At 39.6% G+C, this 105,114-nt stretch overlaps 1 protein-coding gene across 4 annotated transcripts; it reads right to left on the bottom strand.

Annotated features, from left to right (window-relative positions):
- Positions 1-2,079: 2,079 nt before the first annotated feature.
- On the bottom strand, positions 2,080-89,952 carry TMEM45A (transmembrane protein 45A). Of its 4 annotated transcripts, none has more exons than XM_057697306.1 (6): positions 89,646-89,952; positions 35,936-36,127; positions 34,057-34,269; positions 32,555-32,739; positions 22,181-22,326; positions 2,080-2,501 (listed from the first exon to the last, which is right to left on the bottom strand). In XM_057697306.1, exons 2-6 carry the CDS (start codon positions 36,123-36,125, stop codon positions 2,408-2,410), a joined length of 828 nt encoding a protein of 275 aa, XP_057553289.1. In that variant the 5' UTR covers positions 36,126-36,127; positions 89,646-89,952; the 3' UTR covers positions 2,080-2,407. The 4 variants fall into 4 exon arrangements, with proteins under 4 accessions (XP_057553289.1, XP_057553285.1, XP_057553286.1 ...); XM_057697302.1 differs by having other exon boundaries at positions 89,635-89,944; XM_057697303.1 differs by lacking the exon at positions 89,646-89,952 and adding an exon at positions 41,216-41,289.
- Positions 89,953-105,114: the final 15,162 nt, after the last annotated feature.

A 105,114-nucleotide genomic window follows, 5' to 3' on the forward strand; every position in this document is an offset into this window, starting at 1 on the left:
ACGAATTTTTCTTTCATGTTTTTTAATCTATTGACTCCTTGTATTTGGGAGAACTTGTCACTTCTCAATTTTTATGTTCACTGTTGCTGTAGCCCCAAGTGACTCCTGCGCCACCATGTTAATCCACAGCCAAGAAACAATCAGTGAGGCCTTGATTAATGAGGCCTGTAGTGACAAGATGATGACGAGGAAGGCAAGATGGCCATAACCTGATCTCCCACTTCAACAATGAGCTGCAAGTTAGTATCAGCAGAGGCTGCAGTTTCTCAAGCAAAGGCGGTTAGAGATCACAGGAATTGCTGAGAAGGTATTATCACATCAGCAGTCATGTTGATATTGCACTGAGTTATTTAAAGATTCTCTTTTCCTTGGTTATGGCAAATCAAGCATGGGATGCCCATGAAGGGGTTTGGCAGGAGCTCAGGAATTGAGACCCCAGGTTTTTGGAAGAGCTGAGATAAAATACAAACAAAAGTAAGGGAGGGCACCCTTCCTCTACCCCTTCCTTGGTGAAGGCTTCCATAAAATTGTGTTCAATTTATTGCTCACTGCAGAGACTAGAGGCAGATAGCCCCAAACTATGGGCTTAGACCTGAACCAGAAGCTCCCCCTCTGAGAACTCACTGGGTTGCATCTCACTTGTGTTCTCTCTGCACAGAGGTTGCAGGAATGGACATTTCTGCTCTCTCATAAAGACTGCTAGTATATTTACACTTACAGTTTTCAAAATGCCAGCATTAATCTGGTTCATGCTAATTATTCCTAGAGTTCCTGCTCAGGCCTAGATACCAGCAATGCCATTTTCACGTACCTGCGGTTGACAACTCACTCTTCTGAAATACAAACTTGCCAAAATCATAGAAACTTGCTGTCCTGGGGGAAAAAAAACCCTAAGATATAGGACACATATGGGGCAGAGTGCCATGATCACTTGGAGACCATGGCATGTGGGCATCTCATATGCCAGAAATGTACTAAGGTCTATTGCATTGTTCAAGATAAAGCTTTAGGCACCCACATCAGCTGTTTTCAACCCTTACATAAAGAGAAAGGAAGAAAGAAAGAGAAAGGAAGAAAGGAAGAAAGAAAGAAAGGAAGAAAGAGAGAGAGAGAGAGAGAAAGAAAGAAAGAAAGAAAGAAAGAAAGAAAGAAAGAAAGAAAGAAAGAAAGAAAGAAAGAGAAAGAAAGAGAAAGGAAGGAAGGAAGGAAGAAGGAAGGAGGGAAGGAAGGAAGGAAGTCCAGTTCTTTAACCTAAAGAATCCACTCACCTCCCACTTCAGTGTCATGTGATAAGAGCAGACTGGGGCCAGTTTCTGGGTTTGTCAGTGCTTCTGGAAAGCCGGGGAGCTTTGGCTTTTAATTGCCCACATGTCACCTCCAGCTACCCACTACACTGCCTCTTTTTCTTCATATTCAAGTCAACCATCATGGACTCCTGCAGAACTCCTTTTCTTTTCTGTCACAGCAGAGACTGGCCTTTCTCACTAACACTGTACTAAATTAGCTTCAATTTTGTCTCAGAGGCTCCAGATTCATAAAATGTGACAGCCTGAAATTGATTCATCCAATTCAATTCCCCAACTTGAGAGAGAAGGACATAGTAAATGTTAAAACCCTAGAGGCTGGTGAATGGTAAAACCAGAATGAGAAAAGATTTCCTGACTCTCCATTGGGGGCTACTTAGTCCACCAACGAGAGAAGGGCTCTGACTTTTTACCCAGGTGTTCCATAAAAGGCTTTTCCTTGTTTCAACCCTTCAATTATTTCAGCAGAGAGGACAGTATGGTAGCCATACCATGCTGTGTGATGATTTTTTACTCTATGGATAACATCATAACTCTCCTTTCCCAAACTTTCAGGGCTTTGCCACCATGTGCCCTTCTGTAGCCAAGGATCAGCCCTTCTATCTTCTCTGAGAGAGTGCACCATAGGATGACTTCCAGCTTGCTTTTCCCAGGGGAGAACACAGGTGCTGCAGAAAGAGATGTCTCACAAAAAGGAATTTCAGTGTCACACAGCTGCTGCTTCATGACATACAGGTGGGGTGCAGTTGAATAAGAAAAGCAAAGATCTGAGTTGTTTGAACCAAGGTCCATGCATTCATTTATTTCTCATTGCAGCAACAAGATAAACAAGTGAAAATCCATCTGTAATGAGTTACAAATGGTAGTAAGCTCAGGAACCTTAAGCATATACATCTATAAGGCAAATAAAACAATATGTTTCAGTGTGGACCTCACACTTCAGATGACTAGAGAGAGCCGCTCCAAGTCCCAAATACTCTGACACCAAGAATCATCCTCAGCCAGTTGTTCTCCAAACAAAAAGTGAAAAGGCAAAACTGTGATTAAAAATAATAGCAGAAAAGAGAAAAATTTCATCTAGAAAGACTGGACGCCCATCAACGTCACATCTCTTCTTCCGATTCTTGTTCTCGTTCAGCAGTTTTCAGGAGGCCAAGTTCTGAAGGGCAGAATTTCTTAAATCGAGATTTAACCAACCTGAGGAGAATGAAAGTCACCTTGTATTATGCTGTTTAAAACTAAAACCCCAAACTATATGTATCTATAATACAACAAACTCCAAATTATTTATGCAGATGGAAGAAGCACCCTCAAAAAGAAAATCACTTTTATTTGGCAAATATTTTGTGGATTAAAGCAGCATATAAGCCAACAGATACAATAAAGCTCTTAAATGTGTAACATGATTGTCTGTATCATATTCAAAATTTATAACTTTAATCATTTCTAAAACAAACAAGAGAATCTCTGGGCTATAGTAAGCCCAGACGAAACCGAGCTCAGCTGTGTGTTACAAGAAGGAGCCCTCTCCTATGAAAGAAGTGGAGGAAGGCATCTCCTGCCCCATGTCAAGCCCCACGTCAAGTCTGGGCAATACTGCAGCTCCTACTCATGTCTTCAGAGGGGTGCTTTTGTGCTGGCCAGAGGCTGCTCAACTGCATGTGATGATTCATGATGAACTAAGAAGTTGAAAGAAGTGACCTCCATTCTTACAACTGTTTTCATAGATTAAGAGAATCTGTAGGTCGGGAGGAATTACAATTTTTGACATTGGAAGATGTGAAGCTTCTTAGTGGCAGGGACTCAGCAGGCTCTCTGCTTCTCTGATGTAATAAGAACCAGGCAAAGCTTTCCTGTGCATGATTATTTGTGAAGACATTGTGCTGTGACCATGTCAATAAACCATAGTTAACGTCCAGAAATACACAAGGATATGCAAACAAACTTATAAGCCACATCATCAAAATCATTCTCATTTTATGAAAAATGTCACCAGCCTATCTGTATCCTTATACTTGCTTTCTGCCTTTCTTCTTCCAGTGGAGGTCTGGCCCACCCCTCTCAATATACAATGCTTTTCCTTGTGCTCTGAATTCCACTAGAGTATGAGTTTTCTAAGAGCAGAGACCTCACCTTATTTACTGCCCTAACTCTACCCAGAGCCTAGAACAATGTCTGGTACACAATAGTGGCTCACCACACATTTGCTGATTCAGTGAGCTGTGGAGCAATCTGCCAGGAGTTCATATCACTCACCTACCCAGAGGCAATTCTTTAGTCACTTCCAATTCAGCATTAATTCCTCCAACACACAACTGAGCCCTAACAGTACCATCTGTTGACTCATCAAGAGTCAAGAAAAACTACTCAAAATCATTTCCCTTGATAATTAGTTGATGATGGACATTGCTCCCAGTGTCCTCAACTCTTCAAGGCACTGTTCTCATGAAAGGCTAATAGTTTCAAATAAGTTGCAGACTGGGACAGTGCGTTATTTTTTAAACCCACACAGTTATCTCCACATTGCACAAAGCTAAATATGTGCTAAATGAAAAGGATTAATTAGTCAATTCATTAATTCATTAATTCATTAGATTCATTCCTGATGATGCTTGTGGAAAGTAAAGCAAAGACCTGGCTACTTATTACAAATTAATTGTTAACACAGACCCTAGTGACTCCTCCTGTTTCCCACTCCTCCTCTCTGGGTTGTATCTGCTGTTGTTACAAGCCACCAAGCTGAGGCCTGTTCAGGCTCTATCTGTACCCAGAAGCCCTCGGTATTGGCACATGCAGAAATGACTGCTGGGGACAGATTGAGGCATAGAGTAATAAGGAGGAAGTGCAAATCATTGCTAGTTCCTGGAATGATGCAAGCCCAGGAAACTAAGGTCAGGGTGTGTCTGGGCCTTTGTTCCCATATGTTCTCTTCAATTAATACAAGAACAGAGCTGAGACTCTGGGTATACTTCCAGAGTTGATCTGGAAATTGAACATTCCAGAAAGCAAATTACCATATGCCTGGAATTTAGTCATTTCTATCTTGTTCTTCAAAACGGCTCACAAGAATCATTTGCTTGGAAAACCAACCTGAAAATAGGTAACATTTCTCTGTCCATTCAGAAAGGCAACCATTTTGAAATAGTTCTATACCACAGTGGTATTTAAATATGAAATACCGTAAAACACACAGTAAGATTTCCAAACAGGTCTCTCCCATGAGCTGTCATGATGAGAACTGCAGGTGTGGGACTAGATAAAGCAACCTTTAAACCATTATTCTGGAAAGCTGGGAAGTACAGCTCCATGTTTCAGAGATTTTGGGGGCAGTAGTTCCATAATCCAGTTTTGATTCCATGCTGATCTTTGTGCTCTGTTAAATAAATTCTGATAGAATGTCCTCAAAACCCATCACCTGTGACTGAGTTATTGGGTTGGTCAAAAAGTGCTTTCGATTTTTAAGTAAAAATAAAAGACACATTTTTAATTTTCACCAAGAACTTTATTGAACAACGTATTCACCTTTTGTTCCACTACCTTCTGCCATTTTTCAGGCAACTTCATAATTTCATCTTCTCAAAACTTTTCATCTTTTTGAGCAAAGAACTGTTCCAGGTGCCTTTTACAGTTTTCCAGGGAATTGAAATTTTTTCCATTAAGAGAATGTTGTAAAGACCTAAATAAATGGAAATTCGAAGGTGCAATGTCTGGTGATTATCGCGGATGAATCAGAACTTCGCATTCAAGCTATAGTAGTTTTTGCCTTGTCATCAAAGAAACACATGGTCTTGCATTATTCTGCTGGAAGATTATGCATTTTCTGTTGACTAATTTCAGACACTTTTTGTCGAGTGCTGCTTTCAGTTGGTCGAATTGGGAGCAGTACTTGTTGGAATTAATTATTTGGTTTTCCAGTAGGAGCTCATGATAGAGGACTCCCTTCCAATCCCACCATATACACAACATCACCTTATTTGGATGAAGACCCGCCTTTGGTGTGGTCGGTGGTGGTTCATTTCACTTGCCCCATAATCTCTTCTGTTCCACATTATTGTATGGTATCTACTTTTCATTGCCCATCACAATTTGTTTTAAAAATGGAATGTTTCCATTATGTTTAAGTAAAGAATCGCATGCGGAAATACAGTCAAGAAGGTTTTTTTTGCTTAACTTACGTGGAACCCAAACATCAAAGTGATTCACATAACCAGGCTGGTGCAAATGATTTTCAACACCAGATTTGGATATTTTGAGTATGTCAGCTATGTCCCGTGTGGTATAATGTTGGCTATTTTCAATTACTGTCTCGATTTGATCGCTATCAACTTCAACTGGTCTACCCAACTGTGGAGCATTGTCCAGCAAGAAATCTCCAGCACAAAACTTCACAAACCCCTTCTGACATGTTTCATCAGTCACAGCACCTTCTCCATATACTCCACAAGCCTTTTTTTGTGTTTCAGTTGCGTTTTTATCTTTCTTGAAATAATAAAGCATAATATGACGAAAATGTTGCTTTTTTCTTTCATCTTCAACATTAAAATGGCTACACAAAAATTCACCAATTTTGATGTCTTTTTTTAAATGCACGCTGATATGACAGCTGTCACATACAATCTAACAAAATTGTTTTGAATGAAGTTAAAGACAACTAAATGCTACTAGAGCCATCTTACAGAAAACAAACAAACCTTTTAGCCCACCCAATACAATTCACTTCATAGCCAAACCCTGACAAATAGATTTTCAAAGCTCTTCATGACTACGTGATTGAATTAGCCTGCACATGACCTCACTGAAAGTCCATATTCAATTTTTATGATATTCTTTAAGTTACTGCTTAAGTTTATATCAAAATATATCAGAACACGAGGCCTTGGTCTTATATTTCTTTTTTTTAATTAATTAATTTTTTAATTTATTGGCTGTGTTGGGTCTTTGTTGCTGCACACAGGCTTTATCTAGTTGTGGCGAGCAGGGGTTACTCTTCATTGTAGTGCACAGGCTCCTCACTGTGGTGGCTTCTCTTGTTATGGAGCATGGTCTCTAGGCACATGGGCTTCAGGAGTTGTGGCACATGGGCTCAACAGCTGTGGCTCACAGGCTCTAGAGCGCAGGCTCAATAGTTGTGGTGCACAGGCTTACTTGCTCCATGGCATGTGATATCTTCCTGGGGCAGGGATCAAACCCATGTCCCCTGCATTGGCAGGAGGAGTCTTTTTTTTTTTTTTTTTTTTGTATTTAAAATGTTAGTGGGTTTTTTTTTTTAAGTTCTTTATTGGAATATAATTGCTTTACACTATTGTGCCAGTTTTTGCTGTACACAAAGTGAATCAGCAGTATTTATACGTATATCCCCTCCCTCCAGCAAATCCCTCCCAACCTCCCAATCCCAGCCCTCTAAGTCATCACCCATCACTGAGTTGACCTCCCAATGTTATGCAGCAACTTCCCAAGCTATCTGTTTTACAGTTGGTAGTGTATTTATGTCAATGTTACTCTCTCACTTCGTCCCAGCTTCCCCTTCGCTCCTGCCCCCAACCGCGTGTCCTCCAGTCCATTCTCTACATCTGCATCTTTATTCTTGCCCTGTCACTGGGTTCATCAGTACCATTTTTTTAGATTCCATATATATGAATTAGCATATGGTATTTGTTTCTCTCTTTCTGGCTTACTTCACTCTGTATGACAGACTCTGTCTAGGTCCATCCACCTCACTACAAATAACTCAATTTCGTTCCTTTTTATGGCTGAATAATGTTCCACTGTACGTATGTGCCACATCTTCTTTATCCATTCATCTGTTGATGGGCATTTAGATTGCTTCCACGTCCTGGCTATTGTAAACAGTGCTGCAATAAACATTATGGTACATGTTTCTTTATGGATTATGGTTTTCTCTGGGTATATGCCCAGTAGTGGGATTACTGGGTCATATGCTAGTTCTATTTTTAGTTTTTTAAGGAACCTCCAAACTGTTTTCCATAGTGGCTGTACCAATTTACATTCCCACCAACAGTGCAGGAGAGTTCCCTTTTCTCCACACCCTCTCCAACATTTGTTCTTTCCAGATTTTGTGATGATGGCCATTCTGACCGGTGTGAGGTGACATCTCATTGTGGCTTTGACTTGCATTTCTCTGATGATTAGTGATGTTGAGCATCTCTTCATGTGTTTGTTGGCCATCTGCATGTCTTCTTTGGGGAAATGTCTATTTAGGTCTTCCACCCATTTGTGGATTGGGTTATTTGCTTCTTTGGTATTAAGCTGCATGAGCTGCTTATATATTTTGGAGATTAATCCTTTCTCAGTTGCTTCCTTGGCAAATATTTTCTCCCATTCTGAGGGTTGTCTTCTTGTCTTGTTTATGGTTTCTTTTGCTGTGCAAAACCTTTTAAGTTTCATTAGGTTCCATTTGTTTATTTTTTATTTTATTTCCATGATTCTAGGAGGTGGGTCAAAAAGGATCTTGCTTTGATGTATATCATTGAGTGTTCTGCCTATGTTTTCCTCGAAGAGTTTTATAGTGTCTGGCCTTATATTTAGGTCTTTAATCCATTTTGAGTTTTTTTTTTTTTTTTGTATGGTGTTAGGACGCATTCTAATTTCATTCTTTGACATGCAGCTGTCCAATTTTCCCAGCACCACTTATTGAAGAGACTGTCTTTTTTCCATTGTATATTCTTGACTCTTTTGTCAAAGATAAGGTGTCCATATATGTGTGTGGGTTTATCTCTGGGCTCTCTATTCTGTTCCATTGATATATATTTCTGTTTTTGTGCCAGTACCATACTGTCTTGATCACTGCAGCCTTGTAGTATAGTTTGAAGTCAGGAAGCCTGATTCCACCAACTCTGTCTTTCCTTCTCAAGATTGCTTTGGCTATTCGGGGTCTTTTGTTTCCATATAAATTGTCAAGTTTCTTGTTCTACTTCTGTGAAAAATGCCGTTGGTAATTTGATAGGGATTGCAGCAAATTTGTAAATTGTTTGGACAGTATAGTCATTTTCACAATGTTGATTCTTCCAATCCAAGAACATTTTATGTCCCTCCATCTGTTTGTATCATCTTTGATTTCTTTTATCAGTGTCTTATAGTTTTCTGCATACAGGTCTTTTGTCTCCTTAGGCAGGTTTATTCCTAGGTATTTTATTCTTTTTGTTGCAGTGGTAAATGAGAGTGTTTCCTTAATTTCTCTTTCTGCTCTTTCGTTGTTAGTGTATAGGAATGCAAGAGATTCCTATGCATTAATTTTGTATTGGCAGGTGGATTCTTAACCACTGCACCCCCTAGGAAGTCCCCTTGGTCTTATATTTTAAAAGCAATATGAAAACAAAACTTAAAAGCATATAAATCATGATTTCCAAACAATTGAACCCTATTTTCGAGTAGTTCTAAAACAAATTATTAAAACAGCAAATAAGCATCTATTGAGTACCTAATATATGTTTGACAGTATAAGAGCTGTGAGACATATGAAAAAGGTCTTTTCCTCCAAGTGACACAATCAAGTTAGCAAATAAGACTAACATGAGCTAATAGTAAATATCACAAGATAGATCACAATTGTTAAAGTGTGTGGTAGAGACTAATGTACCATAAAAACTCAAAAAGGGGAGATGAGCAAAGGCTAGAACAATCACAGAAGTTTTCACAGAAATTTTCACAGAAGGCATGAGTGTTTAATTTGGATATGCCAAGTAGAGGCAACTACATGGTCAAAAGTTAAAGGTTCTGGGGAAGGAGAGGCAGTTGAAAAAGTAAACATGGAGTTTCTAGTGTCTAGAAAACTATAGGTGGATAACAGATTCATTAGGGGTCTGAAGGTTTTTGAAACAGGAAGAGACAATAGTCTTCTTTTGGCTCTGGAAGGGAGCTGACATGGGGTAGAGAGCCTCCTTGAATGCCGGCATTATTCTTGGAGGCTGCCCAGCCCCTAAGGAGATGAGGCCCAGGAGTCAGCCTAAAACAACAGAGGGAGAAGCCAAGTTTCATTCGATGGCAGAGCTAACCTTAACCACCAGCCCATGCACATGCTTGGAGGGAACTGAGGACTAGAAAGCTAGTTTGGGCAGAGACTGAGACCCCACTGGGCCTAGAATCAGCTACTGTAATTTAGGGATCTAGAGAACATGCTAGATGTGTGCTATCCAAAATGGTAGTCACTATGCATACATGGATATTTAAATTAATTAAAATTAATGTGGCATTAGGCACATGTCAAGTGCTCAATAACCACACAGCTCATGGCTGCGTAATGAAGACTGCAGATATAGAACATTCCAATCAGTGCTAAAGTCTGAAGGATTGGAGCCTGCAAGATTAGTAGCTGGAATTAGCCAGGCCAACTGTGGTTTGGCATTAGCTACTATGCTAATGGAAATAATAAGGAACCATGCTCACTCTTTTCTATTTCCACTCATCCTTCAAGCTGCAGCTTAATTCTCAATTGTGAGGATGCCTCCTCTGGGCTCTGATAGTGCTTTGTTACTATACTATTTCCATTTATTATACTGTATTCAAATTATCTCTCTCTCCCCATAGGGTCTATACCTTATACATTTTTTGATACAGAAGGAGAATGAAAACAAGAAGAATAATAAAAAGAACAAGGGTGAGTGGGAGAGATGGTTCAAGAAAGCAGCCTAGGAAGATCCTGAATTTACCTCTTTCCATGGACACAGCAAATCTACAGCTACATAAAGAACAATTCCCTATTAAAAAAAAAAAAAAAAAAAAAAAAAGACCTGAAAACTAGCTGAACAGCTTCTCCACAACAAAGGACAAAAGGTCCACATTGAGATGGGTAAAAGAGACACAGTCTCACCAAAAACCCCACCCCCAGTGTGGAGACTCACAACTGGAAGGAATCTCACAGATACAGAGTTTCTCCCTGAGGATTAAGAATTTATGCCCTACATCAGGCACCCAACCCTTGGGACTTGCATTGCTGAGATGAGTCCCCAAAACATCTGGCTTTGAAAACCAACAGGGCTGACATCCAGAAGAACCAAAGGGCTGTAGGAATGAAGATTCCACTCTTAAAGGACTTGTATGCAGACTCACCCACCCAGTGATCCAGCACAAAAGCCACAATATGAAAAGTGTCTAGACCATATGTGAATGGGATTCATTTGCTAATCTTAAAGCATCTGTCATCAAGAAATCTGTTAGGTCTGTCTCTGGGAATGGAAGAAGTGGCAGGTACCATTTTTGCTTTCTCCCCTGTCTATTTTGCTAGCACCAGCACTAGCAGCCATCATTTTTGTACTTTCTTTCTAACCTGCTAGCACCAGTATTAGAAATCAAAGGAGAAATTAAAAAATATCTGAAGACAAGTGAAAATGGAAATAAAACACACCAAAATCTATGCAACGCAGCAAAAGCAGTTCCAAGATGGAAGTTTAGAGCAATACAGGTCTACCTTAAGAAATAAGAAAAATCTCAAATAACAACATAACTTTTACACCTAAGGGAATCAGAAAAAGAAGTACAAACAAAGCACAAAGTTACTATAAGGAAGGAAATAATAAAGATCAGAGCAGAAATAAATGAAATAGAGACTAAAAGACAATAGAGAAGATCGATGAAACAAAGAGTTGGTTCTTTAAAAAGATAAACAAAATTGACAAACCTTTAGCTAGACTCACTAAGAAAAAAAGAGAGAAGGCTTAAAGAAATAAATCAGAAATAAAAGAGGAGAAATTAAAAGTGATACTAAAAAATACAAAGGCTCAAAAAAGACTACTATGAACTATTATACACCAACAGATTGAATAACCTGGAAGTAATGGACAAATTCCTAGAAACATACAATCTTCTAAGACTGAATCATCAAGAAATGGAAAATCTGAATAGACCAATTACTAGTGAGGAGATTAAAACAGTAATCAAAAAACTCCCAACAAAGAAAAGTCCAGGACCAGAGGGATTCACTGGTAAATTGTACCAAATATTCAAAGAAGATTTAATACCTATCCATCTCAAACTCTTCCAAAAAAAAAAAATTAAAGAAGGGTGAATGCTCCCAAACTTACTTCACAAGGCCAACATTACCCTGATACCAAAATCAGATGAAGACATCACATACAAAAAGAAAATTACATGCCAATATCATTGATGAACATAGGTGCAAATATCTTCAACAAAATACTAGCAAAATGAATTTAAAAATACATTAAAAGGACCACACACCCTGATCAAGTGGAATTTATTATAGGGATGCAAGGATGGTTCAACACCCACAAATCAATCAATGTGATATGTCACATTAACAAAAAGGATTAAAATCATATGCTTATCTTAATAGATGCATAAAAGCATTTGACAAAATTCAATATCATTTATGATAAAAATGCTCAACAAGTGGGTATAAAGAGAATGTACATTAACATAAAAAGTCATGTATTACATGCTCACAAGTAACATAACAGTGATAAAATCATGAAAATTTTTTCCTTAAAATCAGGACCAAGACAATGATGCTCATTCTCACCACTTTTAGTCAAAATTGTATTATAAGTCCTAGCCAGAACATTTAGGCAAGCAAAAAAAAGCATTCAAATTGAAAAGGAAGAAGTAAAACTGTCACTATTTTCAGATGACATGATAGTATGTATAGAAAACCCTAAAGATTCCACCAAAAAACTATTAGAACTAATAAATAAATTTAGTAAAGTTGCAAGGTACAAAATCAATATGCAATCATGTTGCATTTTTATACACTAACAATGAACTATCAGAAAGAGAAATTAAGAAAAAAATTCCATTTACAGTTGCATCAAAAGAATAAAATATCTATGAGCAAATTTAACCAAGGAGATGAAAGACCTATACACTGAAAACTATAAGACACTGATGAAAGTAACTGAAGAAGATAAAAGTAAATGGAAAGATATTCCATGCTTGTGAATTCAAAGAATTAATACTGTTAAAATGTCCATATTACTCAAAACAATCTACAGATTTAATGCAATCCCTACCACATTCCAAAGGCATTTTTCACATAAATAGAACAATGCTAGAATTTGTATGGAATCACAAGAAATCCTGAATAGCCAAAGCACTCTTGAAAAAGAAAAACAAAACAAAGCTGGAGGCATCATATGCTCTGATTTCAGACTATACTACAAAGCTATAAAATCAAAACAGTATGATATTGGCATAAACACAGACCCATAGATCAATGGCAGAGAATAAAGAGCCTAAAAAAAATGCAAACATATATGGTCAATTAATCTACAATAAAGAAGGCAAGAATATAAAATGGGGAAAGGCCAGTCTCCTCAAAAATAGTGCTGGCAAAACTGGATAGTCACATGCAAAAGAATGAAAGTGGACCATTATCTTAAACCATACACAAAAATTAACTCAAAATCGATTAAAGTCTTGAATGTAAGACTAAAACCATAAAAATCCTAGAAGAAAACATAGGTGGTAATCTCCTTGACATGGCTCTTGGTGATATTCTTTGTATCTGACTCCAAAGGCAACAGCAACAAAAGCAAAACTAAACAAGTGTGACTACATCAAACTAGAAAGCTTCTGCATGAAGGAAACCATTAAAAAAATAAAAAGGAAACTTCCTGAATGGGAGAAGATATTCCTAAATCATATCTGATAAAAGGTTAATATCCAAAATATATAAAGAAATAATAAAAGAACAATCAAGATGGTGGAGTAGGAGGACTTGCGCTCACTCCCTCTTGCAAGAGCACTGGAATTACAACTAAATGCTGAACAATCATCAACAGAAAGACACTGGAACTCACCAAAAAAAAACACCCCATATCCAGAGACAAAGGAAAAGCTGCAAGAAGATGGTAGGAGGGGTGCAATCGCATTAAAATCAAATCCCATAAATGCTGGGTGGGTGACTCACAAGCTGGAGAATAGTTATACCACAGAAGCCAACCCACTAAAGTGAGGGTTCTGAGCCCCACGTCAGGCTTCGCAACCTGGGGTTGTAGCAAAGGGAGGAGGAATCCCTAGAGAATCAGACTGAAAGCCAGCGGGATTTGATTGCAGGACCTCCAAAGGATTGGGGGAAACAGAGACTCCAATTTTGGACGGCACACAAAAAAGTTTGCTCGCCAGGACCCCGGCGGAAGGAGCAGTGACCCCATAGGAGACTGAACCAGACCTATCTGCTGGTGTTGGAGGGTTGCCTGTGGAGGTGGCAGGCAGTTGTGGCTCACCGAGGAGACAGGGGTTCTGGCGGCAGGGGTTCTGGGAAGTGCTCATTGGCATGAGTCCTCCCAGAGTCCACCATTAGCCACACCAAAGAGCCTGTAAGCTCCAGTGCTGGGTTGCCTCAGGCCAAACATCCAATAAGGTGTGAACACAGCCTCACCCATTGGCAGACAAGCAAATTAAAATTTCACTGAGCTTCGCCCACCAAATTGGATCAAAGTTTTACTGAGCTCTACCCACCCAGCCCTACCCACCATCAGTCCCTCCCATCAGGAAGCACCCATGAGCCTCCTAGATAGCTTCCTCCACAAGAGGGCAGACAGCAGCATCAAGCAGTATCAGCAGTATTTCATCTTGTGGAACTGAAAACCACAACTACAGAAAGACAGAGAAAATGAAAAGGCAAAAGACTTTGTACCAGATGAAGGGACAAGATAAAATACCAGATAAACAACTAAATGAAGAGGAGATAGGCACCCTTCCAGAAAAAGAATTCAGAATAATGATGGTGAAGATGATCCAGGACTTTGAAAAAAGACTGGATGCAAAGATTGAAAAGTTGCAAGAAAAGTTTACCAAAGACCTAGAAGAATTAAAGAACAAACAAACAGAGATATGCAACACAATAACTGAAATGAAAAATACATTAGAAGGAACAAATAGCAGACTAACTGAGGCAGAAGGGTGAATAAGCGAACTGGAAGACAAAGTGGTGATAATCACTGATGTGGAAAAGAATAAGGAAAAAAGAATGAAAAGAACTGAAGACAGCCTAAGAGACCTCTGGGACAATGTTAAACGCACCAACATTCACATTATAGGGGCCCCAGAAGGAGAAGAGAGAGAGAAAGGACATGAGAAAATATTGGAAGAGATTCTAGTTGAAAGCTTCCCTAATATGGGAAAGGAAGTAGCTACCCATGTCCAGGAAGCACAGAGAGTCTCAGGCAGGATACACCCAAGGAGAAACACGCCAAGACATACAGTAGTCAAACTGACAAAAATTAAAGACAGAGAAAAGTTAACAAGGCAACAAGGGAAAAATGACAAATAACATACAAGAGAACTCCCATAAGTTTAACAGCTGATTTCTCAGCAGAAACTCTGCAAGCCAGAAGGGAGTGGCACGACATATTTAAAGTGATGAAAGGGAAGAACCTACAACCAAGAATACTCTAGCCAGCAAGGATCTCATTCAGATTCAATGGAGAAATCAAAAGCTTTACAGACAAGCAACAGCTAAGAGAATTCAGCACCACCAAATCAGCCCTACAACAAATGCTAAAGGAACTTCTCTAAGCAGGAAACATAAGAGAAGAAAAGGACCTACAGAAACAAAAACAAAACAATTAAGAGAATGGTAATAGGAACATACATATCGATAATTACCTTGAATGTAAATGGACTAAATGCACCAACCAAAAGACATAGACTGGCTGAGTGGATAAAAAAACAAGACCCATATATACACTGTCTACAAGAGATTCACTTCAGACCTAGGGACACATACAGATTGAAAGTGAGGGGATGGAAAAAGATATTCCTTGCAAATGGAAATCAAAAGAAAGCTGGAGTAGCAATACTCATATCAGATAAAACAGACTTTAAAATAAAAAATGTTACAAGAGACAAGAAAGGACACTACACAAAGAATGAGGGATCAATCCAAGAAGAAGAGATAACAGTAATAAATATATATGCACCCAATATAGGAGCCCCTCAATACATAAGGCATATGCTAACAACTATGAAAGAGGAAATTGACAGTAACACAATCATAGTGGGGGACTTTAACACCCCACTTACACCAATGGACAGATCATCCACACAGAAAATTAATAAGGAAACACAACCTTTAAATGACACAGTAAATCAGCTGGATTTAATAGATATCTATAGGACATTACATCCAAAAACAGCAGGTTACATGTTCTTCTCAATTGCATATAGAACATTCTTTAGGATAGATCCCAAATAAAGAAAAATCCCAAATAAACAATCTAACCTTACACCTAAAGAAACTAGAGAAAGAAGAGCAAACAAAATCCAAAGTTAGTAGACACAGAGAAATCATAAAGATCAGAGAAGAAAGAAATGAAATAGAAACAAAGAAAACAATAGCAAAAATCAATAAAACTAAAAGCTGGTTCTTTGAGAAGATAAATAAAATGCATAAACCTCTAGTAAGACTCATCAAGAAAAAGAGGGAGAGGACTCAAAACAATAAAATTAGAAATGAAACAGAAGAAGTTACAACGGACACCACAGAAATAAAAAGCACTATAAGAGACTACTACAAGCAACTATATGCCAATAAAATGGACAACCTGGAGGAAATGGACAGATTCTTAGAAAGGTATAAACTTCCAAGACTAAATCAGGAAAAAATAGAAACTATGAACACACCAATCACAAGTAATGAAATTGAAACTGTGAAAAAAAATCTCCCAACAAATAAAAGTCCAGGACCACATGGATTCACAGGTGAATTTTATCAAACATTTAGAGAAGCGCTAACACACCTGTCCTCTCAAGCTCTTCCAAAAAATTGCAGAGGAAGGAACACTCCCAAACTCATTTTATGAGGCCACCATCACCCTGATACCAAAACCAGACAAAGATACTACAAAAAAAGAAAATTACAGACCAATATCACTGATGAATTTAGATGCAAATATCCTCAACAAAATACTAGCTAACAGAATCCAACAACACATTAAAAGGATCATACACCATGATCAAGTGGGGTTTATCCCTGGAATGCAAGGATTCTTCAATATATGCAAATCAATCAATGTGATACACCACATTAACAAATTGAAGGATAAAAAACACATGATCATCTCAACAGATGCAGAAGAAGCTTTTGACAAAACTCAACACCCATTTATGATAAAAACTCTCCAGAAGGTGGGCATAGAGGGAACCTACTTCAACATCATAAAGGCCATATATGACAAACCCACAGCAAACAGCATTCTCAATGGTGAAAAAAGGAAAGCATTCTCTCTAAGATCAGGAACAAGACAAGGATGTCCACTCTTGCCACTACTATTCAACATAGTTTTGGAAGTCCTGGCCACAGTAATCAGAGAAGAAAATGAAATAAAAGGAATCCAAATTGGAAAAGAAGAAGTAAAACTGTCACTGTTAACAGATGACATGATACTATACATAGAAAATCCTAAAGATACCACCAGAAAACTACTGGAGCTAATCAATGAAATTGGTAAAGTTGCAGGATACAAAATTAACACACAGAAATCTCTTGCATTTCTATGCACTAACAACAAAATAGCAGAAAGAGAAATTAAGCAAACAATCCCATTCACCATTGCAACAAAGAGAATAAAATACCTAGGAATAAACCTAACCAAGGAAGTAAAAGACCTGTACTCAGAAAACTATAAGACACTAATGAAAGAAATCAAAGATGACACAAACAGATGGAGGGACATACCATGTTCTTGGATTGGAAGTATCAACATTGTGAAAATGACTACACTACCGAAAGCAATTTACAGATTCAATGCAATCCCTATCAAATTATCAATGGCATTTTTCACAGAACTACAACAAGAAATTTTACGATTTGTATAGAAACGCAAAAGACCCCAAATAGCCATAGCAATCTTGAGAAGGAAAGACAGAGTTGGTGGAATCAGGCTTCCTGACTTCAGGCTATACTACGAGGCTACAGTGATGAAGACAGTATGGTACTGGCACAAAAAAAGAAATATAGATCAATGGAACAGGATAGAAAGCACAGAGATAAACTATGGCCAACTAATCTATGACAAAGGAGGCAAGGATATACAATGGAGAAAAGACAGCCTCTTCAATAGTGGTGCTGGGAAAATTGGTCAGCTACATGTAAAAGAATGAAATTAGAACACTCTTTAACACCATACACAAAAATAAACTCAAAATGGATTAAAGACCTGAACGTAAGGCCAGACACTATAAAACTCCTAGAGGAAAACATAGGAAGAACACTCTTTGACAGAAATGACAGCAAGATCTTTATTGATCCACCCCCTAGAGTAATGTAAATAAAAACAAAAATAAATAAGTGGGACCTAATGAAACTTCAAAGCTTCTGCACAGCAAAGGAAACTATAAGCAAGATGAAAAGACAACCCTCAGAATGGGAGAAAATATTTGCAAATGAATCAACAGACAAAGGATTAATCTCCAAAATATATAAACAGTTCATCCAGCTCCATATCAAAAACACAAAGAACCCAATCATAAAAAGGGAAGAAGACCTAAACAGGCATTTCTCCAAAGAAGGCATACGGATGGCCAAGAGGCACGTGAAAAGCTGCTCAACATCACTAATTATTAGAGAAATGCAAATCAAAACTACAACGAGGTATCACCTCACACTGGTGAGAATGGGCATCATCAGAAAATCTGCAAACAGTAAATGCTGGAGAGGGTGTGGAGAAAAGGGAACACTCTTGCACTGTTGGTGGGAATGTAAATTGATACAGCCACTATGGAGAACAGTATGGAGGTTCCTTGCAAAACTAAAAATAGAACTACCATATGACCCAGCAATCCCACTGCTGGGCATATACCCAGAAAACACCATCATTCAAAAAGACACATACACTCCAATGTTCATTGCAGCACTATTTACAATAGCCAGCACATGGAAGCAACCTAAATGTCCATCAACAGATGAATAGATAAAAAAGATGTGGTACATATATACAATGGAATATTACCCAGCTGTAAAAAGCAATGAAACTGGGATATTTGTAGGGACATGGATGGACCTAGAGACTGTCATACAGAGTGAAGTGAGTCAGAAAGAGAAAAACAAATATTGTGTATTAACACATATGTGGAATATAGAAAAATGGTACAAATCAACTGGTTTGCAAGGCAGAAATAGAGACATAGATGTAGAGAGCAAACATATGGACACCAAGTGGGGAAAACAGGGAGGGTTGGGGGGGAATGAATTGGGAGACTGGGATACCAAATTGTACACTCTAAATATATGCAGTTTATTGTCTGTTAACTGTATCTCAGTAAAAGTTCTTAAAAAAAAATTCATGGCAAAAAAAAAAAAAAAAAGAACTCATACAACCCAGTAACAACAACAACAACAAAATTCCAATTTAAAAACAGGCAGAGAGGACTTCCCTGGTGACGCAGTGGTTAAGAATCTGCCTGCCAGTGCAGGAGACATGGGTTCAATCCCTGGGCTGGGAAGATCCTACATGCCATGGAGCAACTAAGCCCATGCACCACAACTACTGAGCCTGTGCTCTAGAGCCCTTGAGCCACAACTATTGAGCCCACATGCCACAACTACTGAAGCCCACATGCCTAGAGCCTGTGCTCCGCAACAAGAGAAGCCACCACAATGAGAAGCCCACACACCACAACGAAGAGTAGCCCCTGCTCACCGCAACTACAGAAAGCCAGCATGCAGAAACAAAAACCCAAAGCAGCCCATAAATAAACAAATAAATTTATTTTTAAAAAATAAAAACTAAAAATAGGCAGATAATTTGAATAGACATTTTTCCAAAGAAGACATACAGATAACTAAAAGGCACATGAAAAGATGTTCAATGTCACTAATCATTAGGGAAATGCAAATCAAAACTCCAATGAGATACCACATCACACCTGCAGAATGGCTATTATCAAAAGGACAAGAAATAACAAGTGTTGGCCAAGATATGGAGGAAAAGAGAACCCTCATGCACTGTTGGTGGAAATGTAAATTAGTACAGCCACTGTGGAAAACAGCATGGAGCTTCCTCAAAAAATTAAAGATAGAACTACCATACAACCCAGCAATTCCACTTCTGGGTATTTATCTGAAGAAAATGAAAATACTAATTCAAAAAGATAAAGTTACTCCTAGGTTCACTGCAGCATATTTATAATAACCAGCATATGGAAACAACTTAAGGGTCTATCAATGGATGAATGGATAAAGGAGATGTTATATATATACGTGTGTATATACATATATAAAATATAAATATTTTATATTTATATGCATGTAATGTAATGCTACTAAGCCATAAAAAAGAATGAAATGGACATCGAGGGTGTTATGCTAAGTGAAATAAGCCAAATAGAGAAAGACAAATACCATATGATTTCACTTATCTGTGAGATCTAAAAAACAAATGAACAAATGAAACAAAACACATAGATACAGGGAACAGTTTGGTGGTTGCCAGAGTTGGGGGAGGTGGGCAAAAATGGATGAAGGGGATCAACAGGCACAAACTTCCAGTTATAAAATAAATAAGTCTTATAATTTTCAGAATACAGGTCTTTTGTCTCCTTAGGTAGGTTTATTGCTAGGTATTTTATTATTTTTGATGCAATGGTAAATGGGGTTGTTTCTTGAATTTCTCTTTCTGATCTTTCATTGTTAGTGTATAGAAATGCAACAGATTTCTGCGTATTAATTTTGTAACCTACAACTTTACCAAATTCACTGATGAGCAATGAATAGTAGTTTTCTGGTAGTGTCTTTAGGATTTTCTATGTATAGTATCATGTCATCTGCAAACGGTGACAGTTTAACCTTTCCCATTTGAATTCCTTTTATTTCTTTTTCTTCTCTGATTGCTGTAGCTAGGACTTCCAAAACTATGTTGAATAAAAGTGGCAAGAATGGACATCCTTGTCTTGTTCCTGATCTTAGAGGAAATGCTTTTAGATTTTCACTGTTGAGTATGATGTTAGCTGTAAGTTTGTCATATATGGATTTTATTATGCTGAGGTATGCTCCCTCTATGCCCACTTCCTGGAGTTTTTATCATAGATGTTGAATTTTGTCAAAAGCTTTTCCTGCAAATATTGAGACGATCATATCACTTCACACCAGTCAGAATGGCTATCATCAAGAAATCCACAAATAATAAATGCTGGAGAGGGTGTGGAGAGAAGGGAACTCTCCTACACCATCGGTGGAAATGTAAATTGGTGCAACCACTATGGAGAACAGTATGGAGGTTCCTTAAGAAGCTAAAAATAGAGCTACCATATGATCTTGTAAACCCACTCCTGGGTACATACCCAGAGAAAAACATGGTCCGAAAGGATACATGCACTCCACTGTTCATCGTAGTACTGTTTACAATAGCCAAAATGTGGAATCAACCTAAATGTCCATTGACAGAAGAATGGATAAAGAAGATGTGGTACATCTTCTTTACAACAGAATATTACTCGGCCATAAAAAAGAATGAAGTAATGCCATATGCAGCAACATGGATGGACCTAGAGACTGTCATACTGAGTGAAGTTAAGTCAGACAGAGAAACAGAAATATCGTATGATATCGCTTACATGCGGAATCTAAAAAATGATACAAATGAACCTATTTACAAAACAGAAACAGACTCACAGATGAACTTATGGTTACCAGGGGGGAAGGGTGGGAGGAGAGGGACATTTAGGGAGTTTGGGATTGATATGTAAACACTGCTATAAATAACCAACAAGGACCGACTGTATAGCACAGCAAGCTCTGCTCAATATTCTGTAACAACCTAATTGGGAAAAGAATTTGAAAAAGAATAGATTCATGTATATGTAAAACTGAATCATTTTGTTCTACACCTGAAATTAACACAACATTGTTAATCAATTGTACTCCAATATAAAATAAAAAGTTTTTTTTTAAAAAAATGAAAAATAAAATAAATGTCATGGGGATGCTACATATAGCATGATGACTATAATCAATAATATTGTTTTGTAGATTGGAAAGTTGCTAAGAAAGTAAATCTTGAAAGTTCTCATCACAAGAAAAAATTTTTGTAACTTTGTATGGTGACAGACTTATTGTGGTGATCATTTTGCAATGTATACAGAAGTCGAACCATTATGTTGTATACCTGAAACAAGCATAATGTTGTATGTCAACTGTACTTTAATTTAAAAAGAAATCTATCACAGGAACCAAAAAAAAAAAAAGAGCAAACACAAGAAGAAAAATCTTCTTTGAGCTCTTATTATGTTGTAGGCAGTTTAAATATATGATCTCTTTTAGGTAATATTATTATCTCCATTTTGCAAACAACAAAACTGATATTTAATGTGGTTAAATAATTTACCCAAAGTCATATAGCTGACAAGCAGCAGAACTAGAAACATGGGTTCTTAGCAATCTGTTATATCACGCACCCATTATGAAACATTGCATCAAAGTCCTTGTAAAAACATGTATCATTCAACTGAATCTTACTGTTAGAAATATTAAAGTAAATGTCAAATTAGTCAGGTACTCAAATTTAATGGGAGACATACATGTTGGTCAAAAATGACACCAAGCTTGGGAAGCGCTGTAACAGGTACACATGGGCAAATGGAGGGCTCACTGCAGGTGTGGGGAGGACCATTTGGAAAAGAAAACAGCATATGCAAAGACATGGAGGCACAGAAGAGTGTGCTGAAGGGTGATGCATAGGTTAGGAGCATAGCAGAGACACTCTTTAGCTATTCCAACTTTAAACCTACATTTATCCTTTTTATTGGAAATGTTTGTGTTTGCAGATAATTTTCTGCTAGATTACCCTGTTTTGCGGAATGCTAAGGAATGAAATACCTCTTTGAACTTAAAGTTCAGTGCTATCGAGTCTTGATGATCATATACCAAAAAACAGAACTTCCATGAGCAAAAATCACTAACTTACCATGTGACAAAGGCATGAATTGCTCCAATGATGATAATGGCTATTGCATAATGCCAACAAAAGCAGATGGTGAGAAACATAATGTTGTCATGATCCTCTAAATCCCATGCAGGACCTCCACCAGGGGGATAAAGGACAAACCCAATCTGTAATTTAAAACAAAGAGCACACATTAAAAAATACTGGCCACATTCCTGAAGGTGGTACATTTCAAAATGTTTCATGTCAAGATTACTGGTAACGGATAACTCCCACTTCTTGAGATGCTATAGATAAGACATCTGCTGCCTGTTTTAGTAATATAGGCAGTATCTACTAGACCATATTTTTGGAAAAAATGTTAAGGATATTTACAGACCAATTTTCAAAATATGAATAGTAATCATCTCTGGGGATTGGTAGACTTTCAGAGAATGTGTTAGGTTTCTAAGCTGTGCAGTTTCACATAGTTATTCCAAGATCAGAGTTTTAAAAAATGATTTTAAAATAAACAAAGCCCACAGGTAACATTATATTCAGTGATAAAGACTGAAAGCTTATCTCCTAGGATCAGGAACAAGACAAGTGTGTCTTATTTTACCAATTCTATTCAACATTGTACCAGAAATTCTAGCCAGAGTTATTAGTCAAGAAAAATAGATAAAAGACATCCAGATTGTAAAGGAAGAAGCAAAACTATCTATATTCACAAATGACATGATCTTATATACAGAAAATTCTAAAGAATCCACGAAAAAACTATTAGAGCTAACAAATTAATTTAGCACAATTGCAGGATACAAAACCAACACACAAAACTTGCAATGAACAATCCAAAAAAAATTAAGTTACGATAATAATTCCACTTATGATAGCATTTCAAAGAATAAAATACCTAGGAATAAATTTAATCGAGGATGTTCAAGACTTGTACTTTGAGAACTACAAAATATTGTTGAAAGAGATCAAAGAAGATCTAAATAAATGGAAATATATCTCATGTTCATGAACTGAAGCATTTAATATTTTTAAGATGGCAATAACACAAAAAGCAATCTACAGATTCATTACGATCCCTATCAAAATCCCAATGGCCTTTTTTGCAGAAATGGAAAGCTGATCCTAAAATTTATACAGAATTGCAAGGGACCTAGAATAGCCAAAACAACCTTGAAAAAAAAAGCAAAGTCATAAGACTTAACACTTATTGATTTCAAAACTTACTAGAAAAACTACAGTAATCAAACCGTTGTGGTACTAACATAATGGTAGACATACAGATCAGTGAAATAGAACTGAGAGTCCAGAAATAAGCCCATACACCTGTAGTAGATGGTTTTTGACAAGAGTACCAAGGCCATTCAATGGGGAAATTAAAGTCTCTTCAACAAATGGTGCTGGGACACCTGGAGAACCACATGCCAAAAAAATTTTAACCTTCACATTGTACCACATACAAAAATTAACTCAAAATGGATCAAAAACCTAAATATGAGAATCAAAATCATGACTCTTAGAAGAAAATATAAGGAAAAAGCTTCACGACCTGGGATTTAGTGATTTCTCATACATGACACCAAAAACATATCAAAAGTTAAAATTTTTGTGCATCAAAGGACATCGTAAAGAGTATGGAAAGACAACCCATGGCATAGGAGAAAATCCTTGCAAATCATGTATCTGTTAAGGAATTGATATCTAGAATATAGAAAGAACTCCTAAATCTCAACAAAAAGCCAAAAAAAATTTAATGGGCAAAGGAATAGAAGACTCATTTCCCAAAAGAAGGTGTACAAATGGTCGATAAGCTCAAAAAAAAATTATGAATGTCATTAGTTATCAGAGAAATGCAAATCAAAACCACTATGAGACACCAGGTCACAACTCCTAGGATGGTAATAATAACAACAATATGTAACAAGTGTTGGTAAGGATGTGGAGAAACTGGAATCCTTGTATATTGCTGGTGAGAATGTAAAATGGTACAGCCATGTGGAAAACAACATAACAGCTTCTCAAAAACTTACCTGTAGAATTATCACATGACCTGTCAATTTCATTCTAGGTACTACACATACCCCAAATAACTGAAAACAGGTATTCAAAACAAAAGCTTTTATACAAATGTTCATAGCAGCATTATTCACAAGACCTAAAAGTTGAAAACAATCCAATTGTCTATCAACTGATGATGAATAAGCAAAATGTGGTATTTCCCTACAGTGGAACGTTATTCAGCCATCAGAAATAATGACATAGGGGCTTCCCTGGTGGTGCAGTGGATGGGACTTCACGCTCCAAATGCAGGAGCCCCGGGTTCGGTCCCTGGTCGGGGAACTAGATCCCACATGCATGCCACGACTAAGAGTTCACCTGCTGCAACTGAGAGTTCACTTGTCACCGCTAAGGAGGCTGTGAGCCACAACTAAGACCTGGTACAACCAAATAAATAAATAAATTTTATAAAAAAATAATGACATTAATATACAATACAACATGGATGAACCTTGAAGAGGTTATGTTAGAGAAACTAGACACAAAAGGTAACGTACTGTTTGATTCTGTTTCCATGAAATATCCGGAATAGGTAAAATCATAGCGACAGAAAGCAGGTTAGTGGTAACCAGGGACTGGGAGGACAGGAAAAGGGAGTGACTGGTTAATGGGCCCAGGGGTTCCTTTTGGGGTGATGAAAATGTTTTAGAACTAAAAGGGGTGATAGTTGCACAACACTGAATATACTAAACACTGCTGAATGATACACTTTAAAATGTATAAAATGTTGCCAAAGGGGAAAGGGGTTGAGGGGATGAGAGAAATTGGTGAGGGAGGTTAAGCACAAACTTCCCCTCACAAAATAAATGAGTCACGGGTATGAGGTGTGCAGTGTTGGGAATACAGTCAATAATTATGTAATATCTTTGAACGGTGATGGATGGTAACTAAGTACCGTGGTGATCATTTTGAAATGTATAGAAATACCAAATCACTATGTTGTACACCAGGAACACAGTGTTGTCGGTCAATTATACTTCAAAAACAAACAAACTCATAGAAAAAGAGATCAGATTTGTGGTTACCAGAGATGAGGGGAAGGGCAATTGGATGAAGGCAGTCAAAAGGTACAAACTTCCAGTGATAAGATACATAAGTAATATAATGTACAATATGATCAATATAATTAACACTGCTGTATGTTATATATGAAAGTTAAGAGAGTAAAAAGATTTCTTATCACAGGAAAAAAAATTTTTTTCTATGTCTTTAATTTTGTTTCTACACAAGATGATGGATGTTCACTAAACTTATTTCGGTAATCATTTCATTATGTAAGTGAAATCATTACGCTGTACACTGCAAATTTATACAGTGCTGTATGTCAATTATTCCTTAATAAAACTGGATAAGAAAGGAAGGAAGGAAGAAGGGATGGAGGGAGGGAGGGTGGGAGGAAGGAAATTAATTCTGTTATATAAATTTTACTCCAATAAAAAATAAGATAAATAGATGATGGGTAGATAGAGGAACCGGTGTCAGGTTTGGAGATCTAAATGAAATACGAAACCAAGATAACTACATGGATAATCATACAAATGTCTATCACATATTAGCTAACTATGTGTCAGTTACAGTGCTTAGGAGGTTTCCTTACTATGGCCTTTCAATAATATTATCCCAAGTTAATGTATTGTTATCTTCATTAACCAGATGAGAAAATTGGGTGGTTTAGTGATTTGCTTCTGATAATACATCTAATAAATGAAACCTTGGAGGGGAAAAAAAAAGCATTTAGTTTATAGTATTGAGTGAAACCATTCCTGTTTGAAATTTCAAGTAATGTGACTAAATCAGGGAAAGCTGAGATTTATTCCTTAATCACTTGTTCCTGTTTCCCATTTTAAAGGATTCCCTTTGGTTAGAAGGAGAATTGCCATTTATTTGTACCACCTGGTAGATGTACCGCCAAGTGGCAGGCACTTTAACCTCACTCATGCATATAAACTTCACAGTAATTCTCATTCTCACAACAACCCCAAGAAGAAGGGATCATTATCCCCATATTACAGAGGGTGAAACTGGAACTCAGGGACTTCAGTAACTTCCCCAACATTGCCAAACAGCTGAATGACTAACACAGGGTTCTAAACCAGGAGTGTCTGGCTCCAAAACTCTGTGCTCCTTCTTCTACCCCACACTCTCTTTCAGCACTTAGCCTTTCTCCATCGGGCAGTATGAAGGAAGTGGCCTGGACAGCAGGGTCCATGTGAGTCATCTCAGCAGGTCCGATACGGTTTGAACAATCAGTACTGAGATGGTAGTTGGTCCCATGAAGACATGGTATTGTTTTACCCTTAAAACACAGGTTATAGACTGGCAGACCCTGGGCCACATCTACATCATAGGCATGCTTTGCCTGACCTGTACACTTTTTAAAACTAATTTGAATTAGTTTCCAACATTTAAAAATTAGGGAACTTCATGCAAAAGTCTGCAGTCTCAACTTATTTCTAAAAATGGAAATATCTGGCAACACCAGACCTGTGTTCCAAAGCATGAGCAGCAACATGCGCTCTCCATCGATTCGTCATTCAGGCTGGCAGCTGCGTGACCAAGTGGAGCAATCCAGAGGTCTCTATTTTTACGCTGGTGCTATGCATTTTATTTATTAACCAACGTCACATTCATAACTTTTTCCAAAGTATCACGTGAGTTGAAATTAGCAAGATACTCTATACTAACTCCTTTCTGCCCTTCTCTACATCTCAGGAAACAGAATCCCTTTGTCTCTATTTTAGAGATAAGAAAACTAAGTAACGCACGAGCCTGTCCCTCCATCTCCAGTTACAAAGCTGTTTGCGTCATTGCTGCTGTGCCTCACCCACCAAGGGCTGGGGACTCTGCATTAGGACACAGCTACATTCTAAAGGGATGAGACGTTAACACCACTGGCAAAAGATAGAATTTTTTATCAAATTAGAGATCTGAGCCTACAGTATGCAGAAACTCCAGCAGGAGAATGCCACCCAGCTGGTTTGCCTGCTCTTTGGACATATCCATGTTTTGCCATACCCCTTTATATACTGCTAAGAAAGCTCACTGTGGAGACCAAAGTGACCAGAGCCCAGGTCCCTGAAGGTCCTGGAAGAAAGTGAGACTTTCTAGCTCCTCTGTGCTCACTATTTGGAAATGATGAGAAGGAAACAAGTCATGTAGTCAATTCTCAGTTCAAGGGGCCCAGGCATTTTAGCTAGGGTGTCAGGACCATGAGAAGCCACTTCTCATGTCCTCCTCTCACATCAATTCATGGAGGTTGACAGAGAAATTCTGTGTCAAAAAAGGGCCTTTTAGGGAGGTTGAGTTTAATGAACAATGGACTGGCTCTCCAGTTCCCACCTATCAGTGTCACCTATATTCCTTTAAAGCCATCCGCACCACCCATCTACCCCTGCTTGGGGAGTGATTTGCCCCAGCTGCCAGAGAGAAGAGTTAGCAGCTGTTGCGGGTTAAATTGTGCCCTCTAAAAAGGGCATGTTGAAATCCTAACCCCTGATACCTGTGAATGTGACCTCATTTGGAAATAAGGTCTTTGTAGATGTCATCCAGATAAGATGAGGTCATATTGGATCAGAATTGGCCCTAAATCCAATGTGGGTGTCCTTAAAAGAAGTCCATATGGAGACAGGTACACAGAAACTCACAGATGTGACCACGGAGGCAGAGGTTGGAGCTATGCTGCCAACAAGCCAAGGAAAGTCAAGGATTGCTGGCAACTGACTAGGAGGGCAGCATGGGACAAATTCTCCCTTTGAGCCCCCAAGAAAGAACCAACCTGCTGACACCTTGAGTTTTAGTTCTATCTCCCAGAACAGTGAAGCATACATTCCACTGTTTTAAGTATTCCTGCTTGTGGGAATTTGTTATTTCAGCTCTAGGACACTAATACAGGAGTAAGGCTGAATTAAGCAGAAGAGCATCACCTGTCCCAAAGCTCAAGCAACACACTGGTGACTCACCCATCTTTCAAACCCCAACTCAAGTTCACCTTCTCCTGAAAGCTTTCTCAATCCTCTTCCTATGGAATTCACAGTATCTCCTCAAGGCATAAGGTATTTTCAGGTTGGAAAATTTCATTCAACCAACAATCTCATGAGACATCATTTCTATTTTTTAGTTGAGGAATCTTAAGCACAAAGAACAGCTAGTCTACGGTCATGTGGTTAATATGGTAGATCCAGAATTCAGATCCAGAATTCAGATCCAGGTCTGCCTGACCTGGAGGTTCACAGACTTCTCCTTCCATGCCATAGTCACAACAGTTTTTTGGAGCTTCCAAAATAAAGTCTCTCCCAAGTCACCTCCATCAGTCATCATCAATTTTACCAAAGTATTTACTGCTTTACACCAGGAAAAGAGAAACTTTGATCACCCTCTACTGCTAGTCTCACTGGGATCCTCAGAACCTTATATATTGAAAGCTAAATATTTGACTGAAGGCTACTGTGAAGACTGTGAACAGAGTTAACTGATGTGATTATACTGAAAGTCACAGAAACGTTTGGAAAGTCATTTCAGGCTAAACCCAAGTAAATTACGAAAGCTGAAAATTCAGGCCAGATAATGCCATAACCCATTAAGTCCTCCTTTAAATATAAAAGTCAGTCACTACAACTCTTTCATCTGCTGTTCTAATTTGCTTCTTAATGTAAAATTCCAAGAAAAAGAGGTCTGAAAAAGAATTTTTTTCTTGCTATATCTTGTATGCCACTCCTGAACATCTCTTTTTGACTAGTTTAAGCTTCATTAGTATCACATTTAAAATGTATATAATTATCTTCTCTAATAGGCATCCAGCCAGGGCCCATTACCTATAGGTTAGTTTGAATTTCCTAGTGTTTCATTTCTTATTTTCCAATCAATCTTTTTTTTTTTTCAATCAATCTTATCTCAGCACTACAAGCCTAAGCAAGTGTTTGATCTACCATATCAGACCTCAGACCACTGCTGCTTAGTTGGGTCTTTTTGTCATTTTCAAATGAACTCTTATCTTTCTTAAAGGTAAGACCAGGCTGGGTTTTACTTTGGGCTTAGAGACCTGGGGGTCATGGGAGTTGTGGGGGCAATTACTGGAGCTGGGAGGTACAGCTGAGGCAACTGTCCGGTCTTGAGAAGCACAGGCAGCAGGTGTGTCTTCCTCATTCCCTGATTCTCTCTGCACCGTGGCTCTGACAATGAAGGGTGGGAACTTGGGAGTGACAAAGTGCAAAAGTGAGCGTTAAAATACTCTCCCCCACACACATTTAGAAAACTTGATTCATGGGAAAAATGGGCCCGAGGGATTTTTTTTTTCTTTTTTAAATTGCATTGTGTGGCTAGGTTTTTGAGCAAATATATTTTGCTGCAATGTGATTCAGGCAAGAAATCATTTTTATAAGTTGGGAAGGGAGTTTCCCCCAAGTTTGTCTATTACCTAATCATTTATATATGAGTTATTTAAAAAATGGCCATTGTGAGCATTTGCCTCATTCAGCTCACCTCTCCATACTTACAGTTTCAAGAATCTAGGTGTACATTCTCTCTAATCTGTCTCTATATTGCTTAAGCACTAGCATTATGCTTAATATTAACCATGTATGGAGAAGTAGCGAGAGAAAGAATATGGTGAAAAGCAAATCACAATGTCATAGTATTAGCTTGAGGCAGAGTTTTGGGTATAAACATTCATAGCAATGAAACATGGGAGCATAATAAATTCACTTAAGTCCCTGGAACATTTTTGTTTCGGAGGAATCTAACAGGGAGGGAGCGGGGCAGAAGATGTACTGTAGCTAAGCCTTCATTTCCTGCCAGTGTGTGTGTTTGCATTGGTATGAAATGTTCATTTTCCTTTAAGTCCCCAACGTTATTTAGTCTGACCACCAGGTAAAGAAAGATACTAGTCTAGACATAATGATGGATGGAAAAATTTTTAAATAATCTCAGATTTATGCCCAAAGACTTTAACCTCATCTCTTTTCCCTAGAAAAGCTCTTGGGGAAATATGAAAGCATTATTTCTCTGCCAAAAAGGACAAAATTAAGCCACCCTGTTCTCAGTTGTGACAGCCCACAGCTTCCTCCTTCAGATATTTAATTAATCATTAATTGTTAATGAAACACTAGTTTAATTAATTCTGCTCTTATCTTTATTATTCCTTTCTTCAACTCTTGGTTTTCCCTTTTTTTTTCTTACTTTCTAAGTTCTTTATCTGAATATTCAGCTATTTAAGAAACTTGATTTCATAAATATACATAGAATCTTCAACCCAGCAAAGACAGAATATACTTTCTTTTCAAATACATGGAACATTTACTACCACTGACATTGGGCTACATCCCAAAGGAAGTCTCAACACATTTCAAAGAGAACATATACAAAGCAATTGAATGGAAAATAATAAAATGAAAAAGAACATTTTTGGAAACTGAAAAGTGCTCTCCTAAATAACTCATAAATTAAAGAGGAAAGCACATAGAAAAGGCAACATTCAAAATTGCCCAAGAGTGAAAACTACCACACACCAACTCTCCCAGAAGGTAGCAATAGTAGTGTATAGAAGGAATTCTATAGACTTAGGTGTATTTATTTAAAAACAAGAAAAATTGAAAATAAGTGAACATTCAACCCAAAAAACTAGAAAGAAGCAGAATACAGCCTCATGACATTAAAGCAAAAGACGAAAATAAGGAGAAATTGACAAATCCATAACTATAGTATAAAATTTTAACATACCTCTATGAGAAAGTAAAATTCATGGAAAGCAATTCAAAATTGAGAATATATAAACATATAATTAAAAAGAGTTCCAAGAGCCTGGCTTTACCCCCACATCAAGAGGAACCCTTTAATTTTCTTTTAGCTCCCCTGGAGCCAAAGAGCCAACCGTCATATCTACTGTAGACCTGGATTCTGCAGGCCCACAGCCCTGCTCTACTCCAGCTATGCATTTCAATTCTGTGTCTGGCCCACAGGTAGCTTGCCCTATTTTTGTTTGTGTTGTTTAACCACAGCTACATATTTTTTACTCTCTTACTTTCATTTACTTTTCTTTTAATGTCTTTTTTATTGTATAGGTATTTTTGATAGTGTGTGTGTCATTGTTATATGTTTGAAACAGAGGAGATACAATGAAGCATAAACGGTGTCACTTTTAAATCTTTTAAAATTTGTTTTTAGTTCTGAATTGGCAATACATGCACATAGTATAGCATTCTAATCAAGAGATATAGATAGCATAATCATGTTTGTATGTCATTCCATTTAGCTTCCCAGCAGATGATAATCTCACAAAACAACTTCTGTATACTAGCTGGTTAAACTCACCAATTATCAATTTTATCACATAATAAGGTATTTGTTATTTTTTCTATGTCATTTTTCCTTCAAAATAACCCCTGAATCTAGCCCCCTCTTTACTAGCCTCTGCTCCAACAGCCTTTCTACTCCCCCACAAGCTTAAATATCACATCTTTCCTATCCCCTGTTTTAACCATGATGTTTCTCTACCCCTTGCCTACCAGTGCTTTCTTATCACTCCTCACTGAAATGCAAATCCCTTGAATAACTGCATCATCCCAAATACCTGTGCTTTAGTGACTAAAAATCTCCTGTAAGAAATCTTCCCTGATTAAACCACATTCACCTTTCATCCCAGACTTTCTTTACATCTATATATGTATGCTGGATTATGATTTATCAGCCTCTATAAAGTATATGTTCACTGATTAGAATACATGTTTTCAACAACACTCCAAGGTTAGGGAGTCAACAGTAAAGTGGAAAGTGCCTGGGGTTTGGAGTCAGACAGACACACGTTTAGGTCCTAGCTCCATTACTGTGTGATCCCGGGAAAGTAACTTGGTCTCTCTGAGTCTTCTTTATCAGTAAATTGGGGATGATAATACTTAACTTCTAAATCATCACAAGGACAAAGTGAAACATTGTGTAACTAAAAGTCCTGTATAGTGGCCAGCACATAGTTGTTTCTCAGTACATAATAATTTCCTGCCTTTCATGCCTTCCATGTGTTTATTGAGCTTATTACCCATTAGGCTTTAAGCTGCTTTAACATCAGGAACTGCTTCCAGCTAAAAGCACCAGCCCAGAGTTCCTACAAAATGGATATTCAGATACATGATGAAGATGTACACACACCACCTCCTTCCCTGCTGATCTGTCACCGCTCCCACCAGGGCCACCGGGCCACTCAGAGAAACATCACTTCTCAAAGGCCCACATCCTCACTATGAGCAGCACATCAGAAGGAAGCCTCTGGGTTCTAGAGCAAAACACCCCCAACCAAAGAGAGAAGATTATCGGTGGAGACACCAGGTACATTAATTGGAGGCCCCAACTCACCTGCCACAACCAGCTTCCCTGAAGCAGGAAAAAGCTTGTCCGCAGAAGCTCCACAGTTATATTGGTCTGCATGAAGAGCTCCAATAAGGCGATCAGGCCTGTCAAAAAGCTGACAAAGACCAGAAGCTTGTGCACAAAGATGTCCAGCATTTCTCGGCCATGAGTATGATTATAGAAGATAAAACCTGATAGAGGGAGAAAAAATAGTTTGTCTTTTTCAATGAAACTACCTACTGTTTCTCTCCCACACCACACAATTTTACAAACATACATATCTTTGTCCAAAGTGTCAGGTGCCCACTGTTTCCCACAATGATGGAAACCTCTAGCATTTTTGGAGTCATCACTACCTCTTTAGGATGGAATCTTTGAAATCTCCTTTTCCCTCCCCCAACCTTTATTGTCTCCTCCAATACATCATGACATTTTCAACTAACTATATTTCAAAGCATTTTTTGTGCAAAAGGATGAATAATAAGCATGACGGGGGCAGTGGAGCAGGAGTTAAGGTGAATAGACAGATGAATGAGACAACGTGTCGCCTTAAGGAATTCAGTCCACTGGAGGCAGCAAATAAACACACAGTCATAAAAGTGGACTTTGATGGGTATGACAAGATTCTCTGGAAGCCCCCAAGAAGTAGTAACTAACTACCTTTTTTAATCCCACGAACAGATTCTGGCTTCCACTTCATCCTTTTCATTTGGATGAGGAGGAAAAGATGTTCATTCAAAATATGGTAACATTCTGAGATAATGAGAATCGTTCTGTCGGTTGGTGGTGCTCAACTTTTACCTAGCTCTTGTTCTCAAAGAGCATTTGGCAAAATCTTATCTTAAGATGTGGGAGGCAAAGTGGACATTAGGAAATGACTGCCTCCTGATAATTGGGGGCTTTTCTTCAGTTCCATGATGTATCTATCCCTTGCATATGAAATAAATGAAAACAAATTATTCAATACTTTTTTTCAGTGTTTCCTTAATACAATAACAGGGAGGCTAACTGAACAAAAAATGTTAGGACCTCGTTTTTATGTGACTGAGTTTTTTGGACCTGCTTGTCATGTAATGGTGGAATTTTACTCTATCAATATTAAAAAGGCTAGTTTGTAGGTATGGAAGCTACTCTGCTGTGAGTGGTCTCCTCGTTTGAGGATATTTATGCTTCACTGCTCTGAGCTCAGTTTCACGTGATGAAAATGGAAATAATGATAATCTCCAGGATAAACCAGAGATAAATAACCATGGTAGGTGGTTCTTTAAGACAGATGTTAAATATGAATAAAACACATTGAATGACTGTGCTTGTCCAGTTGTACTAAACGAGTCAGTAGAGAAGGAAAACCTTGGGCATCCTGTCTAGGACATCTCAATAACTCACCATGGCCCAAACAGATGGCCCTATGGATCAAGGCTGCACCAGGACACTAACAGAATATTATTGTAAAGCGTCAGACAAATGTTCAATAATAGTGGAAGGTATATGAAAATACTCATACTTACCCTCCACAAATAAGGCATTTGCTAACATTAACTTGGTAAAGGAGGCAGGAAGCGACCTGACGGTGGAACATAAGATGTTTGTCACCCCCAGCAGCCCAAAGAAGAAGTACATGGTAAAATGATGCCAGCTCAGGAGTTGGACCCACTGGCCCTCTTTGTAGTCATATAAGGCCAGGTGCGGTCCTCCAGGAATAAACTGTTCTCCAAACATGCCTGCAGAGGGACATATCACACTTTAAGCAATCTTTCCATAACTTTGCTGAGAAAGCAGGAAGACGCAGAAGGATCAGCATACTGCTTAGTCCAATACAGTGTCCTTTTATGACATTGATTCTTCTTTCTGGGCTGTTGCCTAACAGCTGAGCACTGCTTCTTTAGGCTGGTTTTAGTGCTTCAAATACGGGTTTGGATAATCACTTTTAGTCAAAGAGAGCCAATTCAGTCAAACAGCTATTTCAGATCTTCAAAGCTAATGATCTTAGTTCCACTGAGTTCCCTGATCAGTTCCACGGATGGTCTTAGTTTCTATTTTAATCTAATGACTAGGTAAATCCTAGACAAATCCTAGAGTAATTTTAGATTTAGATTTGTGAGATTAGTCCTATAGCATCTGATTACTTCCTTCTTACACACTATGTCTTTGGGTAGGGAGTTGTGCTTGGTTCAGGGTTAAAATGCTAGAGTTCAGCTTCTCCCCAGTTAAGGATAACTGAGAAAGCACAGACAGATATAGCATATAATCTAGTCAGTTATATAAACAGTTAAACTTCCTTGAAGATGCTGCTTTATTTATTAATCCATAGAATTTGGCAAGAAAATTCTTCTCTTTGGAAATTGCTCTGTAATTGGATGGCCATGGCAAAGACCTATCACCATGAACAAAGCATGAAGAAAGCCAAAGGAAAATTAGCAAGTTTTCCCTTTTGTAAAGGAAAGGCTGGGGCTTCCTAGGTGGTGCAGTGGTCAAGAATCCGCCTGCCAATCCGCAGGGGACAGGGGTTCGATCCCTGCTCTAGGAAGATCCCCCATGCTGCGGAGCAACTAAGCCCGTGTGCCACAACTATTGAGCCTGCGCTTTAGAGCCCGTGAGCCACAACTATTGAGCCCATGTGCTGCAACTACTGAAGCCCACGCGCCTGGAGCCTGTGCTCTGCAACAAGAGAAGCCACGGCAATGAGGAGCCCGTGTACCACAAAGAAGAGTAGCCCCCACTCACCACAGCTAAAGAAAGCCCGCACACAGCAAAAAAGACCCAACACAGCTGCTAAAATAAATAAGTAAATAAATAAATAAATTTTAAAAAAAAAAAGGAAAGGCTGAAGCGGAACTCTAAAAACACAGAACATTTTTACAAAATCATAGAGCCAATGGAAAGGCCTTATAATCATCTGGCCCAAACTCCCTCTCTAACTTAGTAACCACACAAAAAGAATTAGCACAGGAGATAAGGTTTTCTTCAGCCTGAACTCTCTGGACAACCTATCAGCAATGATTTATTATTGAAGCCTTCCCATAATCACTTGATTATTGTGGTGTCATTTCAAAAAATGGTTTCCAATAGAGTTTACTCTTTCAGGAATCAGAATAATTGATATAACATTATTTTAAAGGCTCCAACTAATTCTATAAAGGAAATTCACCTTGAGAGGGCAGGCAAGTTAATTGCCATGACTAACTTACTAAGGAATAGCTCTTTGTATACACATGAAATATCACCTTCTAATAAATTATATCACATAGAAATTACAATTATAATATGTATTCAGATACTTTTGAATAAAAAATTTATTTTAGCAATTTCTTGCTTTGATATTGAATCTTCTCTTTGCATGTGAAAATACCCCAAAAAGCAAAAAGAACACAGAAAAGGGTCACTCACCAGTTAAAGCCATTCCAACTAATATGATTCCCTCCAAAATTTCTATTCGATGGAATAATACTTTGGAATCAAGGTAGGAAGTTCGCTTGTGCTTTTTGAAGGCATATTTCAGAATGCATTTTATAGTCCACCAAATCCCCAAGATAAAGAAGAAGGTTCCAGGGAGAGCGTGGCCTCTGAAACTCCCCATGACTACCAAAATAAGAACATATAGAAGAAGACATTTATTCCCAGAACTTGGCCAAAACATCACTTATTCCTATAAAGTACACTATCTTCTGATGATGATAGATACACCGTTGAGTCAGAGAATCCAGTATTACTGTCAACAGTGGTAGATCCATTATAATATCAACAATACCAACAAGAGGAAAAATCCACATCCGTTGAATACTTACCTTGTTCTACGCACTGTGTCAAGTGTTTTACAGGTGATCTCTAGTCTAATTTTCACAACATACCCATGAACAAGGGGTTAAATCACATTTTCAACTGGGATACAGGTTTGGAGAAGTGAAATGACTTACCTAAATCTCACAACAATTTTTTAAAAGTTTCATTGTTTTTAACAGGGAGCTCAAAAATTCTCTTAACAATGATAATGTGTACTCAACCAACACTTACACTTTAAGCATATTTGAAAGAAATAGGAAAGTTTTACCTTTATGTTTAAAACTTGAAATGATATGAAATTGCCTACAGAAATTTTTAAGTAGGTAATTTCAAAGTATCAAGCATCAGGTGTGTGGAAGAGACCATTAGTGTTCATCAAATATCTGTGTACTCTTCCACATGCTTTTCCCAGCCTCTTCTCCACTGGAATCAAAACCACATTTCTAGTTCTGGCCAATGGACTGTGGAATTGTCACTTCCAGGCTGAGTCAGTTAAGAGCCTACATGACTCCTTTAACTCTCTTTTCCCTTGCCTTGGCAAACCTGGCATGGTATATCTGCAACATAGAAGACAGTCAACCAGCCTGCATCAGATTTTTGCAAGAAGCAACCCATGATTGTGTCATTAAAATGTTCATGTTTAACAGCTTAAACCAGCCTATCCAGAGGGATACCAAGCCAACTCAAATTGTAAATTCTGTTTACACAATTGCTACATGATCGAGCAATAAAAACAAAAATATCCTCCTTATTTTGGTCAGTGCTATAGAAAACCAGTCTTGAATTATATGAGTTTTGAATTATGTGAGCAGCCTTTTCTTCAAACTTATTGTACCATCTATAGAATAACGAAGAAAGAGTTCCGAATCATCCATGTGGAATGAAATCGAGTTGTTTGTAGTGAGGTGGATGGACCTAGAGTCTGTCATACAGAGCAAAGTAAGCCAGAAAGAGAAAAACAAATACCGTATGCTAACTCATACACATGGAATCTAAAAAAAATGGTACTGATGAACCCAATGACAGGGCAAGAATAAAGATGCAGATGTAGAGAACTGACTTGAGGACATGGGGTGGGGGATGAAGGGGAAGCTGGGAGCAAGTGAGAGAGTAGCACTGACATGTATACACTACCAAATGTAAAATAGATAGCTAGTGGGAAGCTGCTGCGTAACACAGGGAGATCAACTCAAGGATGGGTGATGACTTAGAGGGGTGGGATAGGAAGGGTGGGAAAGAGTTGCAGGAGGGAGGGGATATGGGGCTATATGTATATATATAGCTAATTCACTTCGTTGTACAGCGAAAACTGGCACAACAGTATAAAGCAATTACATTCCAATAAAAAGCTTAAAAAAAAATAAGAATCATCCCTGTAGATCTGAGAGTAGGCCAGATGCAGGAGAATTCATGAAAGGGGATTTCAGGATTCCCCCTGGCTCCAAAGAGTTCTTTATCTCCTTGGGTGGGTACTGGACCTCCCACTTCAGGGCAGATCCCTTTAAGTCACTTCCACATCCCTCTGACACAACTACAAAGTTTCAAGGAGGAACTACAAAGTTGACTCAAACACTAAAAGTCTCTTAAATCTCCACTTGAGACCCCAACTGGACATTTCACATGCCCCTGAATCATCCATACCACCCAAGAGACTCTGACTCAATGTATCACCCAGCACTAAGCGCAGCTTCTCATCCTAACTCTGACTTTAATTAGTGGGATGGTCTGGACTATGTCCCTTACTCTCTCTGAGCCTTGGTTCTTCATTAAAAAAGAAGGAGGTGGCCTGGAGAGCACCTGGAGTTCTTCCTGCTCTAACAGACTCTGCGATTCATTATCCTAACCTCCATCACGATCACAGCGTTACCATGTCCTCTTATCTGTCTGGGCTTAGGCAACCACAAGAGATTGAAAAATAGAATACTTCTACACAGGATTGAAAAGTACTCCTAGACTGTAAGTTTTCTGAACTTTTCTGGAAAAGAATTTGATATGTTCTAAGGAATTTTAAAGATTTTACATTCTTTGGTACAGGAAATTCACTTCCAGGATCTTTATCCTAAAGATCTAATCAGAAATACAGGCACCAAATTAGAAGCAATATATGTCTAAAATTAGGAGATAGGGGATATATTTAGTAAAAAAGAATAGGATTTTTTTAAAAAACTGAGGAGAGGGGACTTTGGATTCAGATTGACTAGATCTAAATCCCAAATTTACCTATGACCAGCTACATGACTTTGGGAAAGTTAGTTTACCTCTCAATGACTTAGTTTCCTCTTCTGTAAAATGAGACAAACTTTCTACCTCATAAAGTTAAAATGAGTTATTTCAAAGCAAATAACCCACAGTATTATTAAACAAGCTCATGCTATCCTCAACCCATCTCAAACTATGACAGTAAAACAAAAGTAAAACCAGATGAGCAATTCTACTTGGATACCAATTGCAGAAAAGCAAGAAGCACCTATACAATTCACTTAGCAATCATTCATGTACTGCCTATTACATTTCTCCTGCTGTTGTCTTAGAGGGTTACTAGATCTTCTGCGGTTATTTAACTCCTTGACTGCAGTTAGAGAATAAGCTCCCTGAAAGCACAGACCATAAATCTATGCTTCTGTTCCCAACTGGACCTGTATAGTGCCTTATATACTGTGAAGTTCTGTTGACAAGAGCACCTAAGTCTTTCTTATAATACAAGATTACATATTTATACAACACCTCCATTGACCTAATCATCTTATCTACTCCCACTAGCAGAAAATAATTTTTCGTCCAGTTACCACCATTCACCCACTTGCCCAAACGCAAACTATGCAAGTCATCCTAGAGTCCACCTATGACCCTGAAAACTAATTGGACTTACTGCCTCTGCTTCCTTATGTCAACCCATTCCTGCCCCAAATTTGGCTGACTTCCCCTTGCCTCTTCAAATTTATCTGCTAGGGGAAATCCTCCCTGATGGCCCAGACAGAAAAGGACTCCTCTTATACCTTCTCAAAGTACTCACCTCTTACTTTAATGAAATCTTTATGTGATTAGTTACTGGAAGTCTGCCTCCTCCATTAGCCTCTGTGTTCGTTACTATATTGCCAGAGCCTGTGAAGCAGGCAATTGAGGCCTCTCAGAGGTTAGGAGCCTGGGTCATCCTTTTTTTTTTTTTTTTTTTTTATCTCTTAGTATGTGAAAAAAAGAAAGAAAATTCCAAAACAGAGTTACCAAAACTCTTTTAACATTGCTTTTTAATGTTTAGGTTTACCTAATAAGTACTCTGAACACACATGTAAAACATATTGTCTATCTTAGAGAGATAACATGAAAATTTCTGAACTGTGCAGCTCTAGGCCAAATTCAGTTCCATGACCAGCTAACAGGTTCCTGCTGCCCCAAGGACTGAATGGACCAATATATCTCAGCACAGCCATTGGGATGTGATAGAGAGGCAATGGGGAATAGTCGAAAGATTCTGAGTGGGGTGAGAAATGACTCCTTGTTCCTGTGTCAGTTATAGAACTTCTGATCTTAAGCCTTTTAATCTGAAACACTCCAACGCTTACAATCTTTTTGTTTAAAGAAAGCTGATTTCCTTTGCTGTACAGCAGAAACTGGCACAACAGTGTAAAACTGTTATACTCCAATAAAGACTGAAAATAAATAAATAAGTAAATAAATAAAAAATAACCCAAACAAATGAAGTCAAAGCAGCTTGCTACATTCACCTGGCTAAGGGACCCAGCAGACCCAGCTGCTCCCAGCAACAAAAATGGCACTCACTTGATTTCACTTCCATTGTGGAGAGAAAAAAATCACTCACATCCTCAAACATCACTTCACTCAACTTCTACAACACCACTATCTGTATATCTGTCTTTAATTCCTTGTTTTTCTATTTCCTGCAGGTACAACTTACTGCTTGTAAAAACCTAGTAGTCCGGAGTTTAATTAGAGCTCAATCCAAAAAGCAGACACATTGCCCTTGGAAGGAGAACACAGGGCTTTCCTCTTCCACAAAGCAGAAGGTACCTGCCAGACAGCTAGCAGAAACCCCGGGGAAAATCACCAGGATAGCAAACCGCAAGGTCCTTCCTCAACATCCTCCCTGCTTGATCGCCCCACTTGTAATCTCGTGGGGAAAGAGGTACAGGCAGGCCTAAAATGGTGGGCTTCAAGATTCAGTCACTGTCTTCCAGCTGCCATTCATCCTAAAAATGTAAACTCCTCCCCATTAAAAAAACCCTCTGCTCCTAATGACACCAAACATCACCCCCTGGGCTAAGACAAGAAACTCCTGAAACCCTCATTGGCTCTTTTTTTTTCGGACTACCCCGACATACACACATACTCACTCACCATCCTAAAGGGAAATATTTTTAAACTCTCACACTTGGGGATAATATTGGGCAAATCTCACGATCTAAATCAGGTGTTAGGTGTTAGTTCCCATCAACCAAAGCCACTTAAACCAAAACCAGGCCCATATACACAAAGAGGAGAGAACTCAAAATAGCCCAGAGAAAGAGATCCTACAACTTACTTGTTGGAATCTCAACAAAATACCCAACTTCAATATAAAATGAACACCATGGAGAAAAACTTAAACTAAAAACTCATCTAGAGCCACCACCAAAATAAAGTATTCCTAAATCTTAATTAGTGACATATTTCAACACATTTATATATTCCAATACATTAAACCAATTTGAACTCTTTCTTAAGCTCACTTTACCATTTGCCTTAATTCTCAAAGCAAAGTGTATACAAGCAAATATAGCTTTAAATTTTTTTTTTATTTTGGGAGTTCTTTCTCTCCCTAATTTCAGTGTTATGTCTTTCTCTTTTTCCTTTTTCAACTGTTTTGAAAGACTTTTCTTAAATTATCCTTACCTTCACACTTTCCTCAATGTCAATTCCAATGCCGTTCTCTTCTCTCAGAAGACAATTTTCAATGGGTCTAGCCTCAAGCAGGAAAAGCAGATACTGACTGGTCTAAATCTAAAACCGCCCACTCTTCCTCCTTGGAGACTAAACCTACGTGCTCATATCTTTTCCGCTTGACCTGGAGCAAATAAGCCTACAGAATACGGCACAGTGCCGGTATAAACATGAATTTCAGGACGACACCCCTTTGAACATCCTACCTTCCAGTCCAAACATTGTGCCCTAGAGTATTTCCCAACGAGACTCAACTTGACACCCCACCCACATGACCACAGTCCTGTCCCACCTGCTGTGAAAACCAAAGCCAATGGAGCATGTCTGATCTTTGCTCTCTCTCTTCCAGGCCATCAAGATGGATAGACGACAAAGGGAATGGTTACAGCAGCAGTAACATAATAAAGCATGACCCATAAAGACAAACCATCTTCTAACATACAGTGTCTTAAGCAAGAGACCAGCACAAGCGCTAAGGTTGGAGTCATTGCCAAAATCAAAGTTATAGGAATAAAAAAAGATGATGGAGGGACTTCCCTGGTGGAGTAGTGGTTAAGAATCCACCTGCCATTGCAGGGGACATGGGTTCGACCCCTGGTCTGGGAAGATTCCACATGCCAGGGAGCAACTAAGCCTGTGCTCTAAAACCTGTGAGCCACAACTATTGAGCACACGTGCCACAACTACTGAAGCCCATGCACTCTAGGGCCTGCATGCCACAACTACTGAGCCCACATGCAGCAACTATTGAAGCCTGCACACCTAGAGCCCATGCTCTACAACAAGAGAAGCCACCACAATGAGAAGCCCTCACACCACAATGAAGAGTAGCCCCAACTCGCCACAACTAGAGAAAGCCCACGCGCAGCAATGAAGACCCAATGCAGCCAAAAAAAAAAAAAAAGAAAGAAAAGAAAAAAGAAAAGATGATAGAAAAAAATTGCTTTAGGTCAACAGTGAAGCTCACTTGCCCTTGCCCTTGCCCTCAAGGAATATACAATCTGATAGAGATAAGTGAATAAATAAGTTAGAATAAAGTATTCTAAACCAATGTGAGGCTTGCACAAAGTGAAACATGAACAAGAAAGAAGCAACAGTCTGACTCTAACCTGAAGAACCAGCAGCGGTTACCTTGTCTGCATTTAAGTCTTATCTCCCCCCCTCAGTGTAAACTCTTAGTGAGCAAGGGCCATATCCCCTATAATACTTCACACCTAGTTAGCACGCAATAAATAGCCAATGAATGATGAGCTCCTGCCTGGGACTCCACCTCCCTAAAACACTGGCCTGGGTGGCAACCAGGATCAGAAATAGCTGGAGTGGCTAATTAAATGCAGATTCCTGGGCTCACTTCAGATCTACTGAATCAATCAGCAGGGGGAGACCCTTAATTCTGCTTTTTTAACAAGCACTCACCAGTTGATTTTTATGTATTCTTGAGTTTTGAGAACCAAAGCCTTAGAGGATGTGGAGACAAGCAAAGGGGCACTAAGACACTCAGATTTCAATTGGCCTCCCCATCACCATACCCGAGAGGCATTTGTTTCCCATTCAGTGTCATAAGCCCTGATGTGTTTGCTCATATCAGGCTTCATATAGGCAAAGGTGGGTGGCTCAACAGCTGCTCCCGAGGCCAGAATGATAATCTGGCTCTGTCAGAAGACAATTACCATTCTCGAGTGCTGCCATTCTATTTATTTCACTGTTTTATCATGTATCCCTAAGATATTTTATTTTACTTTGATCTCTTTTATACCCCCAGTTATTATTCCCATACCCCTCTCAATTTTTAAATAACTAAAGCCATCCATGTCACATGGGCTATTCTTTTTTTTTCCAGCTCTTTATTGGAATATAATTGCTTTACACTCTTGTAACAGTTTTGAGGTACACCAAAGTAAATCAGCTGTATTTATACATATATCCCCATATCCCCTCCCTCCTGAGACTCCCTCCTGCTCTCCCTGTCCTAGCCCTCTAAGGCATCACCCACCATCGAGTTGATCTCCCTTTGTTTTACAGCAACTTCCCACTAGCTATCTATTTTAGAGTTGGTAGTGTATATATGTCTATGCTACTCTCTCACTTCATCCCAGCTTCCCCTTCGCTCCCTGTCCCCCAACCCCTTGTCCTCCAGTCCATTTTCCGTATCTGCATCTTTATTCTTAATGTGGCTATTTTTTTTAACCCCGTGTCCTCAAGTCCATTCTCTACTTCTGTATCTTCACTCGTGCCTGTCACTGGGTTCATCAGTACCATTTCTTCAGATTCTATATATATGTGTTAGCATACAGTAATTGTTTTTCTCTTTCTGGCTTACTTCACTCTGTATGACAGACTCTAGGTCTATCCACCTCATGACATATAGTTCAGTTTCATTCCTTTTTATGGCTGAGTAACATCCAGAATAACAAACAGAACATTAAACCTGAAAATACGATACAGGATAAGGCAATCCAAAGACTTACTTCTTGAGGGACTTCCCTGGTGGCACAGTGGTTGAGTCCACCTGCCAATGATGGGGACACAGGTTGGATCCCTGGTCAGGGAAGATCCCACATGGTGGGAAGCAATAAGCCCGCATGCCACAGCTACTGAGCCTGAGCTCTAGAGCTTGTGAGCCACAACTACTGAAGCCTGTGCACCTACAGCCCGTGCTCTGCAACGAGAATCCCATGCACCACAACAAAAAGTAGCCCCTTTGTTGCAGTGTGCAGGCTCCTCATTGTGATGGCTTCTCTTGTTGCGGAGCACAGGCTCTAGGTGCACGGGCTTCAGTAGTCGTGGCTCACGGCATGTGGGGTCTTCCTGGACTAGGGATCGAATCCATGTCCCCTGTGTTGGCAGGCAGATTCTTAACCACTGTACCACCAGAGAAGTCCCTAAAGTTCTTAAAAAAAAGAAAAAGACATGTCTTGAAAAATAAAACCAACGAACAGAAAGTAAGAACAAGTGTCATGTCGCATTACCTGTCTGTAGCCAACTCTTCAAAATATAGAAGCCTAGATTGTTTCTGTTAGTAGTGTTGCACCTGAGATGGGTGGGAAGCTAGCATCTGCTATGTGTTAATAACTTTTCACATACAGTATCTGCTTATTCTATCATTGAGACAACACAAGGAAGTATTATTTCCACCACAGGTATGAGGAAACTGAGACTCCAAGAGATTTACTAACCTACTCTAAGGCACAGAGTTAGTAAAGAACAGAGCCAGGATTCCAAGTCTGATTCCAAATCCCATACTGTTTCCCCATACTTCATTTGACAAAGGTCTAGATGCTAGAGATGAGTATCAGTGATGTGGTAAAAACTAAGGAAGTCATTCTATAGTTCCAGGCTTCATGCTGCTTCGCAATGCAAGTCAATGAATAATGACTGAGTACTTTATATACATCTAAGGATCTGCTTCAAGTTATAGAGGACTCCATAGTGAGCAAGTATACCCATTTTCTATTGCTGCTGTAACCCAGCTGGTAAATGTCCAATTTTAAGGACCCACATGATTAGATTGGGCCTGCCAGGATAATCTCCCCATTGCAAGGTCATTAATTTAATCACCTCTGCAAAATCCCTTTTACCATGTAAGGTAATATACTCACTAATTCCAGGAATTAGGATATGGGTATAGGAATATTATTCTGTCTGTCATAGCAACATGGAAGGGTTTACACTGTGTTGGGTAAAGAAGACAAACACATATTACTATGACACCAAGAAGATGAGCTAAGATTTTTGGTTAAAGGAATAAAATACTACAGGTGTTCTGAGCCCTTCCATTTAATTCAGGCAAGAAGAGAGGCATATGACAGGACACTGAAGGACTGTAAAGGCCATTTGAACTGGACCTTGAAGAATAAGTGAAATTTTGAAAGGTGGAGCTAAAAGGAAAGAGCACTCCAGACATAAGAAACAGCATGAATAAACTCATGCTGGGAGAAACATACAGGAGATGTTAAAGTCACTCCTACCACAGGAGTAGAAGATAATAGAAAATACAACTGAACCCTCTGCACATAGGAGAAGTTGGTAAATGGCAGAAATGGCGATACAAATTACCAATCAGTGCAAAAATTAATGATATTTTTACAATTGTCTCTAGTTATGGATAAAAATTAAACTAGATCCCTACCTCACACCAGATCCAAAAATAAGTTCTAGATGGATTAAAGACCTAATTGTGAAAAATCAAACTTTAAGACTTTTTAGAAGAAAATGTTTCAAAATATCTTTTTGAGCTTGGGACAGGAAAGGATTTTTTTAAACAAGATACAAAAAGCAAAATAATGAAGGAAAGGACGGATAAGTTTGACCATGTCAAATATTAACACTTTTATGTACAATTGGCAAAGAAGCACAGGAAAAGATGTTCAATATCATTATTCATTTGGGAAATGCTAATTAAAATAAATACCAATACATATCCACTAGAATGGCTAAATTTTAAAAGATTGACAATACCACATGTTGGCGAGAATGTGGACAACTGGACCCCATACACTGCAGGTGGGAACACAAAATGGTACAGCCCCATTGGAGAGCAGTTTGTCACTTTTTAACTTTTTATAAACTTAAACATACACTTACTATTCAACCTAGCAATTCTGCTTGTACGTATTTACCCAAGAGAAATTAAAATTATGTCCGCACAAAGATTTTTACATGGATGCTCATAGTAGCTTTATTTATAATAACCAAAACCTGGAAACAACCCAAATGCCCACCAACTAGTGAATGCGTGAACAAACTAACACATTTCTAAATAAAAAGGAACAAACTACTGGACCAAAAACTTCAAAAGCATTGTGCTAAGTGAAAGAAATCAGACACTAAAAGAGTACAATTCCATTTATATGAAATTCAAGAAAAGACAAAACTGTCATGATAGAAAGCAGTTCAGTGGTTCCCTGGGGAGAAGGGGAAGGGGACTGACTGCAAGGAGCATATGGGAACTTTTCAAGATGAAAAGGACATATAGAAATATTCTTCATATTAAATGTGAAGATAATTACACAAGTGTATACATTTGCCAAAAATCATCAAATTACACACTTAAAATTTAGGAATAAACTGTACTGCATGTAAGCTATACTTCAATGAAGCTAATTGAAAAGGGAGAATGAACACTTCTGCCCTTCCTTCTCTCCTGGCAGCCTGGAACATGATTTTGATGGCTGGAGCCTTAGCAACTATTTATTTATTTATTTATTAATACAGTCTTCCTTTTATTTATTTATTTTTTCAGCCATGTCACAGCATGTGGGATCTTAGTTCCCCCACCAGAGATTGAACCGACCCCCCCACATTGGAAGCATGGAGTCTTAACCACTGGACCACCAGGTTAGCAACTATTTAAATTATAAGGCCCATATTGATGAGAAGGAGCAGTGAACCTGAAAGAAGCTTATTCCTGACAACTCTGTGGATCCATTCCATTCCTGAATACTCTATTTTTGTATTTTATGTAATATGGAAAAGAAGTTCTATCATGTATAAAAGCAAAAAATATTTAAATCTGTTTTGTTGTAGCAACAAAAAAAACTTAAAAATTGTATGTGTCAAAATAATAGCTTACATTTATTGATTGCTTTCTGCTTACCAGTCTCCACTCAGGTAAGTGTTTTGCATTTTAACTCATTTAATACTCACAAGAAATCTCTAAAGTAGATGCTATTGTCACTTTGATTTTGCAGATGAAGAAATTGAGGCAAAATTAGGAACTAAAATGTCCACAGTCACATAGGTGATAAGTAATGGAGCTAGGATTCATATTCAGCCCTGGGTCTACAGTGCCTCTACCACAATGTACCATAAATACAGGTAAAAGACACATGACGGAGAAGTTATTGTCAATAAATACAACTGATGGAGGCTGAGTAGCCAGAATGTCATTTTTAACCAGGAATCAGTTAGAAAAAAAATCTCTTCCCCAACACCTCCCCTACTACGGGCAAAGAATAAGATCAGACAGTTCAACACGAGACAAAACCTTAATGTCTGATAATCATATGAAAAGATGTTCAGTTTCACTAGAAATCAAAGGAAACTAAAGCAGAGCTATTTTTCACCTATAGATTGGCAAAATTAAAAAGATCTGTTATATCAAGCGTTGGTGAGAGTGTGAGGAAATGGAAACGCTTGTACACCACCAGAAGTGTAAATTGGATTGCTGGCCACAATCCAGCAATTCCATTTGTATTATGTACCCTAGAAAAATTCATAGACATGTTCTCTTGCATATAGAAAAAAAAATTTACCGCTGCATTGGTAGTAGTAACAAAATTAGAAATATTCTGAACAACCACCAATAGGGAAATGGAAAAATAACATGAAGTAACATATATAATAGGAAATGATACTACAGTTTAAAAAGATCTTTTTAAAGATAAAAGCATTAGGTCAATATTTAGCAACATGGATAGATTTTTAAAGCATTAGTTTGAATGAAAAATAAAAGTAGCAAAACAGTTACAGTTTGATTCAATTTATGTATTATGTTTAGACACTTGAAAAATAATACAATTCATTTCTCATGCACATATGTGAATATAAAATATAAAAGCGAGGATATGCACTAGTAATAGTGGTTTCCTATGGGGAGGGTAAAGGAGACTAGAACTGAGGGATTGTCAGGGGGTGTTTGACCTGTAATATTTTATTTCTTTTATTTAAAAGAAAGAAAAACTCAAAACAAATAATATAAAATGTCAGTTCTGCATGGTAGGAAGACTAGAGTTTGCCATATTATTTTTTATGCTTTTCATTTTTTTAATTAATAGATTTTATTTTTTAGGAAAGCTTTAGGTTTACAGAAAATTGAGCAGAAATTAGAGTTCCATGTTTTCTCTCCCCAACCTTCACAGTTTCCCAATTATTAACATCTTGCATTAATGTGGTACATCTGTTAGTACTGATGAACCAATAGTGATACATTTTTATTAACTGAAGTCCATAATTTACATTAGGGTTCACGCTTTGTGTTTTATGGTTATGTGGGCTTGACAAATGCATCATGAATCCATCATTACAGTGTCATACAGAATATGCCACAAAAATCTCCTTTGTTCCACCTATTCACCTCTTTCTCCCCCGCCCCCCCCCCGCCCCAAGTCCCTGGCAACCACTGATCTTTTTACTATTTCTATAGTTTTGCCTTTTCCAGAATGTCATATAATTGGAATTATATAATATGTAGGCTTTTCAGACTGAATCCTTTCACTCAGCAATTTGCAGTTAAATTTCCTCCATGTCTTTTTGTCGCTTGATAGTTCTTTTCTTTCTAGTGCTGAATAATATTGCATTGTACAAATGTATCACTGTTTTTTGTTGTTTTTGGTTTTGTTTTTCACCTATTCCCCTATTGAAAGACATCTTGGTTGCTTCCAGTTTGGGATGATTATATTACACAGCTGCTATAAACATTCATGTGCAGGTTTTTGTATGGACATCAGTTCCCAACTCATTTGAGTAAATACCTAGGAGCGCAATCCTGAATCATATGGTAAGAGTATGATTTGTTTTGTAAGAAGCTGTCAAACTGTCTTCCAAAATGGCTGTACCGTTTCGCATTCCCAGCAACAAATGACAGAGGGCTGTTGCTCCACCTCCTCTCTAGCATTTGATGTTATCAGTGTTCTGGATTTTTTATTCCATTTTTTTTAAGCTCTTTATTGGAATATAATTGCTTCACACTCTTGTACCAGCTTATGAGGTACACCAAAGTCAATCAGCTGTATTTATACACATATCCCCATATCCCCTCCCTCCCGCGACTCCCCCCCACCCTCCCCGTCCCGGCCCTCTAAGGCATCACCCAGCATCGAGTTGATCTCCCTTTATAGTACAATGGCCATTCTAATATGTGTACGATAGCACCTCACTGTTGTTTTAATTTGCAGACTCATCTGATAATTTGTCATCTGTATAGCTTCTTTTTTTTTTCCCCCTGATATCTTTTTTTTATTTATTTATTTATTTTTATTTTTTTTGGGGGGGTACACCAGGTTCAATCATCTGTTTTTATACACATATCCCCGTATTCCCTCCCTTCCTTGACTCCCCCCACCTCGAGTCCCCCCCACCCTCCCCGCCCCAGTCCTCTGAGGCATCTTCCATCCTCGAGTTGGACTCCCTTTGTTATACAACAACTTCCCACTGACTATTTTACAGTTGGTAGTATATATATGTCTGTGCTACTCTCTCGCTTCATCTCAGTTTCCCCTTCACCCCCCGCCCCCTCCCATACCTCGATTTCTCCAGTCCATTCTCTGTATCTGCATCCTTGTTCTTGTCACTGAGTTCATCAGTACCATTTTTAGATTCCGTATATGTGAGTTAGCAGACAATATTTGTCCTTCTCTTTCTGACTTACTTCACTCTGTATGACAGATTGTAGTTCTATCCACCTCATTACATATAGATCCATCTCATCCCTTTTTATAGCTGAGTAATATTCCATTGTATATATATGCCACATCTTCTGTATCCATTCATTTGTTGATGGGCATTTAGGTTGCTTCCATGTCCTGGCTATTGTAAATAGTGCTGCAATAAACATTATGGTACAAGAAACTTGTATATCTTCTTTAATGAAGTGTCTGTTCAGATCTTTTGCTTACTTTTTAATTGGGCTATTTGTTTTCTTATTGCTGATTTTTAACAGCTCTTTGTATATTTTGGATATCTGTCCTTTGTCAGACAAATGAATTGCAAATATTTCCTTCCAGTTTGTGGCTTGTCTTTTCATTCTCTTAAAAGTGTCTTTCACATATTGGAAGTTTTTAATTACAATGTAGTCTAACTTATATATTTTTTTCTTTCATGGATTGTGCACTTGATGTTGTATCTAAAAACTCATCATTTCCAAGGTCACCTTGATTTTCGCCTATGTTATCTTCTATAAGTTTTATAGTTTTGCTTTTACATTTAGGTCTATGATCCATTTTGAATTAATTTTTGTGAAAAAATATGACTGTGTCTAGATTCCTTTTTTTTTTTTTTTTTTTTGGTACATGGATATACAGTTGTTCTATCACCATTTATTGAAAAGATTATCCTCTCTATATACAGAATTGCTTTTGCCCCTTTGTCAAAGATCAGTTGACCATATTTATGTGTCTATTTATGTGAGTCTATTTATGGGCTCCCTATTCTGTTTTATTCATCTATATGTCTTTTCTTTCACCAATACTACACTGTCTTGATAACTGTAGCTTTATATTAATTCTTGAACTTGGATAGTGTCAGTCCTCTGATTTTGTTCTTCAAGATTGTATTGGTTATTCTGGGTCTTTCACCTTTCGATATAATATTTAGAATCAATTTGCCAATATCCACAAAAAAAAAATACTGGGATTTTTATTGGGATTGTATTGAATCTATAGATCAATGACAACATCAGTCTAAGAAGTGACAACTTAACAACATTGATTCTTCTAATCCATAAACATGGACTATCTCTGCATTTATGTAGATCTATGATTTCTTTCATTAGAGGTTTGTAGTTTTCCTCATATAAATCCTGTACTTATTTTCTTAAACTTATATTTCTTTTCTTTCCTTTTTTTAGTGCTAAGGTAAATAGTGTTATGCTTTTAATTTCAAACTCCAATTGTTCATTGCTGGTATGTAGGAGAACAGTTGACTTCCATATATTAACCTTATATGTTGCAACTATAATCACTCATTAGTTCCAGGAGTTTGTTGTTGTTGTTGTTGATTCTTTGGGATTTTTCTACATAGACAATCATATCGTCTGCTAACAAAGACCCTTTTATTTCTTCCTTCCCAACCTGTATACTTCATATTTCCTTTTCTTATACCATTGCATTAGCCAGAACTTCCAGTATGATGTTGACTACTAGTGGTGAAAGGGGACAACCTTGCCTTGTTTCCAATCTTAGGGAGAAATCATCCAATCTTTCACCACTAAGCATGACATTAACTGTTGGTTTTGTGTAGATATTCTGTATCAAATTGAGGAAGATCCCCTTCTATTCCTAGGTTGCTACTTTTCATATTTTTAAAGAAATTTTTCTTAAAACAAAACAAAACAGACACCAAAAAACAAACAAAAAAAACCCCACAAAAACTAAGAGGGTCTTTAGAGCCAGATAATAGAGAACCTTAAACGTCAGGTTAATAACTTTAAACTTTATTCCATGGACAGTAAGAAGCAACTGAATGTATTGAGCCCAAAATAAAATAAAATTAAAAGGACACAATAGAAATATGCATCAGACCCCTTAAACCCTCCCACAGTATAAGAATCTAATTTCTATTTAAAGATGTCCAGCAAAGGAGACTCTTCCAGCTCTGTCAGTACCTCATTCTGGTGACATTCAGATCTCACTCTTCATTAGCCCTGCCTCATAGCCAACTTGAATTCCTTGGGGGTCCCCGGGAAGATCCAGAATATTCATCAGTCTTGATAAACTGCTTCCACAAAAACATGACTTCCCAACTCAGCATTCTACTACCCACTCTCTGCCCAGAAGAGAAATTTATGTCACTCTGCTTCAGGGCAGAAGCACAGGCACCCTGTGGCCTAGATTCACTTACTAAGCAATGTACAGCCAAGATGCAGTGATCACACCTCAATCCACAGTGTTGACACATTTGCATCACACCTTGTAAAGAAGATGTTGTTATCAAGAGCTCTATTCATAGTGATATCTGGACTCCTAGCTACAGAGAACACTCTGTAGCCCAATTCTATGCATTGGGGACATGAGGTCAGATCAGAATCCTCATTTTAGTCAGATCCCCATGTGACTCATACACACATTAAAAACTAGAAACAGTGGTCTAGAGCAAAATTTCTCTACAGCAGCACTATTGACATTTCATGCCCATAATTCTTTGTTGGGTGGGGCTGTCCTGCGCTTTCCAGAATGTTTAGCAACATCTCTGGCTTCTACCTACTAGATTCTGGCCGCACTTTTCCCCCAGTTATGATAATCAAAGATATCTACAGGTATTGACAAATATCCCCTTAGGAGCTAAATAGTAGTCCCTTCCCAAATAAGAAGTACTGGTTTAGAAGATCCTTGGTCAAAACCCCTTAACACAAAAAGTTTTTTTTTTCTTTTCTCTTAGGAAAGATAAAATGTAACAAGTTTAGCTATTAACTACTGTATCAAAATAAATCCAAACAAGATTATGTGCACCTTTTTCAGAAAGATAAAGTACATGTTACTGCAACTAATAGAACAAAACATCATTTGGAAAACATTTGCAAAGTTCCCATGACCTTTCACATAAAAAATTTTGACAAAGAAGGATTTGGCATTAAATATGACATACGCGAGGTCAAGGACCTATCCTCGGATGTCATCAAGCCAATTACTTTTGCCCTAGATACAGTTGTATAAAGATCTATCTAGAACATCTCCCCATTTTGAAAAAGATGGCCTACATAGGCATAATGCTCTGTGTCCACCCTCAAATACTGGGCATGGTGGCAAGGTAGGGAAAGTCATGTTCAAATTCAGCTTATGAAAAAACAAATCACGTAAGCAGAGGCTGAAACCAGTGTGGTGATATCTGAACATTGTTGATATTTTGCTTGGCATAGAGGAGGAAAAGTTTGCAGAACAATTCTTTAGTCTCTTAGTCTCTTGCAGTTAGGAAATTTATGTCTCATTGTTTATTTTAATTAATTTTTTAAAACATAGACCCAATCTAGGAAATAATAACTCCTGATTTGGGCAAATGTCTATGGCAAGTAAAGAAAGAAACAAAGGACTTGCTAGGTGGCGCAGTGGTTAAGAATCTGCCTGCCAATGCAGGTGACACGGGTTCCATCTCTGCCCCAGGAAGATCCCACATGCCGCAGAGCAACTAAGCCTGTGTGCCACGACTATTGAGCCCATGTGCCACAACTATTGAAGCCCACATACCTAGAGCCTGTGCTCTGCAACAAGAGAGGCCATCACAATGAGGAGCCCGCACACCATAATGAAGAGTAGCCCCCACTCGCCGCAACCAGAGAAAGCCCGGGTGTAGCAACGAAGACCCAACACAGCCAAATAAATACAAAAAAATAAAATAAAAAGAAAGAAAGAAAGAAAAGAAAGAAACAAGACCATTTCAGCTATTGATAAACTAATCCAGGGCAACGTGAGGGGAGAGTGGGGACAGCGGTTCTGCTTGGAAGTGCTAAGCTGGGCTGAGCTGAGCCAAAGGATCGAGGCTAAGGCAGGGAACATATCTATACGGTGGATGAGGCCATGAGCCCTGTGCTGCCCTCAAATACATATGGTTTTATAGATTCTGTTACACAGAAGAGGCAGCTAAGCTCAGAGACATTTGCAACCTGCCTGTATGTGGTAGCCAGTAAGTGGCAAAAGGCAGAAAAGGAACCCAAATCTCCGGGGTCCTGGTAGACAGTGTTCTTTCCACAACACGAAATACCCGTTTTAGTTTCCTGTTGCTGCTCTAACAAACCACCATAAGTTACAACACAAAACTTAACATCTTACAGTTTTGGAGGTCAGAAGTCCGAAATAGCCTCACTCAAATCTCAGCCTCTCTCTGACGCTGTTCATCCTTCTTCTGACTCTGCTCAGCCTGCCTCCCCCTCACAAGGACCCTTATGATTACACTGGGCTGACCTGGATAACCCAGAGTAACCTCCTCATCCCAGATCCTTAACTTAATCAAATCTTCAAAATGCCTTTTCCCACGTGAAGGAAAGCAGAATACGTCACCCCAAAGTACACCTCTTTGACATAAAAAATTATTTTGAACTAAAGGCAATTAAGAACACAGGGAAAGCTCTCTCTCTCCCCTCCCCTTTTCTACCTAAAGGCAGGACACACATTCTCCTTTCACTGGAGACAGATTTTTACCAGCTCAGAGACTGCACCAAACGTTAGCAAATAAACGTTAGCCATTAGTTCCCTCCTGTATACTTTTCTTCCCACAGTTTGCCGCCCTAGCCCAAACTTCCTTTCTTTGTCCAGTCATTTCTCTACATGTTTATTGTTCTTTGTTGAAGATGCTCTACAAACTGCAGTTCCAAGCGCTGCTTTGAGCTACTTTTCTTTGAGGTTTCTCCCCTGTGATATGCACGGCATGAGCTAATAAACTGTTTCCTCTTGTTAATCTCTTTGTTACAAAGTCCCAGCTGAAAATCCAAGATGAGTACAGTTTCGTCTACCCTAGCTTCTGACGACCCACAGGAACCAGTTGGGATGCCCCACTCTCTCCAGATCCTGCAGATGGGATTCTGGGACAAAAAGCCAGCGAAAAGTAAGAATTCTTACCCAAATCAGCTCTCTCAGATCTCTCTGTAATTCCTGGGCAAGAAAGGAAGGTAAAAATTTCCCTTATCTCTTCCTTTCCAAGTGTTTTTCAAAAAAAAAAAAATGTGTAAACATTAGTTCTTTAAATTGTGACTCTATGGATTTGGTTTTGGGGTACCTACAGCCTCCCAGGAATAGTCATTATTTTCCTTGTCTCTGTCTCTGTAATGTTTGTCATAAGGAATTCATAAAGGGCCTTTGTCATCTTTCCCTTGTCTTATTTGTGCTGGGAAATTTTTCAGTATAGTCTCTTAGGTAACACAGATTAGCGGGTCTGTGATTTAAGGCATCTCACTCTGTGAGAAACCAGAGCTGCTTCTCTCAATGTAACAGCAAAGGTCTTTACTTTCTTAGACAATCTTTGGGGGAAACTTTGGATCTCAAGGGGGACTGCATCTTTTGTGGTCTCTTTGGGGATGCCTCTTGTGTCCATGGTTAAGCCATAAAACACTTATTGGTTTCAAGCCATGAAAAGGCTTACTCGTTTAGTTACAGTCACATTAAAATAGGTATACCTTTAAAGATTTGGGCTTTTATATCTAAAAGGATGTTTTAGAGAGCTCTCATTCTAAATGAATGTCCTATTGGTACCTAGAAACTAGTTTTAGCAAGACTCCAAGAACACACAAGGCTGTTTTACTGTTCCTTACTCTATAACCAGACCTCCTGAGCTCCAGGTCTTTCCATATTTTGGGCCCCCAGCACAAAAAAATAAATAAATAAAAATTTTTTAAAAATTTCATGGACTACCCTACACTTAAGAAATATCTTAAATAGTAGTTGCTTTAAATTTCTCATAATAAATAAATATGTCCCTAAATTTCTTTTTTTTTTTAATTTCTAAAATGAAGCCTTAAAGTTATCTTATGTTATTGAATATCTAGATCATTTCCACATAAGATAAAATACTGAAACATTATTGCTAAACATAAGTTCAGGTAATTTTGGCTTCTCACAAAAGAGGGACAAAAGATATTTGAGTCTATTAATAACATGTTTTTCTTGCTATGTTAAAAATTTTACTGTGAATAAAAGGCATGTGTCTAGAAATTATCAAATGGTTTATTCACAATTTGCAAATCTACTACAAGATGTTGGTATGTGACAAATAGTTCACAATTGTCCGCTTTCTAGTTTTTACTGAAAATTAGGGTTACTAGAGATTAAAACTTTTAATAATATATGAAATTAAAACTACTAAAATAATAACAACACAACTGTATGCAAAGTATATAAGGAAAGTAAGATATATTTTTGATAAGAAAAGGTATGAGGTATGAAGATGCTTTTTTGTTAAAGGAAATAAGGAGTAATTTTGTCCTGGTTTAGAGGTTATTTAAAGGTTGTTTTAGAATAATAAAAGAGAGAGAAAAAAAAATAAAGGACAAAAACTAAATAGATTTAGAAAGTTGGGAAAAGAGAGAAAATCTCGTGTAGTCAAGTTGGCTAAAATTGAACGAATTTATCACAAGGGGTTTTTTTTTTTTTTTTCTTTTAACAGGGGTTTTTAAAATAAGCTTTACTTTCAAAAGTGTGTGTATATAAAATTAAATTTTCTTTCTCCATTAAAAGAACAGTCTCTTGAATTATTGGTCTGCTCTTAATAAGAGATTATAAAAGTTTTTTTCTTTACTTTTTAAGAAATCTGCCTAGAAAACCAAGATTCTATGTCTCATCAAAATATTTCCTGTGCTTCATGTTGTCTTTGTCAGGTGTTCAATTAAGAAAAACTGAGTCTTAATATTAAGAGAGCTAACGTTTTGGGGGTTTTTTGTTTTCTGGGAGGGTTTGGGGGGTTTTGGGTGGGTTTTGCTGTTATTTTTTTACAACATGCAACTTTCTGTATTTGCCTTTAAAATCTTTTTATTGTCACTTTGGTTAAAAGGAAAACTATTATTTCACAGTGACCTGTGATCCTATTAAATCAAGTGTTTTAAACTGTTTGACATTTTTTCCAAACTTCTTAAAACCAAATTCTAAATTAAGTCTTTTTGATTTGGAACTTACTTTGCGATTTTCCAGAGGGCCCCTGGAAAATCTCAAAGGATTTGTTCTCTCAAAAGAGAAATGTTAAACTAATTAGGCTAACTTGCTATGTTAAGTTACATGGGAATAAGAAGTGATGCTAAACCTTCTTTAGGTTATATTCATACGGGTGTGTATTACTATTACAGGTAGTACAGAAATCATATAAAATCTGAGCTGTCCTAGTATGTTATCAGTCATAGTTCCAGCTGTCATCTTAAAATGTTGCATGTCACAGAAATAACCAAATTTTCCTTGTCAATTAAATTCTAATGAATTCTCATCAGACCTTTAACCATGGCCATGTTTAACCCTTTTGGCATTCACAGAAAGTTATTGTATTATTCTGATGCTTTCCTGAAAGCTTTTATAAGCAGCTATGATCCAAAACTGCTATGTCTTCAAAGAGATTTATGGAAAAGACATTGAAAATTACTCTAGAATACAGGTTTCTGATAACTCTAAGATCAGACCATTGAACTAAGTAAGAATTTCTAGAATTGTCATGGAGAAACTGATTGATTCATGAAACTGCTAACCCAAGGTCAAGCAGGACAAGACTGAATGAACTGATGAGGATGATTGTAACTTTTCATGACTTTTTTCTTTGAAACATTGCCAGTTCATTAATGTTTTGTTTTTCCAGATTTAAGAAAAACTTTTCTCTTTTCTATCAAGCTCTCTATAACTTAAGAGCCATTTGGTAAATTATATCTTTGTAAACAGAATTTTCTCCCTACCCGATCCCTCAAGAATTCAGAAGCTCTTATTGAGTATTCTTATTTTCATGGCAATATAGTTATTTGCATAGACTCAGTGAGAATCTGTTTTCCTTATAACAGGATAGAGTGGGAAATATTGGTTATATTACCAAGACTTTGACTGGAATGTTACATTTGAGAATGGTGTACATAGACTCAGACATAACCAGATGGTTTTAACAAACCAAGGTTGCCTTTACGGAGCCAATAAAGCCTCCCTTCAGAAAACTACCTGCTATATCTTGTTATAGGGTTCCCAGCCTAACAACGAGTATGGAAAGTCATTTCGTAGCAGAACCAGAACCTTGTGACATTTTAGACCTCAAGAGGAGAGGAATTCACCTAAATCTATAGGCATTGCAAGTAAGTCCTTGGCTTGGCTTCCAGAATAATTTCAAATTCTTTATCAAAATTCTAGCAAAAAAGACTTAAAAGAGCTTACATGATCAATCTCTATTTTTGCTGCATTTATGTAAATAATCAGACCAAGTTTAATGAAATTAGACATTTGGCAAACTAACGAATCTTATTATGACTATCTTTGGTAAAAATGGGGGTGATTGTAGAGAGAAAAATGGTGTTTCAATGGAAAACTATAACACACCTTTGTGGATATTAGATTCTAGCCCTGTTCACTGTCATTGAGGTTTTGTTATTTACCTGTGAACTGGAGTGGATTCCAAATTCTTTTAGTTTCCTCCAATAACTGGTCACAATTCTCCAAACTAACATTTCCAATTTTTCTCCCACCCGTCTGACTTGTAATCACTAAGAAATAAAACTGCCCTTTTTGGGAAAAGCTGAACCTGGACAACTTGATATAAACTGCAATATCACCACAACAGCTTATGTGTGGACAACCTTCATGCCTGTTGCTGTGTGGGCCACTCTGAAAGTTCACTGGAACGCACCTGATGACATCGCCAGAGACATTCAAACTGCAAAAAATGCTTTGAGCCCAATATCTAGAAATCCACTCAGCTGTCCTATCATTTCTCTACAAATTTATTGTACTTTGTTGAAGATGCTCTACAAGCCAGAATTCTAAGCTGCTGTTTCAGTTATTTTTCATTGAGATTTCTCCCGCATGATGCGTGGTACACGTGTTTTTTTAAAAAAATAAAATAAAAAGACCGTTAGTTTTGCCTCTAGTTAATCTGTCTTTTTGTTTAAAAATCCCAGCTGAAAACCTGAAATGTGTAGAAGTCTAGTTTTTCCTTCCCTATACACGTAGGGCAACACATTCTCAGTTTCAGGAGATTAGAACCTCGCCACCTTTGGCGGGGTCATTATGCAGCTTGCCATACCCCCTTAGGAACGCCGGTCAGAAGGAGGGCCTCTGACAGTCATAAGAATAAAAGCTTTAAAAATCACCAACAGACAGTGAGGGGAGAAGAGAACAGGAGTAGAAGGAGCCTCTTTAGACTCTCAGATTCTGTCATTGAGGGAGACTCAAGGGCTTGGTGTTGTCTACTTCTCAATCCTGGCTGCACCAGAGAATCCCCTGAACAGCTCATAAAAGAGCTCACTCCTTAACAAGACAAATTAAGCTAATAGCCCAAGGAAAGCCAGAATGGGATAAAGCACTGTTTCTCAAACTGTCTGTAAGGTGCAGACGTTCTAAAAGGAAAAAATTTCTTTTAGAGCCAGTATGTTGACAAATTGTTTTCATTATGAACTCTCTTAAATAGTAAAAATACATATTTGGACAGCTATAAACATAAAACCAATTTACAAAGTAAATATAAGCAAAAACTACAAAACCAACACAAATCAAATAAACTAATGCAAATCAAATAGACAATTGCTTCCTTTAAAACAACTGGCCTTTCACAGCATAACTCTGGCACTGACAGCTACAACACGCACCCTTTTCGGTCCAGGAGATGTATATTACTGTGTCCCCCCAAACTGACTCAACTCTCTATTCAAACTAAAATCCACTGAAGCTTGTCTGAGATATTAAGCCCATCTTCTTTATTCATCAACCCCTGATAATTAAGTCAGTGCTATATGCCCCTATCATGATCTTAAGTATTATACAAAAATGTAAGCTTCAGCACTGAGATGTTTGGCTGAACTCTAATACAAGATGCTCATAGAATATGCTTATCATATTTCTCAGTAACTGCGGGGATGAAAATGCAGTTAGATGATTATCATAGAAAGCTTGCAGACCTCCTTCCCCACCCCACACCCAAGAACACGTCAGTAGACTCCTAGAAGTTTATCAACTCCAACTGGAGAAACACGGGGATGAAGAATTAGGAAGAAATGTACCCAAATAGTTCATGAGGCGAAATCCCTCTTTATACAAATATTTTAGCTAATAAATGCAGAAGAAATGACAGAATTTAGAATTCTACAAGCCCTGAGGAACTAATAAATTCAGGCAATGATAAACAAAAACAACTGACACCTGAGAAAGACAACCTGTCCAGATGCGCCTGAAGTATTCTTCCAAAAAAACAGTGAACCTAGGTGCGATCCAACCTTTCTATGTGATTCTTAATTTATAGCAAATGTAGGGGCAGAGGAGCATGTTAAATGACATCAAAATGATGCAAAATTCTACAGGACAAACCAGCTTCCCCAGCAAATAAATTGCAAGAAAAACAAACAGAAATAAAGAAGAGCACTTGTGTATTAACAGAGACTCCTGAGTCCTACCTATGATTGCAATGTATGAGCTTTATTTAGGTCCTAATTCACACAAAAACAGTTCAAGACTTTTAATTTTACAGGAGTGATAATAGCATTGTATTGAAGGTTTTTTTCTCGATCTTTATTTTTAAAAGACATATACTGAAATGTTATGGACCAAAACATATGATGACTCGGACTAGTTTCCAAATTGGGATGGTCAATTTTGTGTGTCAAATTGGCGAAGCTCATGCTACTCAGTTTTTGGTCAAACACCAGCCTAGACGTTGCTGTGAAGGAATTTTTTAGATATGATCAATATTTAAATTAGTTAGACATGAAGAAAAGCAGATTACTCTCCACAGGGCAGGGCAGGGCAGCAGTGAGGAAAGCACAGGGCAGGGAGGGGGTATGCCCCATCAGTTGAGGGCCTCAAGAGAAAAGACTGAGCTTCTCCAAGGGAGAAGTACTTCTGCTTTCAGATTTTCTTCCCAATAGAAACTGCAACACCAACTCTTCCTTGGGTCTTTAGCCTGCTGGCCCGTCCTGCAGATTTCAGATTTGCCAGCCCCATAATCTCAAGAATTAATTCATTGAAATAAATCAATCTCTCTTTTTCTCCCTATTCATACACACACACACACACACACACACACACATCCTTTTGGTTCTTTTTCTCTGGAGAATTCTAACACCAAAATTATATGGGAGAGAGGAGAAATGAATAAGGAAACAGATAAAACAAAATTGGCCACGAGTGAGTAATTGTTGAAACTGGCTAATGCATCTATCATACTATTGTCTCTATTTTTTAGTCCTGACATTTTCTACTTAAAAAGCTGGGAAAGATAAAAAGAAATGAAAGAGACCTGTTTTTGGTTTTTTTTCTTTGTCACAGGTATTGATGACAGCACAGCATATGGGAAATCAAAGCTATCTTGAGAAATCTGAGGCTGTGACCCCCAAGACTCATAAGTGAGAAGTTAAATCTGGAAGGACCTGGCTGTGGAGGTGACTCTTCCCTTGACCTTGAACTTCCAGTCTGATTTAGACTGCACCCTCTCTGGTCCCACTGCACCCGCACATCCCTTTACCACAGCACTTTTCTTATACTTTTACTCTCAATCTCTTCTCACTAGCCAGGAGCTCCATATTCCTCCAAGCACCAAGATTGCACTCAGAAATGTCTGATGAATGAATTAAAGCAATGCCCAACTCTTTTTTTTTTTTCCCATCTTTATTGGAATATAATTGCTTTACAATGGTGTGTTAGTTTCTGCTGTACAACAAAGTAAATCAGCTATATGTATACATATATCCCCACACCCCCTCCCTCTTAAGCCTCCCTCCCACCCTCCGGATCCCACCCCCTAGGTGGTCACAAAGCACCAAGCTGATCTCCCCATATTATGCAGCAGCTTCCCACTAGCCATCTCTTTTACATTTGGTAGTGTATATATATCAACGCTACTCTCTCACTTTGTCCCGGCTTCCCCTTCCCCCATTGTGTCCTCAAGTCCGTTCTCTACATCTACGTCTCTATTCCTGCCCTGCCACTAGGTTCATCAGTACCATTTTTCTAAATTCCATATATATCTTAAGCCAACTCATATGCTAATGCCTTCTAGTCCTTATTTCCTTCTGTTAATTGTTAGAGCCTACCAATAACCGCTCTGTTTGTTTTTTTGTTTTTTGTTTTTGTTTCTTCATATCCTCTGATCCCAAATATTTACCTCCTACCAACCAAACTTTTGAGGTCTCACGTTAGGGGTGGGGCAGACACTGGCATTCACCATCATAGAATTGTGCAAAATGAACCTTCAAAAGCCCATTTCTGGGCAGAAAACAAAATCCCATCCAACAAGTGGCCTGATTTGCAGAGCTTTCTTTCCAACCTCTTAGAAAGGGAAACCTCTCCGAGCCTTAAGGTCTGTTGTGAAAGTCATTCTTTACGCGGGTCTACCGTTAGGTGACAGGATTTCAGCGCGAACACCCACCAAATGAACTGCGTCTTCGGCTTTATCATAGTGTTCTGCATGTTTTGGGAATAAATTCACTGATTTTACAGTTGGAGTGAAGAAAAATTATAGGATATCTCATTTTATAAATTAATTTAATGAAAAAAAATATGGTCCCATGCCAGTTTTCTTTTGCATCCACTTCATATAGGGAAAGAAAAGTGGTATGAGGGAAAAGTGAGAAAGATAGGCATCTCAACTCCAGCCTCCTTTAAATTCAGCTTCACCCAGAAAAAGCAGAATTCTGTAGCTCGTTATGCTCCATGGGAAACGCTCTGACTCTGGTAGAGGTCTGAGTGAGCTGAAGTCTCCTGCCCTCCTGCCTCCTCCCCTGTCTCCTGATTTTACACTTAAAGCCATTATCTCAGGCGGAGAAAAAATCTCCATCTTTGCTTCTGCCCCCACCTCTCAGAAGGTCAGGGGTGCAAGTTCATGACAGAACCTCAAGAGAAATGAGAAGGAACCAAGGCAGGAAGGAGCAGCTGCTGTCCGGGCTGCCAAGGTCTGAGTGGGGTGCGTCTCTGAAGAAGGGTAAGCTCCCTGAGAAAACCGCACCCAAGCCTTACTTTGACAGAGGTCTGAAAGGTCCCCAGAAAACATGCCAGTAACCAGTGCTGACAGCTTTGCAAGACTGTCACCCAGGTTTTCAGTTCCTGCCCTTCAGTACTTCGGTAGATCTACTTGCCACATTCATCAACAACAACAATGAAGTACAGGGTACCAGTGAAATTTGAATTCCAGGTGAACAATTTTTGGAAATATTCAGAAATCAACTTGAGTCGATTTTTTACTGTTGATCATTGTTAATCAACACATCTGTGGCTTACTATTCATTTAAACAATGTGCACAGATGAAGGACTTATGATGGACCAGGCACCTGCAAAATGTTTTCCCTACAGTGATTCATCCTATCCTCCCATCCCCAAGGGGTACAAATTACTATTAGTTTTCTGGTGTGAAAAGGAGGAAAGTAAGGCTTAGGAAAGATAACTGAAAGGTTTCTCACAGCAAGTTCAATGGCAGAGCTGGGATTTGAACCTGGTCTAGCCGACTCTGGAACCCATGCTCTTACTAACACGCTCCTGCGCTTCCGTGGAGACAATGAGACTCAGTGCGTGAAGGACAGAGAGGACTCCAGCATGCCTGGCCCAGCAGGCAAGGCGGGGCAGGAGTGGAATTATGGAAGACGGCTGGAGGTGAGGCCTCAAATCTTACGCAAGAACATCTGAAGCAGCTGCCCTTACTGCTGTGGGCTCTGCTTCTCTGGGAACTATCATTATCCAGGGAAGGAAAGGTAAAGGGTGACAAGTGAGAGAGAGGAGGGAGGTACCGCAGCTCCAGGCACGCTGCTCCTCTGCCAGTATCAGGACGCTAGTAAAAGCTTTGAAGCAAGGAATCTGCGTAGTAAATGGTATTCCAGGAAGATTAATTTGGCAGCAATGCACAAAAGATATTAAAGGGAGTGAGAGGCTGGAGGCAAGGAAACTAGTTAGGAGGCTCTTGCAGACGCTCATTTCTGAGATGAGTCTGAGTCAGAACAGGGCAGTGGGAACAGGAAAAAAGAGCCGATGTGAGTGTTCCCCACCAAGAAGGAAGAACTGACCGGCCCTGGAGACCTGCACAGCCATGGCTGTGGCCCATAATGGTGTGAGGCTGGGAGAGAGGGGAGGAGAGACACTCCCGGAGCCGGTAGCTGTTCCGGCCCTGCACCCTGCGCTACCTGCCTCTGCTGTCTCCTCTCCAGACCACAAGCTCAAAAGAGTCGTGGAGCCTCCCTGTGTCTGGCAGCCCCGCAGTTTTTCCCCATTGCTGACCACATGTTGGGGGTTTAGTGGACCCAGTAAATATTGACTGGCAGTCTGTTTCCTCTGGCTGGAATGCTGTGTTCCCACCTTTGCCTGGAAATGCCATGCAGGAAGGCCTCCCTGGAGGCCCAGCAAAAACATCTCTCCCTCAGAGAGGCCTCCGTGACCAGTCCATCTAAATTAGGTCCTCCAGTTTTCCTCGCATAGAAACTTTTCTTCACCGTATTTATTACAATGTGCAATTTTATATTTGTTGTTTTTTCATTTAGTTTGTGTTTCCTTTTATTGTTTTTGTTGTCGGTGGCAGTTTTCTAGTTTCCCCCATTAGACTATAAGCACTGCCAAGTCAGTCTCTCTTTTCACCACTGAGTCCCCAAAAACCCACACAGTGCCGTCCCATAGAAACAAAACGTAAGCCACATATGTAATTTTAAATTTCCAGTGGGCACATTTTTAAACGTAAGAAGAAACAGGTGAAATTAATTTTAATAACATTTTTATGTAACCACATATATCCAAAATGTTATCATTTAAACATATGACATAAAGAAAAAATTATTAATGAGATAGCTTACGTTCCTTTTTCTGTACTAAGGATTCAACTTCTGTATTTCACACTCACAACACTCTCAGTTGGGACCAGCCACGTGCCGAGTGTTCCGTAACCACGTGTGACTAGTGGCAGCCATAACAGACAATACAAATCCTTGCAGCATGCTTGCTATGTGCTACTTACTTCATAAAAAGTCAATTCATGAAAAAGGGAGGGTGAGAAGGGCAGAAAGATGGAGAAAAGGGAGAGAGAAAAAGAAAGGGAAGAGAAACTAAGCTTTGTCGGGTATTGACTACATTAAGTTCTTTCGTCTATCAATAAATTATGTGATTTAATTCTCATGTCAGCCCTGGTAAGGTAAGTGAGAACAGTCACTGTAAATGAGGACATCGGTTTGGAGATGTCTTATAACTGTCCCAACATCATATTCTCTTTTGAGTGAAAGAAGCAAGATTCAGAACCCATCTCACTTACCCACCTGTGCGGCCTCACCCACAGAAGCCATACCTTACGAGTCTGGTCAGGCCACACTGCTGGCTAACCTCTCTCTCCTCCAGGTGGGACGTCCCAGGCCTCCTCTAAGATATTATTTTGGAGCTCACAGACTCTCTCATTTTAGAAGTACAGTCTGACCATGGCAGGCTAACATCCCCCTTCTCCTCCAGACATATTTTAGAGGGGTTCTTATCCCACTGCTGCCATCCATTAGGACTCTATGACCAAGAAAACGTGGCACTCAAATATGCCAAGCTCTCTAACATGCTTCCTTAGCTCTGTACCGTTCTTCTGCTGCCTGGAATCCTTTCTTCCTTCAACCAATAACACACATCCTGCATGACTCACTTCAAGAAAAAAGGAGGAAGAAAGAGGCAGAAAAAACACTCAAGTCAGCAGTAATCTCATCTCGGCCAAGGAATCTCCCTAACGCAATTTCCAAGTGTGAGGGTCCCCTTTTCTGCATTCCCAAGGCACTCTCACAGAGTTTTTTGTGTATACCCTCATTACACACCTAGGGTCTCCCTCACTGGACTGTGAGCTTCTGGAAAGCAAGGACTATGTCTCTTATCTTTACAACCTCATTGCCCAGCATTCATTGAATGGGTTGTTAAATGAGTAAATAAATGAATGGATGGATTGATGAGCATGTTTACAGCCCTGTTGGAGTGTGAGAAGCAATACCTGGTACCACAGAGTCCCAAGAGGTAAAAGAGGACTAGCATGCTCTTGCAGTATCAGCATCCCATCAGACCCGTTGTCAGGGCATGAGTTACAGTGACAGGAGCAGACAGCGTCAGCAGAGCACTCTGGGGTGCCCTCAACCATTTCACAAGAAGCAGTGTTCTAAGCTGTGCCGAAGATGTAGTAAAGCTGGGACTAGCCCGCATGTCCCGGGGGCAGGAATATGTGGAAATTGGGAAATACCTAAGAATGTAGTGTAGGAAGAAGCACGCTAAGCATCAGAATGTGGCCCCAGAGCCAAGTAGCCAGGCTTGGGGACAGGGGACAGGGCACAAGCAATGCTGGTATCCATCAACCCCTCAGAAGGGCAGATGGTGGCAACCCGCACTGCGCAAAGGGCAGGACCACCGGAACTTAGTTCTCCCTAACTCACAACACCCTGGGCAGGAATGTTCACACTCTGAGGATACCTCGAAAGATGTTTATAGATGTTGACTGCCCTGAGATTGTGGTCCATACTAGGTCTTGGCCCAGAGCTTCTAACTTTCGATGCAGGACATTGGGTGCCCCTCGTGGGTAAAGTTGTGCCGGAGGAAAATATAAATGCACTCAGGCCCAGGAGCAGCCAGGTGAGTGTAAGGGGGTTCGAAGCCTAGGAAAGCCAGACCTCCTCTGGCCTGTTGCCTAGGAGTGAGCTCTCTCATCTACATGGGGTCATGTTCTAGGTATACTGTGACACGATAAAGGCTGAGACGCATTGAGTCAGACTACATGTGATGAACGAGCAGCACCAGAGACCTGAGATGTTTAAAAATGATTTCATTTTGACAGGGCCAAGTGGGTAGAGAGTAGAAGACATGAAAGGAGCTAGGACAAGAATTGCGAGCTCTCAAACGTACAGACCAAGGTCATCCTATTTGTGTGAGTGTTTCTGTGAGTTCAGATGGAAGATGGAACACCAGGGTGTTGTACCATGAAGAATAACTAAATAACAATAACCCACAAGAGTAAGGCCCAGGTTCACAGCAAAGGCACACTCCTGAAAAACAAACAAATCAAGGAGTGGGACACTTCATCCCCCAAATAGCCCATATTTCCTGATCCTGAGAGGCAGGAGAGGGGCCAGAGTCAGCCCTACAGCCACTGCCTGGCACCCTCCACCCCCAGCATGGTATGGCCCAGGGAGAGATTAGTTCTTAGGAATCAAAAGCTCTCATGGAATTTCTCATGCATACCATCACTCTAGCATCATGGACAAGCTGGAAAGTGAGGGGAAGAGGGCATGATTGTCAGGGAGCTGGGCCCAATACCCCAATGCCCAACCTCAGCCAGAGATGCAGATGTCACCTGTACTCCATCTGTCTAATATGGCCAGTAGGGAAATAAGCCCATGTCAGAGAAATTTAAGCTCTTCTAAATCCCAAATTAAAAGACATCTAAGGCCTTCACAGAGTTCCACTCTCTAAACTTTGCGCCCAGCTTCTAAAGGGGTTCTTCCACATTTGGAAATGACTGGAAAGCAAATATCTTCCTTCCTGAAAGCTAATAAAATGTTCACCCACTCATCATCCACCATTGGCCAAAGAAGAATTAGGAAGTCTCCTTGACGTGAATTCCACCCTGATACTGCAAAACTTGCCTCCAGGTCCCCACCTGGCAGTGCCACCATGATGACCTTAACTTTTTTACTCCCCTCATCCCTCCACCTGCTAGACCACGACAGGAAAAGTGAGAGATTTTTCTTAGTGCTGATATTTTCTGCTCCCACCCTTTTAGAGGCAGGAAATGATGAAGGCAGAGGCTGCTGTTATCCAAAAGGATGAAGCCAGGTTGGCAGCCTGTGTCTGCTTGCTTCTCCAAGGCATGCAGGGAAAAGACTAGAACCAGAGGCCCCACAACAGCTCACATCGAGCTGCACAGAGTTGGAGGTTCCTTTGTAGTGTGTGTGTCATGGGGGCGGAGTGGGGGGAGGAATACAGGTGGTTATGTAAAAATGCATTACAGGTAAAACTACAAAAGGCAGAGAACAAGAAAGACAAAAATAGGAACAGAGAACAAGGGCAATAAATGGAAAATAGTAACAAACACAGTGGATATTAATCCAACTATATCAATAATCACTTTAAATGCCAATGATCAAAATGCATCAAGTAAAACATAAGATTGTCAGAGTGGACCAGAAATTTTAAAAAGACCCAACTATATGTCGTCTACAAGAAACTCACTTTAAATATAAAGATACATACAGAGTAAAAGTAAAAGGACAGAGAAAGTGACATTATGCTAACACTAATCAAAAGAGACTAGGAGAGTATGATCCCCGTTTGGGGAACTAAGATTCCACAAGCCGCGCAGCACAGCCAAAAAGATAAAAAGAGAGAGAAGGAGTAGTTACATTAATTTCAGACAGAGCAGACTTCAGAGCAAGGAAAATAATCAGGAGTAAGGAGGAGTATTGCATAGTTATAAAGGGGTCAATTCTCCAAGAAGACACAGAAATGTTTAATGAATATGAGCCTAACAACAGAGCAGCAAAATAAATGAGGCAAAAACTGACAGCACTGCAAAAAAGAAATAGATGAATCCATTATTTTGGTTGGTGTTTTTAACACCCTCTACCAGAAATGGACAGATTCAGCAGACAGAAAATCAGTAAGGACATAGTGGAACCCGACAGCATCATTAACCAACTGATATAATTGACATCAATAAACTACTTCATCCAATAACAGCAGAATATACATTCTTCTCAAGCTCAAATGAAATAGTCACCAAGATAGATCACATTCTGGGCCATAAAACACACCTTAACAAATTTAAAAGAATAGAAATCATGTAATGTAGCCTTTTAGACTACAATGAAATTTACCTGGAAATCAGTAAGAGAAAGATAGCTGGAAAACCCCAAATACATGAAGATTAAAAAATACTCTGCTAAATAACACAAGGGATGAAGAAAAAATCTTATGAGAAAATTTTAATATTAAATTAAAATGAATTGAAAGTGAAAATACAACTGACGAAAATTTGTGGGATGCAGCAAAAGTAGTGCTTAGTAGGAAATTTAAAACATTGAATGCATATGTTTAAAAAGAAGAAAGATCTAAAATGAATCACCAAAGCTTCCACCTTAGGAAACTAGGGGGGAATAAAGCAAATTAAATCCAAAGTAAGCAGAAGAAAAGAAATAATAAGAATTAGGACAGAAATTAATAAAACTGAAAACAGAAAACCAATAAAGAAAATCAACAAAACCAAAAACTGATTCTTTGAAAAGATCAACAAAATCGATAAGCCTCTAGCCGGGCTACCTAAGGAAAAAAAAGAGAGAAAACACAAATTACTAATATCAGATATGAAAGAGGGGACATCATTGCAGATCCCATGAACATTAAAAGGATTAAAAAAGGAACACTATGAACAACTCTATACCCACAAATTCTAGGATAACATAGATGAAATGGACCAGTTCCTTGAAAGACACAATCTACCAAACTCACGTAAGAAGATTAGACAATCTGAATAGCTCTATATCTATTAAAGAAATTGAATAGAAAATTAGTCACCTTTCAAAACAGAAAGCACCAGGCCCACATGGTTTCACTGATGAATTCTATGAAATATTTAAGGAAGAAGTTATACCAGCTCTCTATAATCTCTTCCAGGAGCTAGAAGCAAAGGGAGTACTCCTAACTTATTTTGTGAGGCCAGTAGTATCCTAACACCAAAATGTGACAAAGACATTACAGGAAAACAAAATTACAGACTAGTATATCTTATAAACATAGATGCAAAACTCCTTAGCTGGTGATGTTGTGGAGCAACAGGAACTCCTGTTCATTGCTGATGGGAAAGCGACGTGGTACAGGTACTTTGGAAGACCATCTGGCAGCTTCTTTAAAAATGATCATACCCTTGGGACTTCCCTAGTGGTCCAGTGGTTAAGACTCCGTGCTCCCAATGCAGGGGGCACAGTTTCAATCCCTGGTCAGGGAACTAAGACCGCACATGCTGCATGGCTCCGCCAAAAAAAAAATCCACAAAAATTAATCATATTTTTACCACACGATCCGGCAATCATGCTCATTGGTATTTACCCAAAGGAGCTGAAAACCACACAAAAACCTGCACACAAATGTTTAGAATAGCTTTACTCATAATTGTCAAAACTTGGAAACAACCAAGCTGTCCTTCAGTCGATGAATGGATAATTAAGTGTGACACATCCATACAGTGGAATATTACTCAGTGATAAAAAGAGATGAGCTATCAGGCCACAAAAAGACATGGAAGAAACTTAAATCCGTATTACTAAGTGAAAGAAGCCAATCTGAAAAGGATACTAGCTATATGATTCCAATTAGGTGACATTCTAGAAAAGGCAAAGCCATGGAGACAGTAAAAAGATCGGTGGTTGCCAGGAGTTTAGAAGGTGGGAGGGTTGAACAGGCAGAGCACTGAGGATTTTTAGGGCAGTGAAAATGTTACATATGATACTATAATGGTAGATACATGCCATTACACATTTGCCAAAACCCACAGAATGTACGCCACCAAGAGTAAACGGTAGTGTAAATTAGGAACTCTGAGTAATAATAATGTGTCGATGTAGGTTTGTCAAAATGTACCTCTCTGCAGTGAGATGTAGACAGTGGGGAAGGCTGTGCATGTATAGAGGGAGGGGGTATATGGGAACTCACTGTACTTTCTGCCTAATTTTGCTGTGAACCTAAAATTCCTCTAAAAAATAAAATCTGTTATTAAGAAAGGCACTGCCGGTAGGTGCCCAATGTATAAGGTCACATAAACAATAGAGCAGACAGTATCACTTTCCAGAACCCAGCAGGGGCAGCAAAGAGGGGCCCCCACCAATTTGTCCCATGTCTGGCATCTGTTAGCATCCTAACACAGTCCTAAAAGAAAACCCCAAAATCATATTCTGTGCTCCCAAACTATTCTTGTTTTCATGAGCCAAAAATGGTGAAGCCTCAGTGAATCAACAGGAGGGAAGTGGAAGAGTCAGCTGACACTCCTGTGTACTGGGAATTGTGTCCAGTGCTCTGCAGGGGAGCTCTCCTGGTACCTCTACAAAAGCCAACTATCTCCAAGCCAGCTGAGTCATCCCCTGGCCCTGGCAGGAGAAAGAAGCCTCCCTGAAACACTTGCCAAATTCCACAGTCACTTTTTTTTTTAATTAATTAATTAATTTATTTATTTATTTATTTATTTATTTATTTATTGTTTGTGTTAGGTCTTTGTTGCTGCACACGGGCTTTCTCTAGTTGCTGCAAGCAGGGGCTACTCTTCATTGTGGTGCGGGGGCTCCTCGTTGTAGTGGCTTCTCTTGTGGTGGAGTACGGGCTCCAGGCATGTGGGCTTCAATAGTTGCGGCACACGGGTTCAATAGTTGTGGCTCACGGGCTTAGCTGCTCCGTGGCATGTGGAAACTTCCCAGAGCAGGGCTCAAACCCATGTCTCCTGCATTGGCACGTGAATTCTTAATCACTGCACCACCTAGGAAGTCCCACTTTTTTTTTTTTTTAAGCTCTTTATTGGAATATAATTGCTTTACACTGTTGTGCCAGTTTTTGAGGTACACCAAAGTGAATCAGCTGTATTTACACATACAACCCCATATCCCCTCCCTCCCTATACTGGCCCTCTAAGTCATCACCCATCATCGAGTTTATTTCCCTGTGTTATGCAGCAACTTCCCACTAGCTATCTGTTTTACATTTGGTAGTGTATATATGTCAATGCTACTCTCTCACTTCGTCCCAGCTTCCCCTTCACCCTTCCCTCACCCCGTGTCCTCAAGTCCGTTCTCTACCTCTGCATCTTTATTCTTGCCCTATCACTGGGTTGATCATGCAGGCCTTACAGGCATCTTCATAGCCCTAAAGGGCGACAGCCACAGCCGAGTTTTCTCATGTATACAGATTTCTTTTTCTCCTTTCACCATCATGTTGCTCACTCTGTTGTTTTCCTCTGAAATCCCTCTAGTTTGCCCCAGATTTAAGAGTTCTATTTGCCTTTCTCTGTGCCTGTAACAAGACAAGTGCAAAAACACAGTTACTCCTGGGGCCTCACCAAGAGGCAATGAGAACAGGCTCCAAAGTGCCCCCCACGATCGTGCCCCGAATGCATCCTCCTAGAAGGGCCTGTGTAAGGCAGTGTGCACAGCTGTGCCTGGGGGCACTGACCCCTCAGGACCAGGCCGGTGGCCACATTTCTACCACCAGACATGAAGGGAAGTAATAACAAGCCCTGTACCCCAACAGAGGCTGGAGACAAACTTATTTGAGGGAGCACCCCATCTTGCTTCTTGCCAGCTTATTTCAAAAGAATTGAAGGTCGCTTACAAAGATGAATAGAGTTGGCAAAAAATAAATACATAAAAAGATGAATGAGAAAAATGGGAAGTTGAGGGGCTTGGTTCTTCTGGATTGGGAGTGAGGGAGGTCGGCAACAATTTAACAGTCTCTAACTTCACCTTCCCCACTTCAGTCTGTCCCTTCTTTACTGGTCCTCCCTGATTCTAGCTCTCTTGTCAAGGTCACCAGAGATCCCCAAATTGCTACCTTCAGTAGCCAATTCTGTCCTTATCTTACTTGACCCACTAGCAGAAATTCACACAGCTATCAGTGTCTCCCTACTGGAAAATATTCTGCCCTTGTTTTTCACCTTCACTGGTCCCTCCTTCTTTTCTGCTTTCTCCTAATCTCACAGCTCCATAAAATTAGAACGTCCTAGGGCTCAGTTTTCAGAACTCTTTTCTTTTCTATTTATCCTCAGTACTGGGGGATCTCATTCTGCTTCACGGCATTAAATATTACATCATGTGTCCACCACGCCTAGATTTTTATCTTTCGCCCAGCTTTCCCCCCTGAACTCTAAACTCCTATGTCCAACTTCCCACTCAGCATCTTCGCTCAGATGTCTAACACACACCTCAAATCCAAAACCATCCCAAACAGATCTAACATCCCCAACCAGATCTGCTCTAGTTTTCCCCATTTAATGACAACTTTATTTTTCTGGTTACTCAGCCCCCAAAATGTAGAGTCATCCTTGATTCCTCTCTTTCTCTAACTTCTCATATCTAATCCATTAGAAAATCTTGTTGGCTCTATCTCCAAAATATTCCCAGGACCTGTCCACTCCTCACCCCCTCCCCTGTGACCCCTCTGGTACAGATCTGGGTTATTACAATGGTCCTACTGGACTCTGCTTCCACCTTCGCCCCTTCAGATTGTTCTCAACAAAGGATCCAACGTTATTCTATTGAAATGTAGGTTGGGCCCAAGTCTTCACAAGAGCCTTCGTAGCCCTACATGATTTAGTCCCTGTCACTCCTCCAGCCTCCTCTCCTCATCCTCTTCCCTTCCTCTCCTCCACCAGCCACACTGGCCTCCCTGCTTCTACTTGCACACCAGGCTTGCCTCCACCTTCCAGCCTTTGCACTTGCTGCTTCTCCTGCTTAAAATGCTTTTCCCCCTTTTCTCCTCTAAGCCTTTGCTCAAAAAATTTCTCAATGAGAGCTTCCTTGGTGGTGCAGTGGTTAAGAGTCCGCCTGCCAACGCAGGGGACACAGGTCCGATCCTTGGGCCAGGAAGACCCCACATGCCTCAGAGCAACTAAGCCCATATGCCACCACTACTGAGCCCACGTGCCACAACAACTGAAGCCCATGCACCTAGAGCCCATGCTCCACAACAAGAGAAGCCACCACAGTGAGAAGCGCGCACACTGCAGCAAAGAGTAGCCCCCTCTCGCCACAACTAGAGAAAGCCCATGCGCAGAAACGAAGACCCAACACAGACAAAATAAATAAATACATAAATACTAAAATAAATCTTAAAAAATACAGTGGCTTAAATAAGATTTAAAACAAAAACAAAAACCTTTCTCAGTGAGGCCTTCCCTGATCACCCTATTGAAAACTGCAAAGTGCCTCAACACCCCATCCCCTTTTCTTGCTTTACTTTCCCCATAATAATTCCCCATCTGAAATACTACAGACTTTACTGACTTATTTTGTTGATTGCATCACCCCTCACTAGAATAAAAGCTACATGAATGTAGGATTTTTTTCTGTTTTTCTTTACTGCATAATCTCTGGCTCTTAGAACAGTGCTTGGCATATAGTGATTCAGTACACAAGTGTTGGATAGATAAATGGATGGATGGATGGCAAGAGTAGATAGTAGGACCTATGCTTTAGCTGCCAGATCACTAAAGATCCCAGAAGTGGAAAATGTCACAAATCAAGTGAAGTAGAATTCAGCATTTAAGACACATTCCTTCACACACCTACTCTACCTATCTAACTACAATGCTAGATTCTAACACAACATGAAATGAAATGACCATAGACTCATTAGAATTAGGCTAGTTTTAGCTGTGTCTCAATCAGCTACAACCTACAATAAGCAGACTGTGGAAACACTATGATTACAGGAGTTGAGAACAGTAGGCCATGACTCTAATGCTAGGGAAGGAGGGCTAGAGGAAGAGGTGATAAAAGGTAACCAACTATAATTGAGTTTCTACCAGGAGACAGATACTGCGCTAGCCTCTTTGTTAACATTATTTCATTAAATCCTTACCACTCTGGGAAGCAGCTGTTATTAACCCCATTTTACAAACACGGAAACCAAAGTTCAAAAAGATGAAGTTATTTGCACCATGTCACACATACACAGTAGCGTCAAACTAGGTCAAAATGAATGAAAAGTTTCTGCTCTTTCACGCTAACAGTTAGTCTAGAAATGGTGAACGCACCTTTCACTGTTTCAGACCCTTCCTACTCATTCATCATCGTTGGTCTGAGTAGATCAAGCACCTTAGATTTGAGGCAGAAGGGTTAAGAAATAAGAAACGAAAACGAAGCCTTCATGTCTTGGTTAATGCTGAAAATGTGCCGACAGAATAAAAAATCAATAGGCTTGTAAGCGGACACCTTTCAGAAAGTTTTACACACAGACACACATCCACCTGCGCACCAAAGACAGCTGGTAGGAAAACACAGTATCAAAACTGACCACACTTAAAAAAAAAAACAAAACTGACGGCACTTTTACCTTTACCAGCATTCCCTGTGGCTCATGAGTATCGAAAACACGCTGCTCAGTAGCTGACAACCCTGGCAGGTGCTGCTTTAATGCTCAAGAAAGACAAGCCTCTTTCACTGGCATCAGCCTTGCAACAGCCCCAGAGACATCCCTTCCCCCCACTCACGTTTCTCCCTGGACACTGTAGACACTGCCAGTGGCCTCCACCTCCACCCCGCGTACAGACACCTGGCCCATAACCCTGCAATTAATGTCAACAGACATGTAAGACTGTCAACTCACTAAGCATACTCTCTGCTTAGCAGAAGACATTGTCCTTTGCAATCAGGGAGGCACTCCCCGGCCACTGTCGGCAGGTGTTTCTCCAGTGCCTGAGAACGCCACCAGCTTAGGTGGCTAGTGTGTAAGCACGGTAAAAGTTGAAGGCTTCCTTGGGGATTAGGCCCACCCATGACTCTGCTTCTCTGTCTCCTGGGGCAACCTACCAAGCCAATCCACTCACACCCATTCCCATCCAAAGGGAGTAGATAAATACTGCAGTGTGCACCGCTTACCTGTGCATGGACGCATCTATGAAGATTAAAAAGTCTCAGGAATGAATAGTCACAATCATTGCTGCTGGTTTCAGCATTTGGGCCCACCAGCCAATAAGACTATTTCTTAGTTCTTGCATAAAAAATAAGACATACTGGACTGTATGTAAAATGTACCCATGAAATTGATGTCGTGCTATCTAAGTACATGAAACAAAGTAAACCAAAGAGATGTAGAAAATGCTTCTCTTCCAAGGACACAGAAGTAACACATGTTGCCAAGACCTGAATCATTCTTTTAACTAGAGATTCTAAATCAGTATGGAAATGGGTCTAGAAGGGGAAAAGAGACCTCTGAGAGCCTCCTCTTCAAGGAGGTTAAATATGCCGTTAATTAAGGTCAAAAAATGGGCAGCAGTTTCATGAGGTGCTCATCTGTACCCATAAACTGGGAGGAAGGTGATGAAACAGGTCTTTGATTTTATTTTCTCGCTCTTGTTACACGGGCAGAACCAACCACACGATTTGTACGGCCAAGAGCAAAATGAAAACGTGGGGTCCCTTGTTTACACATTGTTGGGACCTTCACAACAGTGAGTAGAGCATTAAACCAAGAATGAGGCCCCCCCCCCCCACTAAAACTGGGCCCTGTGCAGTCGTACAAGTTGCACAACCATGAAGCTGGCCCTGAAGATAAAGTATTTTTCCTCTGGTTTTTGAGAGACCTGGAGGGAAACTACAGTGGAATTAGATATGCTTGGGCATCATTCTTCCTGGGCAGAGTGCCCTGGAAAGCTCTATGACCATGTGAAGGGACACTTCATGCTACTATCACTTGGAGAGAAGAGTAATTCCTGCCATCTGATAAAATCTTGAACTGGACTGCCACAAACATATCTGTTCCCCTGGGAAATTCAAAAGCTTTCTGCCCCTGAGACTAAATAAACATTTCTCCAAAGAAGACATACAGATGGCCAAAAGGCACATGAAAAGATGTTCAATATCACTAACTATTAGAGAGATGCAAATCAAAATTGCAGTGAAGTACCACCTCATACTGGTCAAATGGCCATCATTAAAAAGTCTACAAATAACAAATGCTGGAGAGGATGTGGAGAAAGGGGGACCCTCCTACACTGTTGATGGGAATGTAAATTGGTGCAGCCACTATGGAGAATGGTATGGAGGTTCCTTAAAAAACTAAAAACAGAGTTACCACGTGATCCTGCAATCCCACTTCTGGGCATACATCTGGAGAAACCTATAATTCGAAAAGATACATGCACCCCAATGTTCATAGCAGCACTATTTACAATAGCCAGGATATGGAAGCAACCTAAATGCCCATCAACAGATGAATGGATAAAGAAGATGTGGCACATATATACAATGGAATATTACTCAGCCATAAAAGGAATGAAATGGAGCTATATGTAATGAGGTGGATAGACCTAGAGACTGTCATACAGAGCAAAGTAAGCCAGAAAGAGAAAAACAAATACTGTATGCTAACTCATATATATGGAATCTAAAAAAATGGTACTGATGAACTCAGTGACAGGGCAAGAATAAGGATGCAGGTGCAGAGAATGGACTGGAGGACACGGGGTTGGGGGTGGGGGGCAAAGGGGAAGCTAGGATGAAGTGAGAGAACGGCATAGACATATATATACTACCAACTGTAAAATAGATAGCTAGTGGGAAGTTGCTGTATAACAAAGGGAAATCAACTTGATGATGGGTGATGCCTTAGAGGGCCAGGATAGGGAAGGTGGGAGGGAGTCGCGGGAGGGACGGGATATGGGGATATATGTATAAATACAGCTGCTTCACTTTGGTGTACCTCAAAAACTGGTACAAGAGTGTAAAGCAATTATATTCCAATAAAGAGCTTAAAAAAAACAGACAAACTGATTTGAGACTTCCCTGGCAGTCCAGTGGTTGGGACTTTACCTTCCAATTCCGGGGGTGCAGTTTCCATCCCTGGTGGGGGAGCTAAAATCCCACATGCCTCGTGGCCAAGAAAACCAAAACATAAAACAGAAAGCAATATTGTAAAAAATTCAATAAGGACTTTAAAAACGGTCTACATCAAAAAAAATCTTACAAAATAAAATGACAAACTGACTTCCAATTTTTTCAAAGATGAACCTTTTGGTCCCAATCCTTCAAAGAAAGTAACATTTCCATCAAATGATAATAATGATATCTTGTTGTCATCTTCAAGTAAGAGCTTTCCTACAAATTGATCTGAGCTACAATATTTTAAGAAACATACAGTTTTCCAGCAACCAAGAGATTTATAAGTTGTATGAAGAAAAGCCATGTATCTGCACTGGCAGAATGGGAGAGAATGGCAAGGTGCTTAGCACCAGCCAAACTGAAGAAAACTTGTTTTCAAGCAGCAAAGCCTTTAAGAAGAGATGTGCAGAAGACAAGACATCAGATTGAACTTCAGGGCAGTGGTGAATCAGAGAAACACACCTTGTGACCCAATTAAAAATTATCTAATCCTCAGAGGAGAATAGACAGCCCAGGGCTCAAAGCTTGGAGCTCAGTTATGGTCTGCAGAGCATTAAGCTCATGCGTGACCCCAGAGTAACCTCTGTGACCCATCCTCAAACTGCTGGTAGCGAAGTCAAGGTCTGACTCTTCAGCCTTAGTCACAGTGCTAACATAACACTGGTGACTTCAATCCCTGTACACACCTCTTCAGTTTCAAAGGCTTCTCGTTCTAGACCCTGGCTTAACCCATCCCTTAGACCTGTCAGCAGATCTTGGCCTCCCTGGTTTGGCCCTTACTGCTCTCTAAGGCATTTGATTCTAAGTCACCCATTGGCCTCAGAGAATTAGCCCCACCTCACCCTCCATTCATCGTCCCCTACACCCAACTCCAACCCTTCGAATGGGTACATGATGCAATTGGCTGAGTTTACCTTACTATAATCCAATGGGGAAGCTGGAGTTATCAAACACAGGAAAAGTATTTTAGAAAACAATAATAGACATCAGAGAGGAATTGCCATCTCAGAAGCCAAGGTAAATATCAACACAGACCATGGTTTGGCAGACTCCAACTTGTTTTGTACAAAATGTTACACTGAAGGCCTCAACTGTTTGACTTTCTAATGGTATAAAAATGTGTATGGAAACACACCTCTAGGACAGTCAAGGACAGTATATTTCCACTGTAAACACAATTGCTTTACTATTTTGGGGTGCCAGACATTGTGAATTTTGGCCTTTTGGGTGCTGGATGTTTTTTAATATTTATAAATATTCTTGAGCTCTGTTCTGGGATGAGTAAGTGACCTGGAAGCAGTTTGATCCTTTCTGGTATTGCTTGTATATGATTCGGTAAGCATGTGTGGAGCAGTGCTCCGCGTAGGGCTAATTATTCCCCATTACTGAGGCCAGAGCTTCCTGACCGTTCTGCCCAATATGTCCTGAATTACGAGTTCTGCAGCCTGGCTAGAGGGAGCAGCAACATCCCTGGACTGCTGTGACTGCAGGGCACTGCTCTCCTCCCCCGCCCCACCCCGCCCCAATCTTTGCCCCCCTCCCCGCTTCCCTCCAGCCTCCCCTTCCTTCCAGCCTCTCTTAGTTGCCTCACTTGCTCTGATGAATACTTGGGGGGCCTTTCTGCAGATCTCCAGTGCCCTCTCTGTGGGAAGACATTCAGAAGTCTTTCTGAAACCTTGTAAATGTTACTAAAAGTAATTAAAGTATATGGGCCGAGTGACTGGATGCAGAATGTCCTGCTTGAGCAGTGGAGTAGCTAAGGGTGCTGGGCGTGGAGACCATGGGGGCATAGGCTACCGTGGAAACAGAATATGGACCCTCTCTGGGGGCGCAGCCCCTTTCTCTCTTGCACACCTCATATCATCCTGTTTGGCCCTGGAGGATGGCTGGTTAGCCAAAGACGGGTAAGATTCCTCAAAGGAGGAACAACCTAAGACAGGCACAGTCACAGAGGGGCCAACAGGGGTGGGGCACAGACCCCTAATGCTTCTGAGAGAGGTCTCCTGCCCCCAGGGCTGCTTTGCTCTCCACGCCCAGCTCAAATCCGCACCCTGCTCAGATCCACACCTGCTCAAATCGAACCCAGGAGGCAAACAAAGATCATTGCCCCAGTCATGTGAGGCCTTTGTTTGTTTATTTCAAAGATAACCTTGTTTGTGGGACTAAACTGGGAGTGTTAGACCCCTAGGCTATGCCAAGAACTCAATAAAAGCAACGTAGGATCAATCAGTGAGGCTCTTGATCCTAGAGGTCTTGAGTCCCCCGGTCCCATCTTTCTCTTAAATCTGTGTCTGTGTTTTCTTTAAGCTTGCGGCACCCATCACTCACCTCGAGTCACGGAGCTGGTCTCGGCACCTCTCTGTGCAGTTCTCTTGGTTCTAGAACTCTATCCTGTGAACTCTAGCCACCTTGGTTTCCCTGGGGTCTTAGCACCACCTCCTCACCTCAGGGAGTATGAGTTCCACCTGGGGCTCAGCCTGGACCCTCGCTCGGGCAGCCAGCTGGAGCAGTCCGAACACTCACCTCTTACGGCTGTGATTTCCTGGAAATCATTGCCTTCCCATTGCCTGATGGCCAGCATTTCAAAAACCATACATTGCTTCACATATTTTATCTGATATTATTTCAGGTTATTTCAGGCAAACGAATAAATTTGTCCCTGTTATTTTTATCTCGGGCAAAAACAGAACTTCTTTAAAATTCAGCCAACTTAGCACTCAATACCAATATCACACAGAAAAGATACTATCAATACTTTAATCCATATTTCTCAAAATAAGGTCCTTGAGCCACCTACTTGAGACTCTCCCAGGATGCTTGATAAAATGAACATTCCTACTTCACATCCCCAGATCTACTCAAAATAAATTTCTTGCCACTAAAATTTGATCATTGTTTTCATTTGTTAATGAATTTTGACAATTCATTAACAAAAGACAATAAAAATCCTCTTCTGAAAGTTGGGAACTCATTAGAATAGGCAATGGGTTAAAACAGCAAGGAGAATATTGGGAGCTCAGCCTGAAATGATGTTGACACCAGGTATGACCTTCCAATACCTCTTCCAGCTGTGAAAGCATGCTTTGTGTACACCGTGAGTGTCTCCATGGCTACCTGAGCAATTTTGGAGCCGCTTCCTTCTCATTCATCGCAACAGTTGTGCTCCATTTGGAGACTGGGAAACAATGGTGAGATGGGGAGAGAATCTTGACAGCCTCCACACAGAGGACCTCTGGATGGCAAGTGTCCAGGGCCAAAGCCAAACCAACCAGGAAGCTGTTTTGCCAGGATGTGTGTTTCCCCTCAGCTCATTGAATAATTAACTCATGCTCCCCACCAACGAATTTTTATCAACAGTAACAACAATCACACTATCAGTCTTTTATTCTCCAATCTCAAGAGCAATTGGAAAGACCCCTGTACCATCCTGACTCACATCAGTCGCATTTTCCGGGAAGGAAACAAACAGCCTAATGGGCTTGTATAAGATGTGAGCAGAATATGGACATCGTGAGGCTGAGTCTGTTAGAGGAGCAGTAGGTTACTTTACTTGAACCGAGTTGCTCACAAATCTTCTCTGGAACTTGGTTTTGGCCATCTCACTCACTTTGAAACTAGTGGCAAAGTTCTTGCTGCTGGAAAAAGTGAGGGAAGCACCAGTCCAAGCTTCAGCTAGTAGATGAAAGAACAAAACAAAGCGTATCTCACATCTCAAATCATTATGTGTCCTCTACCCGAACTTACTTTTTTTTATCCTAAGTCTGACTACACTTCATTAGCATTGGGGAAAGTGTGGGCAAGGTGGAGATGGAGATGGGTGGGTGTAGGCAGAGCCAGGTTACCTTTGAGGCCATGGTGAATATCTAGACTTTATTTTAAATACAATGGGAAGCCATTGGAGAGTTTAAGCAGGGGAATAATGGGACCTTACGTGTATTTTTTTTTCTTATGTGTATTTTTAAAGAATCATCCTGGTTGCTTTGTGGCACATGGCTTATTATAGGGGGCAACAGTGAAAGCAAGGACAACCCTAGGACAATGCTAGTGAAGCCACAGTCTGTGGACCAGTGCTAGTCAGCAAACTGTTTACCATCTGCAACAAGATAAGCACGGAAATTGACAGTAAAGGTTTAGAAACTTTAAAACATTTTATAGTAATATGACGCTGCTGCAGCATCCAATTAGGAATTTTTATATTTTTACAAAAATACCAAGCTTCACTGGAGCAAGGGAAAAAATAAAACCAAAACCAAACTGACCCTTTGCCACAGATAGTTGAAGACACTGTGGCAGTAATTCAGGCCAGGGGTGATGGATGCTGGAACTAGGGCATATCAGGCACAGGTGACACAAAGTGTTTCACCCTCCCAGGATTACAAAGGATGATAAGAGGAATCTGGCAGATCAGGACAAGGAATTGGTGCACACAGCAAGACCTCTACCTCTGCTGCCCAGCACTAGACTTAACTACTTACCAACACTCTGAAAAGTTGCAGCCAACAGCAGTTGCTTTGCTCCTGAGGGTGATATCACACATGGCACAAATATTAAGCATTCAGACACTGATATGAGGTTATCCTATGCTTAAGTCCTGATTTCACCACTGTGTGATCATGGAAGAGTTACTTAACCTCTCTGGGCCTCAGTTACTTCATCTATAAAATGGGAATAATAAGAGCCCCTAACTCATAAGATGGCCATGAAGATAAAATCAGAAGAACCCCTAGAAGAGGCTGACACCTAATAAATGATCACTTACTTGCCATTAGTTGTTTGTGTATCTTTCTGTGAAGAAAGAGCTTTAAAGTATGATGATGGTTACATAACCTCTCTCCTCCATAGAGCACGTTAAAGGTCACAAAGCCGCATCACATGCAGTATTTCATGACTCCTCTCTTAGGAGTGGGGAAAGACAGGCCTGATTTTCTGGTGAGGAAAATGAGGCTTAGTGTCCCTGTGGAGGTTTCCAACTTGCCTCAGGAGTATGAGGAATTAATTCATCCCTCTTCTCCCTGGAGTGGAACAACCTGTCTGAAAAGTCACACAAGCAGCAAGAAAAAAACAAGATCACCCTGCTCTTCCACAGTCTGTCTTCATGCACTTAGTGCACACAAACCAAGCGCAGAGCAGGAGGAGGAAAAGCAACACCAGAGACGGAGAAGCTGGGGTGTCAGTTCTCCTTCCTGCCAGCTGAAAAGAACGGTGCATCTAGGTCTCTGACCCCAACTCCCCCCATCCTTCCTCAGCACAACCTTCTTTCTTCCCCTTATTACTCTCTCTTCTTGGGCCTTTATCCCCAAGGTTCAGCGATGACACGATTTTGGTGTCAGCCTTGTTCATGATTTTTTCTTCTTCACTAACATTTTTAATGTTATTAAATTTTCATTATGTATTAAACATTCAGTGTCCCTAAAACTGTCCTAAATGTGCTCCTTGCTACCATACCTCTCTCTGTTTTGGCTTTTCCTCTCTTCCTTTAATAGTTTTTGACAATCTGAATTATTCCTGGCTTACAGAGAGAGGAAGCAAGAATCACATAATTGGAGAAAAACTCTCTGAGCTAAAGAAAGACTTGGGTCTTCAAATGGAAAGGACACATCAAGAGAAAACAGGATGTTAAAAAAAAAATTTTTTTTAAGATCCACACCTAGACATATCAAAGTGAAATTCAGAACTTTATACTTTTTTAAATTTAAAGTGTGAGGGTAGTAATTTAACACAGGGCTGCTTGGATATGAGAGATATCATTTGAATTTTATGAGTCATTATTAATCCCAATATTTTGATATTTTAATCTATTGTTTTATCTTTAGAGGAATATTTTAGAAACTAATATATCTTTTTTTGAAGAAATTCTTACCCAAAATTCAAAAATTCCTTATATTTCACTTTGGTTTCTTTTTCTTCTATTAAATTTATGACAAAAGACATAAAATACTTTTTACTGAAAATGTATTTGGTGGTAGACTCTGGGCCAGAAATAAACACAGTTTCTCTACACAAGAAACTGGGTCTATTTGGCCACCTAGTTGTTGACTCAAGTCAGAAAATAGACGAACTGGCTTTTCAGGTCATTAGGACTGAATTGAAATGCCTCCTAAACATCTAAGTTCCTATCAGGAAATAACAGCCCTGAGGGAACTCTGGCTCTGAAAAAAGTGAAGTTAATTGGAGCTCTACATAATTTGGTGAGAAAGAGTTCACCTTTCAGCTTAAAGAAGTGAGTTTTCATGGGAATGAGGCCACAAGGAACAGTGCAAACAGTCTGATTTGACAAGCTTAGCCCAATGCCACTCTCATTTTAAATGGCTTGGGCTTCTACAGAAAAAGAACATTCTTCCATTTGAGCTTCACCTACTGTTCTCCATGACAAAATATGCCACAAAAATCTATACATCTCAACTGAAAAGTTGAGATGTGTATATTATACATGTATATGTGTGTGTACATGTGGACTTAAAAACAAACAAAACAAAACAAAACAAAGGCAGAACAACATGGTCCACCATAATATAACATGGTCTCATTTATATTTTAAAATTATATTTATGTTTAGATCTATACCTGTGAGTGGATTCTTGGAGAAGGTCTAGAAGGATACAGGCCAAACTATTAATAAAGGTACCTCAGGGACAGTCGTGGGATGGGAAGAAAACGGGAAAACATTACTTTTTACTCTATACACTGTTTCAGCTTTTTCAACTCACATAGTTTACATTTTTAATTCTAAAAGCCAAAAATAAAAAAAAATTAGGGGGGTTAGGAAAAAAGAAGAAAGAAAGAAAGAAAGAAAGAAAGAAAGAAAAAGAAAGAAGGAAAGAGAGGAAGGATGGCTATCAGCAACTAATGCCCTTTAACCATAGAATAATCTTTCTACCTTGGAAACATTAAAAGTTATAAGGAATAGAAATTTTGAGTAATTCTATGAGAAAAAAATTAGCACTTTAGTCATAATTTTAAAAATAAGTCAAGAATGAATCAATATTTTAATAGTATGTCTGTATGTATGCTAATGATGTTTATATAGAGAAGAACATTATAATGATTAATAGGTGAATTGCTTAGATATCCACATGCAAAAGAATAAAGTCAGACCCTTACCTCCACCATATACAAAAATTAACTCAAAATGTATCAAAGACCCAAACATCAGAACTAAAACTATAAAGCTCTTAGAAGAAAACACAGAAGAAAATCTTCATATTTGATTTGGCAATGATTTCTTGGATGTGACACTAAAACCACAGGCAACAAAAGAAAAAATATATTAACTGGACTACATCAGAGACAATATCAACAAAGTGAAAAGGCATCCCAGAGAATGGGAGAAAATATCTGCAAATCATATACCCAATAAATAGATAACATCAAGAATATATAAAGAATACCTGCAACTCAATAACAAAACAAAACCTGGCTTAAAAAATGAGCAAAGAACTTAAATAGACATTCCTCCAAAGAAGATATACAGTCAATAAGCACATGAAAGGGTGCTTAACATTACTAATCATTAGAGAAACACAGATCAAAACCACAGTTAAGATATCACTTCACACCCATGAGGATGGCTGTCATAAAATAAAAACAAAAACAAAAACAAAGCAGAACAGTGTTACCAAGGATGTGGAGAAATCAGACAGAGTCCTTGCACATTGCTGATAAGAACATAAAATGGTGCAGCTGCTGTGGAAAACAGTAAGGCAGTTCCTCAAAAAACAAAAAAATTGCATTTCTTTATGATCCTGTAATTCCACTTCTGGGTTTATACCCAAAAGAATTGAAAGCAGGAACCCCAGCAGACATTTCTACACCAATGTTCATAGCAGCATTATTCACAACAGCCAAAAGATGTTGTATTAGTCAGGGTCCTCCAGAGAAAAATAACCAATAGGATATAGACGTGTGGGTAAATATATACATATGTATATACAGAGAGAGAGAGAGAGAGAGAGATTGATTTTAGGAATTGGCGCACATGACTGTGGAGGCTAGTAAGTCCAAAATCTTCAGGATAAGCCAACAAACTGCAAATCCAGGGAAAAGTTGATGCTGCAGTTCAAGTCTTAAGGCAGTCTGCTGGCAGAATTCCCTCTTCAAGGGAGATCAGTCTTGTTCTATGGAGACCTTCAAATGATTGGATAAGACCCACCTACGTTATGGAAGGTAATCTGCTTTACTCAAAGTCTACTAATCTAAATGTTAATTTCACCTAAAAATATCATTACAAAAATATCTAGAATAATGTTTGACCAAATATCTGGATACTGCAGCCTAGACGAATTGACACAAATAGCTAACTTCACAGATGGAAATAACCCAAATGTCCATCAACATTTTGTTTTGGATAAACAAAATGTGGTCTACACATACAATGGAAAATTATTCAGCCTTAAAAACCAATAAAATTATGACACTTACTACAATATGGGTGAACCTTGAAGACATTATGCTAAGTGAAATAAGCCAGTAGTAAAAGGGCAAATACTGTGTAATTCCACTTATAAGAGATATATGGAACAGTCAAATTCATAGAGACAGAATGTAGAATGGTTGTTGCCAGAGGCTGGGGCGGGGTGGGGGGGGGAGAGGAAAGTAACAGAGTTATTGTTCGATGAGTACAGAGTTTCAGTCTGATGAAATGTTCTGGAGATGCACAGTGGTGATGGTTGCACTAATGTGAATGTAGTTGATGTCACTGAACTATACACTTAGAAATGGTTATAATGCCAAATTTTATGTTATGTTTATTTTACCACAGTAAAAAAATGAATATTGATTTTCTCATTTAATGCCTTTGATATTCCCATTTTATAAATAATAAAGCTTCCTAGAGAAAGTAACTTGCTCAAGGTACACTCATAAGAATCAGATTTAGGGTTGAAACCCTCAGTTTGACTCCAAAATCTGTGTGCTCAGTCAGTGTGCTATACTGAAAAGAGTGACTACATTAAGGTAATGAGATAAAAAGCAAATTAAACTGTTTTTCAAGTAATATTTTAAAGTTGATTAAACATTAAAATTTTAAGAATGAATTCCCCAAAAAATATTGAATCCAGACTAGGTATGACTAATAATAGAACACCTAAAATAGTACTACATTAAGTGAAATAGAACTTCTCACCATGAGAAGTTCTTATCCCAAAACCACAGCAACTCCAGAAATAAGACAAAAAACCAGGATGCCCAAGAAATAGGAATAGAAAGTATACCTGGCATCTGCCCCATTCTTCCACAAGCCTTGGAACATTTCATAGTTTCTCTGTTTTTAAAAAATAAAACTACTGTGGTCTCATTTATATTTTTAAATTTTATTTATGTTTAGATCTACACCTGTGAGTAGACTCTTGGAGAAGGACTGGAAGGATACAGACCAAACTATTAACAAAGGTTACCTCTGGAAATAGCAGTAAAATGGAAAGACACCAGGTAAATAAAGGGGAAACCATTACTTTTGACACTTATACAGTTTTTCAAAGGATACAGTCATTCAACTGACATTACTAAATGTCTACCATAAGTCCAGGGACTACAGCGGTTCTGTTCAATCAAGATGAAAAGACAGAATGATTATCTGTAATGAGCTCCATCTAATAAACAAGTAAAACGTCTCCTGTCTGCATGTGCAACACATCCTGTAGACAAGACTCATGTTGGTATTCTGGTCCCTCCAGGGAATTTTTACCAACTCCGCTCCTCCATATGGCCCCTCCCCCTCCAGTGATCCTCCTTCCATGGACTTCTTGACTACCACCAACACAAACAAGAAAAGCAGCCCTGCTGTACTACACCCAAGGCAGCACAGACTAGTGGTTAAGGCTTGGGCTCTAAAGTTACACTGTCTGGGTCTGCATTTGCCCTTCGTACAGTGTGACCTTAGGCAAGTTTCTTAGTCTGCCTGTGCCTCTGTCTCCTCAGCTAACAGGTACGTACCCTCACAGGATTACTGAGGGACTTACATGAGATGACAGGTAAAGCACTCAGAATAATGTCTGTCATATATTAAGTGTTCAGAAAATGTTAGGATGGATCCAATAGCCATCTAGAGGCAACAGATTGTCCCAGGGAAAAGAATAAAAGATGATCCAACAGAAGAGGGATCTTAGAGATCATTTCACAGATGCTGGCACAGAGTGGGCCGTGATGGCTCAATGTCTGCCCAAGGTCACACAAGTGGTCCACGGCAGCATCAGGACCAGACTCAGGTTCTCTCTGACACAGCACAGTGCCCTCGAGGAAGAGAAAACAGAGCTCTCCAAACTGACTTGCCACTTAGGTGCGTATTACTGGTCTCATCTGCTGTAATAATTGTACATCCTAAAGTTATAAGTATTAGCACGTGAATGCTCGATTCTCTCAGCAGAATGAAAAAGGGCTCTTCGGCACACACTGTGTGTGTGTAGGGTTTGGGGAGGGATGCAACCGTCGCATCCATGTCAAAGACTTTAGGGCATGGCCTGTTTCTGAAATGTAGCCTGGGTAACAGTCCAGGATGCCAGACCACGTCAGCAGAGTCACCACAGAATGAGTCCAAAAAATGGGGCCCAGACTCACTGGTCAGTCCTGCAAGCCCCTGAAGCAGGGTCGCTGAAGCAGCGGAACAGATCAGGAGGGTATGCTGGGCAAGGGGGAGAAACCGAGAGATGGGTCCTTCCAGAAACACCTCCAACTAAGTAACTGCTGCCGGTTCAGGTTGCGACCCCCTACAGATCTTACCTCTCAAACCTCTCCTTCCCCACAGGTTCTCCACGCCTCCCTCTCCTACTTCTCCCAGTTTTGCAACCTTTCCACCTACTAACCTCTCACAGATTATCTTGCATCACAACCCGACATCCCCGAGGCCAGATTCGCACTTCCCAACCTCAGGGCTTTTTTGCCCATGCCTTCCCTTCCTCCTAGCGTGCCTGCCACCTTGTGTTTTAGGGTCCCTTCCCCCTCAACCAAAGCTGTACGGCAAAATCCTTTCCCAGAAACGCCAACCCTTGCATGAAACCATCCTACAATAAGAAGTCCTCTTTCCAGAACCTTCTAGGTCTTTCTAAGGCACTTGATAAATTCTACCTCGCTCCCCTCTCCAGACTCTCTTTCCCTTACAGCCGTATACAAGGCCCCATTAACAAGGAGTCTGCACTCAGTAAACACTAGCTGCTAGTGCAGAGGTCCAAATGGTGGCTGAGAAAACAAGTGCAGCAGGGGAAGCTGAGAAGGATGGCCATGAAACTAGTGAGCACAACAGCAAGGACGACTCTGTGCCAGAACCAAGTGTTTAACACATGTTAACTCACCTAGTTCTCAAGACAATCCCAGGAGAGAGGTGCTATTATCACCACATACAGAAGAGGGAAGCGAGGGAAGATGGGCTGAGTAACTTGGTCAAGGTCAAACAGTAGGGTTTAGAATTGAACCAGGCCAGCAGGCTCTTTATATCGATTTCTCCGCAACACGGTTCCTTCTACCCTACCTCTCTGAAAACCACTTCAACTCCTTCACGTCCAGTGTGCACTGCCTTTCTGAATCGAAAACACGCTCTGCAGCTTGCAATTACGGCACCTACTGCTTTCTCAGTTAGAATTGAAAGATCAATTCTGGCCACAACTGCCACAACAGTACATAACACATGATCAAGTCTCAAATCTAAAACATTGCTTAAGCGGAGACAATTATAGATGTTTGGGATGTAATGGGCCCCAAGACATTCACCTAGCTCAATACTGCCATCATTTCCATTTTAAAATCCTGAAATATATACCAGAATTACGTGCAAGAGCAAACATGTAACAGCACTCTGAATATCATTTTGATAAAATTCTGGGAGTAATATATAATTATAAGGTTATTGATGCACACTGTGGCCAGTAACATGTTTAGTGTGTTTTAACAATCATCAAGGAATTGGAGCCTACCACTATGGATAGGAGAATATAGAAAAGACATTGAGGTACATTCACATGTAAGTGAAACAGCAATTACCTATATAATTCAGGATGTAAATAATTTAATATTATATATTCCATTAAAGGAAGTAACAGTTTTGTTAATTCTGAATAAGCCAGATAACTTTTCAATCTTCTATCAAAACAGTCAGGGAGTGGGGGACGGTTAAAAATTCCGCTTTTACAAATGTATACTCTGTTCTCACAGAAAGAAAATAGAAAAATAAATGTATTAATAGATTCACGTTTGAAGTCAGGAGAGGCTTTTCACAGGATAACAGTTAAATTTCTGTTCCCAGAAAATTTTTAAATAGCATACAGATGACCCCAAAATTAAACTAAATTAAAATGTTAGCAAAGCAGAAGAAAAGGAAACGAGGGTCTGTGCAGTTTGTGGCAGCAAGCAATATTTTTCTCTCCCTGATGAAGAGAAGGCTAGTGAGAACAGCAAAAAAAAAAAACAAAAAACGAAAAAACGCAGGGTAGAGATCACAGTGGGAGAAACAGGATATCCAGCACGTACCCCAAACTTACCCAACTCGGTCTTACTCAACACTATTTTTCCCACTTTGCCAGTTTTAAATCAGACAGCGGCTGGGCTTTTGTTGTTGCTGTTTCTGTCCGTTTGATCCCAGAGCCCCATGAAAGTTAAACTGTGTTGGATGGGATCTGGCCCCGTCTCGCATTAGGGGGAAAAACGTTTTAAACTTGGATTCCTGGTTGCTTCTTTGGGAAAGTGAATAAGAAGTGGCTGAAAGAAGACGTGGGGGACGTGCTCAGCTGACGTGGGGCCAGCGAAGGGGCCGCACCGTTGCTCAGAGCAGCTGTCCAGATGTGCCTCATCTGGTTCCCCCGTGGGGCAAGAGCCTCGGCGGCCGAGGCTACGAGAAACTGCAGCTCATTGGTTTTCGGGGTTCCTCGCTTGCCGCCTATTGGCCGGCCGGCCCGCCACTCCCGCGGGCCTCGGGCCCGCCCCCGCCCGCCGGGCCCTCTCTCTCCATCCTCGAGAGGAATCTGGAAGTGCCGCGCGGGCGCTGATGTGGCACTCGGCGGCCGCTGCGCGCCCGGGAGGGGCGCGGGCGGAGAGAGGTCCTCCGCATCCAGGGCTTGCCCCTGCCCTGGCCTCTGTTATACTCATCCTTTCCAGCAGTTAGGCTGGTTTGTTTAAACAGGATGATTTCAATCTGTTCTTGGGATGAAATTAAGGCGCGCCCCGTGCTGGCTTAAAACCCCGGCATTTCAGAGTGGAAGGGACTGGGGCTCCGGGATGCCCACTCCCCCAAAGGGCCTTCAGGCCATGTCTCAGAACTTCACTATCCCCTCTCTATCCGGGGAGCGAATAATGAAATTCAAGAGCCTGTTTAATGGGGACAGTATTCTTTTGTTGGAGGAAAAAACTTAATGAAACTTTCACTGAAGTCCTCATTAACTAGAAACGTGGTTCTTTCTGCAGAGAAGCCCGGGTTGATTACAGGAGTGACTTGTAAGACTTGGTTTGTTTGGCGTTTTTGTTGGGTGGTGGTAGTTGTAGGAAAACGAGAAATGTTGCTTTGTTCTGTGAGACTTTAGATAGGACAGCACCAAACGATGCTTTGATCCTGGGGAAAACGTTGAAAGATTGATTAGTTGGGAAAGTGTCTGCAAATCAATCACCATTATAATCTGAGGATGTTGACAGAAACGTGAGCTCATCGAAACATTAAGATGACAAGAGCTACATTCACTGAGCCACACAACATGAACTGTGCCAGGCCCTATACTAACCAGCTTTGCATGAATTATCATATTTAATTCTTACAGCCACCTTATTAAGCAGACATTAAAATTATCTCTGCTTTCAGATGAGGCTACCAAAACACAGAGCAGCCTATCCCAACATGCCACCGAGGTTTCCAATATTTGTTCACATCATGGATACACAAACTTACTTGCCGTTTGCCAGGAGGAGGTGAGTCAGAGTTTATTGTGAGTGCCTCTACCTTCTGATGGCCAAAGCTTTCACTGCATAAATTATGTCTTCTTGATCCATCTATTTATTATCTAGTGCTATGTAACAGATTACCACAAACTTGGTAGCTTGAGACACCACCCATTTACTACTGTAGTTTCTAAGGCTTGGAAGTCCAGGCATGGCTTAACTGGATCTTCTGCTCAGGGTCTCACAAGGCTGCACTCGGTGTCTGTTAGGATGCATCCGCATCTGGAGGCTCAAGGGAGGAAGAATCTGCCTCCAAGCTCCCCAGGTTGTTGGCAGGATTCATTTCTTTGCAGCTGTAGGTCTGCATCCCCCAGTTTCTTTCTAGATGTCAGCTAGCAGCTGCCCTTGCCTCCTAAAGTCTAGTCTTAGTCTCCTGCAGTTCCTGAAAGCCAAGAGGTGGAGATCATGGGGGTCCACCTTAGAGTCTGTCTGCCACAATGGACTAGTCAGACACCGCAGTCTCTGTAGCCCTGATTGCCATGTTATCTCACCTCCACAAGCCCTCTAAAAATTCAGGGCCCCACTCACAAAGTAAAAACATTATGTGAGTGGATTCACAACATTCAGTCCCTCTGGCAGGCAAGGACACCCACAAAGGAAGGTTGGCCCTTGAAACTAATCATGAGTTTGGCTTTCTGGAGCATTTGTAATCTGATAAGGGTACACTTTTAACCCAAAAGTTACTCACCAATGGGCTGATAGTCAAAGTATGTGATCAATCTTCTACACTCATTACCATTGACAAGTATCTGATATTGCTAACCATCAGAACTGCCTCCTCAAAAATCGACAAAAAAAAAAATTTCTGGAGACTTCTGCTTTCGAGAACATGGAGTAGATACAATTTTCCCTGTTTCTTCTGCTAGTATAATACCACCAAAAATCCTGACTTTACATGTAAACAAACATAAGAAGACTTTGAAAAGTTGAAAGAAGAAGGCAGATGAGCTAGGAATCTAGGGACCCAAGGAATGGCATGATGGTGGGTTCCCTGAATTTTCTTTTTGTCTCATTGACCCAGACCTGGAGCGCAGCAAAAGCCAAAGGACCAGGAAGGAGAAGCCTAGAAAGACAAAATAAGTTTAGACGATAATGGCTATGCTTCAGCCAAACAACCCAGAAAAAACTGTGGCTTCCCTCACATCCACATCAGCAAAGGCCAAATCGGATCCTAGATGTCCACCCTTACCAGACTATAATAAGGTGAAAACAAAGGGCTAGTTCTTTGAAAAGATCAATATAAGGGACACACTGCTAGCACAGCTGACAAAGAGGGTAAAGAGAGAAGACACCAATTACCAATGTCACAAACAAAACAAGGGATCTCACTACAGACCTTGCAGGCATCAAAAAGAAAATAAGGGACTACTCCAAACAACTCTACCACATAAATTTGACTTAAATGAAATGGACCAATTCCTTGAAAAACAGAGATTACCACAATTCACCCAATATAAAATAAATAATTTAAATAGTCCTGTAACTATTAAGGAAATTGAATTCAAATTCAAATACTCCCCCAAAAGAAACCTCCAGGCCCAGATGGTTTCACTGGACAGCTCTACCAAATGTTTAAGGGAGAATTAACACCAATTCTACATAATCTCTTCCAGAAGATAGGAGGGGACACTTTCCAATTGACTTTGTGAAGACAGTATTGCTCTGATGCAAAACCAAAGAAACACAGAATAAAAAAGAAAACTACAGACCAATATTCCTCATGAATATAGATGCAAAAATATTAGCAAATAGAATTCAGAAATATATAAAAATCATAAACCATGCGTAAGTGGGGCTTTTTTGCCAGGGATGCAGGGCTTCTTTAATATTCAAAAATCAGTTAATATAATCATGACATTAACAGACTAAAGAAAAGACACAAACATCAATCGACATAGAATAAACACATTCAACAAAATTCAGCATCACAAAAACGCTGAGAAAAATAGAAAAAAAGAGAACTTCCACAAAAGCACATACAAAAAACCCACAGCCAGCATTATACTTAATGTGAAAAACTAGATGCTTTCCATACATACTTCATGACTCTATTTATATAACATCCTTGAAATGACAAAATTATGAAAGTGGAAAACAAATTAGTGATTGCCAGGAGTTAAGGAGGTGGTGGCGTGGAAGGGAAATAAATGTGACTATAACAGGGCAAAATAGAGGATCCTTGTGGTGTTGGATGAGTTTTGTAGTTTGACTGTATCCATGGGATATTGTTAGGATATTGTACTATAATCTTGCAAAATGTTACCATTGGGGGAAACTGGTTAAAGAGTACATGAGGGGGACTTCCTAGGTGGCACAGCGGGTAAGAATCTGCCTGCCAATGCAGGGGACATGGGTTCAATCCCTGCCCCAGGAAGATACCACATGCCGCAGAGCAACTAAGCCCGTGCGACACAACAATTGAGCCTGTGCTCTAGAGCCCGTGAGCCACAACTATTGAACCCATGTGCCGCAACTACTGAAGCCCACGCGCCTAGAGCCCGTGCTCTACAACAAGAGAGGCCACCACAATGAGAAGCCTGCCACCACAATGAAGAGTAGCCCCCGCTCGCCACAACTAGAGAAAGCCCGTGTGCAGCAACAAAGACCCAACACAGCCAATAAAATAAATAAATATATATATAAATAAAAATAAATAAATAAATTTTTTTTAAAAGTACATGAGGTCTCTGTATCATTTCTTACAACTGCATATGCATCTATAATTATCTCAAAATAAGAAATTTAATTAAAAAAAGATTTCTATCTCCCTCACCTCCTCCTGGTCCATACAATTTATTAAGCAGTTTGGTCACTGAGTACAGCTCTGTCCAGAAAGAGATGACCTCCTATCAACCAGTTGCTTTCTGGGTGATGTTCTGAATGAAAGAACTGGAGGGTTACACAAAAGTTTTTTGAAAATTCATAATTCTGTGTTGACCATTCTTGGGCATGATGTTTCATCCTTTCTCTTGATGGCAACACTCGGCCAGCTGGACTGGTACCCGCCCTCACCCCCCCCCACCACCACCCCCAGGTGGCAGCCTGGCCCAAAGGTGGCCTAGAGGATTCAAACCTAATTCTGGTTCAGACTCCTGCACTCTCTTGTTGGATGACATGGTCCTAGACCATAAGGATAGTGGACACTTGATTGTATACACTGCTCATTGAGTTCTCCTATAGTAGCCCATGCAGGCTCAAGTGGGGATTATAAGGAATCTGTAAGTTTTAGAAAAATGGGCTTGTGCCTCTTGTACCCAACTCGCTGGTCAAAAGATGTGGGTGTGAATTGGGTGTGATTAGGAAAGAGGTGAGGTTATAGCTACTGGAATGATTTTGTAGAGGGAGAGGGAGAAGGAGAGCAAAAACCTTGGTACTGGAGAAGGGAAAACCGTAAACCCTGGGACAGACAGAGGAGTGGGGAACATTAATCCTTCTTCATCTTTCACAACTGCTCCTGGAGACTTTTTCCCTGAGGAAAAAGTGTAGATGCAACTTTCCCAAACTGTTGCAAGCATCTTATATGACACTGTGAGTCCGTCATCCCCGTCAGACTGCTCTGACCACAATCTGATAGCCATTCTCCTTAACCTTACCAAGATGTCTACTGCAAACAGCAAGCGATGACTCCAGCTCCTATACTTCCCCCAGAGAACATCTGTCAACCCTTCTGAATGTTCTCTTCACTGTCATTCTGTCATCCCATGGGGTGGAAAAACTGCCACTCAGCTAGTGGCATGGACAAAGAGGACAGATTGGACTGACTACCCTCAGGTAGTCTTTTCAAAAAAGGATTAGATTATTCTAATTGAACTGGGAATACTAAGGCTTACCAGCTAGCCAAGAGGCCACGTGTGAGGCACTGTCAATGGGTGCCCCCTACCCTCTCACTAATGCAGACTCCCCTGAGCAGCCCCAACCGTTGTTAACAACCTTGGTCTTTCCAGGGACACTGTGTGCATCCCCAAGATGGTACTTCTTGAAGTGGAAGCCAGGCATTAACTTGCCTACATCTCCAAAACACAGTGACTTGCATCTTAAGAATGCTCGTAAGAGACCTACAAGCGTTTAACCAAACACCACCAGCCAATCATGTTACTTGTAGACCATGTACATCTCTCAAAAACAAGATTACCTTATTACTTGGAGAAGCTTCCCCTAGATATAAATGACTCATTACTAACATTTTTTCCTACAATAGGAGTTGTCCAATTAGAAGAGATGGTACAAAATTTACCCCTTACTTTAGATGAAATGATCAGTGACCCCGCCTTGATCCTCAAAGGCATTCAAGTCTGCTTCAAATCAGTGGTCAGAAATACAGATGGCCTCATGAAAAAATATAGAAACAATAAATGCTGGAGAGAGTGCGGAGAAAAGGGAAGCCTCCTGCACTGTTGGTGGGAATGTCAACTGATACAGCCACTATGGAAAACAGTATGGAGGTTCCTTAAAAAACTAAAAATAGAACTACCATATGACCCAGCAATCCCACTGCTGGGCATATACCCAGAGAAATCCATAATCCAAAAAATACATGTACCACAATATTCATTGCAGCACTATTTACAATAGCCAGGACATGCAAGCAACTTAAATACCCATCAACAGATGAATGGATAAAGAATATGTGGCACATATATACAGTGGAATATTAGCCATAAAAAGGGATGAAATTGAGTTATTTGTAGTAAGGTGGATGGACCTAGAGTCTGTCATAGAGTGAAGTAAGCCAGACAGAGAAAAACAAATACCATACGCTAATGCAAATGTATGAAATTTAGAAAAATGGTACTGATGAACCCAGTGGCAGGGCAAGGATAAAGATGCAAATGTGGAGAACGGACTTGAGGACATGGGGTGAGGAGGTGAAAGGGAAGCTGGGACAAAGTGAGAGAGTAGCACTGATATATACACATTACCAAACGTAAAATAGATAGCTAGTGGGAAGCTTCTGCATAACACAGGGAGATCAACTCGATGATTGGTGATGACTTAGAAGAGTGGGATAGGGAGGGTGGGAAGGAGTCGTGGGAGGGAGGGGATATGGGGATATATGTATAAATACAGATGATTCACTTTGTTGTATAGCAGAAACTGACACAATAGTGTAAAGCAATTACACTCCAATAAAGAGCTAAAAAAAAAAAAGAAAGGAAATACAGATGGCTAATAGGCACATGGCAAGATGCTCATCATTGCTAATTATTAGAGAAATGCAAATCAAAACCACAATGAGATATCACCTCACACCAGTCAGAAGGAGCATCACTAAAAAGTTTACAAAGAATAAGTTCTGGAGAGGGTGTGGAGAAAAGGGAAGCCTCCTGCACTGTTGGTGGGAATGCACATCGATACAGCCACTATGGAGAACAGTATGGAGGTTCACTGAAAAACTAAAAATAGAATTACCATGTGACCCAGCAATCCCACTACTGGGTATATACCCAGAGAACACCATAATTCAAAAAGATACATGCACCCTAATGTTCACTGCAGCACTATTTACAATAGCCAGGACATGGACGCAACCTAAATGTCCATTAACAGATGAATGGATAAAGAAGATGTGGTACATATATACAATGGAATATTACTCAGCTGTAAAAAGAAACGAAACTGGGACATTTGTAGAGACTGTCATACAGAGTGAAGTGAGTCAGAAAGAGAAAAACAAACATCATATATTAACACATATATTCGGAATATAGAAAAATGGTACAAATCAACTGGTTTACAAGGCAGAAACAGAGACACAGATGTAGAGAACAAACATATGGACACCAAGTGGGGAAAGTGTGTGTGGAGGGGGGGTTGGGGGGGAATGAACTGGGAGATTGGGATTGCCATATATACATTACTAATAAGAAAAAAATATCAAATTGTACACTTTAAATATATGCAGTTTATTGTATGTCAATTGTATCTCAATAAAATTCTTTAAAAAAAAGAAAAAGATGTGGCACATATATACAGTGGAATATTACTCAGCCATAAAAAGGAATGAAATTGAATTATTCATAGTGAGGTGGATGGACCTAGAGCCTGTCATACAGAGTGAAGTAAGTCAGAAAGAGAAAAACAAATACTGTATGCTAAAGCATATATATAGAATCTAGAAAAATGGTACTGATGAACCTAGCAACAGGGCAGGAATAAAGATGCAGACGTACAGAACAGATGTGAGGACACGGGGTGGGGGGAAGGGGAGGCTAGGATGCAGTGAGAGAGTAGCATTGACATATATACACTACAATGTAAAATAGACAGCTAGTGGGAAGCTGCTGCATAGCACAGGGAGATCAGCTTGGTGTTTTGTGATGGCCTAGAGGGATGGGATGGGTAGTGTGGGAGGGAGGCCCAAGAGGGAGGGGCTATGGGGATATATGTATAAATATAGCTGATCCACTGTGTTGTACAACAGAAACTAACACACCGTTGTAAAGCAATTATACTCCAATAAAGATGTATATTTAAAAAAAGATGTGGTACAGATATACAAAGAAATATTACTCAGCCATTAAAAAGAATAAAATAATGCCATTTGCAGTTACATGGATAGACCTAGAGATTATCATACTAAGCAAAGTAAGTCAGAAAGAAAAAGACAAATACCATATGATGACACATATGTGGAATCTAAAACACGAGACAAATAAACATAGCTACGAAACAGACTCACAGACCTAGAAAACAGACTTGTGGTTGCTTGGGGTTGGGGGAGATTGGAGAGGGAAGGATTGAGAGTTTGGGATTAAGAGATGCAAACTATTATGTATAGGATGGATAAACAACAAGGTCCTACTGTATAGCACAGAGAATTATACTTACTATCCTGCAGAAATGGCATGGAAAAGAATATGAAAAAATATATATATGTATAACTGAGTCACTGCTGTACAACAAAAATTAACACAACATCATAAATCAACTATGCATCAATAAAATTTTTAAAAACTGGAGAAATTTGAGTAAGAAAAAAAAATCAGTGGTCAGGATTGTTAGGGATGAAAGACTATTTCCTTACAGGCCAAGTCAGAGTCTGTACTATCACATATACATCCTGCTGAATCTAGAGTGATGCCTTGGGCCAAGTGGAAAGGTCAACATAGAAACTTAAAGAGAAAGCCACTTGATTCTCTAAGGTAGACCCTGATGGTTTATGGGAATTGTTCAGCTGATTGAATCCAGGATGCCGTGTGGGGAGGATGGAGAATTTGAGGTCAGTACTGCAGGCTGGCTCATCCTGCTGCTTGGAGTCCTGTCGATGTTAGCCTTAGTTAGATGCTGAGACAAGTTAAATGGATTTGGTCCCAGCCCCTATCAGTTAGATTAATCAGATTGGGTGGTGGAGGGGCACACTGAAGGGAAAATATGCTCCAAGTGACGGTGGCACTGAAACAAGGGACAGATGCTATTGGGAGGCAGTTCTCCCTGGATGTCTTAGGGTTTCCGCAAGTTTCATGAGCAGAAGTGCTAAACAGCCATTGTCCCAGACTATCTGAATGTTTATTGAGTAAACCACCTTGGAAAATATATGCAATGTCACCTTCCAGAGCAGAGGGCATTCTGTTCAATAATAAAGATAATGTCTTCTTCCAGGGCAGAGATGGGAAAAGTTTTCTTATAACTCATGGTGAAAATAGTGGGATCTTCTAAGCTCAGAAACCCACCATGTGTTCAGACAACTGGCTGGCATCCTGTAGAATTTGGGGTTCTGGGAACCAGCTCGAATGCTAGTACCTTGGCTGCTGTTATCACTGTGAGTGAAGTCCTATGGCCTTTGTCATCATCCATGACACTGTGGCAGACCAAGTTGTTAGCTTCCATGCAGGGTTACATCTCAGGATATTCACAGTTCTTGACAGGAGCACCATGGCCTATGAGCCATCACCACAGATCCCTGTCTGTCAAAGTTGCTACTCTGACCTTATTTGCCATTACAGTCATTAAACCCACCTTGCTTCTGAGGCTAATGTCCCACCTGCACTGTCACATTCTGAAGTCTTATTCTTGCTTTTAGGGAGCCCAGCACTAAGGCAGTATCTCCTACCATCAACCCGAGCCTGCAGTGGAAGGCCACCACTTCTCAAAGACACCAAGCACCCCACTCCCTTACTAGTGCATTTCTTATTACCTTAATGAATAGATTATCCTCTGGGCCCTCTTGGGTAACATGATAAAGGGATGTGTTCTCTCGTCTCATACAGTATATCCACTTTAATATTCTCAAGTTCCGGAGCCCTCTGATCCCTTCCGCAATGCTCTGCCAAGGCAGTTCTGGCATTTCCACCTCTTTTGTTATAAATTTTGATCATGCCCAGGCTTCAAGGAGTCATTCCAGCAGGCTTCTAAGACAGACTCCAGGTATCCTTGCCAGGTCATTAAATTCTAGGTCACAGGAGAGCGCCATCAGGTCAATGAACTTTCCCTGTCTGGTCTTACACATCACCCCAAAGTTCACACATATTCTTGTGGTTCCTGCTGGTTTATTTTAGCTGGGTCCCACAATTCTTTGGAGAGGCAAGGTATTTTATCTTGGTGACAGAAATGTATTTCTTTCCTAGGTTGTTGGTGTACAGGCAGTGAGGTACAGTGGTGCAAATCTTAAGAAGGTTGAGCATCGCTCTGTGAAGCAGCTGCCTCAGGGGTGTCTTTCATGGTTACCAGGCAAAGAGAGACAACTTTACTCTAACAAAGAAAAGGCAACTGCTTCTGCCAACCCTAAGGGTTTAGGGAAATCTGGGAGCTCAAAATTCTCTGACAAAGCTACCCAAATACCTCTATTGCAGGTCTCAGAGCCCCACTTCTGGGTCAGGGCTCTGACTTTAGCGTAGGAGACATGTCAAGGTTACTTAGTCAGTCTCCTTTGCAGCTCTGCTATTTTCAATCAAAGGTTGGGCTTGATTTTTATTACCATCTTCTGACCCCTGCAAGTGATAAAGATCTCTTTAAACACTGCCATTGAGGCCCTCTGGTTTTCATAGCTTGGATTGAATTTATAGTTGGCTGAACTGAGCCTGCCATTCTCTTCAAGGTTTTTGAGACAATTAACAAAAGCTCATCAGCTCTATAGTTCCTATCATCTCTCCTAATACTGTTCAAGTGCTGGTCCTATTGCATAATCCTGTGTTTGCTCTTCCACTAATACCTCATCCCAATGCGTGAAAGAGGAGAATCTAAGTAATCGAGATATGACAGCATGCCAGAGATTATCCCTGCCCCTTTTCTACAGCAAAGGAATCCCTGTTGTCATCCCACCAGTAAATGATCTGATTCTAGAGGTTCATCCTAATTATTGGTTTTCCACTAATGTTTCCACTAACATGTCCTAGTTTGTGTTCCTCTCCATCTCACCAAAAAAACCCAACAACAACAACAACAAAAAAGATCCTTTACAAGAACTCAAATGCAGGTAGTTCACTCAGTGGACAGAGTGAGTGTGTGTGTGTGTGTGTGTGTGTGTAAAATATCACCATTATATGTGGCAATGTTTTATATGATCATATATGCTAATATTTAATCAATGTTAATTTCCTAATGTTGATGGTTATACTGTGGTTATGTAGAGGAATGTCATAATTTTTATACACACACTAAAATACCCAGGGGTAATAAGGCATCATGTCTGCAACTTACCCTCAAATGGATCCAAAAAAAAAATACCAATATGTAAATTACCTATAGATTGAGAGAGAAATTTATGCATATATGCACTTAGGCATATATTTACACATATGTATCTATTTATATATGTTTAAAACCTCCAGTTTCAATTCAACACAACAAGGCTTATTCAAGTTCCCCTCCTCCATTTTTCTATAATTATACCCCTTTTCTCAACAATGAGAAATTTGACTCCCATTAACCTCAATATATGTATTGTTGACTCAGTTCCCCTGAATGTAACCAATCTTCCAGCTGCACCCAGCTGAATTCTTAGCCCAAAGACATGTTTACCAGTACACAGACACACACACACTCATACATGCACACACATCCCTACACATACCTATACATGCACACGAACCAACTACAATAGGTCTAACCCTTAGCCCCGAGAAAGGGAGAAAAGAAGGAGAGGGAGGAAGAGGAAAGAAAAAAAGAAAAGAGAAAGGAGAGAAAGGGAGGAATAAAGGCTAGCTAGTGGCTTTTTGACTAAATTATTTGCCCATTATAGAAGGAGAGAAAGAAGGAAGAAAGGGAGTGAGGGTAAGAACAAAGAAGGAAGGAAGGACGGACTATAATGGTGTATTATATACATTCTCGAAGGATTTAAGGCATCTTCCAAAAATAAATATGAAAAAGAAAATGCCTAGAAAAGACAAAAAAACAGTGCCAAAACATTAAACACATTTACGTCTAGGTAGTTGGGTTTGGGGTGATTTTTATCTGCTTCTCGTTCGTCTTTCAATTTTTTGACAATCAATGTGTTGTGTATTATACTTAAACATAATGATGTTTTGAAATAAAATAGTAGAATAGGTCAATGGAACATAATTGAAATTAGAGAAATAGATTCACATGTATGTTTAATTGATGTTTGGTAAAGGCGCAAGAAAATTCAAGGGAAAAAGGGTAGAGTTTTCAACAAATTGTTGGAACAATTGAGTATTTATGCACCAAAAAAAAATTTTAACTCACCTCTGTCCACACTTCACAACATATACAAATGTTTACTCAAAATTGATCATAAACCTAAATGTAAAACCTAAAATTATAAAATGTCTAGAACACACAGGAGAAAATCTTTTGTGACCTTGGCTTAGGTAAAAATGTCTTAAATACTCCAAAATTACATTCTATAAAATAAAAATTAATTTCAAAGTTGGACTTTAAAATTAAGAACTTCTGCTCTTTGAAAAACACTATTAACAGAATGAAAAGACAATCTACTTGGAAAAAATACTTGCAAATCACATATATGAAAAAGACTTTTATTCAGAATATATAAGGAAATCTTACATATAAAATTTTTTTAACTACCTAGCCCTTTTTTAATTTTTAATTTTTATTTTTCGGCTGTGCTGTGTGGCATGCGGGTTCTACCAGGGGTCGAACCAGTGCCCCCTGCAGTGGAAGCGCAGAGTCTTAACCACTGGACCACCAGGGAAGTTCCCCTAGCTTTTAAAATGGGCAAAATATTTGAACAGAATTCATCAAAAAGAGATATACTGATGGCACAAGCACCTGAAAAAGTGTTCAATACCATTAGTCATTTGGGAAACGGAAAATTTAAACCACAATGAGATACCACTACATACCTACTAGAAGAGCTAAAATTAGAAAGACTGGCCACACCACAGTGTTGATAAGGACATGGAGCAACTAGAATTGTCATGAAATGCTGGTGGGTATGCAAAACAGTACAACCACTTTGGAAAACAGTTTGTCAGTTTCTTTAAAAGTTAAACATACACTTACTTGTGGGCCAGCCATTCCATCCATTAAAAAAAAGAAAGCTTATGCAAGAAAGACAAATATCGGATGATATCATTTATAAGTGGAATCTAAAAAAATGATGCAAACGAATTTATTTACAAAACAGAAATAGACTCGCAGACATATAAAACTTATGGTACCAAAAAGTAAAGGGGGGAGGGATAAATTGGGAATCTGGGATTAACAGATACACACTACTATATATAAATTAAACAACCAAGACCTACTGTATAGTACAGAGAACTATATTCAATATCTTATAATAACCTATAATGGAAAAGATTCTGAAGAAGGATATATATATGTATAATTGAATCATTTTGCTATACACCCAAAACATTGTAAATCAACAGTACTTCAACTAAAAACAATTTTTTTTATAGCTTGGAAAAGGCCTTCTCCAAAAAGAAAGCATATGTCCACACAAAGATGAATGACGTACATAGAAACTTTATTTGTAATAGCCAAAAACGGGTAATAACCCAAATGTCCATCAAGGTGAATGATTAAACAGACTGTGGTATCTCCATATAATGAAGTACTACTCAGCAATAATCAATACAGATGAATCCAAAATAATTGCACAGAGTGCAAGAAGTCAGACCAAAAAAATTGTTCTGCATGATTCCATTAACATAAATTTTTAGAAAATGTGAATTAATCTATATAGTGACAGAAAGCAGAACAGAGGTTGTCTGGGACAGGGTAGGAAGGTTATGGGAAGGAAAAGAGGGGGTTCTTACAAAGGGGCATGACTGTATACATGTATCAAAATTTATCTAACTGGTAAATTTTATGTTATGAATATTTAACTATAATAAAAAAGAACTTATCAAATTGTACACTTTAAATATGGACAGTTTATTAAACACCAATTATACCTTAATAAAGCTGTTTTACAATGGTGGGTTTCTTTGGGAGTTTGGGGTTTTTTTTTAAATAAATCTATTTATTTATTTATTTATTTTTATTGGCCGTGTTGGGTGATTGCTGTGTGCTGGCTTTCTGTAGTTGTTGCAAGCAGGGGCTACTCTTCGTTGCAGTGTATGGGCTTCTCATTTCAGTCGCTTCTCTTGTTGCAGAGCATGGGCTCTAGGCACGTCGGCTTCACTAGTTGCAGAGCATAGGCTCATTAGTTGTGGCTCACGGGCTCTAGAGCGCAGGCTCAGCAGTCGTGATGCACAGGCTTAGTTGCTCTGCAGCATGTGGGATCTTCCCAAACCAAGGATCAAACCCATGTCCCCTGCATTGGCAGGTGGATTCTTAACCACTGTGCTACCAGGGAAGCCCTGCAGTGGTGTTTTCTTTTTAAGAAAAACTAATGCTGTAAGAAAATCATCATGCAAAAATATTTTATACCACAATTATTATTTCTTAAGGATAGGTTCCTGTAAGGAAATTTACTGGGTCAAACAGTAATAATGGTTTCATTGTATAAAAACAGATGATTGAACCTGGTGTACCCCCAAAAAAATAAAAAAATAAAAAAATAAAAAAAAAAAAGAATCCACCTTCCAATGAAGGGGATGCATGTTTGATCCCTGATCTGGGTACTAAGAGCCCACATGCCACTGGCCAACTAAGCCCATGTGCTGCAACTAATTAGCACATGAGCCACAACTAGAGAGAAGTCTGTGCGCCGCAACTGAGGATCCCATATGCCACAACAAATATCCAGTCTGCCACAACTAAGACCCGACACAGCCAAAAATAAAATAAATAAATAAATAAATAATTTTAAAAAGTAAAAAAAAAAAAAAATTCCATATATAAGTGAGATCATACAGCATTTGTATTTTTTCTGTTTGACTTATTTCACTTAGCATAATGCCCTCAAGGTCCATCCAAGTTGTCGTGGATGACAAAATTTCTTTCTTTTTATGGCTGAATATTATTCAGCCATTGTGTATTTACATAATATTGTGTATATACATAATGTATATATTATGTATATACATATATATATGTATATACCACATCTTCTTTATCCATTCACCCACCAATGGAGACTTAGACTGTTTCCATGTCTTGTGTTGGAAACAATGCTGCAATGAACATGGGTGTGCATATGTGTTTTGAGCTCCTGTTTTGTTTCCTTCATATCAATACTCAGAGGTGGAATTGCTGGATTATATGGTTGCTCTATTTTTAATTTTTTGAGGAACCTCCGTACCCTTGTCCGTGGTCACTGCACCAATTTACACTCCCATCAACAGTACCCTAGGCTTCCCATTCACTGTTGTTTTTTCCCTCACATCTCCATACACGCAGATGGGGCAGAACTGTGCTCAGCCGACTACTACGAAAACTGGCTCCAAAGGTGTAACAGGAATTCAGCCAAAAGAGAATTATAAAATCCAAGGTTACAACAGGATGTTAAAAACTCCAAAGACAGAGAAAATTAGAATTTATAATCCCTAACTTTGCCAGTTTAAAATTTCTCATTGTGCAAATGTAAATCATCTGCACAAGTATTTTATGCCCTTTTTCTCTGTTCATGCCCCATGGAGATAACCAGTTCATCATCCTCACTCATGTGTACTTTTAAATACATTAATAAGTTATAAAAATTACCCAACATTTAGT

Source organism: Hippopotamus amphibius, chromosome 10, assembly GCF_030028045.1.
Source record: "Hippopotamus amphibius kiboko isolate mHipAmp2 chromosome 10, mHipAmp2.hap2, whole genome shotgun sequence".
NCBI lineage: Eukaryota > Metazoa > Chordata > Mammalia > Artiodactyla > Hippopotamidae > Hippopotamus > Hippopotamus amphibius.

Excerpts from the sequence above, each read along its gene's own strand:
- TMEM45A (XM_057697306.1), bottom strand. The coding sequence starts at position 36,125 with ATGGGGAGTTTCAGAGGCCACGCTCTCCCTGGAACCTTCTTCTTTATC. Across the intron at positions 34,270-35,935 it reads AGTTGGAATGGCTTTAACTG|GCATGTTTGGAGAACAGTTT; the intron begins GTGAGTGACCCT and ends GTCCCTCTGCAG. Across the intron at positions 2,502-22,180 it reads ATTCATGCCTTTGTCACATG|GTTGGTTAAATCTCGATTTA; the intron begins GTAAGTTAGTGA and ends CATTCTCCTCAG.